Source organism: Staurois parvus, unplaced genomic scaffold (genome assembly GCF_062004578.1).
Source record: "Staurois parvus isolate SC_StPar_1 unplaced genomic scaffold, SC_StPar_1.0 ptg000227l, whole genome shotgun sequence".
Taxonomy (NCBI): domain Eukaryota; kingdom Metazoa; phylum Chordata; class Amphibia; order Anura; family Ranidae; genus Staurois; species Staurois parvus.
In genome coordinates this window covers 347,039-491,217 of record NW_028318023.1, presented here as the reverse complement: position 1 = coordinate 491,217, position 144,179 = coordinate 347,039, and the positions used below count along the sequence as shown (strand labels likewise).

General features: G+C 41.9%; 2 protein-coding genes across 3 annotated transcripts; both read left to right on the top strand.

Annotated features, from left to right (window-relative positions):
* The first annotated feature begins 15,990 nt into the window (after positions 1-15,990).
* On the top strand, positions 15,991-26,792 carry LOC149460498 (uncharacterized). Its single transcript, XM_089679556.1, has 6 exons — positions 15,991-16,127; positions 16,234-16,301; positions 19,564-19,593; positions 20,535-20,675; positions 23,632-23,790; positions 25,834-26,792. Exons 2-6 carry the CDS (start codon positions 16,248-16,250, stop codon positions 26,044-26,046), a joined length of 597 nt encoding a protein of 198 aa, XP_089535682.1. The 5' UTR covers positions 15,991-16,127; positions 16,234-16,247; the 3' UTR covers positions 26,047-26,792.
* Positions 26,793-65,469: 38,677 nt separating this feature from the next.
* PKD2 (polycystin 2, transient receptor potential cation channel) lies at positions 65,470-132,080 on the top strand. 2 transcript variants are annotated; one of them, XM_089679558.1, is made up of 15 exons: positions 65,470-66,108; positions 73,364-73,477; positions 83,613-83,746; positions 94,322-94,572; positions 97,431-97,655; positions 98,787-99,015; positions 99,354-99,524; positions 102,716-102,897; positions 108,156-108,276; positions 110,328-110,426; positions 112,426-112,547; positions 118,109-118,226; positions 123,424-123,584; positions 124,359-124,506; positions 127,039-132,080. In XM_089679558.1, exons 1-15 carry the CDS (start codon positions 65,562-65,564, stop codon positions 127,276-127,278), a joined length of 2,862 nt encoding a protein of 953 aa, XP_089535684.1. In that variant the 5' UTR covers positions 65,470-65,561; the 3' UTR covers positions 127,279-132,080. The 2 variants fall into 2 exon arrangements, with proteins under 2 accessions (XP_089535684.1, XP_089535683.1); XM_089679557.1 differs by having other exon boundaries at positions 123,421-123,584.
* Positions 132,081-144,179: the final 12,099 nt, after the last annotated feature.

Below are 144,179 nucleotides of genomic sequence, written 5' to 3'. Positions count from 1 at the left end.
TTACTTTGTTTTAATAAAAAATAGAGTGCTGAAAAAATGTAGAAGATATATATATATATATATATATATATATATATATATATACACACACACACACACTGTCATGGCCAAGGATATTGGTATTGGCACCCCAGCATTTCTGTAAGATAATATACCACTGTGTCCAGAAGATTGTTGCAATTACAAATGTTTGGGCATTCTCATGTGTGTTTCTTTTGTTTGTATTGGTATGACACAAAAAAGCGCAGAAACAAAGAGCCAAATCTGACACATACCACGCAAAACCCCAAAAATGGAATGGAGAAAATTATTGGCATCTTCTCAAAATTTGAACAAATAATTGCTTCCTGTAATTTGTAATTACACTCATCTGTATCAATTAACAGGTGCTGACAATATAGAAATTTCACTGGCAACCAGTTAAAATGGTGAAAAATTGACTCATCCTTTCTGTTGTGTGTCTCTGTGTGCCACATGGATCATGGAGAAGAGAAAGAGCAGCAAAGCATTGTCTTGAGGACTTGAGAACAAAAATTGTGGAAAAGCTTGACAATCTCAAGGTTACAAGTCCCATCTCCAGAGATCTTAATGTTCCTGTGTCCACTGTGCACAACATTGTCAAGTAGTTTACAGCCCATGGCACTGTAGCTTATCTCCCTGGACATGGACAAAAGAGAAAAATTGATCAAAGACTGCAACAAAGGATTGTTCAAATGGTGGATAAAGAACCTCAATAAACGTCCAGACAAATTTAAGCTGACCTTCAGGCACAGGGTACAACTGTGTCAGCTCGCACTTTAGATCACCATCTGAATGAAAAGGGGCGCTATGGTAGGAGACCCAGGAGGACCCCACTGCTGACACAGAAACATAAGAAAGCCAGATTGGAGTATGCTAAAATCCTTTTGGGAGAATGTGCTGTGGACAGATGAAACTAAATTACAGCTTTTTGGTAAAGCCCATCATTCTACTGCTTTCATAAAATAAATGAGGCCTTTAAAAAAATAATACAGTCCCTACAGTCAAACATGGTGGAGGTTCACTGATGTTTTGAAGTTGCTTTGCTGCTTCAGGCACTGGATGTCTTGACCATGGCATTATGAAATCTGAAGACTACCAAAGAATTCTGGGGTGCAATGTAGAGCCCAGTGTCTGAAATTTGGGTCCTTGTCACAGCTCATGGGTCTTACTGCAGGACAATGACCCACAGCACACGTCAAAAAGCACCTGGAAATGGTTTCAGACAAAGTGCTGGAGAGTACTGAACTAGCCAGCAATGAGTCCAGATCTCAATCCCATAGAGCTCCTGTGGAGAGATCTCAAAACAGCAGTTGGGAAAAGGAACCCCTCCAATCTGAGAGACCAGGAGCAGTTGGCGAAAGGAGAGTGGTCCAGAATCCCAGTGGAGCGGAGTAAGGAACTCATTGTTGGTTACAGGAAGCGATTGACTTTCAGTTATTTTTTCCAAGGGGTGTGCTACCAAATATTAAATTGAGCATGCCAACAATTTTCTACAGTCTGTTTTTGGGGTTTTGCGTGGAATGTGTCAGGTTTGGCTTTTTGTTTCTCCACTTCATACCAATACAAACAATAGAAATAAACATGAGAATACCTAAACATTTGTAATTTCAACAATTTTCTGGGCGAAGTAGTGCATTATCTGACAGAAATGCAGGCGTGCCAATATTTATGGCCGTGACTGTACATATATATATGAAAAACATTTTTCTCAATTGTTTTAAAAAATGTTTTTTAATATTTTTTATTAATGAAACTGTATCTCACAGTAACACTATTAGATAGATGACACCATAGATGAACACTGTAGCCTGCGGCTGGCAATGTTCATGGGAAGACTGAGGGTTTTCATTTTTATCAGTAAAGCCTCCAGCCTGCTTGTGATCAGTATATCAGAGCTCATATACTAATCATATGATCAGCATCCACTCTGATTCTCAGTTATCAGTGGAGACTTCGTCTGTAAGCTGGCCATACACGTGTAGATTTTTGGACGAGAATATTCATAAGAGAAATCGTACGAAAATTCTTTGAATATTCGATGAATAGATGAATGTCGTTCGAAAATTGACTTTTGCTTTTAACCTCCCTAGCGGTCTGTTTATGTCCATATTTCTGTGCTCAAAGAGGTACATTTTTTTGCATGGAAATATATATTTTTTTATTGTAGGCCTGTAATTTTTGGGAATAACTCACTGAAATCTATCCGAACAAGAGTCTAGTAAACATCCCGGGTAGGATAAAATTTGAAACACGAAATCATAAATTATAATTTAATAAATAATCATAAAAAATAATAATATAATAATAATAAATTTAATTCAATAATATAATCAAACCAAAAACACTGAAATTTGAAATATAGCGCCAAGTTCGCACATCACTGAGCAAAGTCGCAAAATCGTTTATAGTGTCTGAAGACGAATTTCCCCATGAATCATTATCACTCAATTCTGCAAGTAGTTCTAATTTACTATCGCTGTTCTCTAGCTGGTCTAAAACCGCTTTTGACCTAAAGGGACGCTTTTTGGACGCCATGGACATTTCTCAGTTTCCAGGCAGAAAGAACAGTAAAAATGTAGGCAGGGCACAGGACAAAGTACTAGGGACAAAATGTATGTGAAATGGTTTGATACAGTAATGTTCTACTATGTGATTTTAGTGAATTTAGTGAATGTCACTTTTTGTCATTTTCAAATTTCCTGCCATTCCGTCCCCCGTACGTCCCGACGCTCGCAGGGGACGGAACCCAAATGACAGATGCCGGCATCCGCCGGATTACATTGCCGGGGACACTGCAGGAGGGACTTAGCGGGAGCGCAGGACAAGGTAAGTGAAGAACAAATGCCGGAGCAGCACTGCATGGTAAGCCCGAGTGTAGCTCGGGGTTACCGCTTTTGGTATTGAAACTTTACCCCGAGCTACACTCGGGAATACCGTCAGGGAGGCTACCATGCGACTTTAAAATGAATGCAATTTCTGAACGATAACCACATACACTGGCCGAAAATTAATTTGCTTGAGAAAAGTTTTCTTTCCTGCCCGAATTTACTCGTCACTACTGTTGGAAATGAACATCGATCTGATCCCACTAATGACTAGAAAATCACACATATATTCTTGAAACGAAAATTCTTGAATGAAAATCTATATGTGTATGGCCAACTTAAGTGACAGCCAGGATTGAGAGCCAACAGCTGCATAAAGTGTCCCCATCACACGACATCATACTGTGGGCCAGTGATAAACAGACTGTGGGTGGGAACAGGTAAATCTTCCCTCTTTTTGAGCAGTATGGGTGAATGAAAGGGTCAATTTAACGATACAGCATCTGCCAAAATTTAAATATCAGAATTTGGTGAAATGCCCCTTGAGTCTTTGTTCACACTGATGCGGTGCGAAATTTGCAGCGTTTTCAGTGCGAATTCTGCACTGCATCACAATTGCATCCTGTTCACATGGACCAATGCGGGTGTGTATGTTAAGTTAATATCACCCCCACACAGGTGCGCAAAATGCAGTGCGATGTGCAGAATCAGATCACATAAGTGTGACTACCTATGCAATGCGATTCTAGTGCGGACCAAAAAAAGGGTCCTGCACCTTTCTGGTGCGGATGCGGTGCGAAGAGAGCCATACAACATGTATGGCTCTAATCACACCACATACAAATCACATGTAATTTGTACAGGAATGCGCTGTGGTTCCTGTGCGAATCACATCGGATTACCGGCACCACTGCAGTATGAACCAGGGCTTAACCACTTCCCGTCTCGCCGCTGTATATAAACGGCCGGATGGTGGCAGTGCAGGGGCGAGATGCCGTTCACAAATGGTGCCTGCCATTTTGGATTGTGTGTAGTCCCTGGGAGCGCATGGCACCACGATGTCACTTCTGACATCATTGCTTACTACGTGTGAAATCTGTGAATGATCACAGAGTTCACATGGTACAAGGCTATTCACAATACTTTACAATACATGGTACAAGGCTATTCACAATAGCCTTGTACCATGTGACAAGCTGTGACCAATCACAGCTCACACAGTATTTCTCAATGGCGGAGAGAAGGAGAAATGATTGCTTTTACAGCCTTTATGGGTGTACAAGCAATCAGTATAAAAAAAAAAAATCTTCATCACCCCCCACAAGTAGTACAGTGTCACTATGGTGACACTGTACTGCTAGGGTGACAGTATGCTAAAAAAAACATAAATAATAATATAAAAAAAAATAAAAATGTAAAAAAAAAAATGTAATTTTTGGTTATAAACTAATTTGGGTTATTTTTTTTTACTAAAAAGATAACTGAATAAATTTTGGGCAAGATTTATGAAGAAAGATTATTTATTTGCAAAATGTTTTTTCACTTTTTTTCAAAATTTTGGGACTTTTTCATTTATATAGCAAAAAAAATAAAAATCCCAGTGGTGAATAAATACCACCAAAATAAAGTTTTATCTGTCTCAAAAAAATGCTAAAAAATTCATACGGGTACAGTGTTGCACTGAAAGCTGAAAATTGACCTGGACAGGAAGGGGGTAAAAGAGTCAGGACATGAAGTGGTTAATATTCTGTATTTTGAATTTTTATATCTTCATACCCAGACTAGAATACCATTTGGGACCCAGCCAGCCAACATCAGAGCTTCTCCCTGTATATGGAGACCTAACAAACTAATTATACAAACTGGGTACAAATACTTCATGAGCGATCCATGAAATGTTACTGTCACAAAGCGATCTTTTTTAAAAATACTTTATTCCATTGTGACCATTGTGGTGATGTATTGCATATCTGGTGGTCATGCCCGAGACTGTTGCGTTTTTGGTCTCGTGTGTCTGACCTCCTTTTCACCTTGTTCCATCTCTCCATCCACCAGGATGCTCGGTATGCTTTGCTTCATTGCCCCATACCAGGCCTCTTGGCTCATCAGCAGATGTTGGCTTCCTATTTGTTTTTGTCGGCCACTAGAACAATTGCTCAGGCCTGGAAGAGCCCGTTTGTCCCTCTTCAGGGGAAGGGGGACTGTATGATCACAATGATGCTCAATGAACAGATGTTGCGTATCTGTAATGACTCCCAACATAAATTCTTGAAAATATGGGAGCCGTGGTTGCAATATGCCTTTCCCACGCTCCCCCCAGCTAGTCTGGGGATGTGATGTTGTTCGGTATTGGCATTCTCGAACCCCTGCTCTTGGTTTTGTTATCTTTTTTCTTTTGTACTCCTTCATTATTATTTTTTTGTTTGTTTTTGGTGTGGCAGTGGATAGCTGCCTTTAGTTTGAGTTACTAACAGTGTTATACTAATGTTTTGTCATTTAAGTGCCATTGATAGCCCCTGCATTGGCGTACCTTTTGCTCTGTTGGTGTTAGAGCACTGTTTTTTCAAAATTTTTTTATGAGCAATTGATAGCCCCTGCGTGGGCGTGATTTGTTTCCCCAGTCTTAAACTGTTTAAAAATTAATAAAAACCATTGAAAATAAAAAAATACTTTATTCCAGATATATTATAGTAGAAATATTGGAATCCTTAATTTGAAAATCCTTTAAGTGCTGAATCTGTTAGGAAAAAAAAAGGGTGCAGCATAGAGCCTGTTTAATATTCCTGTGTGCAGCGGAACATGACAACCAGACTGCTAGAGGCTGGCATGTCATTACTAAGTGTTTGTCATCAGCTGTCTGTCTAGCCACAGCATTTAAATGACATCTTTCCATGTTCCAAGTCATTAGCAAATAATCATGTGGTTGTGTAGGAAATAGATCTATTTTAGGTTAGAGTGCTTAAAAGTAGCATTTCCTCTGTGATGTACAAATATGTATTGTACCATGAGTACGATACAAGCTTTCATGAAGAGTTTACAAAACGTTCTGCCCACAATTACAGTAGTATAACATATTGTGTTTGATTTTATTTAGTCAAGTCCAACTCTGTGACCCGGAGTCTTTGGCACAGCTCACCTGTCTGTAAACAGCAACTGTTCTGAGCTCTTTTTAGGTTCAGATTCATGGCTTCAGCAATGACGTCTATGATTTTCCCAGTATCTATGTGAGTCCTGTCTTTGTGTAATGTAGTCAAAATATCCTAAATTTATTTTCAGTATTCATACCAGTGGGTAAGCTGATTTTATTTCATTCAGTGCTCTTCTTTCAGTCCGAGGAAAGTTTTCTCAATTGCCACCTCCACAGAGTGACAATTTGTGCGGCACTTGGCAAAGAGAATATGACTACAGTCACTTCACCCCATTGGGGCTCAGGCAGGGGCGGACTGACAACTCATGGGGCCCCCGGGCAATAGGGGATCATAGGGCCATTGTGTCCTTGCCCAAACTCAAAGCACACCCAAAAAAGCCTATAAAAGCTACCAGGGGCATTTCATGGGGCCCCCTACTGGCCTCGGGCCCCATGAACACAAGGGTAGCCTTATAGTATGTCTGCATAAAGATTTATCCAAGCAGCAGTATCAATTGCCAGTCAAGTAGGATAAAAGATATGTATATAATTTATTTATTCTGTATCATTAACCACTTAAGCTCCAGAAGATTTTACCCTCTTTATGACCAGTCCATTTTTTTAGTGTGGCCATGCCACGTTGTACCCAAATTACATTTATAGAATTTTTTCACATGAATAGAGCTTTTTTTTGGTGGTATTTGATCGCCTCTGGGTTTTTATTTTTTTATTATCTAAATGCAAAAAGAGGCAAAGATTTTGAATATTAACCTAATATTTTTTACATTCTGCTATCAAATATATCCAAAATTGTCTCCAAATATCACACAAACCGTACTCTCCGCTCCTCACACAACCTCCTGCTCTCTAGCTCCCTTGTCTCCTCCTCCCATGCTGGTCTCCAGGACTTCTCCAGAGCTTCCCCCATCCTCTGGAACTCTCTACCCCAATTTATCAGACTGTCGCCTACTCTGCTCACTTTTAGGCGATCTCTGAAAACCTATCTCTTCAGGGAAGCCAATCCTGCACTCAGCTAATAATGGAATCTTCTACTTCTCCTACCAGTCCATCCCCCACAGTTACTACCTTTTGTACCACCAGCCCCTCCCTCTTAAATTGTAAGCTCCAAGGAGCACATCTCCAGGACTTCACCAGAGCCTCCCCCATCCTCTGGAACTCTCTATCCCAATCTATCCGACTATCGCCTACTCTGCCCTCCTAACCCTCTTGTATTGAACTGTATTGTTGCTGTATTGTCTCCCCTTATATTGTAAAGCGCTGAGCAAACTGTTGGTGCTATATAAATCCTGTATAATAATAATAATAATCATAAAAAAATGTAAAAATCTAATTTCTTCATAAATTTATTTGGCAGTCATGTAGGATAAAATATATGTATATAATTTATTTATTCTGTATCATTAACCACTTTAGCTCCAGAAGATTGTACCCCCTTCATGACCAGTCCATTCTTTTAGTGTGGCCATGCAACGTTGTACCCAAATAACATTTATGTATTTTTTTCACACAAATAGAGCTTTTTTTTTTGGTGGTATTTGATCGCCTCTGGGTTTTTAATTTTTTATTATCTAAATGCAAAAAGAGGCGAACATTTTGATAATTAACCTAATATTTTTTACATTCTGCTATCAAATATATCCAAAAAAAAAAATAAAACATTTAATTTCTTTATAAGTTTATGCCAAAATGTATTCTGATGCATGTCTTTCGTAAAAAAAAACAAAATCCCAATAAGTGTATAATAATTGCTTTGAGTGAAAGTTATAGCATCTACAAACTATAGGATACAGTATATACTGGATTGTTTATTTATTTAAATACTAGTAATGGTGGTGATCAGCGACTTATAGTGAGGCTGTGATAGTGTGGCGAGCAATCTGACACTAACTGATACTGTGTGGGAACTGACTAAATGACACTGACATCTCAAGTGACACTAATACAGTGGTGACTGCTGATATTTTACACTGTCACTGTACTAATAACACAGGCTGGCAAGCTGTTAATACCTAGAGGGTTAACTGCTTTTACTAAGCGATGTGCCTGTTTTTACTCTTTGCTTTGCAGGCAGAAAAAAGACAGCACATCAATGATGGCTGTACAGAGCTCTGTGTTGTTTGTCAACACAGAGGTGTGTTCTGTCATTTGCTTAGCCAATCAGCAGCTCCCGGTCATAAATCACTGGCCGCGACCTGCTGATTGGCTTGTGCTGTAGTGAATAACAGCACCAATGGGTGGCCAGTGTGCACCTCCTACCCAGAAATGCCAAATCACGTACATGTGATCACATGCACATGTTCTGGTGCAGAAGAGCTGCCAGCCTGCAGTATATCTACATAGGCCGGTCAGCAAGTAGTTATATATACATTTTAAAATAGTGTTCCTGGTATAGCAGATTACTTGCAACAAAAGAACTCTAGGCTCTTGCCACTCTCGTAATGCATATGCACAGCAGCAAAGAGGGTGGGCTTTAACACCCACACATTACACATATTCGGCCATGCTCTTGGGGGATCTGTAGTGGGTGCAGGACACTTGGTTACTTGTTGATGGTATTCTATGAGCTTTACTAGTGTACATCTGAATTTATCTGTTTGAATGTTTGAGAATGTTTGCCACCCCCCATAGGATTTATCATTTTAATTTATTTGGCTGAAATTTTAACATCCCTTGTGTCCGCCCTATCTGGTAGATATGATAGTTCACATAGATTATGTTGTAGAGAGGATGGTCCATACAGACTGTTTTTAAGAATTATGACTGATCATGTTGGTAACAATCTTGTTCACATGTGCTCCTGAAGAAGACAGTAAGTGTTCGAAACACGTTGAGTTTTCATGTGGACTGTTCCATCTGATAACAAGAAATATGTACAGTATAATGGATATGTGAACCTTTTATTGTAGTATATAGATATGGTCATATGTGTGTCCTTTTAACTTTGTATCATAAAACTTTAACTTTTCCTTAGAAAATTAAAGTAGATGATGGGGTGGGGGGGGGGCAAAAGTCGAAGGAAATGTATCAACGATGGGCTCTATATATGGAGACATTTTTAACAGCACAGGAAAGAGTCATGCTGTCGCCTAATTGGGTTTATGCAAATTGTAAAATTAGAATATGAGGGTTGACTGTACATATATTTAATTACATTTATTTCTTATATGTTACAATTTTATACGGTATATTTTACATCTAGGATGCTAGGCTTCGGCCTATAGGGGAAATATGTGTATATGCTAAGAGAGAGTGGTGGAGATGAGAAATTAACAATGAATGAAGTACATAGGAATTTAGAGGTTATACCTGGTCTGGTGATGGGTAACAGAGGAGGAACTAGGAAAAGACGAGGATAATTGATATTGTTTCATTTTGGACTCCCTTCTCTCTTTTTTCGTTTTTTTTTTTTTTGTATTGTGTAAATATTGTTATTCTAAAGATATTTGTTTGAAAAATTAATAAAATGTTTTGGGAAAAAAAAAATTATAATTGTGCGAATTTGGTGTCACCACAACTCCTTATGTAAGTGCCCTTAAAAGTCCTTTGCTACAAAAAATTTCTGCTCAAGCCATGGGTGGTTATTTACATAAGTGCAAAATCTGCAAATCATAAAAAAATCATTGCAATTAAAGTGCAGTTAAAGTGGTTCTAAAGGCTTGAATTTTTATTCTTTAAAATATTAAACATATCATACTTACCTGATCTGTGCAGTGGTTTGCACAGAGCAGCCCCAATCCTCTACTTCTTGGGACCCTGCTGGTGCTTCTGGCACCTCCCCCCTGCTGAGTGCCCCCAGAACAAGTTGCTTGCACTGGGGCACTTGTGCGTGCTCACCCAAGTCACCTCTGTGTGACTATGGGACACACAGAGCATGGATGAGTCCCATCCCCTGCTCCCTCCTCACTGGCTGTGACGGACCCTTACCATATAATTTGATCCCCCAAAGAGATCAAGTAACACAGCAGCACCACATATTCTGGCCACAAAATCTGGTTGCAAATTTCTAAGTGGCATGCACTCAGCAAAACGTATTAATGAAAAGAAGGCAATGCCATATTGTATAAATAAAACAGCACAAAAATTATATAATAAATGCAAAAAATGTTTGTGATAAAGTCCACCATCCCAAAAACGGTGATTAAGGGCTCCAATCAAAAGAATCCGTGCCAAAATGAAAAGTGTTCTTAAAATGATATCACCACACAGTGCTCCGTGATCACTTTCCAATATAATCCACACTCACCAGATTTGATGGACTCTTAGCTTATAGGACTTAAGAGTCAACAAGGCTTTAGCTGGTGAGATGTGTTCCCAGGAAAATCCAGGGTTTGGAATGGAATAAGGGTAAACTTCCTCAATACTTTCAACAATCCTCATGCAGGCAGAAGAAAAGCAAAAGAGGGGACACTGATAGTGTAATAATGTAACACTCCTTTCTTAAAACCAAAGTACATATTACACTCACATGTTGTAAACAGTAAATCAGCCTTAAAATGGTATATGGTCCGTGGTCCACATCAGTACAACGCTGAACAGCAAAAATGACTCTGGAGCGCCGCTGATAGCGTGCGCTCCACTCACCGGATGTGACGTCACAAAGACCTTGCCGAAACCGGAAATTACGTCGAAGCGTTTCGCCCCTCCTCCAGGGCGTCCTCACAGACCCTGTGAACAGCAGCATTAATTGTCACTTATTGAGTTTATTGGTTTGTCACATATGTGCAGGTTATTTATTGTTTTTGAATGCCATATTGTAGTATTATAAAAAATTGCTTCTTTAATATAGCAAAAAGACACTTACAAGATGCATAAGCACAGCGGCTAAACAAAAGGAAATGCATCAACTGATCTCCCACCAGCATGCGTGATGACGTAATGTGTTGTGCCTCCCCCAACACATTTCTATGCAACCAGAGTCTTCAGGGGATAGAGGCAGTTGCAGAGAAACACATTGGGCAGGGTGCCCAACATGTGACGTTATCACGCACGCCAAGCAGGAGATCTGGTGGTGCATTTGCTCTTGTTATGCCGCTGTGCTTATGTATCTTGGAAGTATCTCTGTGCTACTGTACGACTTGCACTAATTATGAGAAATGTTTAGCTCCCTTCACTCTTGAGCATTTTCTTTTCTTTCCAGGTGCCTGATTACACTTGACTATGATTATCATCCAGAATCCCATTCTTTCTAATTGTCCCTGTTCACATTATGTACATTTGATCACCCTACGCTCTATGCCATACACTCAAAAAAGTATAAAAGCATTTCTTTGATGATGTAATGTGTTACACTCTATGCCATACACTCAAAAAAGTATGTAAGCCTTTCTTTGATGACGTAATGTGTTGCGCCTACCCAACACGTTTCTTTGCAACCAGCGTCTTCAGGGGATAGAGGCAGTTGCAGAGAAACATATTGGGCAGGGCGCCCAACATGTGACGTCATCACGCACGCCAAGCAGGAGATCTGTTGGTGCAATTCCTCTTGTTATGACGCTGTGCTTATGCATCTTGAAAGTATCTTTCTGCTACTGTACTACTTGCACTAATTATGAGAAATGTTTAGCTCCCTTCACTCTTGAGCATTTTTCTGTTTCTTTCCCTGTGCCTGATTACGCTTGACTATGATTATCATCCAGAATCCCATTCTTTCTAATCATCCCTGTCCACAATGTGTACATTTGATCACCCTACACTCTATGCCATACACTCAAAAAAGTATATAAGCCTTTTTTGGGGAATATTAAGACATTTTTTGTCTCAAAGACTTCAATAGGAGCCCCTGTAAATGTGTGCTATGTGCATTTTTAAGCCTGAAGAACTCATCTCCTGTTATATAACTGCTCTCTTCCCCTTGCCCAGCTCAGGAAACAAACTCCTAAGGCTCCATGCACTTTGGGCATTTTAATAATGCTGGTAAGGTTAGCTGTGTAAAGTCACGTTAAAATATGAGTTTTTCAGCGTTTTTTAGCATTTTTGTATTAGAGTTTAGCGGAGCTTTGCCGTGTTTTTTCACATTTGCGTTTTCTAGAGGTTTTATTGTCAAAAATACATCCAAAACCGCTGGTTTGCTGCGATTTACTGCTTTTTTCAGCATTACAGCGTTTTTACAGCTAAAAAACTCCTCTAGAAACCCACTAGTCCTGGGGTTTTTTTTCCAGCCTAGAAATGTCCCAGCCAAAAAACGCTGAATACAGTCCATGTGTGCATGGACACATAGGATAACATGCTGGGGGTTTACTGGCTGTAGAAAAAAATGTCAAAAGCCAAAAACAGCAGCTGTAAAAACATCCAGTGTGCATGAGGACTATAGCTTGATACACATGCAAAAATGCTTGTTAACCACTTTCCATCCGGCCCATGTATATAAATGGCCAGACGGGAGCAGTACAGGAGCAGGTGGCCGTTTATAAATGTCCTTCACATTCACTGCCTGTGTACGCTCCCTGGGAGCGCGCTGTACCGCAATCCGGTACCCGCTGTGTCCTATGGTCACTATGGTAACACTGTACTGCTAGGGTGACAGTATGTTAAAAAAAAACATAATAGTATAAAAAAATAAAATAAAAATGTAAAAAAATTTCTTTAAAAATTATAATGTTTGGTTATAAACTAATTTGGTTTTTTTTTTAACTAAAATGATAGCTGAATACATTTTGGCCAAGATTTATGAAGAAAGATTATTTATTTGCAAAATTTTATAAGAAAAACACTTTTTTTTCAAAATGTTTTGACTTTTTCATTTATATAACAGAAAAATAAAAATCCCAGTGGTGAATAAATATGTATTCAAATAAGTTGGTGCAGCGCTAAATAGTAATACATATTAGTAAACATACAAGCCCTGGTAAGCCCTTATCCCTATGACTATGTGCAATGCACGAAACGCGTCAGGGGGGAAACAGCAACTGGACATCTAGCCACAGCATACCCTGAATACATGTGCCCTTTTGGAGGATAGATGACCCTGATGGTGATACCTGGTAGCGGTTTCTGGTGACCTTTTCTGTGGAGCTGGGATAGTGATTCGTATGGTAACCTGACCCGAGATCTGATGACCTTTCTATAACCTGATGACGCAGGATTTATTATTGTGCATTCTAAACGCACATCTGGTGAGTGCATTTTTTATCCATTCGTGTGGCTTGCACCTGTTGTCACTCCCGGATCAGGACGTCCACACACTTTGGAATTGTGATCTCTGATTGATCCACACGATTATTTTGAACTATATATCACGATTAATCACCTTAAGGTGATATCACCTATCCACATTTATTTGAAATTGCATGGCAGTATGTTTACTAATATGTATTACTATTTAGCGCTGCACCAACTTATTTGAATACATATATACTATTGGAGGGGTTTTTTTGGTTGCCTTTCGGTGTATCAGCTGCTTATTTATTTGAATGCATATACATATATGTGTGTATGTATATGTGTATTTATGTATCTACAAATATATATATATATACTCTTTGTTGTTCTTTTGGTAGCGCTCACTAAAATTTCTTCTATTGCAGTGGTGAATAAATACCATCAAAATAAAGTTTTATCTGTCTCAAAAAAATGCTAACAATTTCATATGGGTACAGTGTTGCATGACCGCGCAATTGTCATTCAAAGATTGATAGCACTGAAAGCTGAAAATTGGCCTGGGCAGGAAGGGGTGAAAGTGTCCAGACTGGAAGTGGTAAAATATCTATAATACACCTATAGAATGCCTGCAAAATGCTTCAAGATCACTGGAAATATGTTCTGCTAAGGTGTAAATGGAGGCTTATGGACAAAATTTGATTCTGGTTCTGTTTAATTGTAGATGTACCGTATTTTTCGCTCCATAAGACGCACTTTTTTCCCCCAAAAAAAGGGGGGAAAATGTCAGTGCGTCTTATGGAGCGAATATGGAGCGGCCGGTCCGGTATTTCCACCGCGGCCGTGTCAGAATACCGGGCCGGCCGCTCAGCTCTGCAGTGGGACCTTACCTGTTCCTCTATCCAGCGGCGCGCTGTCTTCCCGGCTTCTGTAGTGTGCGTGACAGCCGGGTCCCAAGTGCGCATGTGCAAGAAGCGGTGCTCTTTGTGAATGGTAAGGCGGTACCTGGGACACATGACAGATCCCAGAAGCCGCACTGGGCATCCGGCTGTCCGCCGAGCACCCACACTACAGAATCCGGGTAGACAGCGCGCGGCTGGATAGAGGAACAGGTAAGATCAAAGAACAACTCCGCGGAAGTGGGAACGGGTACCTGTCAAATTCAGGTACCCGCTCCCCCTCCCTCCCCAAAGGTCAGCAGTGTCTGGTCATCTCCTGTACTGTCCGCAGTCTCTGGTCATCCCTGTACTGTCCGCAGTCTCTGGTCATCTCCTGTACTGTGTCCGCAGTCTCTGGTCATCTCCTGTACTGTGTCCGCAGTCTCTGGTCATTCCCTGTACTGTGTCCGCAGTCTCTGGTCATTCCCTGTACTGTGTCCGCAGTCTCTGGTCATCTCATGTACTGTGTCCGCAGTCTCTGGTCATCTCATGTACTGTGTCCGCAGTTTCTGGTCATCTCCTGTACTGTGTCCGCAGTCTCTGGTCATCTCCTGTACTGTGTCCGCAGTCTCTGGTCATCTCCTGTACTGTGTCCGCAGTCTCTGGTCATCTCCTGTACTATGTCCGCAGTCTCTGGTCATCTCCTGTACTGTGTCCGCAGTCTCTGGTCATCTCCTGTACTGTGTCCGCAGTCTCTGGTCATCTCATGTACTGTGTCCGCAGTTTCTGGTCATCTCCTGTACTGTGTCCGCAGTCTCTGGTCATCTCCTGTACTGTGTCCGCAGTCTCTGGTCATCTCCTGTACTGTGTCCGCAGTCTCTGGTCATCTCCTGTACTATGTCCGCAGTCTCTGGTCATCTCCTGTACTGTGTCCGCAGTCTCTGGTCATCTCCTGTACTATGTCCGCAGTCTCTGGTCATCTCCTGTACTGTCCGCGGTCTCTGGTCATCCCTGTACTGTCCGCAGTCTCTGGTCATCTCCTGTACTGTCCGCAGTCTCTGGTCATCCCTGTACTGTCCACAGTCTCTGGTCATCCCTGTACTGTCCGCAGTCTCTGGTCATCTCCTGTACTGTCCGCAGTCTCTGGTCATCCCTGTACTGTCCGCAGTCTCTGGTCATCTCTGTACTGTCCGCAGTCTCTGGTCATCTCCTGTACTGTCCGCAGTCTCTGGTCATCCCTGTACTGTCCGCAGTCTCCGGTTATCCCTGTACTGTCCGCAGTCTCTGTTCATCTCCTGTACTATGTCCGCAGTCTCTGGTCATCTCCTGTACTATGTGCGCAGTCTCTGGTCATCTCCTGTACCGTCTCCGCAGTCTCTGTTCATCTCCTCTACTATGTCCGCAGTCTTGGTCATCTCCTGTACTATGTCTGCAGTCCATTAGTTCAGAATTTTTTTTTCCTGTTTTCTGCCTCTAAAACCTAGGTGCGTCTTATGGTCAGGTGCGTCTTATGGAGCGAAAAATACGGTATATGTTCTCTGTTGCTTCGTCACCTTTTGGATATCACCTCAGGTTTAGAAAAAGAACACTGGATATATACATTTAAAAAATAAAAAAGTCAAGGTGCTTTTACATTGTAATTTGTCTTTTTTAATCTGATGTAATATTTCAGAGTTTACATTTCTGGTGGTTAGACTGTATTACTCATTACAAATCCTTCATTTAATTCCAGGCAATCTAAACAGGTAAGTACCTTGACCACAATGTAATCTATTCAAAAAAAACGAAAGATAATCAAATCACTGTATAAACTGCCTACGGATTGCTAAATAGCATGCATCGGAATGAAACGAGTTAATTACACTGTACACCAACAATAATGTCAGTGTAGAAGAGTTTGCGTTCTGTTGACAGAAATACCACAAAACCAAGGGGAAGTGTGGGTGAGTGTGGGCAGGTCAGGTGGTCAGAAACCTCACTGTGTCACTCTCCAAGTCTGCCGATGATTGGATGATGATGCCTGTAGATACTGTTTAAATTCCCCTACTCCCGAGCCCTTACACTGCAAAACATTGCATCTGATTTCACAGAATCACTGCTTAATAGTGCAGGAGAGCTCCTTGCATTTTGCAGTATCAACTGGATTAGAGAGCAGCCAAGGTAAGGCACATAATCAGCTTCATCTGCTGATCATTTCACTGCTTTCATTCTATTTATTTCAATTGATACTTATGCACAGTAGTAATATTCACTTTTTATTTTTCAGATATTGATTTGAAAATGAAAACTGCTGTGATCATTGTGTGCCTTGTTGGCTTGGCCTATGCCTATCCCGTAAGTATCTATAAATCATTATGGTTTCTAAAAATATTTTTTGTGGGCAAAAGAATCCTGGAGCTAAGTATATTTAATATAATATTTTTAATGTACAAGAGTGAATGTTCACTTCTAATAATATGTACATTATGCTGTAAGCACTGCAGTAAGAAATTAAAAAGCAAGTCATTCACTGACAGATCTGGAGTGATCTGGAGTGATGTGATTTTTTTTAATTTTTAATATTGTTTGCATTGCTATGTTAAAGCTTTGGTATTACACATACAATGAAAATGAAAGTAGTACCAGATTAATAATTGTTTTGGTACAAAAAGGGGTGAAAAGGGGCAAGGGAAAGCCGGGGAGTTCACCAAAGTTCAATGTAAAGAGAGGTGCCTCCATAATTACCTGGTAGGATGCTGCCTAAACATAAATAGAAAAACCAAAGAAAAGGAAAATAGGCTTTTGACTGCAGTCAATCATTATCCATAGGATTATTAAATTGTCTTGCTTATATACTGTGTTGGTATTATTATTATTATTATACAGGATTTATATAGCGCCAACAGTTTGCTCAGCGATTTACAAAATAAAGGGAGACAATACAGCAACAATACAATTCAATACAAGAGGGTTAGGAGGGCCCTGCTCCTTGGAGTTTACAATCTAGGAGGGAGGGGCTAGTGGTACAAAAGGTAATAACTGTGGGGGATGAACTGATATGAGGAATAGAAGATTCCATTATTAGCTGAAGGCAGGATAGGCTTCCCTGAAGAGATAGGTTTTCAGAGATTGCCTAAAAGTGGGCAGAGTAGGCGATAGTCGGATAGATTGGGGTAGAGAGTTCCAGAGGATGGGGAAGGCTCTGGTGAAATCCTGGAGATGAGCATGGGAGGAGGAGACAAGGGAGTTAGAGAGCAGGAGGTCATGGGAGGAGCGGAGAGGATGGTTTGGGTGATATTTGGAGACAAGATTAGTGATGTATTTTGGGGCAGAGTTATAAATGGTTTTATATGTTATTGTTAATGTTTTGAATTGTATTCATTGGGCAATGGGAAGCCAGTGGAGGGATTAGCAGAGAGGGTTGGCAGATATGGAATGGTTAGTAAGATGGATGAGTCTGGAAGCAGCATTCATGATAGACTGAAGAGGGGATATCCTGCGATTAAGTAGGCCAATGAGGAGGGAGTTCCAATAGTCAAAAGGCGAGAGATAACCAGGGAGTGAATAAGTTGCTTAGTAGTTTCAGAGGTTAAGAACTGGCGTATCTTGGAGATGTTGCGGAGGTGAAGATGGGTTATTAGAGTGGGGTTTGGGGGGTATGGGGGCCATAGTGGGTGAGTGTCACACCTCAGCTCCCTTCTTTCCTTTCTGGGAGAGGGGTGGTTGGGTGAGTGGGTTTGGGAGGGTCATTGTGGGAGCAGTGTTGAGGTACCTTGGGAGGCATTTGGGGGGCATTTTTTGTGGGATTGTTGAGAGGTGACAGTGGTGTTGGGGGAGGTGGGTTGGCTTTTAGGGAAGGTGCGGGTGCTGTGCATACTGAAGCACTTTGGACACTCTTTTGGTACTATCGATAGAGTGCCCACTGTGGGAGGTCCCCCCTATGTCAGGAGTGGGAGTGTTTTTACTTTGTATGTTTTCCAGGAATTAACATGTTTTTGAGGTTAGCCTTTTAGGTGTGTAGCCTATTTTCCTTTCTTTAGTTTTTCTAATAATTGTTTTGGACTACATCATAGGCCCATCCTAAGTAATCAGTCTTTACTCCCCTACTTATCCAGTGTTTCAGGATCACCTTGACACTACACTCAAAACTGGTTTTAGAAGATAGGCATTCAGCATATATATCTGTCATTTGAGGTATTCTGTAATGATGCAGAGTTACTGTTAGAAACTGTCATAACTGGCATTGTTTAATGTGCAATAGGTTTGATTCACTAAACTAACATGCCAGGACAGGGGCGGACTGACAACTCATGGGGCCCCTGGGCAATAGGGGATCATGGGGCCCCTGTGTCCTTGGCCAAACTCAAAAAAGCCTATGAAAAACCAGGGGCATCTCATGGGGCCCCCTATTGACCCCGGGCCCTCGGGCAGTGCCCAAGTTTCCAAATGGTCAGTCCACCCCTGCGCCAGGATATAGAAGCTTATTGTCGAACAAAATATTTTATTTATGTACAGCAAATGTCAAATGGCTGAAAATAAAGACCCTTATCCTTGTGATAAACCTTTGTAAATTAAGCCTAATTTTGTCTAGGATTGGTTTGCATCTCTAACCTGTCCGACATCTTCCTGAAATCAGTTATTAGTAGCAATAAAATAAGCATTTTAAATAGGACAAAGCTGCAGCTGATGGTGACCGTTAATAAGACAACCATTTCTAACCAGGGTTCTGTGGAAACCTAGGGTTCCTCCAGTGATAGCTAGGGGTTCCTTGAGCCATGGAAACTAACCTTTCATCTGATGACACCTGCATAGTTCTAGGCTCAACACCAGTTGACAGAGCCAGCAGTGTAACTGCAAATGTGTCATTCTGACCATCCTTCTAAGGGGGACATTCTTCTCATTCACCACCACCAATGTAAGGGGCATTTTCCCAATGACCCCATATGGACTAATCTACTTGGGGTTCCCTGAGACCTGAAAATCATTTTTAAGTGTTCCTCTGGGGTAAAAAGTTTGAAAAAGGCTAAGATAAGGTGAAATAGAGGGTATGTACACATAGACTACATTTTCCGTAGTAGTTACAATCAAGGTCATTTATCATAGGTGTTTAGCCAAGACAAAGTTATATAACGTTAGAACCCCCTGATTAAGGAACATCCTGGTCAGGCTGCTTACCTCCATTTCATTACAGGATACAATACTCATTTGGAAATCAGAGGGAGGAACCAGTGAAATCTGCAGGGTACCAAGGAAATTGACACTCTTTGAAGTGTCAGTTTCCCATTAGACTTTGAGGGTCCATTTCTAATGAATGGAGTGGTGTTCAGGTCACTTAAATAATGTATTATTCCAAAATAATATACACCAAATTTACAATTCCTTCTTGTTTGCTATAGTGGTAAATCTGTGCATACTTGCATACTGGTTTCATGTTCTGCTTTTACTAGGTAAGACCACAGAGGGATAGTGTCTCTGTTATTCTGTATGACAAATATTAATTTGACAAGTAAAGATTATTTTAAAAAATTAGGTGAAGCTTGAACTTGAAAATCATCTTACAGACAGGTTGGTTTCTTAAATTTCTTAAACATTTTTTAAATATATCTTTTTCTTTTAGGCATCATCAGACTCAAACTCTTCTCCCGTGGTTAGTATTGTGATGTATTCTTCTACCCTTGCATGAAAAATGTCAAATAATACAAATCTTGTCTTTTTTTCCCTACACATCTCCATGTTTTCTTGACTCCTTCGTTTATGAGGTCCACATTAAATATCATTTGCCATGTAGATGTCCCATAAACCAAAGTGTTTCGATACATTTAAAGTGTTATTAAACCCACAACAGTAAAGTCAGTTTGTATATGCAGTAAAGCATGCTTGTTATACTTACAGTGGAACCTAAGGGGTTAATCCTCTGCATTGTGTAAAAATGCTGTTTGATCCTGACTTCTCTGACCCTCCCCTTCTTCCAGTGTCCCCCTCTTATACCCTGATAAGGCATATTGTGTGGAGTCACTCTGCACATGCTCAGTTTGGTGTGTATTGCTAGAGAGGTTTGTTTTTTTTTCTTGGGAGAATGCACATGATCAGCACAGGGCCAATCAGCACTGTCTAGACAGAGGTCAGGGGTTCTTTATCCTTCAAGAGCAGAAAGAAAACTCCTCCTGTAAGCTTTAACCAGTGCTCTGCTGGACACTGATAGAAGTCACAAGACTGCTACATACTGCTGATGAGAAAAGGTATTTAGCAGTTTATATTTACTAAAATAATTGCATTTCCATGTTTTCTGTACTGTGGGAGACCACCAGATATAGTGAATGCAGGGTACTGGGTTTAGTAACACTCTAGACATCACCTACGGTTTGAATTATAGTACATAACCGTGTGTCTTTTTCAAACACATAAATAGTGTTTTTATTTTAAATTCTGTGTCAAACTCTACAGCCACAATTCCTACATTCATGCACAGAAAATCATTAGTGGGAGGACTATCAAGGTTAGGCCTTCATTCTACCAGTGGACCACCACTAATGGCTGTTCTAACAATGATTGGGTATTGATTATTATTCTTTTTTCTCATGTTTGTAGGATTCGCCTGAAAGTCACGATACTTCTTCTTCTTCGTCGTCAGAAGAGTTCACTGCTCGCCCTGCAGTAAATATTACACTGGAGCCCTTAACTGATCAACCAAGAGGTGATAGCCTGCGGCTCAGACGTGCTTTAAGACAGGTATATGCCACAAAGATATTCCGATCAACTTTTGTTCAATCACCCTGTCTGATTTTCTCTGTTTGATCAGCGCAGCAGGCTGTAGACTGCAACTCTGATCAGTGTATTTTGACAGAGCAGAAATCTCCTCTCTGTCAGAATACAATGACCACCAAATGTGTGAGTCATTTTTTTTTCAAGTCTCTAGTTGAAAAATGACCCATGTATGGTCAGCCTAACTTGCCAATCAGTGGATTCACACCAGTTCATTTAGTGGATATGTGGATTCTCACATACACTTCAGCACTAGAATTGAAAAGCACCATTTAGTTGGTTTGCAATGACTTGATGCCAACCAACAAAATAGTGTCTCACAGTTTTGGTAGTAAGTAGTGCTCGATAGTAGCAATTAGTCAACTAACACGAAGCAGTTGCATTGACCAGGATTCCCTGATGTCAGTAAGGAGAAATGCTGTCCTAGGATTTGTCATCAAGCAGAGAGGTTCCTTGACCACCTGAGTTTACAGATTCCATTTTGGACAAACAGCAAAGCAGCCACCTAGAAGTCAGGCTACAGCCACTCATTTGAGAAGAGGGGTAATTATGTAACTCTTTCCTGCCTGCAATCTGTATGTTAATATTCCCTGGCACATTAACTCCTTCCCGTCCAGCCCCGGTGTACATTTAAAGCGGAGTTCCACCCAAAAGGGGAAGTTCCGTTTTAAGGCTTTGTCCCCCGTTCCCCATTAAGGATTGGCACCTTTGGGGAGCGGGTACCCAAATTTGACAGGTACCCGTTCCCACTTCCGCTGCGATCGCCTAGGTCATCAGAAGTGGAAGTTAACCTCCCTCCCTCCTTGTAGTGTTCTGGGACACGTGACAGGTCCCAGAAGACTACGGGGGCATTCACAAAGTGCAGCGCTTCTCGCGCATACGCAGTGGGCACCTGGCTGTGAACCCGCAAGCTGTCACAGCAGGGTGCCCATACTGAAGATGCCGGTGCCAGGGAGACAAGACGGCCGGTGAAACCAGCCATGGTGAGGACACCACTGGACTGAGGGACAGGTAAGTGGCTCTATTTTAAAAGTCAGCAGCTACAGTTTTTGTAGCTGCTTCTATTTTATTTTTTTTAAGATGGAACTCTGCTTTAACAGGGTGTTTATGGGGGTTGCTAAACTGTACAAGTGCAAGCAGAAATGTATTCCCTGAAATCTTCTGAACTCAAGTGAATGGAACTTCACTTGTAGGCATTGAACTTATCATTAACCCTAGGTTCACAGCTATGCAGGTTGCGTTTGAGGCATTTCTGTATTGCGTTTTGCATTTTTGCACTCGCGTTTTTTATGCTTTTTCTTTTCCTATTTTTTTTTCTTGTTTCTAGTCCGATTTTAAATGCAAAAAGGTGGCAAAAACACAGTTAAAATGCACTACATCCTTTTCTGCAGCATTCCTATTGAAGTCTATAGAAACATAAACGCAACATTTTGCGTTCAGAAAAGTCCCTGGCCCTTTCCAAAAAACGCACCGGGTGAAACCGCAGAGATGTGAACCTGTCCCATAGGAAATCATGTTAAATGGACTGTACTGCATTTCTGCAAAACGCTGCATAAAACGCTTAGGTGCGAACCTAGGGTTAAGGGCAATAGGGGGTGTCACGATCGCACGGTCGCCGCCACCAACATGCGACAATCGCACGACCGCAACTAACAGTAATACGTCACGCCCGCAGCATCAGACCCCAGACCTTCTCACCAACTCGTGACCGAAGGACTGGCTGATCTAAAACCGTGGCGTGATGCGCGTAACAAGGCCCCACCCAGCTGCACCCTGCACAGCGATTGTCCAGCTAATGGCTACAATCGGTGCCTGCAGCCTGAATGCGCTTGTTACTGGGTCGGGTTAATTACGCAACTAACCCTCTACTGCCACCACCACTTTTGTCGGAGACTGGGAAACTCCCGTTATCAAATATACACTATAATGATTGAAAAGTCGCCTGTCCAATACGGTCACCGCAGGCCGATTGGGCAGAGGATTAAACAAACACAGTAGCGTCTCTTCAAAGGCAGGAATTCGTGAATTGCAAGTAAGCGCTTAGAAACAGTTTAACACTTTCAGAAAGAAAGATTTATTACTAAAAGAGTCAAACAGGTGCAATAAAATATTTACAAAGAAAATGTAACTATATATATATATATATATATATATATGCATATAAAGGTACAGCAAAGAGATAATAGGAAGGAAATTAAAGAGTTAAGTTACTTGCCAATATGCCTTGGTTTGTAAGCAGATCCAAGTGCAGAGCAGGAAGGGTCTTTGATCTCCTCTGTTACTATGTTAAACTCAGGAGATGTGTGTCTTAAACTTAGCTTTTAGGCTTGCAGCCTGTCCTTTTTTAAAAATCCCCCTGCAGGGGGGGGGGTGGCTCTGAGTCTGCCCAATACAATATTTTGGGCAGGAGGTCAGTGGACTCTCAATTAAAACTAACAGCTTCATACTCCATGATATGAAACATAGGTGACAGCTGACCTGAGGAATGTTCAATTAACTGCTGGTCAGTTTTATGAGGCTCCAACTTCTTTCAAGTCCGGGGAGAAGCTGCCTTATCTGTTTTATGATGGGTGAGAAAGGTTCCACTGTTCAGTTAAGGTTTGGCGAAAAAATCTTAAAGCTGACTGATTTCGGTGTAGAGTTGCACCAGATTTTGTAAATAACCCCCAATGTGTATATTTTTTATTCTGCACGTTTTCCTAATTTATTATGTCAAAACATATATACAATAAAGATAAAATGTTTCTTTAAAAACTTCTAACCCAAAAAATATAAATAACTTTTACCTAAAACTATTACAGTTTTCCGTTAAGCAAAATGAAAGGATGCCTAGGTATACGTGAGACTATGCAGTTATGATATATGTATTTTTAGATAAATGTATTACAGTTTTCAATGGCATGTTTTAATATTTTTCCCATAGTTTGTATCTTCAAGTGAAAGTCACAGCAAATCTATCTCAAACTCCAGCCCTGACTCCTCCTCTTCTTCTGAAGAATTCAGAACTGTTCCTACCGCCGATGGGACAACAGCTGGTCAAGCACTGACAGAAAACCTGCGCCGTAAACGTGCCGCTGGACAGGTAATATATCTCATGATTGAATGATGAGTTATAATTGATCACAGTAGTGGTAAGCATGCAAAGTATTACATTTCACACATGACTTTTATACTTTTTAAATATTGTCATACTAAAAACATTAATTTTAGTACACACAAATACAATATAATTGATACTTTTTTTCTCACTGTGGTATTAACCTGCAGATCAGAGGAATAGTTCTGGGTTCAACATTTATTTTAAAAATTAAAGGATGACTTTGTGTCCAGTAAATAGATTCCAAATATGTTATGCTATCAAACATTGGGTGCCCACAAAACAGCGAAAAAATACCCCAGATTGGCTGTAGAGAATGCTTGAAAAACCTTTACAACTCAGAAGTCTAAAATTAACTGTAAATGATGAACCTGGAATTATTTCTCTAATTCTGGCATGCAGGGCGATACAAAATATGTGTTGTGCAATTGGCGATTATACATGCATGCGCACTTTAAGCATGTTTGCATCCATATGTACAAGGGATGGGGAGCTTTTTTTTTTTTTTTTGTGTTACATTTTAAATATATAGCCACATTTTTTTTTTACTGTACTTTATTACTACATCAGGAATGCTGATCCCCAATGGTGTAGGTAGTGCTCAAACACTGAGTATGAAGGTGCCTCATGACTAAGGCCACATGCACACTGGGCGTTTAGTCTGTGTGTGCCCAGGAGGCAGAGATGCAGCCAGGGCTGCTATTAGAAACCATGCGGCCCCGTACAGCCAAACTGACAGGACCCCCGCAAAAAAAACAGTTTACAATGCTTCAGTTATGAATGAACACAGTGAGTGATCAATAACAATTACTCATTGTGTTCAATCAGGAAAGAAAGGGGCTGGTAAATGCAAAATATTTACCAGACCCTTCCCCCACTCTCCTTCCTGAAGGATTCTATTGTGTGCTTGCAGCTGCCGGTGGGAAAAAAAGGAGGTAACTCGGGGAGCCTGGGCAGTAGGGGGAAGCATATGGTGTACAGGGAGGATGAGAGGTATGGTGGGGGGGGGGGGGGATTTACTGGACCTGATTCCTTGTATGCATCTCTCTGCAGCAGCTTAAAGCAAGTAGGAGGGAGAGGAGAATAAGCTAGCTTTCAGCTACTGCAAAGAGCCATACAGTGGATCGGTCCCAGTAATTGCCGCCCTACCATGCCGACCACCCTCCATGCCCACATCCATTTCACCCAGCTGCCTGGGCCCCCCTGCTGGCCTAGGCCCCATATGGGAGGGCTGGTGGTACCCCCTTATCCACAACCCTGGATGCAGCATCTAGTCCTGCTGCTTGCAACCTGTCAAACTCTATGGCAGACTGAAATATGGTGTGGCTGGACAAGGCTAAACTCTGTACTGAGTGGAACTTGCATTTAGGGCACTATACGTTCAGGGACATATGCCCAGAATGTAGATATTCTGTGCTCTGTGCATTTGTCCCTGAATGCATAGGGTACTAAATGGGGCAGGACAGTGGCTAAATGGTTAGCACTTCCACCTGGAAGCACTAGGGTCATTATTTCGAATCCCAACCATGGCATCACTTGCCTGGAGTTTGCATGTTCTCCCTGTGCCTGCATGGGCTTCTTCCAGGTACTCCAATTTCCTCCCACACTCCAAAGACATGCTGGTAGGTTAATTGTTTCTTGTCTAAATTAGCCCTAGTATGTGTATGTGAGTTAGGGACCTTAGATTGTACACCCCTTGAGGGTTAGGGACTGATGTGAATGTACAATATATATGTAAAGCGCTGCGTAAATTGATAGTGCTATACAAGTACCTGTAATAAATAAATGCAAGTACCACCCACTATAGCAATCAGCCCTGGCCAGCCACAGTATCTTTCAGCCTGGCCTAGACCTTGAAAGGCTGGATGCTGCACTTGTGCCTCCTGGGAGCATTAAAATCTTGGGTTTAGATGCAAATGAGCTAAACACTTAGTGTGCATGTGGCCAAATTTATGTTTAGGAACACTGCTTCAAAAAAGCATAAAATAAATTTCCAGCATTAATTGTATTGTCTTGTATTTGAAACAGAAACCTCATAGCAGCTCCTCAGAGCATTCTTCTGAAAGTACAACCACTGAGAGCACAAGCAGCCACACATCTGAGAGTTCAGAAGAAGATAGCCACGAGCGCAGCACGAAGCAGAACCTGTTGCAGGGTATCCTAGAGACATCCACTGTACCCGACACTTCCGAGGAGAGCTCAGAGGAGAGAACAACAAATACTCCCATCTTCCAACCCTAAGCACATCAGCGGACCATGACATTTATTGTTTCTGCCTTTCTCTCTTTCTATTTGAGTGAATGGTTTATGTAATGTAATTAATGCAGATCACATGGACACGTGTGTTAAAGTAAAGACTTGCACTGTATCCAACCTTGTTCTAAATTTAGGCCCTCCTATCATTACAAACCATTATAATGTCCATGCCTGATATAAATATATATATACACATACAATATATATATGGAAATCTTAATCCTAACCTAATTATAAGACAATGGTAAATGTTTACCACTGCATGATGGCATGGGTCTTGGTCAAAGCCACCAAAACTTAGATGTAAAATCCCCTAGCTGCTATAGAATCTTCCCATGAATTTTATTCAGTGGTGTATAATTAATGCCACCACTACCTCTCCTTAGCCAGTGTAACAAATCAGTGTGTATGAGTGGCCTTTATTACTGTATTGGCTCAAACATGAGCTTCCAAGATAACTTATGGATATGAATGTTTATTGTATCTGCTGCTGATATATAATTGACACATCACTAATAGACTACTTTCATAACACTAGGGACATATATGCAATTTCCAGTATTTGTTGCATTGCAGAAATACACCTCTTTCTACTGCATGCATTTATACTTGACTGTAATGACTGTATAGAAATTAAGTAAGTTTAAGCCTCACAATCACTTACCTTACTTCCTGTATAATCACCTCAATTCAATATCATTTTTTATCTCAATAAAGATCTATAGACATTATTCTCTTCTGTGTCCAGTTGTTTTATCATGTCTATGATAAAATTGGAAAAGACCTGCATGAGCCATTGTACACTGGGACATTGTGATAAAATTATTAAAGTGTTACTAAACCCACAGTAGTAAAATCAGTCTGTATATGCAGTAGAGCATGCTTGTTATACTCATTGTGGAACCTAAGCGGTTAATCCTCTGCATTGTGTAAAAAGGCTGTTTGATCCTTTCTTCTCTGTTCCTCCCCTTTTTAAAGCGACCACCACTTATCTCCAGACTGAACTGTAGACATGCACATGCTCAGTTTGGTGTATATTGCTAGAGAGGTTTTTTTTTTTTCTTGGGAGAGTGCATGTGATCAGCACAGGGCCAATTAGCACTGTCCAGACAGAAGTCAGGGTATTTCCATCCTCTTAGAGCAGAATGAAAACTCCTCCTACAAGCTTTAGCTAGTGCTGGGCTAGACACAGGTATAAGCCACAAGACTGCTATATACCGCTGATGAGAAAAAGTATTTAGCAGTTTATATTTACTAAAATAATTGCACTTCCATGTTGTGTGTACAGTGGGAGACCAGATACAGTGGATGCAGGGTCCTGGGTTTAGTAACACTTTAATATAATTTGTAAACTTGTCAAAGCTACTGATGAAATGTTAACAGATGGATTCAGGTTCAAGGACAAAAATAAAGATATAGCAAAAGAAGGGTGAAATATACAGATGAGACTAGGAGAATGGAGTGAGAATATTATTCTTATGCTGCTTTCAAGGGGCAGGACGTGGAAAAAATATTATCACCTAGCTATTGTGTCAAGCCAGGTGGTCAGTGAGTTCTTTCCGCTCTCTCTCGCCAATCCTTGCTCTGCAGCCTAGTTCAGCAGTTAAGCCATCAGCACACCTCCTTCTCCTTCAATCTCCCTCTGCACTCTCCTAGCCAATTTCCCAGGCTTTGATATTTATATGCTCCCACCCACATGCTACCTCTCCTGGGAAATGTAGTCCCAAGCATTTATCAGCCAAGTCCTGCTGTTTAAAAATACAAGTTCCAGAGGGCTGTTCAATCAATGTGAACAATCCTGAATAGCAGCTCACTGCCATCTAATATCTATTTTAATGTATTGTGAGTAATAACATTTCAATGGGTTACACACTCCTCCCACTTGAAATATTTGGTCCCCAAAAGAATTAGAACAAAACAAACTGACGTTTGGCAACTCATATTTACATTAAATAAAGAAATAAAACCCCATTATTCGGGAGGAGCTATCATTGGCTAGATTGTAAGCTCCAAGGAGCAGGGCCCTCGAACCCCTCCTGTATTGTATTGTTACTGTACTGTCTCGTGTGCTGTCTCCCATTATAATGTACAGCGCTGAGCAAACCGTTGGCACTATATAAATACTGTATAATAATAATAATTGGCAAATATACACTATTACACTATTACCCAATTGCTGCAGTACTGATTCCCATTCAGGGTTAGGAGACTCTGATTGCCCAAGAAATAAGGCAATAACTGTAGAAACCTCCTCAGAGATGGTGTCAGCAGAGAGGGTTACAGGTTCTAGAAGTTGATCTAATAAGGTATCAGTCTCAAAGACTTCTTCAGAGTTAATGGTAGCAAGGGAGTTTACAGAGTCCCGAATCTGCGCTAACAAGCTATAGATAGGAGCCTCTTAGATTGTTTGACTTCCATGGAAGGCTTCTTCAGAGCTTTCTCCCAGGACATCATAATTCAGTGTTTTAGGTGCTTTTATTTCTCTTTCTCTAAACTCCTTCTGAGGAGAAACACTCTCTGCTTCTTCCGGGAAAACATCCTTTCCTGAATTGAGGAGTTCAACCGCCTCTTCGACTGCAGATCCTGTTTAAGAACTCATTGGGGAATCAATTACAGGTTCAGGACTAAGGAAGTCTTTGATGTTGAAACCTGGTGAGGCAGTAGGTTCAGCAAATGCTGTAGGGATTGTTTCTGGCAGAAAACTTGTAAAAGGGGCATCTGAACTTGAGACAGGGGTAGATGCCAATAGACTGTCTTTTAAAGCCATTAAGAGTGGACGCCAATCCATTCCTATATCTATCCAATCTTTCTCTTCATTCCCCTCCTCTTCTGAGTCTGGAACAGGATGAGGAGGTGATGGGGGAAATCTGCAAGCCCGAGTCCCGACAATGGGTGATTCATCTACCTGAATTGGGACCCGCATAGCATCAGATAAAGGTAGGCGGTGGTTACGGTGCCATGATTTGACTGGGCCTTTCTTCCCCTCTGGGAAAATCTGATAAACAGGTAGATGGAGTAACTTCTGACAGACAATGAAAGGTTGAGATTTCCAGTGAGCTGCAATTTTGTGTTTCCCTGGTATATCAAGGTTCGTTAATAGCACTCAATCTCCTGGTTTCAAATCCTGGTGTTTCACCTTGGTATTATAACGTTGTTTATCTCTCTGCTCTGCTAGTTGAGAGGCTCACCTAGCTTCTTCAAAAGCATACTCCAGCTGATATTTCAGTCTCTCAACATACCCTTGATGCGATAAGGGGGTCAAGTGATCAGGAGCAGTGCCAAAGGCCAAGTCCATGGGCAACTTAGCCTCCTGCCCAAATATCAGATGACAGGGAGCAAACTCTGTGGCATCATTCTTAGTACTGTTATAGGCTTGAATCACTGCGGCAATGTGTTGACTCCACTGTTGCTTCTTCTCCAACGACAGAGTACCCAGCATGTTCAGAAGAGTTCTGTTGAAATGTTATGGTTGAGGGTCACCTTGAGGATAATAAGGGGTAGTTCTGGACTTTTTGTTGCCTAACAAGGTCAATAACTCCTTAATCAGTTTGCTTTCAAAGTCTGCTCTGATCTGAGTGGATTCTCTGTGGAAGCCCATAGTGCACAAAGAACTGTTCTACTAGAACTTTTGCCATAGGTGATGCTTGCATGTTCTTTGGGGAACAACTGAGAATATCTAGTGAAGTTATCTGTCACTACCAGGACATTCCCCCTTCCACTAAGATCGGGTTCCAGACACAAGAAATCAATGCACACCAGCTCCATTGGTCCTTGGTTGTGGAGGTGGCCCAAGGAAGGCGGTTCGTTTACGTAATGTCTTCCTTTGGATACAGCTGATAACAGGTGCGACAGTATTCCTCTACTCCAGATTTCATACGTGGCCAATAGCACCAGTCTCTCACTAAAAGTTAGGTTCTTTCCTGACCCAGGTGCCCATGATCATCATGTAATGACTTCAACACCATTTTATCTAATCTCAAGGGTAAAAAGAGCTGCCAAAGATCTTCACTTCGGTCCGAGGGGCCCCTTTGGTAGACCACCCTGTCCCTCAGTTCCAATCTGTCCCACTGTTGATGGACAATCTTGGCATCAGGAGGATCTTCTACCCATAATAGATCAGGTTGCTTCTTCACAAGAGCCCTTCTTGTGATCTGACAGAGGGGATCTTGATCCTGAGCCTCTTGCATATCTTTGTTGGTAAGGTGTTGTAACTCTTAGACGTCCAACTGAGAAGCATTGCAATAATAGGATGGGATGCAAGCACTCCAGGCCCCCACTACTGCAGCATACGTCACACCTTTGGCTATGTACTCAGCTCCCTGACTCATGCTAATACTTCCTCTGGGGATACCTGTAGCCAGTTTAATCCAGAGTTCTGGCAGTACAGCAGTTTTTTCTAGTTCAAATGGAGTCTCCAACAGGTATCGATTTTTTAAGGCATGTGTGGGATGACAGCTTGAAGCTAAGAATTGCCAGCACAAGATTTCCAAAAAGTGGTCATGGAATCCTGACCTGTTTCCACTTTGCCCACTGATGTCCCATCTAGAGATGGGAAGGCCTGGGGGTAAAAAAAGGAAAAATTGGGGGAATAAAAGCAGTTTTTTCAAAAGCCATTTTTGTTATTTTTTCTGGAAAAACTGGAAGAAAATAAAACATAAAAAAGTGTGGAATATGTTCTTTTAAATGATAAAAAAAATATATCTATGGCATGGTATTCAAACATTTCTGAGACTTTATGTAAAATTCTCTCAGCTGAAGACAAGCAAATCTTGGAATACAATTCAAGTAACACTATACTTCTTAATGCAGTTCTCAGACAAGAAAAATCTGCATTTCTGCCAATAGTGAGCACTGCAGGGGAAAGGCTCCAATTTAGTTTTCTTGTAGGCTCCATCTTGTACCTCCTACAGGTGGGTGTTTGTTGGGATACTGTACATGATAGTTTCAGTCCTCTTCTCAGGCCTTAATTGACAGGTAACAGGGTAAACTTGACAATTTATTTTATCCTTATAACCTTTAAAACATTCTATTAATGTCTTCCACCACAGCATTTGGTTACCTATAGACTGGTCAGTAAATTGTTTTTTTTTTTCCTCCTCTCAGTAAAATGGTGAGACCAACATCTAGAGCAGAGTTGCTTAGCTGGGGTTCCACGAGAGGTCCCCAGGGGTTTCACAACGATCTGCCCATCCATCACAAGCAGACAATGGGTAGATTGCATCCCCACATAGCTCACAGTCAAGCTGCAGAGCCGAACAGGTAAACAACGTGCATCACTGTCCTGCGCCGATCCCAGCCACCCCACTCCTCCCATCTGTCCCAGATGCTTGCATGTAACATTACTCAGGAGGGACAAGAGAGGATGAAGGATGGGGATCAGCGCACCAGATATGATCCAGAAGCTTTCTTGAGCTACTCTGTATGAGGAAAACCACTACAGACCCCAGTATTGTGCCCTCCAGTACTGTTTCCTCCTGCCTGTGCTCTTCTGGCCCCCCTATATTATTCCCTCCTGGCCCCCCTATACTATTCCCTCCTGGCTTCCCTTTACTTTTCCCTCCTGGCCCCCCTGTACTATTCCCTCCTGTCCCCCTATACTGTTCCTTCCTGGCTCCCATATACTGTTCTCTCCTAGCCCCCTAGTACTATTTGCTCCTGGCCCCCCTGCATTTTGCTGTGCTCTTCTGACCCTCCTATACTATTCCTCCCTGGCTCCTCTATACTGTTCTCTCCTGGGCCCCCTGTACTTTTTGCTCCTGGTCCTCGTATACTGTTCTGTCGTGGCTCCCGTATACTGTTTTCTCCTGGTCCCCCTATACTATTCCCTCCTGGCCCCCCATACAGTCCCCTACTCCTGACCTTCTTGTACAGTTCTCTCCTGGCCCCCCCATACTGTTCTCTCCTGGCCCCCCTATACAATTCCCTCTTGGATCCCCTGTGCTATGCCCTGCTGACCTCCTGTACACTGCCTAAATCAGGTTTCACCCAGAATTGAGCATCTGCAAAAAAAAAGCAAGCACAAGTTTCACATTAAGGAGATAAGTTTTAGTATTTATTCTATTGTTTAATGCTCCAAGAATAATTATAGTTATATCTACAGCTCACTGGTCTCATCAATGTTCCGTGAGCTGTACATATGAAAATTACTTCAGAGGTTCCTCAAGATCTCAGATATTTTGCCAGGGGTTTCGCAAAGGTAAAAAGGGTAAAATAAACCCTGATCTGGAGTTTGGAAACATGTCCACAATGCAATTTCTGCTGAGAGCAAAACTGCAATTTCAGTGTAACAAAATTACTTTCAATTTGTAAAACTACTCCACAATGATTTTTTTTTCAAAAGTTTCCATTTTTCTGGAAAACAAAACAGTGATAAAAACATTTTCCCATGGTTTCACAATTTCCAGAAATTTTACATCTCTAGTCATTCAAATGAGAAATGATATATCAAGTCCTTATTATTCAGGTAATTCACAAAATCATATGCATGCACCCTATCCCACCTCATCACTACAACGACTGTACCAGAATATAGATTCTTTGTAAGGATTGTTTTCTGCAAAGATAAAGAACTCCTCCCACACCAACCCTGTATAAATTAGCTAGGGATGGAGATAATTTAGTTTCCATCTATGCTGGTTAGTTCAAAAGTTACCATGTTTTATCACATATTTGGAACCTGCAATAGAGATCAACCACAAGTTGGGTCAACTTAGATGTTAAAGCTCTTTGCTTCTTGATCCCACCTCATCTGGCATTAATAGCATTAAAGGAAAGGGTTCACCTTTTGGAACATGTTACATGATACACCTATGTTCCAGAACAGCACACACAACAAATGTAGCTGATGGAGTTTTTTTGGCACATTCTGGTGTTGTTTACAGAGATCTCTCCCCTCTCAGCCCTGCTGACAATCATTGCCAGAAGTCAGTGATTGACATATCCAGCAGCCAATAACCCTACCCGGAAGTGCAAAATCAAATATTTTTATGTGATTTTGTGCAGCGGAGCCGCCCTGTAGCAGTATAACTGCTACAGGGCGGCTCCTAAGTGGTTAATCTATTACATATTTAATACGATTGAATAGGTTTTGCAACAATTTCTGGCACTTTTTGTTTACAAGTACAAATCAGAATTTTTTGCTAGAAAATTACTTAGAACCCCCAAACATTATATATTTTTTCAGCAGATACCCTAGAGCATAAAATGGTGATTGTTGCAAATTTTATGTCATACGATATATGCGGAGCGGTTTTTCAAACACAATTTTTAAAAAAATACACTTTAATGAATAAAAACACCATATACAATATATAACCCAATTCTTTTGTAAAATATGAAAGATAATGTTACGCCAAATAAATAGATACCTAACATGTCACACTTTAAAATTGCATGCTCTCGTGGAATGGCAACAAACTGCGGTACTTTAATATCTCCAGGTAATGCTTTAAAAATGTTTACAGGTTACCTGTTTAGAGTTACAGAGGAGGTTTAGTGGTGGAATTATTGCTCTCGTACTAATGTTTGTGGCAATACCTCACATGCGTGTTGCAAACACCGTTTACATATGCGTGCGCAACTTACGTATGCGTTCATGTCTGAGCGTGAGCATGGAGGGATGGGGGCACATTCATTTTGTTTTTTTACACTGTTCCTTAAATTTTTTGATAAATTTTATTCCTACTACAAGGAATGTAAACATCCCTTAGCATCCGTAATAGAAATAAGGGATGACAAGTCCTCTTTATGGAAAGATTGGGGGCCTAAAAAGACCCCAAATCTCTCCTCTACCTTTAAAAGCAAAAGATCCCAAATATTATTTTTGATCTTTTGCTTTACTTCTGCCCTAGACAAGAAGTGATGTCATGATGTCTCTCAGTCCTCCAAGATCAGAGAGGTGATCAGAGATGATTTGGTCCCAGAACCCCTCTATATCCAGCTGTGCGAACCATTGGATTGTTTCCTGGGCTTGCTGGTAAAACTGGTATGCCCATGAAACAACCCCTCCTTCTGAAAGCGATCTAATTAGCCGCTTGGACCGCTTTCATGAGGAAGAGAATCGCCGGCTGAAAAAATAAATATCGGGGCTATGGCTGATAGCTTCAGCCATAACCCCGGTAAACCACTTGCTACCTGCAACATATAAATGTATTGTGGTCTGCAAGTGGATCAGCTTTTTTGTGAATATATGATTTTTGAGTTTTCGTCTCTTAGAGCATGCTTTTTGTATTTGTGTATTTTGGTTTTAATTGTACACCGGTGGTACATTGTCACCCTTCCCCTAAAGCACGGGATAAGGATAATGTTTAGATGTGGTTTTCATTATCTGACAGGTAGCTATTATTAAAGCAATATTAAACCCAAAATCAAAAACAATATATATGGCAGCTATACACATGCACAGAGACCGCGACCACCAAACCTACACTATACTGCCAAAAGTATTAGAACACCCCTCCAAATCATTGGATTCAGGTGTTCCAATCACCTTCATGGCCACAGGTGTATAAACTCAAGCACCTAGGCATGCAGACTGCTTCTACAAACATTTGTGAAAGAATGGGTCGCTCTCAGGAGCTCAGTGAATTCAAGCGTGGCACTTGTGCAATAAGTCTATCCATGAAATTTCCTTGCTACTAAATATTCCACGGTCAAATGTTACTGCTATTATAACAAAGTGGAAGCAACTGGGAACAACAGCAACTCAGCCAAGAAGTGGTAGGCCACATAAAAATGACAGAGCAGGGTCAGCACATGCTGAAGCGCACAGTGCACAGAAGTTGCCAACTGTCTTCAGAGTCAATAGCTAAAGACCTCCAAACTTTATGTGGCCTTCAAATTAGCAACAACAGTGTGTAGAAAGCTTCATGGAATGGGTTTCCATGGCTGAGCAGCTGCATCCAAGCCTTACATCACCCAGTGCAATGCAAAGCGTCGGATGCAGTGGTGTAAAGCACACCACCACTGGACTCTAGAGCAGTGGAAACGTATTCTCTGGAGTAACAGATCCTGCTTCTCTGCTGGCAATCCGATGGACATGTCTGGTGTGACAGTTGCCAGGAGAACAGTACTTGCCTGACTGCATTGTACCAAGTGTAAAGTTTGGTGGAGGGGGGGGGGGCTATGGTGTGGGGTTGTTTTTCACAGGTTAGGCTTGGTCCCTTAGTTCCAGTGAAGAGACCTCTTAGGGCATCAATATATCATAACATTTGGACAATTTCATGCTCCCAACTTTGTGGGAACAGTTTGCGGTTGGCCCGTTCGTGTCCCAACATGACTGCGCACCAGAGCACAAAGCAGGGTCCATAAAGACATGGATGAGTGAGTTTGGGGTGGAGGAACTTGACTGGCCTGCACAGAGTCCTGACCTCAACCTGATAGAACACCTTTGGGATGACTTAGAGCGGAGACTGCGAGCCATGCCTTCTTGTCCGACAACAGTGCCTGACCTCACAAATGTGCTTCTGGAAGAATGGTCAAACATTCCCTTAGACACACTCCTAAACCTTGTGGACAACCTTCCCAGAAGAGTTGAAGCTGTTATAGTTGCAAAGGGTGAGACCAACTCAATATTGAACCGTATGGTCTAAGACTGGGATGCCATTAAAGTTCATGTGCGTGTAAAAGCAGGCGATACAATGTATCTAGCTGATAATCCTATTCTGAATTTGCACATTAGATGATATTCTGCACTCTTAAATTTAAGTATTTTAATTTTATTTTCATGCATTGTACACTTTTAGTATATACGTTTTGAATATCTGGTATCATGATATTGTGCTAGTTGCTATATAATTTTTGAATATTTTGGGGGGGGAAACTAGTGCAGATTTTTATTCATTTTTAATATATTAGCTAAACTAAATCTTAGAAAAAATTATGTTGGCCAGAGTTCAGTGTACTGATTAAATACACTGGGGTTGATTTAGTAAAGCAAATGGTCTGTTCACTTTACAAGGTAATTTTCCACAGAGCTTAGTAAATGTGGTGAAATTTCACTTTGCAAAGACTACCCAATGACATACAAGGACAATAAAAGAAATATTATTTATGAATGCACACTCATTTATTAAGGGAAAATTCCTATGCAAAGTGAACAGTCTATTTACCTTTTGTAAATTAACCCCATTGAATGAATATTGTTATATGCAATACTACTACAATTCACCTTTGTCAGGGGCCATAATATTGGTTTGTACAGTTAGGGCAACACATGCACAGTATGTGGTTAATCAGTTTCACATCACAGATGGACTGCAAATGGCCATTTATTTGACTGTACCTTCACACCCTCCCTCTTTTATCAGCTTCTTTAAATGGACAAAGGTTATTTGCCCTGTTGCCTAGTATCCATCCTAACAAAAAAATTCTGAATCCTCCTTCCCCTTAAAGTGTCACAGCAAGCAGGCAATAAAGTGATAGAAGAGCATGTAGTCATATTCCATATGTACTATGGGCTCAAAAAGTGGTACAAATATGGGAACTGCAAAAAGAAAATAGAAAAGGAGGCCAGAAGTTAATTCAATTTACTATTACAGTCATCTTCGGATTCCACACTATTTTCACTGCCAACTCCTGCTTAACTCCACATTTTGCTGACAAAATCCCAGAGCAGCCAAATGCAGATGTTTTCCTTTCTACAAAGAAAAGGAGCCAGATTTTAATGTTGTGTGTCTGTAATTACTGTGGCTTATTTCCTAAAGTAGATGAACAACATTTGTAAGTTTGCCTACTTAGAAAGAAATGACAGGTCTAGAATTTTTATCATAGGTGTATTTTAAATGATAGACAGAATATCAACCACAAATCCAAAAAAGTCCCACACAATACAAATGTTATATATTGAGTTGCAGTTCAGAGTGCAAAATAAGTATTTGATCCCCAAGCAAAACATTACTTAGTACTTGGTGGAGAAACCCATGTTGGCAAGCACAGAGATAAGGCGTTTCCTGTAGTTGGTTACCAGGTTTTTGGTCCACTCTTCTTTACAGATTTTCTCTAAATCCTTAGGGTTTCTTGGCTGTCGCTTGGCAACTCGAAGTTTCAGCTCCTTCCATAAATGTTCTGTTAACAAAAAGCTTTGTTGAAACTTCCAGAGAATAGATGACGTATGTTACAACATGTAAAAAACATGTAAAAAAACAAAATCAGAGAGAAAGATACATTTTTACCTACGCAGGGGTGTGTAGATAACTGGAATTTATAACAATGTTGAAGAATCAGGAATATATGTAGCTATGCAGCTGATGGTGGCAGAGATCCCCATTAGCTCGTAAGCCGAGACCGTACAAGAGTTGTGCAACCTAGCCTCTAGTCCTTACAGCTAAATGCAGACATGAGTGAAAAAAAATTGAGCGGAAAGGTCACCTAATGGGTTCATATTGGCGACCTAGACTAGGGTAAACGTACTCAATTTTGAGAGAGAAAAAGAAAGAAAAAAAAGAAGGGGGGAGAGGTAGGGGAAAAGAAAAAGAGAGAAAAAGTGAGATATCAGGGAATCTCCATCACAGGGGGTTGCCCTGGGTTGGGGGTATTGGTGTGCCAGGTCAAAGGTGTGTCAACCTCACAGTGAAACGAGACACTGGTCGATAGTCAAGCCATGACTGCCAAATTGATAAAAATATGTTGTGTTTATCTTCCAGTACCGCCCTTAATTTCTGGTTAATAAAGAATGCTAGGATTTTAGATTTTCTAGGATCCTAGATCTTCTTCAAAGTTCAGAGTAGGTGACTTCAATGCATATGCTATTGTCTGCTTTGTAGCCATAAAGAAGAAAGAGATGAGAGAACAGAGTTGTCGCGGTACCTCCTTAAGCGGCCTATGAAGCAGGGCTTCCCCCAGGTTCTTTTGGATGTTAAGTTGTGTAACTGAAAGAATCACATTATACACTCTGGTCCACAAGCAATGGGCCACAGGGCAAGACCACCAAATGTGGAACGTTGTGCTCTCAGCCTTGCAGCCCCAAAAACATAGTGAGTTGTAGTTAGGCACATACTTGGCTATTCTCGCTGGTGTAAAATACCATCTAGAGAGAACTTTATTTGAGGTCTCCAAAGCTTGTATGTTCCGAGAGCATTTGGAAGTAGCTTGTCAAATCGGCGACCAGTCTTCTAGCGTTAAGTTCTCCCTCAAATCCCGCGCCCATTTGGTGCAGTATGAAGGCAGGTGGTTCAGAAGAGTGGTCCCAGATGAGGACATAGATTAGGGATAGCGTGCCCTTCAATGTAGCCATGGATTTACAGATAGATTTGAAGCCTGTATTGATTTTGGAGAGGTGGTGTTCCGGACTAAGGGTGTAAGAAAATGACGTAGTGGCATATAGAGAAAAAAGAGCAGCGGCAACTGAGGGGACATCAGACTTGCTGAGTATTTGCAAGTGTCCTAGACTCCTAGAATATAGGACAGAACTGGGTTAAGTGGTTTAGGCCACACAGACGGAGGGAGTCATAGGAGGGAAGACAGGGGGATTGGGTGTACATCCATAATGTCTAACATAGCCCAGAGTGAGAGGTCACTCCCTGTGAAATATTGGGTAAATGGCATTATATGGGCTGCAACATAGTGTCGCTAAACGTGTGGGACACCGAGGCCCCCACGGATTTTAGGACGATAGAGTAGGTGGCAAGCTAGCTGTGGACGTTTTGAGTTCCAAATAAAGGCCAGAATTTGTCATTGCATGGTGCATAGTATGTGCAGAGGTATGTGAATGCAGAAGGGGTAAAGCAATTTGAGTAGACAAGTCATCTTGATGGCATGTGTTCGAACAAACCATGAAAGAGATATATGACCCCAGGTGGATAACAGACCCCTAAGGTGTCGAAGCATGGGAGAGATATTGACCTGATAGAGAGTATTATATGAAGGTGTAAGAGAAATGCCTAAATATGGAATGGCAGGAGTCCATTGGAATGGGAAAAGGGCCTGAATCAGCGTCTGATTTGTAGAGGGTTACATTCATAGTAAAAAATCTTCACCCAGTCCCCAGCTCTGTAAGACCCCATGTAAATAGGACCAGGATAAGGTGTCAAATGGCTTACTCATGTGAAGCGAAAGAAGCATAAGCTCCTGGGAGCGCTGGCGCGCATAGTGATTGAGTAAGATGGCGGACATTATCAGAGGCTTGGTCCTTGTGGATTAAGGTGGGGATCAGTCTGTTTAGCCTCGCAGGCAAAGTTTTGGTCAGTATTTTAACATTCACATTTAAGAAAGAAATAAGACAATAGGTTGACCATGACTGCACGTCTTTACCAGGCTTTGGGATCATGAATATATGGGCCTTAACCACGTTGGCAGTAAGATGACCCTCATGTTTAGGTTGGTTGAAAGTTTGTGACAGCACAGGGGCTACAATGTCACAGAATTTTTTGTAAAATAGGGCTTTAAAGCCATCGGGCCAGTGTGCTTGTTTAATTTCAGAACTTTAATAGTTCTTTTAACTTCCATTTCAGTGATATCTGCATCACTCTCTGGTCGTCAGTCACCTTTGGGAGTGGGGTGTTTTTTAAGAAGGTGGAGATTGCTTCCACTGGTGCCTTTCGAGCTCCTGAGTACAGCTTGATGAGATGGTAGTGGAACCCATCCACAATGTGCTTAGGGTTAGATGTACGCATATGTCTTATAATTTTTAAGGTATAAGAGTATTCCCTGGTGGCAAACGAACAATGTTTTTTTGGCAGGCATAGAGCCTATCTTGTCTCCATTAGCATAAAATCTTTGTCGCGACCAAAGTAGTTGATGTTCTGCTTCATCTGTAAGGCAGCGATTCAAATCCATGCAAATCTTTTCAAGCTTTTGCCGATTACAAGAAGTAAGTCATTGTTTACAAGCTGTGTTGCAGTTTCAAGGTTTTATTATCCCAGTAATAAACGCATATCTGTATCACATGCATCCTAGGATCTTGAATAAAGACAGCCCGGAAATGAAATCCTCTGATGGACCCTCAGTGGTGAAAGAAAGGATACCGATCTGATCTCCAAGTATTTACTTCATCAAGTCTGCAGCAATACCTAAATCACTGGGGTTGAGACATGGAGGCTCAGTGCCAGATATGGAGAATAAAGGTGCTCATAGTGTAGTATTTAAAACTATAAATTTATTACATTAAAATCTGAGCAGAAATACATACATGAATAACTGTATACAGTATGAAACTGCTATGAGCAGTAAAAGCACCCAAAAACACTGACCAGTATACATCTAATGTGGGCCCACATTAGATATTCGTTTATTACTGGGTTTCTGGTGAGTAGGCAATCTATTCATATTATCACAACGGGAGACCGGATTGCACCTACAACATCTGATATTACATTGTGGACTGAGGAATCCATATATTTATATTACAGTGGACTTATTTTAATATTAGTATTATTTGACTATATTGATATTATTTTACTGTATTTTTTCTTTGCCATTTAATTTGATGTAGCGCTGCACTCCTTGTACTTTTGTGTATATATACAATAATGTGGAGGTGCCCTCCTCATGGGTCCATGACAGAATGACAGATGATGGTCTTATAGAGGGAAGGAGAAATATGAAAGGGGGAGGTAAATTGGGGTGGAAAGGGGGAGGGAGGCAGGAGGGTGAAAAGAGAAATGAGGGGACAAAGGGGAGGAGGGGCATAAAGGGTGGGTATGTGACCAACCCATGAGGAGAGGGCCCTTTCTTGAGGGGAAACAAGGAAAACTGGAATAAAACATACATGCAACCATATAATCAATATAAAGGGCCACCAACCCCAATCTAAGCAAGGGGGGACAAACTGTTTTTTGTGAGAGCACAGAAAGTGCCGCGGTCTCCTGTGTAAGGCACTGCAAAAATTAGGTTCAACGTTTACATTCCAGAAGGATAACCGTAAGGTTCGAGGCCTCTCAGCCCGTGGACTGAAAGGTTGCAGGAACACAGTGCAGGGTCATTCTTTCAGCAAAAAAGAAAGATGAAAAAAAGGGGGGGGGGGATACATGGTAAAACCCCAATAGAAGCAATAAAAGAATGTCAACAGGTAGAGCACATTCTAGTAGACCTTGATTAACCAAACCTCACGGGGTGAAGAGTCAGCCGTGTTCCATGGTTGGAAGGTCTGGGAATGCAGCCGAGCCAGCACCTGGGACCTCCGATACTCAGCAGAAGTTGGAGAAAGCAGTGGATCCTGGGATGGGCGAAGTTGACGAGCGATCGGTGTTGTAGACATTGAGAGTCTGTTGTTGATGGTGGCAGGAGGTGTAGATCAGTTAGGCATTTTTTGAGTTGTGGTATCAAGAGAAACCCCTTGATAGGTAAATGAAAGTTTGAAAGGAAAGCCCCAACGATAGCGAATGGCTTTGTAAGACTTGGAGCAAGGGTTTCACTGAGCGTCTTTTCAGAAGTGTGATCTGGGAAAGATCAGAGAAGACTTGGTAGGAATGACCCTGGAAGGAGAGCATTGAAGATTCCCTGGTTGCCTTCATCACCCTCACCCTTTCCTTGGTTCGGTATAAATGGAACTTGAGAACTATGTCTCGAGGGGTCCGTCAGGTGTTGATGGGCCAATGCCCTGTGGACTCTGTACATCTCTAGATGATCTACTGTGAGGTCAGGGACCAGCTCCTGCAAAAGAGAGAGGACCAAACCTTGAAGATCTAAGATGTTTTTGGGCAAGCCTCTGATCCAAATGTTGATCAGCCAAACTCGGTTCTCTGCGTCTTCTAACTGATTTTGTAGATTGCGAAGCTTAGCCTGAAGTTGTTCTATGTCAGATTTGTGCCCATCAAGTACTGTGGTAACATCATCCGTCCTGTGCTCTAAGAGGGTTGTGCATTCTCCCACCTCCTTAATCTCTTTTAGGAGTTCTGCTGAGATCCTGGGGAGGCCTCTGAGAATTCCTCTCTGACAATGCCCTGTATTTTGCTAAGGAGGTGGGCATCAGGGTCAGCTCGAGTGTGCTGTAGAGCAGAGGGGAATTGTAGCAAGCTGTCTGCAGAGCTTTCTGAGTCCCCCAGTGAATGCAGTGCGGTTTTGTCTGCCGGCGGGATCAATGCCGCCTTAGGTTGTGTTTTGCGCTGTGGCTTCGGATCAGCATGGGGCTTGGATCTAACCCGCTCAGTTGGTCCCATGGCAAGGGGTCTGTGGAGGAGACGATCCGGTAGAGGGAGGTGCTGTCAGTGTAGCGACAAGAGCGGATAGCTGCAGCAGGGAGAGAAAGAATGCCAGGGGGTGTGCAGAGCTGTCCTAGAACATGACCACCTTGGGTACCCTTGCGCATGCACCCCCCCCATAAATTTTCTATAGGATTAAGATCTGGAGTTGGCTAGGCCACTCCATGCCCTTAATGTGCTTCTCCTTGTCACCCCTCCCCCCCTCCTCCTGCTGCTTTCCAGCTCTTGGGCTTACCTGGATGATCAGTGAGCTCAGGAACCGATCCAGCACTGGCGGCTGGCTGCAGAGATGAGCAAAGGAAAGATGGCCTCCGCTCATTTCGATGGCTTTTTTAAGCATTAAATCAATGGGTTTTTTTCCCCACATACTGTATATTCGGAGTTTGCACCACACGTGAGCTATTGTCGTGAAAGTCAGACCGAGAGCAATAATTGTAGCAATAAACCTCCTCTGTAACTCTAAACTGGCAACCTGTAAAAACATTTTAAAGCGTCGTCTTTGGAGATTTTTAAGAATCATAATTTGGTATCTATTTGCTCGGCATAACATCATCTTCATATTTTACAAAAAAGTGTGGTTGTATATTGTTTTTTTTTTATTGATTAACCACTTCTGTGCCACCCTATAGTAGAAATACTGCTACAGGGTGGCAGGGGTGCGTAAAATCATGTATATATACATGATTAGTGCTTCTGTGGTTTTTTGCGTGCGCGCCCCCGATGACCCACGGGTGCTGTGATTTTTTTTTTTTAATTTAAATATTTATTATTTTTCACAGTAATAACAATATAGAAAAAAGATAAAAACATTTTCATCTCAATCAACATAAATATACAATTATTTCTTATTACTTCATTTACTCCCTCTTAGAACATTAACCCCTTCCCCCCCCCCCTAACCCCCCCCCCCTCTGCATTTTCCTTATCTTTTATCAACAGCAAGCATATCTTACCCCTCTTCTATTCTCTATGGCGTTCTACTTTTCACTTTCTCAAATTTATTACAAAGTTTTCCCATTTTTCCCATTTCGCGAGATATACCTCCAGTTTATCTTCCTGTATATAGTATGTCTTCTCCATCTTACTAGTCCAATTTACTCTTTCTATCCACTCCTCCTCTTTCGGTATTTCTTTTTTCTTCCAATACTTGGGAATCAGGCTTTTTGCTGCGTTCAAATAGTACCCTAAACCTAATTTCTTATATTTACTAACTGATAGCTCTGAGCTATGTAACAGGCACATCCCTGGATCTAACCCGATGTTCATTTCAATGATGTTCTCTATTAAATGTACTATTTTTTTCCAGAATATTTGAATCTTTGGACATTCCTACCAAATATGATACACTGTCCCCACTTCCCCGCACTCTCGCCAACACCACTGTGATTTCTCCCCACTTATCTTACACTCCACACTCGGAACAATGTGCCATCTTGTCAAACATTTGTAATTTGTTTCTACATCTCTCAAACTTACATTTCCGTGAACTAATCTATTTATTTTTTTCTGTTTTCCTTCATCTAATACCACCCCCAAATCTCTTTCCCATTTTACTATGTGCATTGGTTTAGTGTTTGTGTCTAAATCTGTGAGGATTCCATATATTTTAGCTATTCCGTGTTTCCCATCCCCCCGTGCATCCAACAACCTTTCAAACAAATTCCAATCCTTTTTCATTCTCAGGGGTTTTGGGAGATTTCCCCAAAAACATTTTAATTGGTAGTAACGCCACTCATCTAGCCTAGTGAAAATATTTCCCTTTTCCTTTTCCAACTCTTTAAAGGTCTTCAATTTCCCCTCTCCCATTATATCTCTGAGTTGGACATCTTCCTTTATAAACCATCTACCTGTTATCTCTTCTCTACCTGGTGGAAAGAATTCTGTGTTTCTTAGTGGCATTAGTATAGAATTAAATTCCCATTTCACATATTTGTGTATTTTATCCCATTCCCTTAATACATTTACGGTGTACAAACTTAAATCCTCCTTCAATCCTCTATATTGTGCCGGTAACCATATTATTCTATTCAAATTAGTTCCACTAAGTGTGTTTTCAATTTTTACCCAACTTTTCCCCTCTGAATTGAACGTCCAGTCAAAAATTCTCCCTAATATTACTGCTTTGTAATATCTCTTTATATCTGGGACTCCCAAACCGCCCTTCTCTTTATCTCTACTTAATATTTCGTGGGATACCCTCGGTTTTTTCTTCCTCCAGATATATCCTGTTATCATTCTTTTTATTACTTTAAAAAAAGCTTCCGGGAGTTTGATTGGTATCATTTGAAATCTGTATAAAATTTTTGGTACAATTATCATTTTTACCAGATTTATATGTCCTAACCACGATGGAATTCCTCTCTCTAATGCTTTTAATTCCCCCTTTACTTCATTTAGTAATGAAATATAGTTTAGTTTATACAAGTTTTTATGCGCCGCACTAAGCCTTACTCCCAAATATTTTATATCTCTTTCTTTCAAGATAAAGGGAAATTCTTTTTGTATTTTTTCTTTTTCGCTTTTTGGGATATTTATGTTTAAGATCTCAGTTTTTGTTGGATTGATTTTTAAGTTTGATATTTCTCCATATTCCTTCAGCAGTTTCATTAGATTTGGGAGTGTTATCCTGGGGTTCCCCACATTAAACAGCAGATCATCTGCAAAAGCTGCCACTTTATGTTCTACTCTTCCTATCTGAATTCCCCTTATATCTCCATTTTTCCTTATTGTAGATAAAAGAGGCTCTAATGACATAACATATAATAAGGGGGACAGCGGGCAGCCCTGCCTTGTTCCATTTGACATCCCGATGGGCTCTGTTTTTTCCCCATTTACTATTACCACTGCGGAGGGCTTACTGTACAACTTTCCAATCCATTCCCTCATTCTAACTCCAATTCCCAAGGCTTCCAAGGTATCCATCATGAAGCCCCAGTCTACTCTATCAAAGGCCTTTTCCGCATCTATTGAAAGGGCCACCACCGGTACCTCCCCTTTTTTACTTCTCTGTATCAGCATCAGGGATCTCAACCCGTTGTCCCTGCCCTCTCTTCCTGGGACAAAGCCCACCTGATCTCCATGTATCCATCCAGGCATAAACTCCTTTAACCTATTCGCCAGGACCTTTGCATATATCTTAGTGTCTAAGTTCAACAGTGAGATGGGCCTATAGCTTGAACACTGCGAGGCATCTTTCCCTTCTTTGTGTAACAGTACCATATGAGACTGTAAAGATTCTCCCCTCATGTCCATCTCTCCTCCCAGGGCGTTCATATATTTTTCCAGTTTGGGGATTAATATTTCACTAAATTTTTTATAGTACCCTGCTGTATAGCCATCCGGTCCTGGACTCTTCCCCATCTCCATGCTTTTTACTGCTATTTTTATCTCTTCTTGTGTGATCTCTGCTTCAAGGGAGTTTAGTTGGTCTTCTTTTAGTTTCGGTAGTCCCGCATTTTTTAGATATATCTTCCTTTTTTCCCTTTTTTCCTTTTCCATGTTATTTACTATATCATAGGGGTTGATATTATACAACTTCCTGTAATAATCCACAAACACCTTTGCGATCTCTTTATTTGAATGGACCAATTCTCCCTTGGGGTTTTTTATTTTATCTATATAGTTCCTGTTTTTTTTTTTCCTTAAGGTTCTCATTAGATATTTTCCTGACTTATCTCCCCATTTATAGTTCTCACTTAGCACTTTGTTATAAACTCTCCTTCTCTCCTCTTCCATCAGAGTTTCCAACTCCTCTTTCTTTTTTATTATATTCTGCTTAATTTCTTTTACCATGCTGTTTTTATGTATCTGTTCTAGCTCAGCTATATCCTTTAAGAACCCACTAATTTTTTCTCTCCTTTCTCTTTTGTTTCTTGCCCCTATAGCAATCAAGATTCCTCTTATATATGTCTTATGAGACTCCCATACTGTTGCCCTAGACACATCTTCTGTCTCATTCTCTCTAAAGAATCTCTCAATTTCTTTCCCAATCCCCTGTGCAATATCCTTGTCCATAAGAAGTGTTTCATTCAGCCTCCATCCTACCCCTTCTGTTCTCCTCCTTCCCCATCCCATCCTCAATACAACAGGGGCATGGTCCGAAAGCGTCATTACTCCTATATCTGCTTTAACCATTGACTCTATGAATTGATGTTCTATCAATATATAGTCCAACCTTGAATACGTCTCATGTGCATTTGAGAAGAATGTGTAGTCTCTATCTTTCATATGCAAGATTCTCCATGCGTCTACCAATTGGCACTCATGGATCACCTTCTTTAATAATCTCAAAGCTCTACTCCCCTCTCGCTGCACATGGGAAGTTGTATCCTTTTGTGGGTCCATGCAAAAATTAAAATCTCCCGCCAGTATTAAGCAACCCTCTTTAAAATCCATCAACTTTTTTAATACACCCTTCAAGTACGTCTCTGGTTTTTTATTTGGACAATATATATTAGCTACTGTGCACTCCACTTCTTGTATTTTACCCTTCAGGAACAAATATCTCCCCTCTGGGTCCACTTTTCTATCCTTCAGTTCAAATATTATATTTTTTCTGAACCCTATCGCTACCCCTTTAGCTCTCTTAATCGGGGAATCTGCATAATACCATGTTGGATAATCTCTAGATTTCAACTTCACCTTAGATTCTATCTCAAGATGGGTCTCCTGCAAAAAAGACCACCGAAACTGCTTGATGATCTCTTCCCAGGACAATTTAACCCCTTTACATTATATGTAATGACTTGTAATTCTTCCATCTTTTTTATGTTCTTCTTTTTACCTCTTCAACCAGAGATCGCATAATTATCTTCCTTTTCTTTTCCCTTGCTTTGATACCTCTCTCAATCCTGCAGAGTATTACCCTTATTATCCAATTCCCTCCCCCCTTCATCTCCCCCCATTCCCCCCCCCCCTCCACCCTCCCCCATCCCCCCCCTCCCACACCCCATCGGAACCCCCCTAACCTCACCCCCTCCCCACCACTAGGCATCTAATATACCTACTAATCATTTGTGGTTCTAAGAACCACTGTTGATTATTTTTTGGGGTTTGAACTCTGCCCATGGACAGCTCCTCCTCCTTCGCCCTCCTCCCCAGCTCTTCCCATCCGTTATCTCATTTCTTTCTTTACTTTTAACATTCCGCGGTTTCACCCCTAGGGAAAATCTCAGAAGAATCTCTATTTGGACAGTAGTTACTTCTACTTTCTCCCTCTAACAGTCTGCCATTCCTCGTCTTGCCTCTCCTCCTTTATTTTCTTCTTCCCATCCAGGGATCTCCATCCTCTGCAACTCAAGTTTTTCACAAAAGTCACTCATATCTTCTGGGAATCTCAGGTAGGCTGTTATCCCGTTTTTCCACCCAATCAGGCAAATTGGGGTTCCCCATCTATAGAACACCTTCTTTTTTCTCATCTACTCTGTCAGTGGTTTCAAAGTTCTTTTTCTCCACAAAGTTTCTGGTGTAAGGTCTGCAAAGATCTGAATGTCCATTTCACCATATTTAATCATTTTTTTCCCTTTAATCTTCCTCCAGATCTCTTCTCTATCCCCATATCTGTGTAATTGGACTATTACATCTCTTGGTTTTTCCTTCCCGCCACTTTGAAACTTTCCTTTTCTCCAAACGCCATCTGTTTTAATCACCTCTGACGCAGCTCTATCCAATATGGAATTTAAAATTTTACATACTTCTTTTTGTAATATTTCCCCTTCTATAATCTCTGGGATTCCTCTCAGCCTTAGATTGTTCTTCCTGTCCCTATTTTCTTGTACTTCCAGTTTATACAGCAGCTTCACTTGCGTTTTCTCCATATTTTTTACTTTTCCCTCCAATTGAGATATATTCTGGGCCTGATATTTTACTTTTCCTTCCATTTCCTCCACTCTTGTCAACACCTGCCCCAGATCCTTCCGTATAGTTGCCATTTCATTCTTTATTATCTTTTCTAAGGCCTCAAACATTTCTGCCATCTCTTTTTTATTTGGTGCTTGTAGGTCACTTTCCATTTCTCTCCCCTCCGCCATTTCCGATATCTGCTGGTTAGTGACATCCAAGCCCAATGATAATCTAGGGCTTTTTTCCAGACTGATGTCCCCTTCTCTTTTCCCATTTGTACTTTGTGATCTTTCTGGGGTTATATTTCCCTGCGATGTATATTTTTTAATTGTTCATGATTGGGACCCTTTAAGCCCACTTCCTTTAATGCTCTTATTCTTCATGTCTTCTATAGGGTTCTTTTATTTTTCCATGTGATATTAAATAGTGTACTTCTATAATGAGGTCCCCTTTTGCCTGTTAGGTTATCCTCTAGTTTTCCTGCTCAGTTATTAAATTAGTCTCTCTTTCCAGATACCCTGGGAATCCCCTCCTTTCTCTTCTCTTTTGTTTTCTTTTTTGTTGTGTCACATGCAACAAGCAAATACAAAGGAAATGATAACCCACAATTTTATGAGCTATTTTTTCAATTTTCAGCAGCTTCCACTCACCCAGCTCACCACTCCTTCTCCTCGGTCTGGCTCCAGCTTGCTGTCTGCAGTTCCACTCGGTTTGCTTGGGGATTCCACAGGGTCCTTTCCTTTAACTTTTCTCCCTCTTATATCTTCTCCCCTAGGGGTGTCCTTGGTTCCTGGATCAGCAGGGATATCTGTTCTTTTTCTTTCCCCCCTTCGGTGCAGGCTCAGCAAGGGGGGTACTCGGAGAAGCCGCCTTGTCTCTCCCTGCCTCTTGTGAGACGCCAGCCGGCTTTCTCCTTTCCCAACACTCCTTTGCGGCTGGTCACGTGGTCCCGCTGCCCTCCTGTCACCTCGGCAACCCGGCTTCCCGGCTCTCTCACTTGCCACGGTCCGGGCTGCCGGGGAGACCTAGCCCACACCAACAGCTCCTCTCTGTCACCAGGATTCCACTCTGCCGTCGGGTTCCCCACTCTCCAGGTACCTCTTCAGCCGCTCATGCCTCTTCCCGGATGGGGTTGCTGAGGAGTCCTGTCGGAGAGCTCCTAACTCGTGCTCTCCGCCGCCGCCATGTTCAGGCTCCTCCCCTACCCACGGGTGCTGTGATTTGATCCCCGAGGGATCAATCATCTGATTTAGGCCAGTGATGGTCGGCCTAAGTCGGATGATTGATCCCTGTCCTATCAGGGATCTTCCTGTACCTGTGTTTATAGTTACACTGGTACAGGAAATGATGACATCTCTCTCTGGGCACATTCCATCCCAGAGAGAGAAGAATCAAGAGACAGTGAGTAAAAGCAGCACACTTTTACAGTTAGAACACATTTAACCCCTTGATCCCCCCCAGTTAACCCCTTCACTGTCCTGTCACCAGTGTCATTAGTGCAGTATACAGATTTTTTGCTGATCACTGTATTAGTGTCGTTGGTAACTTCAGACAGCGTTAGTGTCAGTTAGCGTCATTTAGCGCCCCTCTCAGATATCATCAGATTGCCCATCAGTACACCAGTAATCACATTAAACCCCTTGATTGCCAGGAACACGATCACATACACAATAAACCTCCATTGCTAGTATACTGCAGTGTCTGAATGGATCAATATCTTTGATCAGATCAGCACTATACCAGCGTTCATATTAGTATAGTGTCCCCAACAATGCAGTGTTAGTGGGATCAGCCCCGGAACCTGCCATCACCTGCGTTTAGCCCCTACGCTTACCAACCCCTTCTCCCCCAACAAGTGTAGTGTCAATAGATTACTATCACTTGATACATTGCACACAAAACCGCAGTGTTCGCAGAATCAGGCCTGATCTCGGTTAGCACTTGCCAATAAATTTTTTTGTAGCGGTTCAAGCAGTCCCTGACAGCCTGGTGCTCTTTTTCCCATGAGTCGTACTAGGTACCTAAAAATGTAGTCACCAAAATGTCAATGGAAACGTACAGTGAAGAGGCCTACTGAATTCTGAGCATGTCAGATGAGAGCGAAGGGGAAGACTTACTGACACAATCAGCCTCAAAATACAAACCTGTAGACAGCAGCGGCACCCTGACAGATAGCTCAGATGATGGAGAAGAGGTCCCTACTAAGATCAGACGTACCCGACCCCGTTTCCAGGTTGCTGAGATGTTACAAATGCATGATGATGCTCATATGCAGCAGAGTGGCAGTACTAGTGCCGCGCTACCTTTTGGTGAACTGGCGAGCACCAGTGGCCTTGTACATCCTGGTCTGTCACATACCAGCACTGTAGAATCACTTGGTGACGTGGTGAGCCCCATAAGCGCAGTACAAGCTGGTGCAGTGGCGAGCACAAGTAGTGTCCCGCAGCCACCAAGAATTCACAAACAGGCCCGTAGAGCCCCTAGTATCCTTCTGGATGTGCTTGCAAATCCCGATTGGCAGCCCACAAATTCAGCAGCCGTACTTCCCCATTCACTGCCCAACCCGGAATTCAGGTGGAAACAGCAAATTTAAATACTCCCCTTGATTATAAGTAATTTATATGCACAACAGTTTATCACCGCCAACTCAAATTCAAACCTTGCCAGACCATTCGTATGGAAACCCATTACGGTTTCTGAATGTAAAGTTTTTTTGGGCCTAACCCTCAACATGGGCATTACTAAAAAAAAATTAATTGTGGTTGTATTGGTCCACAGACCATCATATGCCTGTGTTCTCTGCTGCCATGGCCAGACATAGATATGAGAGTATAATGCTTTTTATGCATTTCAACGATAACACACTCTGTCGTCCTCGGGGTGACCCTGAATTTAACAGGCTTCACAAAATTCGGCCCCTCGTAAATCACCTTAATCAAAAATTTGCAGATGTCTATATTCCCCAGAAAAACATCTGCATTGATGAGTCCCTCATTAATTTTTCTGGTCGCCTTGCATTCAAACAATTTTTCCCCAGCAAGTGTGCCAGATATGGGGTCAAGATATATAAGACCTGCGAGAGGGCAACAGGCTATACATATAAGTTTCGGATTTACGAGGGAAAATATAGTCACGTGGAGCCTCCCAGATGCCCAGACTACATGGGAAGTAGTGGCAAGATAGTTTGGGACTTGGTGTCATCCTTTTTCCATATGGGGTACCACTTATACGTGGACAATTTTTATTCAAGCGTGCCACTATTTAGACATTTGTACAATCTTGGAATTGGCGCATGTGGCACCGTGCTTCCCCCAACGGCTTGTAAATACCCATCTTAGAAAAGGGGAAAAAATCTGCTTGAGAAATGAGGAACTGCTCATAGTGAAGTGGAAGGACAAACGGGATGTTTTCGTCCTGTCTTCCATTCACGCAGATACGACCATCCAAATTACCACGGCAGCTGGTGTTGTTGAGATGCCCCTCTGTGTCCACGACTATAAACTTAACATGGGATGGGTGGACTTCAACGACCAGATGATGAAGCCGTACTTTGGTTCCTGAAAAGCCAACCCCCAACCCAGATGCAGTTAGCCAGCTGCATGAGAGGCATTTTCCCGATGCCATTCCTGGTACCCCACCCCAAAGGACACCCAAGAAAGATGTCGTGTCTGTAGCAGACATGGAATTAGGCGTGACACCCGCTTTTTTTGTCCCTCCTGTTCTGGCCAACCTGGTCTCTGCCTCAAGGACTGCTTCCATCGCTACCACACACAAGTGGAGTATTAGTATAGGGTACAGCACGGCACAGTTCAGGGCACATATTTACACATGGTCTTGAAAGATGTTGTTAGTTAGTCAGGAAACGGGCTACAACATTTGGAGAGACCCTACAATCTGTTTTAAAAAGTTAAAGTTTAAAAAAAAAAAAAGTAAAAAAAAAATAAAAAGTACAAATACCCCCTAAATTAAACATTTTAAAAGCCAAAAATAGTTTTGTTGTTGTCTTGTCGTTACTGCTCTACTGTTACAATTTTACTGTTACTGTTTTATTGTTAAAGATCACTGTTTTCTTTGCAGGAATGCCATTCAGCTGCAGCACTGACCTGTTTATTCTGACAGCAACAGGAACTTGCTCTCAGAATATACATAAGTCAGTGTGGGCAGTGCTGTTGGATGAGATTTTTCATCCGCAGTTAAAAAAAGAGCATATCTGCTGAAGCATGAGGACCTGGGGTGACCAGTGGGTGGATGGCCCCTATGCTTCAGAATATATATTTTATAATATTTTTTGCCACATTTCATGTGTGCCCACCATTAGAAGTGGGTGGATGTGGGGTGTTATATTCTAATGGTGGGCATACCACACGCTTTTTCTGGCAGAGATATTTCAATAAAAAAGTTGTTTTATTGAGTTACTGTTTTATTGTTAACCATTGCTGTTTTCTTTGCAGGAATGTCATTCAGCTGCAGCACCGACTTGTTTATTCTGACAGCAACAGGGTATTGCTCTCAGAATATACATAACTAGGTGTGTGCAGTGCTGTTGGATGAGATTTTTCACCAGCAGTTAAAAAAAGAGCATACATGCCGAAGCATGGGGGCCAGGGGTGGCCAATGGGTGGATAGCCCCTATGCTTCAGCATATACTGTATATTTCATAATATTTTTAGCACATTTCATTTGTACCCACCATTAGAAGTGGGTGAATGCAGGGCGGTATATTCTAATGGTGGGCAGCTGCAGGCATCATCCTGGTATCGCTCTTTTCAGCAAGCGATCGGCTTTCAGGTAAAAGCAATCCTAGTGGCTAATTAACTGCAGGATTGCTTTTATAAGTAGGGGGAGAAGATGCCCCCCTCCCCCACTGCCTTCTACGACCTTCTCGGGCAGTCCCGTGCCATTGGGGGAATCTGAGAATGCAGCCGGTGTTTTGCCAGCTGACCATAGAGCTGATTGGAGACTAGAATGGTGCTAGAATGACAGAAATCGGAAGCTACGAGCATTTCATCACTTCAATTTTGCAGGATATAAACAGCGCCATTTGTAAATTGGAAAAGCATCTGATCACACTGATCCTGGTGGGATTAGATAATGTAAGGACAGAGGAGATATCTAGAGTCTGATATACTCCAGATTTCTCAAAAAATAATATATGACAATGCCTATTGAAGTTATAGGGGATATTTGCATTCCCTGTGATAGCAAAAAAATGTAGACAGTGTAAAAATAATTAAAAAAATCAAAATAACTTTAAAAAAAAGCACCCTCCCCCCCCCCCTCCATGAATGCACGCACATCCGCGTGCGTGAGCATCGACCCCCGTTCCAGTATGTAAACAGCAGTTGCACCATGCATGTGAGGTATCGCCACGAATGTCAGATCAAGGGCAGTAATTCTAGCACTGGACCTCCTCTGTAAATCTAAAATGGTAGCTTGTAAAGGCTTTTAAAGTGTTGCCTATGGATATTAAAAATGTATGCAGTTTGTCGCCATTGCACGGGGCATGCACAGTTTTAAAGCATGTCACGTTTGGTATCTATTTACTTGGCATACCATCAATACTGATTGTTTTCATGTGAACAAAAAGTGTCAGAAAAGGCTTAGTCTTCAGGTGGTTAGAAGAGTGAATGATGTGTGGCATAAACTTCTAATGCTGAGCATAAAATGCCCCCATCCCCAAAAATGACCCCTTTTTGGAAAGTAGACACCTCAAACTATTTGCTGAGAGGCATGTTGAGCCAATAGAATAATTTGTTTTTTTACCACAAGTTTCTGGAAAATTCCCCCTTAAAAATTTCTTTTTTCACACAAAATTGTCAATTAAATGATTTATTGCTCACACATGCCATGGGTATATGTGGAATTACTCCCCAAAATACATTCTGCTACTTCTCCCAATTATGGGGATACCATATGTGAGAGACTTTTTGGCAGTCTGGCCAAGTACAGGACCCCAAAATCCAATAAGCACCTTCAGTCTTTTAAAGGGCTTTATTTCTTCATTACATTTCTTGACTACCTATCACAGTTTCGGAGGCCCTGAAATGCCCGGATAGCACCAACCCCCCCCAAATTACCCCTTTTTAGGGGGTAGACACCAAGGAAATTGATAAGAAGCATGTTGAGTATTTTGCAGATCTCGTTTGTTGCCACAAGTTTTTGGAAAATGAAGAAAGAAAACAAACATATCTTTTTCTTTTTTTATATTTCAAAACCTTGTGAGAAAAAATGAGATCTGCAAATTACTCACCATGCCTCTTTTTAAATTCCTTGAGGTGTCTACTTTCCAAAGAGGGGGTCATTTGGGGGGGGGGGGGTTGGTGCTATTTCAGGGCCTCCGAAACTGTGATAGGTAGTGAGGAAATGAAATGAGGAAGTTACGCACCTTCAGGCTTTCAAAGTGGTCATTGGATTTCAGGCTCCTTTATGTGGCTAGGCTCCCAAAAAGTCCCACACATGTGGTATCCTCATAGTCAGTAGAAGTAGCAGAATGTATTTTGGGGTGTAATTCCACATATACCCATGGCTTGTGTGAGCAATATATCATTTAAGTGACAACTTTGTGTAAAAAAAAAATGTTTTTGTCATTTTCCAAAAACTTGTGGAAAAAAATAAATCTTCCATGGACTTAATATGCCTCTCAGCAAATAGCTTAGGGTGCCTACTTTCCGAAAAAGGGTCATTTGGAGGTGTTTGTACTGTCCTGGTATTTTAGCACCTCAAGAAATGTGATAGGCAGTCAGAAAGTAAAAGCTGTGTAAATTCCATTATCTATACCATAGTTTGTAGATGCTATAACTTTCACACAAAGCTATCAATATACACTTATTGGGATTTTTTTTAACCAAAAACATGTATCATGTACCAAAAACATGTAGCAAAAACAGAATATATCTTGGCCTAAACTTATGACGAAATTTTTGTTTTTTGGATATTTTTTATGACAGAAATGAGAAAATATCGGTTTTGTTTAATAATTTTCGGTCTTTTTTCGTTTATAGTGCGAAAAATAAAAAGCACACAGGTGATCAAATACCACCAAAAGAAAGCACTATTTTTGTGAAAAAAAAGAACATACATTTCATTTACGTACAGCATTGCATGACTGCGAAATTGTCAGTTAAACTAATGCAGCTCTGTGTAGTAAAAAATGGCATAAATTGCAGTATCCATACCATAGTTTGTAGACGCTATAACTTTCACACAAAGCAATCAATATACACTTAGTGGGATTTTTTTTTACCAAAAACATGTAGCAGAATTCATTTTGGCCTACATTTATGACTAACTTTGAGTTTACTATATATATTTTTTTCAAAATTTATAGTCTTTTTTTGTTTATAGTGCAAAAAATAAAAAGCGTACAGGTGATCAAATACCACTGAAAGAAAGCGCTATTTGTATGGAAAAAAATGACATATGTTTCATTTTGGTACAGCATTGCATGACCGTGCAATTACCAGTGTGCTTCTTGACATCAAGGGAAGTGACGTCAAGAAGCACACAGGAACCAGAAGTAGACCGGCGGCCATTTTGGAAAAAGGAAAGGATCACCTGTGAGAGCCTGGACATTTCCTGGATGCCAGAAAGGTTACTTTTATTGTATAGAAAGCGGTTTTAAAGGCTGGAATAATGTGAGCAGTTTGATTAATGTTTATTATTGCATTTTTCTTGGTGGTATTACACTATTATTGTCCCTTATATATGTACATCTGAATGGAGCAAGGTGTATGGGGACACATTATTATTATTATTATACAGTGTTTATATAGCGCCAAAGGGTTTGCTCAGCGCTGTACATTAAAGTGGGGGGACAGTACATGAGGGGCTCGAGGGCCCTGCTCTTTCGAGCTTACAATCTAGGAGGGAGGGGGTAGAGGTACAGGAGGAAGTGGCTTTGGGGGATGGAATGGTAGGAGGACTGGAGGAGAACGGCTGTTAGGGGTGAGGGTGGGGTAGGCTTCCCTGAAGAGATGGGTTTTCAGGGTGCGCCTAAAGGTGAGGAGGCTAGGTTGCAGTCTGATGGATTGGGGTAGGGAGTTCAACAGGATGGGGGAAGTCCTGGAGAAGTCCTGCAGTCAGGCGTGGGAGGAGGAGACCAGGGAGCTAGAGAGTAGGAGGTCCTGTGAGGAGCGAAGGGCATGGGTAGGGTGGTATTTGGGTATCAGGTCGGTTAGGTAGTTTGGGGCGGCGTTATGAATGGCTTTGTCAGAGTTAGTAATTTGAATTTGATGCATTGGGCAATCAGGAGCCAGTGGAAGGAATGACAGAGGGGGGTGGTGGATGTGGAGCGGTTGGTGAGGTGGATGAGTCTAGCCGCTGAGTTCAGGATAGACTGGAGTGGGGATAGCATGTGTTTGGTTAGGCCAGTCAGAAGGGAGTTGCAGTAGTCCAGACGTGAGATGATGAGGGAGTGTACGAGTTGTTTAGTAGTGTCTGGGGTGAGGAACGTGCGTATCTTGGAGATGTTGCGGAGGTGGAGCCTGCATGACTTTGATAGTGATTGGACGTGAGGTTGGAAGGACAGGTTTGAGTCCAGGGTGACACCCAGGACTTTGGCGTGTAGGGTGGGATTGATGGTGGCTTTGCTAGACGTGATAGAGAGGATGGGGGGGGGGCACGGGCTGGGGGGAAAACTAGGAGCTCAGTTTTGGAAAGGTTTAACTTGAGGAAATGGAGTGACATCCAGTCTGATATGTCGTTTAGATGGTGGGCAATGCGGGCAGACAGTGAGGGGGTGAGGCGAGGGGTGGAGAGGTAAATTTGTATGTCGTCGGCATAGAGGTGATAGTTGAAGCCGTGGGAGTGTATCAGTTTGCCAAGGGTGGAGGTGTAGATGGAGAAGAGAAGGGGTCTGAGGACAGAACCTTGGGGGACAGGGGGAGAGAGGGGGAGGTGGCAGCGTTATAGGTAATGGAGTACTATGGCTGATGAATCCAGGTAGTGCCGTGGAGACTGTATATGCCTTGTGGAGATCTACAGGAGGGCCATTTCTCACCAGTTATTGGATTATATTATAGGCGTGATTATTTGGGATTGTTGGTAAGGGTACCCACTCCTTACTATAATTAGAAGTGTACACTGTGTTGGCTTGTGTTTGAGCACTGAAGAGTGATTCACACACACACAGTGTTGTTTCACCGTTTGATTCACAGTTCTTTTTCACAATTTTTCACTATTATTCACTGCAAAGTTTTGATGGGATACTCACTTGAGTGATGTCACATGTTTATATGTAGATTATAAAAGATAATGCACTATGTGATGCTTTTCTTTTTTTGAGGGGACATTTATCGTGGAAATCGTTGGAAGGATTTATATTTCCTTTGGACACAATTTTTCACCGTGATTACACAAGAAGGCTATGGTTTATATTTTGTGGACTTATTAGGGATTGGACTTCACTTGTAGTGTGTTATTGAGGAGTTTTCAACTATTTAGTAGCATTTTCTGTATTATATTATTTTACACATCTTCAGGGGTGAAGGTGTTGATTGTGCTGTGGGGGAGTTGAATTTATATTTATTTAGGAAGTGGTTTTATTTAAATAACAATAGACTCCTGCCAATAATAGATCTACCCCAGGACCAATAGACTCCTGCCAACAATAGATCTACCCCAGGAACAATAGACTCCTGCCAACAATAGATCTACCCCAGGAACAATAGACTCCTGCCAACAATAGATCTACTCCAGGAACAATAGACTCCTGCCAACAATAGATCTACCCCAGGAACAAAAGACTCCTGCCAACAATAGATTTACCAGCAGCCAGGAACACTAGACCCCTCCCTTAACCGTAGATCCCTGCCATCAACAATGGCCCTCCAGCAACATAGGACCCCCCCTTAGCAACAATACGCCCCTCCCTCAACAATAGACACTCCCAGCAACAATAATTCCCCCAGCAGTCAGCATCAATAGACCCTCCAGCATTCCTTGTCATTACATACAATGCTGGAGGTGTCAATACTGTTCCTCCACATTCCCCTGAAAAAATGTTCTAATTTTAGTATTTGTTCTTCCAACATGCAGGCTGAATGAAAAAAAAAAATATCAGTTAGAGAGAATTGTAAACATGCCTGCTTTTTTTTGCCATCTGTGTCCAATTGGGGAGACTTCCCTTCACTTCCTGTCCTATAGCCAAGACAAGAAGTGAGAGGATATCCTTCCAAAGTGAGGAAATGCCTGGTAGTTACCAAAACTAGTGTCCCCATTGGAGGATTTCCCCTCTATTCCTGTTTTGGTGACCACTCAAAATTTGTAATTTACTTTCACCAGGACTAAGCGAGGTTGAATCTCCCTAATGGGCATAGACAGCAATAAACACCTGAGAGGTGTTCTAATCCTTATACACTACATCTAATAATGGCCATACATGCTTACATTTTTTTAATCCAATCGATATGCAATGTGATCAAAATGATCAAATCTGAAAAAAATTGAATTGTCTTATCATACCTTCCCTTCTAATCAATTTAGACTCAAATTATATTGGATTCATTAAAACTGAGTTGACAGGCCAGGGCACAAAAGTATTGAAAAGTAAAGATCGATTTTTCCTATTGAGAGAGACTGATTGAAAAGAATTGATAATCTATCAAAGCGTATATGGCCATTAGTGATGAGCTCTGACATGTTGAGATCTCAGTCCAAACCCACCTGAGTGAGCTGCCACCATGTTTCACAGTCGGGATGGTATGTTCAGGGTGATGTGCAATGTTAGTTTTCTGTCACACATAGCATTTTACTTTTAGGCCAAAAAAGTTAAATTTTGGTCTCATCTGACCAGAGCACCTTCTTCCACATTTGCTCTGTCACCCACATGGCTTCCCGCAAACTGTAAATGGGACTTCTTATGGCTTTCTACAATGGCTTTCTTCTTGCCACTCTTCCAAAAAGCCCAGAATTGTGGAGTGCACGACTAATAGTTGTCCTGTGGACAGATTCTCCCACCTGAGCTGTGGCTCTCTGCAGCTCCTCCAGAGCTACCATGGGCCTCTTGGCTGCTTCTCTAATTAATGCTCTCCTTGCTCGGCCTGTCAGTTTAGGTGGACGGCCATGTCTTGGTAGGTTTGTAGTTGTGCCGTACTCTTTCCATTTTCGGATGATGGATTGAACAGGGGAGTGACCCCATAGGATTGTCATCCCTGTCACCTAATTTTTATTTCTATTTACATGTCATTTACTGATTCTATCCCATTAGCTATATTCCATGTTTAGTTGTGATGAAATCTTTAAAACTTAATTTTTTACAATAAAAACATTTTTTTTTACTTGCCTTTTTTTTCATCATATAGGGGACACAAAGTCCCCTATGTGATGATATTTAGCTGACAGGTTCTCTTTACCTTGCATGTCTCCTCTGGCCTCTACTCAATGTATTGCAATGCTGAGAAAGTAACAGCGGTGACTCGGAAGTGACGTCACACACGTCACCATCCAGGTGAAAAAAAGAATGGGAGTAGTTTATCTGCTCTCCTCTCTCCCCTCCATCCATGCCATTTGGCCATGGTGCTCTCTGGGCTCCCACATGGGGCCTGAATACATGGCTGGAGTGTGCACGAGAAGGGGGGCGCCAGTACCGAAGCGCTGTGGAGGCAATTGGGCAGGAGCGCAGCCATCCCACTGCTTCCACCTGACAGGTGAGAGTCTACCTGTCAGTTGTATACACAATCCCGGACACATGGCGGGAGTCTGCACGGGAGCCACCAGTACTGGGGGCTGTGGAGGCAATCAGATCGCAGCGCAGCCACCCGACTGCCTCCATCTGACAGGTGGGAGTCTGCCAGTCAGTTGTATACACAATCCCGGATACATGGCGGGGGTGTGCGCGGGGAGCCACCAGTACCAGGGGCTGTGGAGGCAATCGGATGGCAGCGCAGCCACCCGACTGCTTCCATCTGACAGGTGGGAGTCTGCCTGTCAATTGTATACACAATCCTGGTGGCTGCAGCCACAGGAATGTGTATAACCCCCCCCCCCCCGCTGTCAAAAACTATACGATATACTAAAGTCCGCTGTCAGCTGACGTCGCTCAGCCAGTCCAGGCTAGGGAAAAATCCCAGCTTTAAAGTCAGGATCCACCCAAATGTCTGGACAGGCACCTAGCTCAGCCTGTCAGCAGCTACTGGGGGCCTGAGACAGCCACTCCCGGGGCGGGCGGGGTTACCAGAGCAGACTGGTTTCTGCTCAGAGAGGCAGGGAGAACTGAGCGATCAGCGGTGTTTGAACGCTCAGTTCTCACCCTTAGAGCTGGCTAGGGACAGATACTGCTGCATCCACCTAGGTAAGTATGATTTAAAAAAAAAAAGATACAGTACTTCTCTTTTAAAGACTAAGCAGTTTGCTGTTATTGGTCAAACGTTTTTGTAAATTTTAAAGGCATCATTAATATTTTTAGGACTTTCTTACATCACAATCCCCACATCCGCTATTTATTTCTGCATGTGCATTTACAATGTGTTTTCAGTGCATTTACAGAGCATTTTTTTTAATTATTTGAATTTTTTTACTAGGTTGCATTGATTTGTGTTTGTATGCCTTTGTAGTGAGTTTACAGTGCATTTATGTACACGTGTTTGCAGTATGTTCCAGTAAGGAGAATGCAGCATGCTGTACTTTTTTTCTTTTTACAGGCACAGGAAAGCACTACGATGGTGTAAAGAAGGCTCCATGAAATATATTTAAAAGAGATACAATTGTATCTGCCACATATCAATTGAAATCCACTTCCCCTTGTGTGTTATACTGTTTGAATGGGATGTGGACTATACAGTTGTGTCCAAAATTATTCAACCCCCAATGCTGTAAAGGGGTTTAGGGACTATAGTGTACATTTGGAATTGTATTCAGAATCAAATCCTACAAGGACGTTGTAACTACCCAAATGCAACTAAAATGACATCAATTGTTTATGTAATACAGTAGTAAATGGTTCTTATGTGGTTTCTTCATTGCCACAATTATTCAACCCCTTAAAGACTACCACTCTGAAGAACAGAGGTTCATACAGGTGCTTTCCATCAGGTATTGAAAACACCTGTGGATGTCACCGAGCAGCAATCAAGCATAATAAGCACCAATTAGGCAGCTTTAAAATGACTGTGATACTCAGCTCCTTCTAGACATTTACTGGTGTGGTTACAAACATGGTGAAGGCAAGAGAATGGTCCAGGAAGACAAGAGAAGAGGTGATTTCTCTTCACAGGAAGGGCAATGGCTATAAGAAGATTGCAAAGATGTTAAACATACCAAGAGACACCTTAGGAAGCATCATTCGCAAATTCAAGGCAAAGGGCACTGTTGAAACGCTACCTGGTCGTGGCAGAAAGAAGATGCTGACTTCGACTGCTGTGCGCTACCTGAAGCGTAGAGTGGAGAGAAGTCCCCGTGTGACTGCTGAGGAACTGAGAAAAGATTTGTCAGATGTGGGTACAGAAGTTTCAGCCCAGACAATAAGACGCACACTGCGTAATGAAGGCCTCCGTGCCAGAACTCCCAGGCGTACCCCCTTGCTGTCTCCAAAGAATAAGAAGAGTCGACTGCAGTATGCCAAAAGCCATGTGGACAAACCACAAAAGTTGTGGGATAGTGTTCTGTGGACTGATGAAACAAAATTAGAACTGTTTGGGCCCATGGATCAACGCTATGTTTGGAGGAGGAAGAACAAGGCCTATGATGAAAAGAACACCTTGCCTACTGTGAAGCATGGTGGAGGGTCAATCATGCTTTGGGGCTGTTTTGCTTCTGCAGGTACAGGGAAGCTTCAGCGTGTGCAAGGTACCATGAATTCTCTTCAGTACCAGGAGATATTGGATGGAAACGTGATGCAGTCCGTCACACACCTGAGGCTTGGGAGACGTTGGACCTTTCAACAGGACAATGATCCCAAGCATACCTCCAAGTCCACTAGAGCATGGTTGCAGAGGAAAGGCTGGAACATTTTGGAGTGGCCATCGCAGTCACCAGACTTAAATCCGATTGAGAACCTCTGGTGGGACTTAAAGAAAGCAGTTGCAGTGCGCAAGCCTAAGAATGTGACTGAACTGGAGGCCTTTGCCCATGAAGAATGGGCGAAGATACCCGTAGATCGCTGCAAGACACTTGTGTCAAGCTATGCTTCACGTTTAAAAGCTGTTATAACTGTAAAAGGATGCTGTACTAAGTACTAAGATTGAATGTCACTTGGGGGTTGAATAAAACTGATAATGCTGTGAGCACAGAAAAGACATTTGTGGTTATTTCATTATAACTGTTATGTTATATTTGTCTGACCTACAAGTGCCTCTTTAATGTAAATGTAAGCAAGATGACTGAATGATCAAAAGCAATGTCAAACTGGCCAAAACACTCAATTTCAGTGGGGGTTGAATAATTTTGGACACAACTGTAGATCAATCATTCCTACTAGGAGAGATCAATTGAAAAAGAAATCGATTATTGAAGTGTGTATGGCCACTTTGGACAGGTGTATTCAGGTCCCAGTCCGACTCCTCTTGAGCGAGCCCACCAGGAAGCTGTCACCTGTGCTGACCAATCATAAACGGCTAAGGCATTCCCCACCTTGCAGCCACCCGTACACAATGGCCATGTCTACATGTGGGGCAGGAAATACTGCAGCTGCTTATGATTGACTTAGTACAGGTGACATCTTCAAGGTGGGCTTGCTCAGGTTCTAGGAGACCTGGATTCACTGATGTTTCCCGCCAAGCAGGCCGAAGGTCCCACCCCACTCCTTCTTGAGATAGGGTACACACATACCTGTCTTTAAGAGAAACTCCACCATCACACAAACTCCAGGCCTAAGGCCCCCCACCTCACAATGGAGAGAGGATGGGGGAATTGTTTAGATATCCAAGTTCTGAGTTATTTGCACCAAATTGTTCTGTGCAAAAGGTCTGGAGGTTAATACGAAGAATGGCTGTACATACTGTTAAATTGTTGTTTACAGTAAAACATTGGAAAAGCATCTTGTGTGGGCATTGTTTTTCCCTGTGGTGTGCTCATTTCATAAAACTCTGGACACTTTGTTGGAGATACTTGGTGTGCTGGAGACATATCTCTTGTTCTGGGATGAGATCCTTGATGTGCTGGAGACATATCTCTTGTTCTGGGATAAGATCTTTGGTGTGCTGAGGACTATCTCTTGTTCCGGGATGAGATCCTTGGTGTGCTGGAGAAACTGCTCTTGTTCTGGGATGAGATCCTTGGTGTGCTGGAGAGACTGCTCTTGTTCTGGAATGAGATCCTTAGTGTCCTGGCAACATATCTCTTGTTCTGAGTTGAGATCCTTGGTGTCCTGGAGACATATTACTTGTTCTGGATTGAGATTCTTGGTGAGCTGGCAACATATCTCTTTTTCTGGGTTGAGATCTTTGATGTGCTGGAGACATAGCTCTTGTTCTGGGATGAGATGCTTGGAGTGCGGAAGACATATCTCTTGTTCTGGGTTGACATCTTTGGTGTGCTGGAGACATATTTCTTGTCCAGGGATGAGATCCTCAGTGTGTAAAATGAAAGAGTGGGGTCAGTGCACGCTAAAGAGCACAGTGCGCAAACGTCGCCAACTGTCTGCAGAGTCAATAGCCAAAGACCTCCAAACTTCATGTGGCCTTTAGATTAGCACAACAGCAGTGCGTAGAGAGAGCTTCATGGAATGGGTTTCCATGGCTGAGCAGCTGCATGCAAGCCTTACATCACCAAGTGCAATGCAAAACGTCAGATGCCGTGCTGTAATCATGCCGCCACTGGACTTCAGAGCAGTGAAGACATGTTCTCTGTAATGACAAATCAGGCTTCTGTCTGGCAATCCGATGGACATGTCTGGGTTTGGCAGTTGCCATGAGAATGGTACTTGCCTGACTGCCTTGTGCCAAGTGTAAAGTTTGGTGCAGGAGAGATTTTGGTGTGGGGTTGTTTCTCAGGGGTTGGGCTTGGCCGCTTAGTTCCAGTGAACACAAGTGTACAATCCAATCCAATCACACACATTCCTGCGTTAAGAATGGCTGTGTGTATAACTGGGTGCCGCAGCGACCGTCGGCTGGAACCGAACAGAATCAGCAAGGGAGAATGTCACCAGCACACCGAGGATCACCAATATGGGTCCAAAAATTTTAATGAAGGATCACATAGTTACAGCAAGGCAGCGTTTCAGAGTCTTGCAGGACCCGTTCATTAGGCATGTGACATGCCTGATGAGCGGGTCCTGCGAGACTCTGAAACATTGCTTTGCAGTAACTATGTGATTGTTTATTAAAACCTTTGGACCCATATTGGTGATCCTCGGTGTGCTGGTGACATTCTCCCTTGTTTGTTCCAGTGAAGGGAACTCTTAAGGCGTCAGCATACCATGATATTTTGGACACTTTCATGCTCCTAGGATTGAGATCCTTTGTGTACTGGAGACATACAGTATCTACTGTTCTAAGTTGAGATCCTTATTGTCCAGGACATACTTTATATCTCTTGTTCTAAGTTGAGATCCTTATTGTCCAGGACATACTTTATATCTCTTGTTCTAAGTTGAGATCCTTATTGTCCAGGACGTACCGTATATCTCTTGTTCTAAGTTGAACCCTTAGCGTCCTGGACGTACCGTATATCTCTTGTTCTAAGTTGAACCCTTAGCGTCCTGGACGTACCGTATATCTCTTGTTCTAAGTTGAACCCTTAGCGTCCTGGACGTACTGTATATCTCTTGTTCTAAGTTGAACCCTTAGCGTCCTGGACGTACTGTATATCTCTTGTTCTAAGTTGAACCCTTAGCGTCCTGGACGTACTGTATATCTCTTGTTCTAAGTTGAGATCCTTAGCGTCCTGGACGTACTGTATATCTCTTGTTCTAAGTTGAACCCTTAGCGTCCTGGACGTACTGTATATCTCTTGTTCTAAGTTGAGATCCTTAGCGTCCTGGACGTACTGTATATCTCTTGTTCTAAGTTGAGATCCTTAGCGTCCTGGACGTACTGTATATCTCTTGTTCTGAGTTGAGATCCTTAGCGTCCTGGACGTACTGTATATCTCTTGTTCTAAGTTGAGATGCTTTGTGTGCTGGAGACATATCTCTTGCTGTGGGTTGAGATCCTTGGTGCCCTGGAGACATAACTCCTAGTCCACAATTGTGTGCAATGCGGGAGGCTAAAGCAGGTGGTGAGATGGACATATAACACATCTTCACTGCCCGTCAAATGCCCTCTGAAGAAAGATCCAAGCGTGGATTGCTTTTCAGAGCCCAAAGCCAGTGTGAAGGAGCCCCTAGACAGAGAAAAGATATGATTGTTAGGGGGGTGACCCCCCTGCCTTGCATTCCCTGTTTGTAGAGCTCAGGCTGTGGAGACATGGTCTTTGGAAGGAGTTGTCCAGGAGGGAGGTGCAGGGACATTGTTGCCAAGCAGAGTGCTGAGCCTTTTCCTGGATAACGGGTCTGTGTGAGAGGAAGGAGGGCGGGATCACAGAGGGAAACACACAGAAAAGTCACCAAAGAAAAGTTGGAGCTAAGATGGCTGCTGGGGAGAGGAGAGGATGGTGAACCCCAGCCGTGTGAAGCCCCAGCCGCCCCCCGATCTAGACGGAGAGGAGAGGAAGAAGAGAAGGAAGGGCGATCTAGAGATGAAGACGGCACCCTCCTCCTCCTCCTCCCCCCCCAGCCTGCCGGCCCGGGTCATGTTGGAGATGGACACCCTCCCCAGACAAGAGGCGCCCCCCGGGGGGGCCACCCCGTCCCCTCTCTCCTCCTGTTCCCGGCAGGCCTGGAGCCGAGACAACCCGGGCTTCGAGGCGGAGGAGGACGGCATGGAGGAAGAAGAGGAGGACGGGGAGGAGGGCACGGTGGTGGAGATGGATGTGGAGTGGCACCCCTCTGCCGGACATGCCCGGAGGTCTTCCTCTCTGGTGTCCTCCAGTAGTGGGGGCAGTACCGGCCTGGTGGGCTATCACCCTAATAATATGGGGGGGCAGAGGGGGAGGAGGAGGAGAGGGGAGCCGGGCACTGCAGCTGGTACAACCACCCATGGAGCTGAGCACACTCCGGAGCTGGAAGGCTGGGGGAGGATCCTGCACACCCTACGAGGTAACCTACAGTGGGAGAGATGACACCAGCCAGTCCTCATGCACACTGGACGTTGTACAGTGGCTGATTTTCTCTTTTATCCAGGGTTCACATATATGTGCGCGTGGTATATCACATGTGATTCACACCGCATTCCTGTACAAATCACATGCGATTTGTGTGCGTTGCGATCAGAGTCATACATTTTGTATGGTTCTAATCGCACCGCACCAAAAACATGCAGGACCCTTTTTTTTTGGTCCGCACTAGAATCTGATCACGTGTATTCACACCCATGCGATCCAATTCTTCACATCGCACTGCGTTTTGCAGACCACTTTCAGGGTGTTGTTAACATACCCACCGCAGCGGTTTGCATGAACGGGGTGCGATTCTGATGCGGTGCAGAATACACTGCGAATTCCACACCACATCAGTGTGAACCAGGGCTTAGCGGTTTTTGCAGGAAAAAAACCTTAGAGCTAGTGGGTGTCTAGAGTTATTTGGCTGTAAAAACGCTCTCATGCTGTAAAACGCGGCAAATCAGAATTTTTTTTACTTTTTTTGAGCAAAAAACATGGAAAAACGCTAATGCAAAAAACACTGAAACCGTGCGTTTTTAACGTGACTTTACACAGCTAACGCTACCAGAGTTATTAAAACGCCCCGTGTGCATGGAGCCTAATGGAAGTCTATCTGCTGTTCATACATAAGGCTACTTTTTGCTGAGTTTTCTTACAGGGCATATGACTCAGAAACTGCACCAAAAACGCAACGCGGGTGTGTTTGGGATGCAGTTGTGATGTTTTCCATTGATTTCAATGAGGAAGTGCGTTTTTTTTTTTTTTTCCAGCAAGCAGGATTTTAAAAAACGCATGGTACCTACAATGGATCAGTGTGAAGAGTTCTATAGGATTACATGGTCACACATTTTTCTTCCGCTTTTTTTTAAAGCGAAAAGAAAAATGGACTAGTGTAAAAACCGCCTATGAGTTCAGTCCAGTGCTCCCTGCTTATGCTTCATGCACACGGGGCGTTTTAATAACGCTGGTAACGTTAGCTGTGTAAAGTCACGTTAAAAACACACTTTTTTTGCTTTTTTTTATTCGCGTTTTGCTGCATTTTTTTTTGCATTTGCATTTTTTTAGAGGGTTTTTTTGACCAAAAATTTAAAAAAAAATTTCTAGTAAAAAAAAAACGTTAAAAAATGCTGGTTTGCCATGATTTACCGGATTTTGCCGCATTTATCAGCAACTGAAAAACTCCTCTAGAAAGCAAGTAGTACTCTTCTTTTTTTTTTTTTTTTTTTTTTTTTTTTTTTCTTCCTGCCAAAAAACATTGATTACAGTCTGTGTGCATGGACACATAGGATAACATGCTGGGGGGTTTACTGGCTGTAGAAAAAAACGTCAAAAGCCAAAAACAGCAGCTGTAAAAACGTCCCGTGTGCATGAGGTCTTATGGAGGAAAGGGTGACTGGGCACCTAAAGAGTCTCTGTATAGCTATGTGTAATTTACTTTAACCACTTGCCTTCCAGAGGATTTACCCCCCTTCCTGACCAGGCCATTATTTTAACTGACAATTGCGCGGTCGTGCAATGCTGCAGCCAAATGAAATTTTGCAACAAAAGAGTGGGGATTCTCATGACATCATTGACCTAATATGGACATATTATGTCAGCAATGTCATGAGCATCCCCGCCCCTTTGTTACATGATGCTGTGGGGCAGGTAATCTGCCACCTGCATCTCATTGGGTGGCAGAGATGCAATGTCATTGTCCCTGTATGGGAATGTGGCCTTATTAGGTAAATGATGCCAAGAACATCCTCACCCCTTTGTATACATGCAGGGTAGGGAATCTCCCGCCTGAATCTCATTGGCTCGGTGGGGATGCAGTGTCACTGTTTTGAGCATCCCTGACCCTTTGCATACAACCAGCTGCAGGGCTGGATCTCCCGCCACCGTCTCAGGCTGCATTCATACTTCAGTGTTTTGTAGCTCGAAGCTCCAAAAACACTTAAACTTAAAAAAATTTGCAGGATCAGGTGTGAACAGGCACCATAGAGAACAATTGATTTCTTTACGTTTGAGCTTTTTTGGAGTTTTCGAGCTTCAAGCTACAAAATGTAGCCAAAAAGTTGTTGTAAAGGCTGAAGGTTTTTTACCTTCATGCATTCTTTGTTTCTATTATAAAATTTTGAAACAGGTAATTTTTCTCCTTCACTGATGTGCGTTGATGCTGCTGCACTGATAGGCTGCACTGATGAGGCTGCACGGATAGGCTACACTGATGAGGTGGCACTGGTGGGCATTGATGAGGAGGCACTGATGGGCGCTGACTGGCGGCGCTGCTGGGCGGCACTGCAGGGCACTGATCATCTGTGCCCTGATGATCAGTGCCAATCTGCTCTGTGACAGCTGTCGGTTATCGGCAGAGCTTTACTCACAGCGTGAGGAAAGTGCTGTTGATATCCGGCAACTGTGCTTACTTGGTGATCTGCTGTGTCATTGGACACAGCTGATCACGTGGTAAAAGGCCACTGTGATTGTCTTTACGTGATCAGCAATGTACGTAGGATTTACAAATGGTATAGTTTCATATGGTATTCTTACTTTTTTATGAATTATCATATTTGGTTAGCACCTACATTTTATTCACTTCACAAATAGGAAAGTATTGACTTTGATGCCACATTGATGCGACTTTGGATGGGTGCGTCTTTGATGCAGCTTTGGATGGGTGCGACTTTGGTGCAACTTTGGATGGGTGCGACTTTGATGAAACTTTGGATGGGTGCGACTTTGATGAAACTTTGGATGGGTGCGACTTTGATGCAACTTTTTTCTAATAGGAAAGTATGACAGTTGTGTTCATGTAGTGCGACTTTTGATGCAGATTTACACTCTAGCACTCAAGTAGCATCAAATTCGCATCCACGTTGAGCCCATTCAAAGCTGCATCAATGTCAATACATTCCTATTGGCAAAAAGCCCCTGCAGAACAGGTTAAAAAAAAACCTTGCTCAAAAATACACCGCAAAATGTGCTGGAGAAATGCATCCATTGCAATATGCAGAGGTGTGGACCAAGCCTTACTTGGCTGCAGTGAAATCATAGTGGACACTTCAGGCTCAGTGCCAGCCCCCAGCTAAGTGGCGCTAGTGGCCTTACAGGTGGTGTACCCGTGGATGAGCATCATTTTCTCCTTCCATAGGAATGTGCATGAGGCAGGAAAAAATGAGCAAGTTTCAACACTCTGAAAGTCCTGTAGAACAACCTGGCATTTAGCCATTACTGCAGAGCAGTGGAGGCTGCTGCAGTTATACACATGCATGCAGAGTGGTTAGGAGTATGGTGTGACAGTAGAAGCAGCATCAAAGCATAGGTAACGCTGGTCATACACATTACATTCAAATTGTACAATCTCTGTCCAATCATCTTTAGAGCTACCAAAGCTATGTGATATATTGTCTATCTTAACAGTCCATTTTGTATCCCATCTAGCAGGCATTACATAGTAGTTAGTACAAATCAGAAATCTGGTACTAAACCAGATTGTAACATGTATGGCCACCTTTCGGGTCACTCCATGGGAGGGTTAGACTGATATTTCTTAACCGATTCCTGACCGCCCTATAGCAGAACTACTGCTACAGGGCGGCATGGATGCACAAAATCACATGTGTGTATATATACAGGATTTTGTATTTCCATTGGCAGCTACAGCTGTCGATCACCAGGTCCCGGCCAGAGATTCCCAGCAGCATCTGGCAATTGCCGAGGAACACTGACGGGGGAGAGGTCTGTATGTAAACAATACAGATTTCTTCTCTGTCAGTTCCAGCATGCTGCTTTGTATTGCTCTGCATAGCAAAGCAATACAAAGCAGCATGCTTACACAGTAAAACACAGCGAACAGTTAAGCCTTTGATCGCCCCAGATGTTAACTCCTTCCTGCCCAGTGTCATTAGTACAATGTCAGTGCTTTTTATTCGCACTGATCACTGTATTAGTGTCACTGGGGATGTCAGTGACAGTCAGTCCCCCCCAGTGTCAGAATGCCTGCCGCAGTCACGCTACAAGTCGCTGAACGCAGGCATTACCAGTATAAAAAAAAAATTTCCAGTATATAATATACCGCCATTTGTAGACACTATAATTTTCACGTAAACCAATTAATTTACACGTATTGGGATTTTTTTTAGCAAAGACGTGTAGCGGAATACATTTTGGCCTAAATTTATGACGAAATTTGATTTTTTTTTTTTTTTTTTTACTGGATATGTTTTATAGCAAAAAGTAAAAAAATTGTTTTGTTCTTTTTTTTCAAAATTGTCGGTCTTTTTTTGTTTATAATGCAAAAAAATAAAAAATAAAAAATGCACAGGTGATCAAATAACACTGAAAGAAAGCTCTATTTGTGGGGAAAAAAAATGACAAATTTAATTTGGGTGCATCATTGCATGACCGCGCAATTGTCATTTAAAGTAACGCAGCGATGTATCGCAAAAAATGGCCTGGTTAGTTTTGGAAAGAGTGGCAAGGTATTAGAATTCCTGTCAATTTTTATTGCTATCTGTGCTCCTGTTAAGTAAATTCACCCTCTCTATTTGTCCTGTTTACCATTATCATTGAAAGTAAAAGATAATCCAAAATTTTGGGTTGTCCCCTGAAAAGTAATAGAGGGGAAATTTGTAGGGATTTCCTCTCACTTCCTATTTGGCTATGGGACAGGAAGTGAAGGGAAATCTTTGCAATTGGACACAAGTGGTTGAACAAAATATGTGACGGGTTATAACCCTCCCTTGTTCTATCCAAAATGGAAAAAAAAGTTTTGCTTATACTTCTACTTTAATGGTTTCGATTCCATATGCTGTTATGAAAAAACAGTAAAGAAAATGAAAAAATAAGTTTTATCTATAGTTCTACAGGTGTATCTCAATAACTTCCAATATCATCAAAAAGTTAATTTATTTTAGTAATTCAATTCAAAAAGTGAAACTCATATATTATATAGATTAATTACACACAGTGATATATTTCAATCATTTCTTTCTTTTAATTTTGATGATTATGGTTTACAATTAGTGAAAACCCAAAATTCTGTATCTCAGAAAATTAGAATATTGGGAAAAAGTTCAATATTGTAGACTCGTGGGGTTTATTTACTAAAGCTGGAGAGTCCAAAATCAGACTCACTTCTGCATAGAAACCAATCAGCTTCCAGGTTTCATTGCCAAAGCTTCATTGAACAAGCTGAGGTTAGAAGCTGATTGGTTTCTATGCAGAAGGGAGTCTGATTTTGGACTCTCCAGCTTTAGTAAATAAACCCCATGGTGTCACACGCTAATCAGCTAATTAACTCAAAACACCCTTAAAGGTTTCCTGAGCCTTTAAATGGTCTCTCGGACTGGTTCAGTAGGTTTCAGGGAGAAGACTGCTGACTTGACAGTTGTCCAGAAGACAGTCATTGATACCCTCCACAAGGAGGGTAAGTCACAAATGGTCATTGCTAAAGAAGCTGTCTGTTTGCAGAATGCAGAATCCAAGCATATTAATGGAGAGTTGAGTGGAAGGAAAAAGTGTGGTAGAAAAAGGTGCACAAGCAACAGGGATAATTGTAGCCTTGAGAGGATTGTGAAGCAAAGGCCATTCAAGAACTTGAGGGAGATTCACAAGAAGAGGACTACGGCTGGTGTCAGTGCTTCAAGAGCCACCACACACAGATGTATCCAGGACATGGGCTACAACTGTCACATTCCTTGTGTCAAGTCTCTGCTGAACCAGAGACAATGTCAGAATTGTCTTACCTGGGCTAAGGAGAACAAGGACTGGACTGTTGCTCAGTGGTGCAAAGTCCTGTTTTTGAAAGTAAATTTTGCATTTCATTTGGAAATCAAGGTCCCAGAGTCTGGAGTAAGAGTGGAGAGGCACAGAATCCAAGTTCCGTGAGGTCCAGTGTGAAGTTTCCACACTCCTTGATGATTTGGGGAGCCATGTCATCTGCTGGTGTTGGTCCACTGTGTTTTATCAAGTCCTAAGTCAGCACAGCCTTCTACCAGGAAATTCTAGAGCTCTTCATGCTTCTCTCTGCTGACCATCTTTATGGAGATGCTGATTTAATTTTCCAGCAGGACTTGGCACCTGTCCACACTGCCAAAAGTACCAATACCTGGTTTAATGATCATGGTATCACTGTGCTTGGTTGGCCAGCAAACTTGCCTGACCTAAATCCCATAGAGAGTCTGTGGAGTATTGTCAAGAGGAAGATGAAAGACACCAGACCCAACTGAAGGCTGCTATCAATGCAACCTGGCCTTCCATACCACCTCAGCAGTGACACAGCCTGACGCCTCCATGCCACGCCACATTGATGCAGTAATTCATGCAGAAGAAGCCCCGACCAAGTATTGGGTGCATATACTATACTGTATATGGACATACTTCTCCGTAAGCCAACATTTCTGTGTTAAAAATCCTTTTTTTTTTTTTTTTTATGTAATCTAATTTTTTGAGTTACTTAAAGTTTGGGTTTTCACTAGTTGTAAGCCATAATCCTCAAAATAAAAGAAATGTTTGAAATATATCACTCTGTGTGTAATGAATCCTATAGAATATATGATATGGTTTCTGATGATATTCTAATTTGAGATGCACCTGTACTTGAATGATTTCCATTCCATATGTATGCAACTCAGGTGTGGTCGGGTGCCATTCAAAATGAATTAACCTGCAAATCAGTAATATGCATAACATGCGTTGCCACATATTTCAGTACTTGAATACAGCTTAACAGTTCTTAGATGTAGTGGCTGTATTTCTTTTTCTATTTATTCTTGATTTCCATCTGGTGATTCTGTCAGTAACACCCTTCCTGTCTTAGGGTGACAACGCTAACTGTACTGCACCTGTGAAGGAGCAGCGATAGGCTGTTCATTCCTTATTTGCACTACAGAACACCTCCTCTCCTTTTTCTATGACCGAGTGGGGAAATGTTCTGTAGTTCACATAGGCAAACTAAACAGAGCTGATAACACTGCATGGCATTTCAGTCCAGCAGAGGAACAGTGTTGTCAGCCCACTACAGAAAATTATCAGCCCTCTGGATTTCTGGCAGGACAAACAGGTATTTTTCACACTTATCAAACAGAGCTGAGAAAATGCTTTTGGGGTAAATTTAACTGACCAAAAAGGAGAAAATAGAAGTTCATTAGAGTTTACATATACTTTTAAGTATTAGTTATTTCTTACATTTCCTTTGCCTTCCTGTGTAGGTCTTTGGGGCACAAGATACACAGAAGACCGCATAACTACCAGAGAGAAGTACCTGAAGAGTGTGCTCCGTGAGCTTGTCACCTATGTGGTGTTTCTGATCATCTTATGTATTCGTAAGTATAAGGTTCCTATGGTCAGATTACCAAAAACCGTTAAATACATGTGTGACCTGCATTACAGCCCCTAATATTTGGAATTCTATTTATTTAATGTACACATCTTACCAGGCTGCATAGCCAGGCCGGTCACTCAACATTTCACTATTGCAGCTCTGCGGTTTCACTCACCTTCCTTTTCATTGGACCTCACACTACTCCTGTAAGCTGCCAAAGCACCTACCTGTTTGGTGACCAGCAGTCGTGTTAGCGTTGTGACTAAGAGAACGATCCTAAGTATTAAAACCAATATTGCAGTTTTACAGTTTTTTTTTTTTCTTTTTTTATGACGTGTACAGTTTTTACTGTATGTATGTGCACCCATACATACATGGGAGTGTAGGGCACTCTTAGGTCCCGTTTACACTTCTTTGTTCCGGTGCATTGCAATAACATGGGTTAGCATGTTGTGGTGTTGTTCATTCACGGCACATGTTGCATTGCACTGCAACTCATGGTAACGAACTACTGTGCATTATGGGGTTTTTCGGAAAACAAAATTGCTGCTTGTCCATTTGGTGCAATGACAGTCCATTCATTTGAAATGGCTGCCTGAACTCAATCCACAGTGATACAAGAAGTTTTAATGCAACACGCCAGAACGTGCTCAGTGAGAATGGTTCACACGCCAATGCAGTTTGCTTTAGATCCATTTTTTGCATTGCTTTTTGCATTTCGCTTTGCGTTTTTACACATGCGTTTATACCGCATTTTTCTCAGCGTTTTTAATTTTTGTAAAGGGGAAATGGTTTTTGTTGCTGGGCAGAATAAAAATACAAAAACGCACAGCGTCTCCCTTGGACTCCTATTGTAGCAAAAATGCTGCTTTTTGCATTTAAAAAAAGTCCTTGACCCTTTCCAAAAATGCAGAAGCTGAAAAAGGTATAGATGTGAACATGCCGCATAGGAAACTATGTTAAATGGACTGTACTGTGTTTATGCAATAAGCAATAAAAAACGCATTGGTGTGAACCAGGCCTAAAAGTAGTTCTATGAAAGTCAAGCATGTAAATATAAGAGTTCTCTGACCTCTGCCACATGGAAGTCATAAGTATTCCTCCTCCATCCTTCTGGGTGCAACCAACTGGTAAAATATTTACCTTCCTCATTGTTCAGCTGCTTTCACTGTTAAGCCCTGATCACACAACTTCTATAGCAAAAACCTCTCCTACAGTTTCTTTTAGCCCTGGTTCACATATATGCGGCTGTGCGGGCTGCGTTTTGCATGGGCACGTGAGCCCATTTATTTGAATGGGCTCCCATGCTCCATGACACGCAGGGAAGAAGTCCCTGCACTTCATTGGAAACCGCAGCCTGCACGGGAACCTCGGTTCCCAGTGTGGTTGCAATTTCCAGTGCGGGAGGCGTGCCATTAGAATTACTGGCACACACCTGGGGGTCCGCATTCTTCTGTGTGGGTGGTGCGGCTGCATGGATTTTTGTGCGGATCTGCAGTGGCATCACCCGCACATATATATATGAACCAGGGCTTTCTGCACATGCATGATGCTGCCCCACTGTAAAATGGCACTGGAGGGTGTCTACAACTGGGGTGGGTTTGGGTTTAGGTTCTTAATAGGTCAGTTATGAACGAAACCTATCTTTATCTATAAAAATAATTTTTCACTGTAAAGTCCTGGCAGGATCAGGGGTTCACATTATCCTTCTTTTTTTCAAAGGGCATAACAAAGTTTGCTTTAGATGGACAATTTCAGGGTTTATGTTAGTGGAATGATCCTTAAAAAAAAAAAATCATGGGTTAGTGTTCTGATTGTGCCTGTGTCTACCTAATGTCTTTAGCTAGCTGGGATTCCTGTCATTTGCAATGAATCTTGGCATGGTTAAGATGATTAAAACAACTTCCTGTCCCTCAGATTGCTCAGTTTTTATTATTATTTTGGTTAATTAGGAAATTAATTATTTTTATTTTTAGCTCTTGTGTGCACTGCTGCCTAAAAACTCGTTTTGAGGCATACAGACATATATATATATTTTTTTTACTGATCTAAGTGCAGCCCATTGTTTTCAATGTGCATGTACATGCAGGCACGTAAAACATGTCCTGCATATAGATGAGTAAAAAAAAACAACGCAGAAACTTGAATTGCTGGTCAGTATTGTACACGCATATTTGTGCAAATACGTGCATAAAATGTTGAAGAATAAGTTCACCTTTGGGAACATGTTCCACCCGTTTTTAGGTTGGAACATGTAACATGTTCCCATAGCTACAGCCACTGCCCCCTCTATCTCTGACAGGGAAACTTCTCCCCATACCATCTGTCAAATTTGAAAACTGTGGGGCTGTGCCCACACGGCCGCATCATTCATTCACGGACTTCGTGAATGAATGAACTGCAAGTCCTGACAGCCTTAGCGGCTGTCAGCTTGTAGTTTTTCAATGAACTACCATGGAGCGCCGTGGTAGTTCATTGAATCTTCCTATCAGAATATCTGCTTGCCCATACATCCCGTAGGGCAAGTAGATATTCTGCCAGGTCTGCAGGAGACCTACATGGCATCAGCAATCTTCTAATCGTTGGCACAATGCTTTCCAGGCTCCTGTAGACAAAAATAATGTGCATTTATTATTTTTGTCTAAAAGGTGAAATTTTTAGAGGTTAAAACTTTCTTTTGGGAGCTAGAATGTATTTTACTCAAGTACAAGCAAATATGCACACAAATACACGCAAAATAAACGCAAGAAATTCAGGCCAGGAATACTGATGTTCAGACATCAGTACTGTGTGCAAGTACCCTTAAAGTGGTTGTAAAGGCTCAAAGTTTTTTACCTTCATGCATTCTATAGATGAAGGTAAAAAAACCTTCTGTGCGTATCAGCCCCACTGCGATCTAGCGATGTCCACCAGAACCTCGGTTCTTCAGGGACTCTCACTCCTGATTGGCTGAGGCAGCAGTGGGAGCCATTGTCTCCCGCTGCTGTCAGTCACAGTCAGTGAGCCAGTCAGGCGAGCCGTGGCTCTGTGTGTGAATAGACACGCAGAGCCGCGGCTCGGGAGCATGCCTGCTCAGGTGCCCTACTAGCAAGTTGCTCGTTATGGGGGCACCCGACAGTAAGGAGGGGCCAGGAGCGCTGGCAGGGGCCCCAAGAAGAGAATGATCGGGGCTGCTCTGTGCAATTCACTGCACAGAGCAGATAAGTATAACGTGTGCTGTTTAACACAAAAAAAAAATATGTAGTATCACTTTAACCAACAAAAGGTAGAATATGCAACTTATTAAAGAATTGTATACAATGGTCAGAGTTATTCTACTGGACAGTTTACTATTTTATTTAAATCGGCTTACACATGCGGTTTGTTACCCATGGAATCTCTGCAAGAAGTGCATTCACTGCTGTTTATGGAGGTTTTTATACAATCAATGTCATTACAAGAATGTCATAAAAGAAACCTTTCTCCACAGAACAGCAGTGGTCAGTGTCTCTCCTTCATGATGTTCATGGAGTGTGAAATTGAGGATGCTTGTGTCATTTTACACTGAATCTATTATTTTTTTTTATCTGTATCTTTTATGGATAGTGTTGATGAAGAGTAAAGATTTTCAGGAAACCCTTTCAGATGACGACCACAACTTATGTGGTCAGTTAATACAAACTGCCAACATATCTGAGTTTCAAGGGACTGGAAAGTATAGAAATCTGCAAAAACTGATGTACATAAATGCATCGTACACATTTTAACTTATTGAGGGTCTCCGGACAGGTTAACGGCTTGTTTTAGGTTGTCAGCCTGACATCACTTTTTGGGAGTTGGGAAGTAAACTGCTATCTATTCTGAGTGACTTTAGACATGCAATGGAGATTAAATTTCCCAATTTTCTCCTTGTATTTTTAGACATGCATAATTTATACATTTGACATCTTGTATATCACTGCTTTTACAGCAGCATGTTTTCAAACTGTACTGGACACTGTTACTGTGGTTTTGAACCCCAGCAATGGCAGTTGAGAGTCAGATTGTGGCCTCCATAGTTGTAAAATGAGAATCTGCATGTTTACTGTGGAGTGACACCGGTCATCTTAGAGACGCCATTGTACATTCATATTTTAGGCTTAAAGTGATACTAAACACACACTGTTTAATTTACATTGTCCCTTCTATTTCTGTTCGTGGATGATGGCACTGTAATTATTTTAATTTAAAAAATGTAAGTACCCTTTTCCTAACTGATATACAGCTGTCATATGACCCAGCTCTTTCCCAGCCTATCTGCACAGAAACATAATCAGGAGAAGCTTCTAGTCCTCTGCTTCTGGTCACATGTTCAAAATAAAAATATTCTTTAGAATGCAGAGCGAAAATAATGAATATCAATAAACTGTTTAAAACTGTCATACAAATATATATTTGAAGTCAATTCTTTATTATTTTGTGGAAATACCATGGTGTGGGTGGATTTCTGCCAGTTACAGGCTGTATCATAGAATTTCAGAGAGGCGAAGCCTCCATCAATCTTCATATAATATCACACCCCTATTGTGTTTAGCTGGTTAGTGGGCATGGAGGAGGAGAGAGGGAGTGGTCTGTTATTTACCAATGTGTATATGCCCACATGTGTGGCTCTATAGATATTCACATGGGCTGCTCAGATGTGATATGAAGGAAATGCTCAGCATAGAAATTCACTGAATACTGAGCATGTGCAGAGCTCACAATACTGCTCTGCAAAATCCCTAGCTGCACTGGGGACATGGGGGAGATAGAGAGCAGCCAGATCAACCAGGTTTTTTACAAAATACAAATCTCAGTGACGGAATGAGTATGAACAGCATGTAATATAGCATTTATTGATAGTTTTTTATGATGTGGGTTTTAAGGAAGCATTCTAATGGCAAGAAGGAAAACAAAACTGCAGACATCTTAAAGCTGAACTCCAGAACCCTGGGTGGAAGCTAGAGGTCTGACATTGTGGTCAACTCGCATACCGTAACTGATATTCCCAGTGGACCAGTCTATGGGTTCCTGGGCCAGACCCTACTATCGTACCTACGTGTATAGAGAAAAGGCTTCTAAGGTCTATGTGGGAAGGTATCTTGCCCCTTTTCTCTTTCCCTATCTTGTCCTAGTCCATTAAGTTTGACCCTTAAAGCGGTGTTCAACCCAAAAACAACATTTGTTATATTGCAGCTTACCAATTCTTACACGTGATGGCTTCATTAGTTTTTTTTTTTTGTGGTTTCTTCCCTTTTATTTTCATCTGCTGATCCTGCCAGTAAATCTGTTGTTTTTTCAAAAGAACAAGTTCTTCTGCAAATATAGCAGTTAGAGTGATGATACAATCCATTTACCACTGACGGGTGTTCACAATGGTTAGCTTTTATTTCTCTATGTAAAAACTTTAATCCAAAATAAAAAAAAAACTGTAACTGCAGTGTGATCTGGATTTCAGCTTCAATGTTAGTGTATTTAAATCTACTAGTCCATCTAATACTCCCCTCCTCCCAGACTGTCAATGCTGTTGTGCAAATACAGGAGGTTTGTTACTGGCCAGATCACCAGGTGAAAACATAGGCAACATTGTATACATTCAGTACTTCTGTTCAAACAAAATGTATTTGACACCTATACTGTGTAAACTCTTCAAAATCAAAGCCAAAGTAAAAGAAAACAGAGGGGGAAAAAAGCCTAAAAAAGAAAACTAATGCAGTCACCACAATGAGAAAATCGGACAAGCAATACTGCTGGGGTGATCGTAATTTGAACGTTAGTACGCAGCTTTTGAGAGATGATCACGACAGCTCATGTGAAGTTATCTGAAGGAACTAGCACGAAAATATTTCTTTAGCTTTAGAGAGACTATCACGACAGTTCATTAGTCTGTAAAAAAATCAAGTGACCAAGATCGGTCATGCTCGGTAACGAAAGAATACATTACAGCGCAATACATTACATCATCGTGGAAAGTTCTATTCTGTCTTACAAGAATGTTTGCGCATTTTTTATGTGTGTGTGTATATACATGCACACATATATATATATATATATATATATATATATATCGTATTTTTCGCTCCATAAGACGCACTTTTTTCCCCCCAAAAAAGGGGGGAAAATGTCAGTGCGTCTTATGGAGCGAATATGGAGCGGTCGGTCCGGTATTTCCACCGCCGCCGTGTCAGAATACCGGGCCGGCCGCTCAGCTCTGCAGCGGGACCTTACCTGTTCCTCTATCCAGCGGCGCGCTGTCTTCCCGGCTTCTGTAGTGTGCGTGACAGCCGGGTCCCATGTGCGCATGCGCAAGAAGCGGTGCTCTTTGTGAATGGTAAGGCGGTACCTGGGACACATGACAGGTCCCAGAAGCCGCCTGACCAATCACAAAGCGCAGCGCTTCTCGCGCATGCACACTGGGCACCCGGCTGTCAAACCGAGCCGCCCACACTACAGAAGCCGGGAAGATAGCGCGCGGCTAGATAGAGGAACAGGTAAGGTCAAACAACTCCGCGGAAGTAAGAGCGGGTACCCGCTCCCCCCCTCCCCAAAGGTCAGCAGTCATCTCCTGTACTGTCCGCAGTCTCTGGTCATCTCCTGTACTGTGTCCGCAGTCTCTGGTCATCTCCTGTACTGTGTCCGCAGTCTCTGGTCATCTCCTGTACTGTGTCCGCAGTCTCTGGTCTTCTCCTGTACTGTGTCCGCAGTCTCTGCTCATCTCCTGTACTGTGTCCGCAGTCTCTGCTCATCTCCTGTACTGTGTCTGCAGTCTCTGCTCATCTCCTGTACTGTGTCCGCAGTCTCTGCTCATCTCCTGTACTGTGTCCGCAGTCTCTGCTCATCTCCTGTACTGTGTCCGCAGTCTCTGGTCATCTCCTGTACTGTGTCCGCAGTCTCTGGTCATCTCCTGTACTGTGTCCGCAGTCTCTGGTCATCTCCTGTACTGTGTCCGCAGTCTCTGGTCATCTCCTGTACTGTGTCCGCAGTCTCTGCTCATCTCCTGTACTGTGTCCGCAGTCTCTGCTCATCTCCTGTACTGTGTCCGCAGTCTCTGCTCATCTCCTGTACTGTGTCCGCAGTCTCTGCTCATTTCCTGTACTGTGTCCGCAGTCTCTGCTCATTTCCTGTACTGTGTCCGCAGTCTCTGCTCATCTCCTGTACTGTGTCCGCAGTCTCTGCTCATCTCCTGTACTGTGTCCGCAGTCTCTGCTCATCTCCTGTACTGTGTCCGCAGTCTCTGCTCATCTCCTGTACTGTGTCCGCAGTCTCTGCTCATCTCCTGTACTGTGTCCGCAGTCTCTGCTCATCTCCTGTACTGTGTCCGCAGTCTCTGCTCATCTCCTGTACTGTGTCCGCAGTCTCTGCTCATCTCCTGTACTGTGTCTGCAGTCCATTAGTTCAGAATATTTTTTTTTCCTGTTTTCAGCCTCTAAAACCTAGGTGCGTCTTATGGAGCGAAAAATACGGTGTGTATATATATATATATATATATATATATATATATGTGTATGTATGTGTGTATGTTTGTTCGTTTTCAATATGAGACTAGCATTTAAAAAAGAAAAGTGGGCGATCATTCGTCTGACATTCTCATCGTGTGTAGGAGGCCTATTTATTGGTAAGCTGCAATATATTAAATTTTTGGTTTTGGGTTTAATATCGCTTTAGTTATGAAAGAAAAAAGGCAAGTTGGTCTTGAAAGGTTTATGTATAATAGCATTTAGCTTTTCATAGGAAAATATGTAAATTTGGACACTGAGATGTTCTTCAATGGCTGTTCCTAGGTCTAGGTTCACACCTATGCATTTTCTGCAGTCCATTTAATATGATTTCCTATGGGACAGGTTCACACCGCTTTTTCACCCGGTGCATTTTTTGGAAAGGGTCAGGGACTTTTTTTAAACACAAAACATTGAGTTTTTGGTTCTATAGACTTCAATGGAGACGCTGTAGAAAAGCATGTAGTGTGTTTTTTGACACTTTTTTTTTTTTTTTTTTTGCGTTTTTAATCTGCCTAGTAACAAGAAAAAAAAACGCAAAATGCATCAAAAACCTGTGCAAAAAATGCAAAACACACCGCAGAAACAGATCAAATGCAAACTGCATAGGTGTGAATCTAGCCTAAGGGAGTTATGAGAAGCATGTTCTGAGCTGCTATGTACACAGATGGTTCTCCTGCAGAGCCCCCCACGATTTCACTCTCTTAGTCTGTGCTCTCCTACTGAGTTGGTTAGTGTTTTACTACATATTTATTAATAAGTCACTCAGGTGAAGCTCTGGAGACTCGACATTGGCAGTCTGCCTACAAAGACTTCTCTAATCAGTGATGGGTGAGGTCAGGCATTTTTGTGGCTTTTTTTTTTCAGCAGTGAACTGTAATACCAATGTGTTGTTTACTATAGATAACAGGTCACAAGGACCAATTACACATGGAGGGTGAATCTACCCCAAAAGTGGCATTTCAGATTCAGGCGGGTGGAGGTGGGTTGAACCAACCAATGGCTTCTTGCATTTCTCCATTCTATGACAGCAAGGTTTGAGTTTCTGTGTCCTCCAACCTGTCCCAGCCATTACAATGAGGTTTAATCCTCACTGTCATATTATACAGGGTGCTGTAAGAGGAGGGCAACATTTGTAGGTTTGGGCTAAGACAGGATACCTACGAACGGGAGCTGTTTTAGGCCTCATTCACATTGGCATTTTGAAACCTGTGATTTTATGCATTTACAGGACATTTCCAAACTTGTATTGATACATGTAATTGTTTTTTAGTGGTGCCATTCACACTCTGCATTTACCTGTGTTTAGGTGCAGTCAGTTTAGCTGTGTTTTGAGAAAATAGAATCCCTGTGTGTCCTGGATTTGATTACACACTTCAAACACTTGTACACGTGTCTAAATGTAAATTAACCTGCTTTAAAGCAAGAACATCTAAAAGCAGGATAAAAAGTGATCTAAGAAGCATAAGAATTCATTCACACAGGCACTAAGCCCCCTGTGGGTATTATTATTATTACCGTATTTTTCACTCCATATGATGCACCTGACCATAAAACGCACATAGGAAATCAAGAAAAAAATATTCTGAACCAATAGACTGCAGACATAGTACAGGAGATGACCAGAGACTGCAGACATAGCAAAGGAGATGACCAGAGACTGGGGATGTACTACAGGAGATGACCAGAGACTGGGGATGTACTACAGGAGATGACCAGAGACTGGGGATGTACTACAGGAGATGACCAGAGACTGGGGATGTACTACAGGAGATGACCAGAGACTGGGGATGTACTACAGGAGATGACCAGAGACTGGGGATGTACTACAGGAGATGACCAGAGACTGGGGATGTACTACAGGAGATGACCAGAGACTGGGGATGTACTACAGGAGATGACCAGAGACTGGGGATGTACTACAGGAGATGACCAGAGACTGCGGACATAGTACAGGAGATGACCAGAGACTGTACTGATGACTCAGACGCCTCTCCTTTGCCACATAAGAGCCGACCAGCCTGCCCGGTATTCTAACACAGCAGGGGGGGGGGGGGGGGGGGAGTCCTGGTCAATATTCGCTCCATAAGATGCGCAGACATTTCCCCCTATTTTTTTGGGGGAAAAGTGCGTCTTATGGAGCGTAAGATACGGTGTACAGGATTTATATAGCGTCAACAGTTTACACAGCGCTTTACAACACAAGGGCAGACAGCACAATTACAATACAAATGAATACAGGAGGACTCAGAGGGCCCTGCTTGTTAGCATGTACAATCAAAGTATTATCTTTAGTAGTAGTAGTATTATTATATGCTGGTAATGCACCTTCCAGGGAATGCAAATTAATATTTAGCTGGAAATTTGTTTTAAAAAAGCATACACGTCTCTTTTTGTTTAAAAAGTGTGTGTGTGTGTGTGTGTGTGTGTGTGTGTGTGTGTGTGTGTGTGTGTGTGTGTGTGTGTGTGTGTGTGTGTGTGTGTGTGTGTGTGTGTGTGTGTGTGTGTGTGTGTGTGTGTGTGTAAATTTTATTTTTTTTTCCGTGCAACTGATATTTCCTTGTATGTTTTTTATACAATGAAAAGTCTTTTATATATACACTATTTTTATTATTGTTTTACTTTTGTATTTATTTTTTGTAGTATCATATGGGATGGTGTCTTCCAGTATGTTTTACTATACAAAGGTAATGACCCAGCAATTCCTGGACACGCCTGTTTCAAAGTCTGAGAAGACAAATTTCAAAACCTTGATGACAAAGGAGGACTTTTGGAAGGTGAGGTACTGAATAGTATAAGAAGGCCAAATTATTTTTACACTATAGGCATATGATTGCATGTGTTTAACTAGTTCTCCACCGGGCCAATTCTGACATTTCTCTCCTACATGTAAAAATCAGAATTTTTTTTTTCCCCTAGAAAAAAAGACCAGCAGAGGCCCTGGATAATAAACTGGAGGGTGTTGCAGGTTTTTTCGTCACATGGCATTTTTGTGCAGAGATATTTTTTGAACGCAATTTTTTTTTTTTTTTTTTATATACACTTCATGAATTTTATTTCACATAATCACAATGCAATACTTAATTTTTTATTAAAATATAAAAGATGTTATACTAAGTAAATGGATACCTAACATATGACTCTATAAAATTGCATATATCTGGAACACCGCCAGACTATGGTACCTAAAAAAAAATCTCCATCAGTGGCGCTTTAAAAGCCTTTACAGGTTACCAGTTTAGAGTTGCACAGGAGGTCTGGAACTAAAATTGACATTCGCAAGGATGCCTCACAAGTGTGGTGCGATCACTATTTCCATATGCATGTGGGACTTACAGATGCGTTTGTGTTTGCGTATAAGCACGGGGGGAAGAGGGCACTTTTAGAATCTCTGAGTAGCGGAGTTTTCTCCCCGTGCCCTTCGCTTACACAGTAAAGCAGGGACAGCACAGGATTCAGCCATGGTCAATTAGCAGCTGGAGTATTGAGCAAAATAAGTGGCTTGCCGTGGAGGCTATGATATTCAGTGGTCGTAAGAAGACTCCTCAATGTAGCCAGGCAGCAGTGTGCACACGTTCCTTGAGTGCCTTTAGGGGGACAGAGTAACCCTAAGACAGGAACCGATTTGGAATTGGGCATAGTGTTCATAGAGTGGATTAGTATCAATTTAGGCAGGGAGTTTGCATATAGAGAAGTCATAAACAGAGGTCCCTCTAGAGCAGTGGTTCTCAACCTTCCTAATGACGCGACCCTTTAATACAGTTCCTCATGTTGTGGTGACCCCCAACCATAAAATTATTTTCGTTGCTACTTCATAACTGTAATTTTGCTACTATTATGAATTATAATGTAAATATCTGATATGCAGGATGTATTTTCATTGGTACAAATTGAACATAATTAAAGCATATTGATTAATCACAAAAACAATTATAATTAGAATTCATGAAGTGTCGTTTTACCTCCAATATTGCTGCTTTCAACACAGCAGCTACTTTCTACACAATAGCTGCTCTTTACACATGTGTGACTGGTCCACATAAGTACATTATGGCGTCAACCCTGTCACACCTGTATTTATACAGGGTGTATGTGATGGGGTTGGCGCGATGATGTCATCACGCCGGGTACTCGTATCTGGGCGTATCTGCATGTGGGCGGACCCGCCTGGAGACGGATAGAGGAGCGGTGTCTCGGTTTCTAAGACCATCGGAAATATGTGTTTTCCGATGGTCTTAGGCGACCCTTGTGAAAGGGGTCGCGACCCACAGGTTGAGAACCACTGCTCTGGTGCTTAAAGCATGTCTAAAAAATAAGCGACAATAGGTTTTAGAGGCAGAAAACAGGAAAAAAAAATTCTGAACTAATGGACTGCAGACATAGTACAGGAGATGACCAGAGACTGCAGACACAGTACAGGAGATGACCAGAGACTGCGGACACAGTACAGGGATGACCAGAGACTGCGGACACAGTGCAGGAGATGACCAGAGACTGCGGACACAGTACAGGGATGACCAGAGACTGCGGACACAGTACAGGGATGACCAGAGACTGCGGACACAGTACAGGGATGACCAGAGACTGCGGACACAGTACAGGGATGACCAGAGACTGCGGACACAGTACAGGGATGACCAGAGACTGCGGACACAGTACAGGGATGACCAGAGACTGCGGACACAGTACAGGAGATGACCAGAGACTGCGGACACAGTACAGGGATGACCAGAGACTGCGGACACAGTACAGGGATGACCAGAGACTGCGGACACAGTACAGGGATGACCAGAGACTGCGGACACAGTACAGGGATGACCAGAGACTGCGGACACAGTACAGGGATGACCAGAGACTGCGGACACAGTACAGGGATGACCAGAGACTGCGGACACAGTACAGGGATGACCAGAGACTGCGGACACAGTACAGGGATGACCAGAGACTGCGGACACAGTACAGGAGATGACCAGAGACTGCGGACACAGTACAGGAGATGACCAGAGACTGCGGACACAGTACAGGAGATGACCAGAGACTGCGGACACAGTACAGGAGATGACCAGAGACTGCGGACACAGTACAGGAGATGACCAGAGACTGCGGACACAGTACAGGAGATGACCAGAGACTGCGGACACAGTACAGGAGATGACCAGAGACTGCGGACACAGTACAGGAGATGACCAGAGACTGCGGACACAGTACAGGAGATGACCAGAGACTGCGGACACAGTACAGGAGATGACCAGAGACTGCGGACACAGTACAGGAGATGACCAGAGACTGCGGACACAGTACAGGAGATGACCAGAGACTGCGGACACAGTACAGGAGATGACCAGAGACTGCGGACACAGTACAGGAGATGACCAGAGACTGCGGACACAGTACAGGAGATGACCAGAGACTGTGCATAGTACAGGGGATGACTGCTGACCTTTGGGGAGGGGGGGGAGCGGGTACCTGAATTTGACAGGTACCCACTCCCACTTCCGCGGAGTTGTTCTTTCATCTTACCTGTTCCTCGATCCAGCCGCGCGCTGTCTTCCCGGCTTCTGTAATGGCGCTCGGCATGACAGCCGGGTGCCCAGTGCGCATGAGCGAGAAGCACTTGCGCTTTGTGATTGGTCCAGCGGCTTCTGGGATCTGTCATGTGTCCCAGGTGCCGCCTTACCATTCACAAAAAGCACCGCTTCCTGCGCATGCGCACTTGGCACCCGGCTGTCATGCCCACACTACAGAAGCTGGGAAGACCGCGCCGCTGGATAGAGGAATGGGTAAGATGAAAGAACAACTCCACGGAAGTGGGAGCGGGTATCTGTCAAATTCAGGTACCCGCTCCCCCCCCCCCCCCTCCCCAAAGGTCAGCAGTCATCTCTATAAGGTCCCGCTGTAGAGCTGAGCGGCCGGCCCGGTATTCTGACACGGCGGCAGTGGAAATACCGGACCGGCCGCTCCATATTCGCTCCATAAGACGCACTGACATTTTCCCCCCTTTTTTGGGGGGAAAAAAGTGCGTCTTATGGTGCGCAAAATACGGTAATTTTCTTTTTAAAGTTCATTCTCCCCACTGTATCAGGCCAACAGAAACAGGGTAGGAGTACGGGACTGCACTACTATCCTACTGTTCGTAACATAATTGATAAAAAAATGTGATAGCAGCTCTATGCCTATGCTGGCTGTCTTCCCACTGTGGCCCTGGGGCCATATGTGGCCCTTTGCTTGCCTTTATCCTACACTTGAGGCATTATTCCTGCCACTGACACCACTAATGGCACCTCCCATTGGCACCAACTATTTCTCCCCCCTAATACCAAAGGTCAGGCATTGTTTACTCCCACTGGGCACAGCTGGCCACCCTAAAGTCTAAAGCACAGTAAATGGGACCTTTTTTTGGAAAGTTTGGAGACCCTGCCCTCGGTCATCAGTTTTAGAATTAAAGTGGTTCTAAAGTCAAGTAGATTTTACCTTAATGCATTCCCCTAAAAAACACTCCACTAACTGTTCTACCCTCCCTAAACATTTACCTGACTCCCCTCACCGCTCCAGTGCTATCCCGACAGGACACACTGAGAGACCCGGGAGAGCCGAGGCTCTTGTGCACATCACTAGATCGCGATGGGGCTCAGGTGAGTATTAGAGGGGGCTGGGGCTGCTCCACACAGGTTTTTACCTTCATACATAGAATGAATGAAGATAAAAAACTTTACAACCACTTTTAAGTAGGCCCTCACAGTACTTGGTCATTAATAAATCTTAAATTGGCCATACACTATACGTTTTGTTTGTGCAATCTCCTTTTAGTTCTTCCATCAGTAATGTAGTGCAAGGGCCTTCCTGACTGAACACAAATTGAATGGATTGTTGTACATAGTTGGCCAGCCTAGAGGGGATTTTACAATCTGATAGTATAGTGTGTGGTCAGCTTTAAGGAGATTGTACAATCACACTGTATGTTATCAATATCATCACGTGTGTTCGTTTAACATTTCATGGTATTGGACAGGAAATTCCTATTCAGTGTGCCCATGCAGGGCAAAGAAACGGGTTCACTTTGCAGAGCTGTGTAAATCTTAGGACTGTATGGACTGTTGGCAGGTATAGCAGTTCCCATTTATGTATTTCATCTTTGTATTTAGTTTTTTGGTGATTTCAGGAAGGATGTGAGTTAACGGCAAAGCAAACAAATGATTCGCAGATGCAACTCGTAGCTTTCTGGGTAATTGCCTGTCCAACCACATAAGAGAGACTTCATACAACTGAGGAGAGTGTTCATATAGCGCAGGAGAGTTTCATACATCAGAAAAGCTGGACATTGATGGGTAGAATTTCAAACAAAAATTCTCAGGAAAAGAATGTTCTTAGAAATTTTATTCATCTTTCTAAACAGTATTGGGTCAACTCGATGTACATTTTTGAGTGTAGTGACGAGAAAATTCACAGGAGCAGGATGGAAATGTTTTTCTTGAATGAACAAATTTCTAACAGTGAATGTGGTTTTTCATTTGGTAAAGTCCATTCATTCATCTTTTGAACAACATTCGTATGTCCTGAAAATTTTCATACAAAATTTCCTATGAATTTTTTTTCTAAATTCTATCCCTCTATGGCCAGCTTTAGTTTTGCAACATGGGCAATTCAGTTACTATAAACTACATAAAAATGTACATACTGTATGACTGGTTATGTCTGATTTTTTACATCAATGGAGAAAATATGGACAGTGATGAGTTTCATTTTATGACATTTTATGAATATGGGTAGGTGAATGATAATGAATACATGACCAGCCTGATACAAATGCTGCTCGCACACTTTTATTACACATTTTGAATGAACCCTCTGCACATTGCTATACACCCTTTCTAGCAAACTTTGCATAAAAATATGGATTTTTAGTTCATATACATTGCAATACATATTTAAGCTCGCCAACTGCGTCAAAGTAATCCCTCTCTGTCCAGTCCTTACTCTATTTTGCAAAATGCAAGCTACTTACTTGCTTATAGCACACTTCAGTAGATATAGCATCAGTATTGTGCAAATATACACAAGTTGTAGGAGAGCTACAGGTTCAGGTCTGGTCACTGACCTGCACTATGCAATAGAAATAAAATATGCCTGTGCTCAAATTAAAGTGTGTGTGTGTGTGTGTGTGTGTGTACAGTGCATCCAACAAGTTTTCACAGCGCTTCACTTTTGCCACATTTTGTTATGTTACAGCCTTATTCCAAAATGAATTAAATTAATTTTTTCCTCAACATTCTACAAACAATACCCCATAATGACAACGTGAAGGAAGTTCGTTTTGAAATCTTTGCAATTTATTATAAAAAAAAAAACAACACAAAAAATACAAAACAAAAAAAAAAGCCACATGTACATAAGCATTCACAGCCTTTGCTCAATACTTTGTTGAAGCACCTTTAGCAACAATTACAACCTCAAGTAATTTTGAGTATGATGCTACAAGCTTGGCACACCTATTTTTGGGCAATTTCTCCCATTCTTCTTTGCAGTACCTCTCAAGCTCCATCAGGTTGGATGGGAAGTGTTGTTGCATAGCCATTTTCATATCTCTCCAGAGATGTTCAATCGGGTTAAAGTCTGGGCTCTGGCTGGACCACTCCAGGACATTCACAGAGTTGGCCACTCCTTTTTTATGTGGGCTGTGTGCTTAGAGTCGTTGTCCTGTTGAAAGATGAACCGTCACCCCAGTCTAAGGTCCAGAGTTCTCTGGAACAGGTTTTCATCAACGATGTCTCTGTGCATTGCTGCATTCATATTTCTTTCGATCCTCACTAGTCTTCCATTTCCTGCCACTAAAAAACATCCCCACAGCATGATGCTGCCACCACCATGCTTCACTGTAGGGATGGTATTGACCAGGTGGTGAGCGGTGTCTTGTTTCCTCCAGACATGACGCTTGGCATTCAGGCCAAAGAGTTCAATCTTTGTTTCATCATATTCATATATGAGGGTATAGAGATATGTGCACGGCACTATTTTATGACATATCATTTGTGTGTGCAAATGCATGCAAGTGTCAGCAGCAGTGGTATACACAGGAATTTGAGGAGTTATTTGTTGTGCTGAAGTTTTATTTGTACACATTTGTTTCATCAGACCACAGATTTTTGTTTCTCATGGTCTAAGAGTCCCTCAGGTGCCTTTTGGGAAACGCCAGGCGGGCTGCCATTTGCCTATTACTGTGTAGAGGCTTCCATCTGGCCACTCTACGATACAGGCCTGATTGGTGGAGTGCTGCAGATATGGTTGTTCTTCTGGAAGGTTTTCCCCTCTCCACAGAGAAACATTGGAGCTCTTTCAGAGTGACCATCGGGTGCTTGGTTACCTCCCTGGCTAAGGCCCTTCTCCCTCGATCGCTCATTTTGGCCAGGTGGCCCGCTCCAGGAAAAATCCTGGTGGTTCCAAACTTCTTCCATTTCCAGATGATGGAGGCCACTGTGCTCATTGGGACCTTCAATGCTGCAAACATTTTTCTGTACCCTTCCCCAGATCTGTGCCTTGGTACAATCCTGTCTCAGAGGTCTACGGACAATTCCTTGGACTTCATGGCTTGGTTTGTCCTCTAACATGCACTGTTAACTGTGGGACCTTATATAGACAGGTTTATACCTTTCCTAATCATGTCCAATCAACTGAATTTCCCTCAGGTGGACTCCAGTCAAGTTGTAGAAACATCTCAAGGATGATCAGTGGGAACAGGATGCACCAGAGCTCAATTTTGAGTGTCATGGCAAAGGCTGTGAATACCTTTGTACATGTGGTTACTTTTGTTTTTTATTTTTAATAAATTGCAAAGATTTCAAAATGAACTTCTGTCACGTATTGGGTACACCTTGCTAGTACCGGGTTAATATATGCACACATACATACACGCAGGGCTTGACAAATTTTGCTTTGAATCTAGGAACAAGCTAAAAAAGTTAGGAGCCAGTTTTTGTTTGTTTTTTAACTAACAAAGCTTTATTTTTGAAGAGAAAAAAAATCCTAAATTTACACATGAAGACTAGAACCAAGCATCATAGGCATTTATACAAGTAAAAATATGCAGCGCTAGAATATTGATGAGCAATATATATGCGTATATATAAATATAAAGGTTAATAAATAAATGCACTAACCAGACAGCACAAATGATTGTGCGTTGGAGTATATAAGACCTACTCCTTGGTACTCAGAGAATGGAACCTATGCACACGGATGAAGTCGTCAAGGCAGGAACAAACCACCAGGTGTCATCCATCCAGGACAGGTTACCAGTCTCCAGCAGTACAGATCTCAGCCATCAGGACAGGTTATCAGTCTCACGCAATACAGATCTCGGCCATCCCTAAGGGAGGTGCCCCTAACCATTATCAGCACACCGCACGGCCCCACACATGGCTGGTGCCCCTATTGGATCAATTTATGTAAGTGTCTGATTTTTTTGTTTTTTGATGTCACCTTTATCTGAAGCAATAAAACTACTACACTATTGCGATGCATACTAGCACATTTTGACTTTTTTTTTCCCTCCAGTTTACTACTGTTTTAATTGGTGTATGCGTGAAAGTTTTAGAGTCTACAAATGACAGTGTATATATACTGGTATTTGTATTTATTTTTTCATACTAATAATTGCGCTGAATATCAACTTATAGTGGGACTGTGATAGTGCGGTGGGGAATCTGACACTGAGTGGGAGCTGACTAACTGACTTTGACATCTCCAGTGACACTAATACAGTAATTGGTGATAATCTGCACTGTCACTGTATTAATGACTCTGGGCAGGAATGGGTTAACATCTGGGGCAATCAAAGGGCTAACTGTGTGCCTAGTAATGTGTAAAGTGTTTACTGTGTGGTGACTTTACTAAGGGATGTGGCGTTTTTTTATTCCCTGCTTTTCAGGGAAACAAGAACCGGCACAACCCCGCTGTCAGAGCAATATATGTTGTTTACCAGCACAGATCTCTCACCTGTCTTCAGCTTCGCCTATCGGCATGTGCTGGAGCCAGTGACAGGGCAGCTGGATAACCGGGCACACACGTGCACGCCCCCTACTTGGAAATAAAACAATCACACATATATATACGGTTATTCTGTGCAGCTGGCCAACATTGTAGCAGTAAAACTACAGTGCATGGTCTGAAAGTGGTTAAAATCGTAATAAGCGAGCAATACCTGGAAGTGCCAGATCGCTGCTTGCCCGCAGCAGGGCTAAATTAAGACAAAAAAAACACCTGCCTGACTCTCGGAACTGCATGTCCTGGGCGTTGGATGATATAATTTGCACATCCCTGTGAAAGGAATGGCAGGAACAGCACTTCTGGCCCCCAGCCACAAACCAAACGCAGCGGAAGCATGTGGACTATCCCCAGTAGGACACAAGCCCAATGCAGAAACACAGCCTGTCCTCTCCTCTATCATTTAAAATATACCTATGATAAAAATGAATTTCTTCATTTCTTTGTAAAAGGGTAAACTTACAAAATCTGCAGGGGATCAAAAAAGTAATATCCTCACTGTACGGGGCATTTTCCCACTCATCCCCAATGGATTTGTTATAACAGAGGTTCCTTGTGATCTACATGTTATTTCAAAGGTTCCTGTGGGACACAAAGTTTGAAACGGGATGATCTAAAACAGTAAATGATTTATTATTATTTCACCTATCTAATTGCCCTGTAATAAGGATCTGCATTATATTTTATATTATAGATTACATCTACAATAAATGGCTCCATTAGCGATATGCTCAATACACAAAGCTAACATAGTAGGATATTTTCATAGAATTGGCAGTTATTTTCTCATGAGTCATCCAGTGAGATTTGGAAATAGTTACATGTCTAAAAACAGATTTGTCCGCTGCTTGTGTTATAGCTGTGCAATATTGAGCCTTTGCTCTGACTCTCACTGATGCGATTTTGGATGAATCTGAATCGCATGTCAAGAAAGATAACATGGCTTTCTATGGAGGTCATTCACACTTACGTGTTCCAAACACAATGTGATTTCCAAAAGGGTCCTGTGCATGTTTGGTGCAATGCAGTGTGTTTTTGAACCCTATAGACTTAAATCAAAACAGCAGTGAAAACGCATAGGTGTTCAAACACACTATGATTTCAGAGAGACCACTCCACCAAAACCAGGAAATATACAGTACGCTTCTTTCTAATCACAAAAATGGCCAGAACAGAAACTGCATCTTTGTAAAATTGCTGGAATTTTGGGATTTTGTTTGTTTCAAGTGAGTTTTGCATTCACATGCAAGTCTGCAGGAATGCAAAACATGCTTAAAACAGGTTGAAGGGGGGGTCAAAAGGAGGTCCGTTTTTTTTTTTCTTTCAATAAATTCTGATTAGTGATGTTTACCAAAAAATCTGGTTTTTTTTTTTTTAGGAAAGGGCAGGGCAAGAAAATAAATGCTGTTCAGTAGGGAGCTGGTCTTTTAAAGCGGCTTAAATAGCAAAAATTACTAGGGATGCACTAAAATTTCGGTAGCCGAAAACACCCCTTTGGGCCGTCGGCCGATATGAAAAAATAAAAAAAAGCACTGATACAGGTGCCGAAAAAACTCGCCGCTGCCGCCCTCGACTCCGCCCGACCGACCGCCGCTTGGTAGTTCTCAGCCTTACCTGAGAAACCACCGAATGATTCCAGCGCTGGGCATAGAGATGAGTGAAGGAAAGATGACCTCCACTCATCTCTATGCCCTTGGAGGACCAGACCGATGTCCCTTCCGGTTCCAGCCTTTTTTTTTTTTTAAAGCACTAGATAGCAAAAATTACTAGTAACACTTTAATGAGAACTGGTATGCAGTTAACAGATAAAAGAGAAAGGGGCAGTTACATGTATTTTAAACATTTTTACCTTCAAGTGTATAAATCGGACATAAGAGGGCACCAATCTCAGTGTAGAGGGTTAAAGATGTATTGGTAACGAGAGGTTTAAAAACTACTCACAAACATAAGAAGTGTCCGATTTATTTTCTACAGAGTTCTGCTTCGTTCTATGGGGCGCTGCATTCACCATCCATCCACCACCTAGGACCCTTTGACTGTGGACTTCCCCCGTCTCCATTTGTCGCTTCATCGCCACCTCATTTTAAACTCATTACTATTGTACGCTTATTCCCCTGTTTGTATTTGTATTTCTCCTGCTGTATCCATCATTTGTCATGAACCTATCTAGACTCTTCATGTGTGGTCCTCTCCCAGCGCCGTTTTTTTGGTTTTCGTTTTTATTCTCAAGTGTACTTCCTGTGGGTAGTATGATTTTGTATATTTTATATATTTTTATAAACATATTGATTCGGAAATTTCCTTTTTAATTACAGTTTGCAGAGGGCCCACTATTAGATGGTCTATATTGGGACATGTGGTTCAACAACAGTACAATGACAGAAAACCAAAGCTTCATCTATTTTGAGAACATGCTACTTGGGGTTCCTCGTCTCCGACAACTTAAAGTGAGGAATGGGTCCTGCACTGTGCCAGAAGATTTAAAAGATGATATCAAAGACTGCTATGATATGTATTCTGTGAGGAGTGAAGATACTGCCCCCTTTGGGCTACGAAATGGAACAGCGTATGTACCTCTGACACTAATTGATTGTTTTTCAGTAAAATTGCTTTTCATGGTTAGTGGCTCCTTCAAATAAGAAGCAAATGTGTGTCTGTTATTCATGGGTAGTTTGATGTCATTGTTTTATAGTATATGTAGAGGAATCCTAATAGAAAATGCAACAGGACTTTAAAGGTATCAAGTCATAACAATATTAGGTAAAAATCAGGTATTTGTATTCATATTGTTAGAAGTATTGGTTTACCTATTGTTTTATAGATCTAAAGAATCAATGGAGGTGACCAGATAATAAAGTACCTCCAGATTCATAGTACACAAAAAGTAGAAAACCACCCCAGGAACTTTATCAGGCAAAAAATAAAGATATAAAAATAACAACATTTTAGTATCTTCAAAACATTTTTTTGTAGATAAAACATATGAACACCAAGTTAGGTTTCTGTTTCACATGATTTGTATCTAACACGTAAACCTGTCCCACAGTTGGGGGAACAATCTAAACCGAAAACTCACAATAATTTTTCTGATGTTTGAAGGGGTGGGGTCAGGTCACCTAATGTGTTTCAAAGTGAAAAAACTTCGTCTTTCTCTTCATCAGGGAAATAAAAGAAATCAATATATGTGGAGTAACCTTGAACAGTGATGTGTCCCAGGAGGCGGGGGGGGGGGGGGGGGGAGATTGGGTGAGTGACATAATTCTTGTCTGAGTGAAAAATTAGGAAATGGGAGCAAGTCCCTGTCAAAAAAAAGATACCTACTCCCAAGGCTCCATGCACACTGGTCATTTTATTAACGCTGGTAGCATTAGATATGTAAAGTCACATTAAAAATGCAAGTTTTCAGTGTTTTTGCATTTAGCCACCTTTTTACACGTTTGCAGTTTTTACACCAAAAGAAAAATATTTTTGCTCAAAAAATGCTGGTTTGCTGCATTTTTCAGCGTTAGAGCAATTTTACAGCTAAAAAACTCCTCTAGAAACACACTAGTTCTGTTTTTTTTTTTTCCAGCCAGAAAACGCCCCATCCAAAAAACACTGATTAAAGACTATGTGAACACATAGGATAACATGCTGGGGAGTTTACTGGCTGTAGGAAAAAAAAACACCAAAAACAGCAGTTGTAAAAACATCCAGTGTGCATGAGGACTTAAAAAGGAAAAAACCAAAAGTGTTTGGGGAGGAGGATAAATGCCATTTTTATTTTTGAGTGAAGGCCTGCTTTTACAGCTTCATCCTTCATCATCCTTTCTTCACAGTAGTCAGGGTTGTGTCTGCAACTTGCTTGCGGGAAGATTAACCTGCTAGATGACTCCCGTATAACCCCCCGGTCACATCAAGCCGACTTTGAAATTGTGCGACTCACAGTGAAGATGCACGATTTTAAAGTCGGGTGAGATGCAGATTTCAGGTGCGATTTGCAAGACATCTGATACAGATGTCTAGGCAAATCGCACCAAAAGTAGTACATGTACTGTTTTAGAAATCGGTCGGCACCACACCGATTTGACCGCTCTAATTGCGGACAATAGGGTGCGACTTGGCATACGATTTGCAAGTCGCATGTCATGCAAATTGCATGCCAAGTTGCACCCGATGTCACCAGAATATTAGCAAATAGGATAAGGCAACCATTCTATTATTAATTTATAGAGTGGCCATACACTGGTTTACTTTGTAGTAGTATGTCCAGTTTTGAAACCGTATCTTTGTGCTGGTGCCCATTGATAATTGAGGTAATGGGTAGGAGATAACAAGAGTTGTCTCTGAATGGGGAAGGGGATCATAAGTTAACTTTTTTTTTTTTTTTTTTGCCTAACCTCTATTTAGCCAAGCAATTTTAGGTTTGTGTTGTTTTCTGTTTTCCCCGTTGGGGATTTTTCCTTATTTACTTCCTGGGGAAAATGTCAGGGAAAGGGGGCAGAAATAAGAACAAGATAGAAGTTTAAAGTAGAACTATAGGCAAAGTTTGTTTTTTTTATTTTGTATTGAACTAGGGAGGGTTATAACCCAGCAGATTGTTTTTTTCACCATCTGTGTCCCATTGCGGAGATTTACCTTCCCTTTCTGTCCCATAGCCAAACAGGAAGTAAGAAGAAAAATCTGCAAATTAAGGGAATTCCTTGGGGAACCCCTAGGACACCAGAACTAGTGTCCCCATTGGAAGATTTCCCCTCTATTACTTTTCTGGGGGCAACCCATAATTTGAGGGTTTCTTTTTTTCACTTTCAATGATAATGGTAAACAGGACAAATAGAGAGGATGATTCTCCTTAATGGGGACACAGACAAAAATAAAAACTGACGGGTTCTAATCCCTCTCCACTTTTATCCAAAATGTAAAAGATGTTTGCCTTTAGTTATACTTTATTCCCTATTCTGCCCAAAAGTGGGAAAAACCTTTTTGGCTAAAGCTCCATTTTACCTTTTGGAACATTTGGTAGACTAATTTTGTAGAGCAACCAGATAGGTGTTTGCAAAGTAGCTTACACCGTAGAAACTTTTACACCCAGAAAGTGCCCCATTGGATACCCATAGTCATAAGATGAAAACTTGGATTGGGAAATGATTTAATGTCTGTACACTTGCTGCATCCTCTGCAAAAAGCCCTCGATTGACTGATCTGAAGAGACCAGTGTTTCAAATGATTTTGTATGATCAGATGTAGAGTGGACCAGTGGAATTTTACTTATATTTTACTACTACATAGAATGTAGATAGTATGTAGAGCTAAGGCATTTTCTAAGATCCTTGCCCATAATGGATCATCTAGAATCCATAGCAATTTTCTGTAGCATGAGAATATTGTTTTAAAGATATTACAGATTTCATTACAACTATATTCTGTATTTCTGATTCCTTTTAGCTGGACATACACCAAAGAAAAGGACTTAAATGGCAGCAGCCAGTGGGGCCTCCTTGCCATATATAGTGGTTCTGGTTATTACTTGGACCTGTCCAGAGAGAGAGAAGAGGCTGCTGCGCAGATTGCAACTTTAAAGAAAAGCATGTGGCTGGACAGAGGCACCCGAGCAGTGTTTACTGATTTCTCTGTTTACAATGCAAATATTAACCTATTCTGCATTGTGAGGTATGTTTAACGCAAATGTTAAATGGCGTGTCAGGAAAAATATATGATGTGAATTAGTGGCTTTTATCTGACAGTAATTGTCAGCCTGGATGGAAAAGAAACTCATAAAATCTTATTCCTGGCTTTTATTCACAGCATTATACTAAATGTTGCAAAAGTGCCAACCTGAAAATGAACAGGCTGCATGAACTCCGATCCACAGCAGCACACGTCTGCTTTTTGTTCAAAACTGTACTCTACATCAGGGATTTCCAAACTAGAACCCAGTATAAGTGTTCACAGCACTTGTCCCATATTTGTGTCATGTGTCTCCATGATGCAGCTAGGATGGCCACTAGCACCAAAACCAATGATGCCGTTGATCCAGGTTCGCAACAACCAGGACCGCCCCAGCATACAGAAGAGGACTGTCCTCTGTCGAAAAGCTCAGCCTCCACCCTGTGCCATGCTGCTGCTGTGGTTCAGGTTGTAAGGTAGAACAGGACTAATGTGAAAGTGGGACTATGATGTGAAACAGGGCTTCTGGTGTGATGGGGGGACTTTCTGATGTGAAGGTTTATTCATTCATTTTTAAAACACATTTTTTTCAGGCTGCAAATATTTCTTAAACATATGATGAGACCCCCATACTGAGAAGTTTGGAGACCCCTACTTTATACTACATGGATGCAGTCTGGCTTTTGTTTTCCTGCTGATTGTATTCTATAAGTCCAGTGGGTGACAGACCTGGAGAGCTGTCAAAATATTGTACAGACGGGCCCCACTAAAATACACTAGTCTCTGGCTGCAATGTAAATCCTTAACAATCTTCTGAGATTTTTATATTTAGATTACACAAACTAAATGAGTTGTAATGTTGTATATGTATTTTAATTGGCTTGGTAGATCAGATTTAAGTGTGTTTTGTTCAGTCTACAACCAGTATATTTCTTTCTAAATAGTGTATGATACTAGAAGTGTATCCATGTCAATTAGCTGTGTCTTTTTTCCAAAGTATCATATTTTGTTTATTTACTTGAAAAGCAAATGGCATTTTGATTCTTTCTGATGTAAGAAATCTAATTACAGAACTGCTTTATATTATTTTTTGAATAGAGCTAATATGACGCCAATAATGTTTTTGTCATGTAGGTTATTGGTGGAATTCCCAGCTACCGGTGGCTTGGTCACATCTTGGCACTTTCAGACAGTAAAGTTAATCCATTACATTTCCACATTTGACTATTTTCTGGCTGCCTGTGAAATTGCTTTCTTTCTCTTTATACTTTACTACGTGGTGGAGGAGTTCCTAGAGATCCGTATTCATCGCCTGCACTACTTCCGAAGCCTTTGGAACTGTCTCGATATTGTCATCATTGTGGTAGGTATAACAACTGACAGGCTAGAGAGTTTTTGAGACTTTTCTTTACACATCTTAAATACATTGATTGCATAGATGCAATGTAGCTATAGTTTGTCACCTGACATTGTATGACTTTTGTCCTAATAACTACAGTAATTCTTGGTTGCTATGAAATGGGCACACACACACGATCACGCCCTGTATTTATAGACCAGGTTGCCAGATCTGACACTTTAATACATGGGGCCGTAATATATTAAACAGAAACAATTGAAGATCGCTACATTACATGTCTGTCTGTCCATCCATATGACTCAGAGGTTTGAGCATACTTGTCTTTTCTGTCTCACCTGCAGTTCTCCTTGGTGGCAGTGGCAATTGGCTTATACAGAATGACGTCTGTGGAAGGACCGCTCAATAGACTCCTGGCAGACATGAATTCATTTCCAAACTTTGAATCTCTGGCTTACTGGCAAAGTCAGTTCAACAGTATTGTTGCTGTGACTGTGTTCTTTGCTTGGGTTAAGGTAAATCTTAATATGCTTTACTTGTGGTATAAATTCATTAAATTAAAAAAAAAATCCTCTTTAAAAGAAGGAGGGTAAAAAAAAAACCTACTTCCCTAGATGGCTGCACCACCAATTCAAGCTGTAGCTGTCCCCTGCCGGCTCTACATAGAGAACTGGGCAATCAAAGGCTGCTGATTGCTCAGTTCTGAGGTCCACTCTTGAGCACAGATTGGAGACTTTCAGTCACTGCTCTTCCCCTCCAGCGCTCACTGGAGTGCCAGGTTGTACATGGGGCAGGAGCAGCTGGCTCAGCCTCAGCAAGGCGTTGAGAGGCTGAGTATCAAGTACCTGGTGACAGAGGCCAATGGAGAGAGGGCTTCCCTTGCAGCTAAGTTCCAGACTCCCCTGAAGGTGGGACAGCAGGAGTCAGGCCCAGAGTAGCACAGGTTGCCTGTGGGAGTGCTTGTTTGGTGATCCACCCAGGAGCACGGCTGATGCGCTGAGATGGGGTCTGCAGGCAGTGGCGCCTGTGCGTGGTATGCAAGCCTTCCAGGAAACTGGATAACCAGTTCGAGCCAAGGTCGGGTGCCAGGTGTGGACCAGAGCAGATGTAGTCAACCGGGATAGCCAAGGTCATACACAGAGCAGGAGAGAAGATCCATTAGACAAGCCGGGGTCAGGTCGGGGTTAAACAGAGCAGACAGGTCCAGGAGCAAGCCGAGTCGTTAACAGGAAATCACAAATCAGGATAGCACAGGAACAAGGTACTGGGAAGCCAGAGATCAACCAGCACCTGAGAGTAGTTCAGGGCTTCCGTATAAAGGCCATTTGGCGCCAAATTTGAGCCGATGTGAACTTCTGCGGCAATGCAAGGTACTGGCAGGGGTGCCAGGTCTCCAACGCTTCTGCCAAGGACAAAGCCCTGACACTGAGCCAGCTGCTGGTCAGGCATCTGGGTGGATCCCGACATTATTGTTGAGATCCCAGCAGACTCTGGAGCAGCTGTGTGACGTCAACTGACAGCTGACTTTAGCCTGTGTTATGAGTTAGCGCTGTGTGTAATCAGTAAGCGCTTTGCGTGTGAAACGCGGTAACCACCAAACCCTGTTTGTGTATGCTGTGATGTTCTTATCAGAAGAAGATTGAAAAAAGTACCGGATTTTCTAACACATCAGTGTTCGATCATCCAACAATGTTTGTATACTTACTGAGATGCTAACCGGACCATTACCATGTGTGTGGATTGGGGTTCGAAGGAGGCAGACTGACCTGGAGCAGTGTGCTCAGTTATGACTTTAGCCCGGTGTCGGCTGAATCCGTGTCACAGGAGTGCAGAACTAAGTGCACTCCTGTGACACACAGGAGAAGTATGGCCAAAAAGTGCTTTGCCCATACTTCTCCTTTAATGAACATAAATTAGTGGTGCACCGAAATGAAAATTCTGGTGCCTAAACTGAAAACGAAAATTCAAAATGCACTTGGCTGACAACCAAAATGCGCAGTTTTTAAAAATGAATATATTTTTTGGAAAAAAATACATCAATTTAAAAAAAAACAAACTATACCCCAATTTTTTTTGTAAAATATGAAAGAGGATGTTATGGCGAGTAAATAGATACTCATAACATGTCATGTTTTAAAACTGCGCACGCTCGTGGAATGGCGTGAAACTGCGGTACTTAAAAATGTCCATGGGTGATGCTTTAAAAATTTCTACAGGTTAGCAGTGTAAAGTTACAGAGGAGGTCTAGTGTGAGAATTATTAATCTTGCTCTGACGTTCGTGGCGATACCTCACGTGTGTGGTTTGAACACCGTTTACATATGTGGGCAAGGTCTACGTATGCATTCACTACTACGGGAGGACGGGGGCACGTTGAGCTCCTTCTTCTTTTTTTTTTTTTTTTTTTTTTTTAATCTAATGTTTTTTGGGGGTTTTTTTTGCACTGTCCCTTTAAAAAAAATTAATCACTTTTATTCTTCTCACAAGAAATGCATGCATGATAGAACTAATTAGTGACAGGTCCTCTTTATGGAGAGCTATGGGGTCAATAAGACCCCACATCTCTTCTCTACAATGTAAAGCATTAGATCAAAAAAAAGCAATGATCTAGTGCTTTAAAAAAAAAAACATGGCTGGAACGGGAAGGGACATCGCTCTGGTCCTTCAAGGGCATAGAGATGAGTGGCGGCCATCACTCATTTCTATGCCCAGTGCCGGGATCGATGGTTTCTCAGGTAAGGTCAGCAACAGCGGGCGGAGGCAAGGGGCGGGGTTTTTTCAGCACCTGCTTTTTTTTTTTTTTTTTTCATTTCAGCCAACAACCGATAGGGGTGTTTTGGCCATAATGTTTCGGCCACTGAAATTTTGGTGCATCCCTAATATAAATGATACACTGAAAAACAATGTAAATGTATTTTTAATACGTGTCTGTAGATAAAAAGAAGCCAGCAGCTCGATATTCGGCAATAAATGAGTTTATTAATCCAGGTTCGGTACAGAATAATACAGGGCTTACGCCTTTCGACGTGTAGCCTTATTCATAGTGACTGCATCTGTAGTTTCCTGTAATGCCTCACATAGGGCTCAGAATGGAGAGACCCTGTCAGGCCCTAATACATTGTGCACTGCTGTCACTCAATTACTGGAGCTGGATGTCCGGAAGAGTGAAAATTGTGATGACCTGCTGCTATTCCTTCATTGTCTAGTCAGCAACCTGAGGGTATGTTGTGAATGCATCTTTCTGATTAACTGTTGTGGGGAAAAGTGCTATGTACTGTAGCAGGAGTGCTTGCATGCGTGTAATACCATCAGCTTTGGGAATACCAATTTAAAGCGACCCTGTCATCACAGAAAGCAGATTCAACTAAGGCTTGCCTGTAAGAGAAGAAGGTTATTACATTTTATAAGTAAAATACTGCAGTGATGTTGATCCCCGTGTGCAATAATTGCATACCTGCTGGCCCATTCGTCCTGTGGAGACGTTTAGTGCGTTCAGTCTCTTCAGCAAATGGCTCCAGAAATAAAGCTGTATTAGGAAGATGTAGAAAATGTGCCTGGCTATAGGTTCTCAGCACAGTGGAATGAGATAAAGCACAGTTGGGTTACCACTGCCTCTGTATGCTTGTTTCAGACACCTAATGAACGCCTAGTGATGTGTGTTTTTAGAATGTAACAGCGTGTCTAACAGATTCTTATACTCTTGACAGCTCTTCAAGTTTGTGAACTTCAACAGAACTATGACCCAATTGTCTACAACTATGTCTCGCTGTGCCAAGGATATCTTGGGCTTCTCCATCATGTTTTTCATCATATTTTTGGCATATGCCCAATTTGCTTACCTTGTGTTTGGCACCCAGGTTGATGACTTCAGTACATTCCAGGACTGTATGTAAGTAACTTGGGGGGACCAGTTGTATCAATATCCATACACAGTCATACTTCGCAGCAGATTGAAGTAAAACCATCCCACTCCTGAATGTTTACAATTTCTTATGCTGTCCCATACACATTATAGTCTGATTGTACAATCTCCTTTAGGTCTACCAACAATGGTACAGTGCAAGGTCCTGCCTAATTTAATTAAATTGAATTGAAAGTTTGCGAAGGCCATCACAAAGCACTATTTTAATAATTCTAAAAGGGAGTGTACAGTCAGATTGTAACATGCTGGTCATCTTGATAATTATCTCCTATTGCCTCCTTGTGGTGTGTCCTGTGTTTGTAGAGCAGTGAAGTGATTTGTACAGATGCCTCTAATTCCAAGCTTGCACAATGGAAGCCTGCAGCTGGTACTACTAAAGTCCCATATGCAGGGGCCGAATATTGTCAGAAATCAGCCGGTACAGCAGATCCCGGCTGATATTCAGCCTGTGTCTATAGGTCCTTCTTTGACAGAAGCCGATCTCACGGCTGGCTTCTGTCAAACAAACTTTCTGTAAAACCAAAAGCTGATTGGCATCTGATCAGCACTTTCAGCCAGTGGCTGCGAGCGCTGACTGGTATGTTCTGGTGGGGGGAGCCTCCCTGTCAGAGCACATACGTTTAGCGGGGAGATCGCTGCACTAACGTTGCATCGTTTGTACAGAGACCTCCTCTTGAGCTCCTTACTTTTTTTTTTTTTTTTGTTCAGCCCGCTGGACTGCATAGGTTGTACCTATGGCCTCATTCTCTCTTTAGATCTCATTGATGTTTCAGTCTTGGAAGACAGCATTCCTAAACTGCTGCCAGTTAAGAGACAAACTCAAAGCATTCCAGAATTTGTAGATAAAGCAGTAAATTGCGACTTACACGGTACTATAGAAGTTATTTAAAAAACAAATTCTTGGTATAGAGAAGAAAGTTCTAAAAACATTTTGATTTGTAGCAGAAGTAAAAAAAATTGTGAATCGGGGTAAACAAAATGTGCAGCCAAATGTGTTGTCATGTAGAAGCATTATCGAAGTAAACAAGTGATTGGCTCGGGTTTGTGTTGTGCACACATGCTGCAATATTGTGGTTGGCGGTCTATCACTATTGGTCTGTGTGTGGGATCACAAATAGGAAGTGTTGTGTGACAGAAGCAAATCTGTTTTTTTTTTATTCCTAGTAAAGTCAACTCAGTACATCATGTTCTAAAAGGTATCAAATAGTTATCAGTGTGATAAAGTAAATGGTACATGAAGTTTTAAAATATATAGGGTCCATTCAAACCTATGCATCTGCTTTGCTCCGCACATGGCAATGCATACTTGGTGTTATTGGGCCTATATTTTCACTGTCTGAAGTGCATAGCCACCAGCCTCGTAGAAAGACTTGGAAATGCAGCAAATTTCTACAGGAAAATGAACAAGGGGAAAATAGGCCCAATTGGTCCTAAAATTAATCCAGAAATGAGAACCAAGTTAGAAAAAAAATTTTTTTTCTTGTCCTTTTGAGAGTGGTTTTCAGGGGCCAGTTCAAATTTTCTTCTGTTTACTTTAAAGTATAACTGAAGGCAGGCTTTTTTAATTGTTTTTTTTTATAGAGTTGGAGGGATTAGAATCCCTGTGAGGTTTTTATTGCTGTCTTTGCCCCAATTAAAGAGATTTACCCTATTTGTCCTGCTGACTATTATTACCAAAAGTGGAAATGATGGAAAATCCCAAATTTTGAGTAGTCACTAGAGCAGGAATAAGCCCTGAATGTCACACTGAATGGGACTTTGAAATCGAGCTACTTCACTTGAATCAGCACAATTTCAAAGCTGCAGGTTCGTGTGATTTTAGGTGGCGCTTGCATGAAGTTGCCCAAATGTCTATGCAAGTCACACCTGACATCACCAAAGAGTGCAGGAATTACTTTCAAAATCGGTGCAACTGCACAGATTTGATCGATCCCATTGCCGGCAATAGGGTGCGACTTGTGCCATTTGGAATGGTCAAATCGCACGACAAGTCGCAACGGTGTGAATCAGCCTCAAGGAGAAATCTTCATTCTTTCAACTTCCAGGGGTTTCCTCTCATTTCCTATTGAGACTGAGACTGGAAGTGTAGGGAAATCTGCCCAATGGGACATTGATGGCAAAAAACTGACAAGGCATAAATCCTCTCCTATTATATTGTAAGAAATTAATTCACCATAAAACAGACGTCTGTATCTTTTCATATCCTTCAAAATGACAGCAAAGTCATTGAGCTAGTACATTTTTAACTTTGCGTGTGTATGATGGCTTTGAAAACAGGTGTTAAAGATGAACCATGGTATATTCATGTCTAAGAGGTCAGCAGGTCATAAGCTTAGTTTTAAGAATAGCAATTGGAATGTAAAAAGATATTGATATGCAGTAGAACAAAGAAAGTATATGTCTTTTATAAAGAAAATCATGTCTAATCTATAATATAGTTAGTTGGATAATTATTTCATATAATTCATTTATTAGTTAGGAATAGTGTGTGATAAGTTTAGTATCAATTGTTGGTAATATGCATTTATGTGATCAATTGTCCCTTTCTAAAGATATGTGAAGCCATTGTATATCATATAACAGTATCATGTATTTCTGTCGTCTAAGAGGTTTGAAGATAACGTCACACTAAGAGTATAAGTTTAGAAGGTTTACATATATGGACACTAAGAGTATAAGTTTAGAAGAAGTACAAAAAAGGGTTTTACTCATTTAGCTCACACTGAATTAGGAAATAACTGTTTAGTGGGTTGGTCTGGTAAAATATATATAAGATGTGCCTTAGAGATAGACAGACACATACACTCACTCACACTCATACATCAATACATTATACAGCTGACATTTTTGTTTTCTTAAGGCCTGCAAAGCCTTGATACACCTGTTGTCTTCCTTGCCAAGACTGAAACACTTGTCATAGAACAAGCAAGAGATTAGACATTTCTCCAAAGCTTATTTCTTTTTCCATAATCTACAACTTTTGTTATATTTTACTCTGTATTTTATTTTATCTTTTGTATTCATTTTATGTTGATGCCAAGTGTGAATTAAATAAAAGTCACACTGTTTTAAATCAGCCTGGCACTAGAACACTTTACCTCAAACGCCTAAAGACAGACACTTAAATAATATAAGTGTCACGATATTTAACATATATCGAGAATGAAAAGGTTTTTTTTTCCTTCAGTTCTACTTGAAAGTGATATAAAAGTCTTTTTTGTTTTTTTGACTTTTTGCTATAAAACATATCCAGTAAAAAAATTGAAAAAAATCCAATTTCGTCATAAATTTAGGCCGAAATTTATTCTGCTACATGTCTGCTAAAAAAAATACCAATAAGTGTATATTAATTGGTTTACGTGAAAGTTTTATAGCGTTTACAAATGGCGGAATATATACTGGGATTTTTTTTTTTATACGAATAATGGCAGCGATCAGTGAATTTTAGCAGGACTGCTGGATTGCGGCTGGCATTCTGACACTGGGTGAGAACTGATTAACAGTACTGATCACTGCATTAGTGTCAGTGGCAAATACAAAGCACTGACACTGTGCTATTTACACTGGGCAGGAAGGGGTTAACATCTGGGGCGATCAAAGGGTTAACTGTGTGCTGTGTATGTTTTACTTGGGAGACGTGCTGCTTTGTATCTCTCTGCTGTGCAGAGAGATACAAAGCAGCATGTCCATGCTGACAGGAGAGCGATCTGTGTTTGTTTACACACAGATCTCTCCCCTCTCAGCCATACCGACGATCACCAAGTGGGACCCAATGATTGACATTTCCAGCAGCCAATAGCGGCGTGGATAGGGCGGTAACCGCGCCCCCGCTACCCAGAAATACAAAATCACATATTTTTACGTGATTTTGCACAGCAGAGCCACCCTGTAGCAGTATATCTACTATGGGATGACTCTTAAGTGGTTAAATAACAGACTGAATCATTTGGCGTGCATAATGTATTTGACACCCAGAGAGCATCATTTAACAACCCTCGCTCTTGAAAACATTATTTTCAGTAATAATCTTGAAGTTAAATATTAACAGAAAAGAAACGCAGACAGTAAAATTGTGGCATCCTCTAATACTAGTGGTCCATGTAGAAGCAACACCCTATGTTGATGGCTGGGTAAAAATTGCCCCTTTGCATTGGTGGTCAGTGGGACTGCTGACTCTGAAATCCCTAGTAGACACAGAAGGAAACCTAAGGTTCCACAGAACCCTGGTTAAGAACGTCTACCTTAGGGCTTGTTCACACTTGTGGAATATTTGTTTTCTATATATTGTGCTCACACTTTAACTGCAATATGTCTGCAGTTTTCCATCCCGTGCTACAGCTCACCCGCAGCTCTGTTTTGTCTGTATATATGCACCGTAGCTGAGCCACAGTGCATGGAAAACAATGATACGTCACACTGTTGACACTGTTAACACAATAATAACAAGAAAATGTAAACTGTGCTCCGCAAGTAAAAGCGCAATACGCTGCCAGCCAGACCACACTTCCTACAAGATAAAACTTAGATACTCTCATCCCATATGAGCAAGCTTTTAGAATCATTTATATAAGGGTCTCTGAAGCCTCTGTTCTTTACTTTCTGTGCTCATGCTTTCTGACACTTAAGGGGTATATGTATAAAATCAATTGCTGTAAGAATCTGTCAATCATTTGCAGAGGTGCAACAACTCTTTACCATAATTATCATGCATTTATTCCCGAGGATCATCAGCGACATCTAGTGGCAATAATAAGGTATTTTTTCTGTTTGTGGTAATGCAGGAAAAATACGTCATCATTACTAGTACATAGTGCTGACGTTTGTAGGAAATAAACAACGAAGATTCACTGTGCCTGTGTGAATTCATACAACATGCTGCAGATTTTTTTTTCTTACATGGATCCCTTTATGTAATTTTATTACTTTGACATTAACCGCACTGAATTCGTTTTGAAAAAAGGGGTAACATTATTATTATTATACAGTATTTATATAGCGCCAACAGTTCACTCAGCGCTGTACATTACAATGGGAGACAATACACGAGACAGTACAATAACAATACAATGCGATACACGAGGGGTTCGAGGGCCCTGCTCCTTGGAGCTTACAATCTAGGAATATAAATGTGCATGTATCTATTATTCATTTTCTTGTAATTACTAGTTTAGTACTAGTATAGACTTTAACTGGAACCCACTACTAATTTTGTTTTTCTATTTTAGCTTTACCCAGTTTCGTCTTATTCTGGGAGATTTTGATTTTACCAAGGTCGAGGAAGCAGATCGAATATTGGGGCCCATCTATTTTTCATCTTTTGTCTTTTTTATGTTCTTCATACTTTTGGTATGTGTAATAGTCTCTAGGTTTGTTCTGTTGTTCAACTACTTCGTGTCTGCAGTAATATTTTCATTTTTGCATACACACAGTAAAATTAGGATATTTTTGCTAGAAAATGTAATGCACGCAAACACAATTTATTCCCCAATTTTGTGATAAAATATGGGATTGTGACAGGTAATAGATACCAGATATTTCATGCCTTAAAACTTTTTGCACCCTTGAAATGGTGAAAAACTACAGCACACAAAATTGTCCATAGGTGATGCTTTTAAAAGCTTTTACAGCTCATCAGTTTAGAGTTAACTGTGAATAATGGTCCTAAAATGATTGCTCTCACTACGATGTTCGTGGTGAAACAAAACATGTGGTACAATCACTGTGTACATATATATGTGCACCCTACGCACATCTTTACATTTGTGTGTGTGTGCTGGACAACGGGGTTGCTTTTATTACATTTTTTTAATGCTAAAACGCCTATTTTTTTCATTAAGCTTTATTGCTATCATAAAGGAGCTAACAAGTCTTCTATGTGATAGCACAGCCAGGTGACAGGGTCTCTTTATGAAGACATCAGACTCTGTTAGAGCCCTGTTGTCTCCCCTGCCCTCTGCTACAGCCAATCAAACACAGGACTGAACTTAGTTGGCTGTTTCCCCAGTTTTTTAGCCTGGAGTTTGATGTCTCTGAATCCAGAAATTCTCAGATCATTATAGTTTTATAACAAAGAATCCTGATCATAAAAGAGGAGGAAAATATCATTCTAAATAGTTTTCTCATCTTCAGAAGTAGTGGCAAAGCAAACAGTGGTATAACCCCATGAACAGGATACAGTTTACCTACTTTGCTGATCTTTATTACGTTATGCAAACTTCTCAATGGAAGGAAACCGCATCATTGACTTTGAGGGCTCTTTTGTATGTGTTTAATTACCTTTTTTCAATCTTAGGTGGCATTATTCATATATGTTTTTTTCACGTTGATATGCTTTTTTTAAACCACTGCAATAATTCTGAAAACATTATTTAGCACAAATGTGTTTTCAAACTAATGGTTAAGAATTTTCTCTTTTGAAGAATTGCAAATTACATCAACATTTGAATACAGATTATCTACTTTATATTAAGTCATATCTGCTAAGAGGGGAGTTACTCTTCCAAGGTCCATGTAGTTAGGAGGTTTAGTCCCAATGACCAAACCTCTTTTTCTACACATAAAAGGGCTGAGTTGCACTGGCCATACATTTTATTCAATTTTCTTGAGATTTTTGGTTTAGAATTACCAAAAACCATATAATAAGAGGTCAAACCTAACAACACTTTCAATTGTATCCAATTAGGCAAGCTCTTGCACTACATAGTTGAAGGTAAATCTAAAGGTAATTGGGCAGAAATTGGACAGAAAATTGTATAATGTATGGCCAGCCTTTGTAGCATTTGGAAGTGCAAAATCTGGTGCAACTCTGAATAGACATCAATTAGCTTCCAGTTTTTTGGTCAAAGCTTAATTGAACAAGCTGAAGTTAGAAGCTGATTGGCTACCATGCACAGATGCACCAAATTTTGCACTCCTCAGTTTTAGCAAATCGGCTCCATGGGTTTTTGGTAGTTTGGCAGCAGCAGTGGTTTGCTAGGAAATAAATCAGTGTATGCACGTAAAGTGAGACAGGGAAGGTGAAGATAGATGGAGTTCTGCAGTCACGCAAGCAGGAGTGACAACCATGAGTGAGATTTCAGTGAAGCAAAGCACTCTGTTGTCATCCTGAACAGGAAGCTTAGAGTCCTCTGGGTTCCTAGAAGATCACTGGATATTTTGCTGTATTTGTGGGGACTGGGTTTAGGGTTATGTCCAGGGCTTGATGTTATAAAAATGGAGTTTGATATTTTTAAGAGGAGTTCGGAGGTTGGACTTATTATACGGGTTGGGAATAGGGACTGGGCCTATGTTAAATGTTAAGGGTTTGGTTTATATTACCGTTTTCGTTTTAGAGCTGGGTTTATTTGTTATAATCCTTTTTTTATTTCTAAATATTCTGATTTTTTTTTTTTCAACAGAACATGTTTTTAGCCATCATCAGCGACACATATTCAGAAGTGAAAACTGATATGGCTCAGCAAAAAACTGAAATGGAATTGGCTGATCTTATAAAAAAGGTGAGTTACTAAAAATTTTTTCAAGGACATATTTGTATTTTGCATATATTTGAATTAACATGCATCTCCTTGATGATGTATACATAGATTTATATACAGAGTGTACATATGGTAATTTTTTCTTCCACCTTATTTCATTATGGTTAAGAGGAATTGAAATCTTTCTGATCCTTAAACAAGCAGAAAGAATGGGAATCGTCAAAAAAGACCAGCTATTTGTCATTATGTGTATTACAACATTTTTGTCACTTGTATGAATAAGGTTTAGGCGGGCATTATTTACAGTATGAAGCTGAAATCGAGAACATGAGGACATTCCCTCAAACTAGCAGGAAGACCGTTCAAAACTAACCTTAGAAAATAGTAGTTGATGCTTGGAACAGGCTTCAAGCAGAGGTAGTGAGTCGACCAACTGTAAATTTAAATATGCTTGGGACAAAAATAAATTTATACTCCGGTAAAAAAAAGGTTAAAAAAAAAATCAGTGGCTGATTTAATGAACCACTTGTTTTTTTGTTGTTTTTTTTCTGCCGTAACATGTCTGTGCTGTCATTTTGTGCCTGTTCATCGATTGTAAATGATTATTCCTATAATGGTATATTTTATTTCTTGCTAACTCTACCTGACAGATGGCATATCTAGCTTTGGTCCAGGTATGGGGGTTGATATATTGTGGTCACACAGTCTATATATTCCCTCTGCAAAAAAAAAGGATATATAACAGGGCTTAAAATTTCAAGTCCTGAACTACTAGGCAGGCCTTAACCTCCCTGGCGGTATTCCCGAGTGTAGCTCGGGGTAAAGTTTCTGTACCAAAAGCAGTAACCCCGAGCTACACTCGGGCTTACCATGCGGCATTGCTCAGGGAGTCCCTGCAGCGCTTACCTTGTCCTTCGCTCCCGCGATGTGTCCCCTGCAGTGTCTCCAGCCATCTCATCCGGCTTCTGTGTTCCGGTCCCTGTGACGTCGGGACGTACGGGCGCCGCCGGTGGCGGCGGGAAATTTGAACATTTTAAAAAAATTTCATTTTTTTTCAAAACGAATTTTACATAGTAAAACATTGCTGTTTCAAACCATTTCACATACATTTTGTCCCTAGTGCTTTGTCCTGTGCCCTGTCTGCATTTTGACTGTTCTTTCTGCCTGGAAACTTAGAAAAGTCCATGGCGTCCAAAAAGCGTCCCTTTTAGGTCAAAAGTGGTTTTAGACCGGCTAGAGAACAGTGATAGTAAATCAGAACCACTTGCAGAATTGAGTGATAATGATCTGTGGGGAAATTCGTCATCAGACACTGAAAACAATTCTGCGACTTTGCTCAGCGATGTGCGAACTTGGCGCTATATTTCAAATTTCAGTGTTTTTGGTTTGATTATATTATTGAATTAAATGTATTATTATTATATTATTTTTTATGATTATTTATTAAATTATAATTTATGATTTTGTGTCTCAAATTTTATCATACCCGGGATGTTTAATAGACTCTTGTTCGGACAGATTTCAGTGAGTTATTCCTAAATATTACAGGCCTACAATAAAAAAACTACATATTTCCATGCAAAATAATGGTACCGCTTTCAGCACCAAAAATCTGAAATAATCATACCGCCAGGGAGGTTAAGAGTTATTCGCCACCAGTTGCCTCATCCAATCCCTACCTTGCCACACCCATAATTCTGCCCCTAAACACGACCTCGTAAATTATCTCCTGAAATGACGCTGTTCTGTTAAATGTGTGGTTCTCTTCTTTACTGAACAGCACTGCACTGACAGGCACTTACTCACTGCCACAGTAAGAAATGTGCACTTATTCAATTGCAGCCACTGCACTAATGCACACTTGTTTACTCACTGTTACTGCACCGATGCCACTGCACTAACACGCACTTCTGTTCGAAGCCTGTTCAATTAACAGGCATACTTTTGCTAGTCTCAAATTTAAAAACTTAAAATAAACTGCAAATACAGCATAATTAAAATAAAGATTTACATTTTCTAGGGCTGTAGCAAAGCATTGGTGAAGCTTAAACTGAGGAAGACTACGGTGGATGACATTTCCGAGAGTCTCCGGCAAGGAGGAGGAAAGCTGAACTTTGATGAGCTAAGACAAGACCTAAAAGGGTAAAATCATGGCTCACAGAGGCAGTGGGATGTCTATACTTGAGTAATGTTCACACCTTAATTAGTTCACATCTCTATGGTTGTACAGTATGTCAAATAGAAAACACAGCATGTATATTTAAAGTGTATGTCAAGCCAAAAGCTTTTTTTTTTTTTTTTTTTTTTTATAGTTTTGTAGAGTGGTAAAGAATTTGAACACTCCTGCTGGATATTTACTGCTACCTAGGATTCTGTTACACAGAGCTTAAAGCAGCCCATAGATTATGCAAATTTCTTTTCTTTCCGCCATGAGTGGAAGGAAAGAAAATTGCTCGATTTCCCCCAGCAACCATGTTGATGGAGGAATCCCTCCCGCAATGCTATTTTGTTCTGCTGGCAAGGAGCATTTCCTGTCAACAGAACGCATTGCTCACTGCTGACTACTATAGCCGCTGGCAGTGATCGCATCAAAAAGTGACAGGTTGGCAGGCTAGTAGTACTAAAGTTGATTGATGGATCAACTTCAGTACAGCCAGCATGCCGATAGATGGATTTAATCGTGGCTGGTCCCTGCTGAACTGGCCAAAATTTGACCCACCTATGGCTGGCGGTTTTTTCTTTTTGACAACCATTTAACAATACAGGAAGAAAGGGAAATTCTGCAACAGGGACAGAAATAAAAACCAGACAGGGGTTCTAGCCTTGGCCTACTTTGTTAAAAAAAAATATTTTTAATTCTGTCTTTGTTGCTGCTGTTTTCCTCACTTTTTGTCTGTTAAAACGGTATGTCAGTAGGACTGGAGGTGAGATGAAATATCCCTAAGAGAGAAACGCTCACAGCTCCTAATGCTGATGAGGAAACAGAAAGCTGATGTTTTTTTCAGGAGACACAATTCCATACCAGTGACATACCTAAATCGACAAATAGCACATCATGCCATCAACAGTTTGGCTAAAACCAAAGCATTCTCTATCCTCATCTCCAAACACATCCCCCTTACAGTCACAGACACCCTGGTTGATAGTGCTGGTAGGTTCCTATTCTTGAAATGTAACCTTTATGACAGACCAATCATTTTGGCAAACCTCTACTGCCCAAACACAAAACAAGTTGCTTTCATTAGCTCAGTGGTGAACCAGCTTATTGCTTTCCATTTGGGTATTCTAGTGCTGAGAGGAGACTTTAATGTCTTCTTGCAAACCATATTAGAGACTTCAGCCGGTACCTCATCCTTACCCTGCTGCACTCTGCAATGCATTAATCTTGCTCTACAAGATCTATTAGTCCATGACACTTGGCGCACCCTCCACCCCAATATCAGAGATTATGCTTGCTATTCTGCACCCCATAAAAGTCACTACGGACTAAATTAGTGCTTCTTGTCCCAATCAGATCTTCCACTTCTTTAAATGCCACTATTGAATCTATGCTATTATCTGACCAGAACCTGATCACAATGACCCTATCCTACTCACAGCGCGCCTTGCGCACTAGACTGTGGTGCTTTGATGCTTCGCTCCTTACAGACAAAAGTTACCAAACTTTATTGAGAATGATGATCTGCAGATGTCACCAATCTCAATCTGGGAAGCTGAAAAGTGTGTAATTAGAGGGGAGCTCATAGCCCTGACCGCACTTCCAACAGAAAAACAGGCAAGCTCACCTAGATACCTTGACAGAAATGATGAGCATTCTAGAAGTGGCACATAATAAGTCACAAGTCGACAGTACTATTCAGAAGTTGCTTAAGGTTAGGACAGAATTCCTGGGTGAATTTGCACAAATCACTGAACGCAACTACATCTTGACAAAAAATTTGTTTTAGGAACATGGAAATAAAAGTGGTAAGCTCCTAGTGAGAACCTTACAGTCCAAACGAGCAGCAGCCACAATCTTACACATAAAAACTTCAGAATCTCTGCCTCCTTAGAATACATAGCTACTCCAGTTGTACAATATTACACAGTCCTATACAACTTATGACCAGACCCCTATACTGTACCAAGTCCTGTTGATCAACAGCCACTTATAACTGAATTCCTGGCACAATTCAGCCCCAAACCCTTGTCCCTGCCCGACTCTCTGCAGCTAGATCAGCCAATCACTTCAAAGGAACTGACCCTATCCTTGAAGGAACTAAATACGGAAAAGTCCATGCCGGGGTGGCCTATCAGCAGCATACTACAAAACATTTGCTGAAATACTGACCACTCCATTTTTGACTACTTTCAATTCCCTGGCCTCTCAACCAAATAGCCTTCATGATCTCCTAGAAGCCCATATATCAGTAATCCCCAAGGAAGGGAAAGATCCCACCCAGGTTACCAACTACAGACTGATCTCACTCCTAATGTGGATAATGGCTAACTGATTGCTACAACTTTTACCCTCTCTCATCTCTACAGACCAAGTTGGCTTCATCCCAGCCAGGGAAGCCAGAGACAACACCCAAAAAAATCCTGAATCTACACCATTGGCTGGTATACCAAAGAGGGTTTTTCCTATTTCTCTCTTTTTTTTTTCTATAGATAACGGAGAAGGCATTTGATAGGGTGGCGTGGGACTACATGAAATCAGTACTAGAAAAGACTGGTATACGGAACTATATGTTTAACTATATGCTAGCTCTCTCACGCCAACTGCTAGAGTAAAAGTCAGCGGTCACCTATCAAATGTCTTCTCCATATCAAATGGTGCTAGGCAGGGATGCCCACTATCCCCATTCTTGTTTGTCCTCAAATTGGAACCATTGTTACAGCATATCGGAGCAAATCCCAATATCAAGGGAATGGAAGCCTCTGGACATACATACAAAATAGCGGTGTTTGCAGATGACATCCTGTTTTTCCTCTCCAACCCAAAGCTTACAATCCCTAACATTCTGTGCGACTTTGCTCACTACAAACTCCTTTGAATGTCTCCCTGCCACCAAAAGAAGTGACTGAATGTTTCCCTATATTTGTCAAAGGCACTCCATAACGTATTTAGGACTTCAACTCCCAACACGTCTCGCTGATCTATACAAACAAAACTATCTGTCCATACTCGTGATATCCAAAACGATCTCCAAACATGGCACAAGGGGCTCTTCTCCAGATTTGGAAGGGCAGCCATAAAAATAATGAACATACTTCCTCGTATCCTTTTATGTGTTGCATACAATCCCTCTTAAGGTTCCCTCCACCTTCTTTATGGCTTGCCACAGAGCTTGTGCCCTCTTTATATGGGGATGAAAACGCCCTCAACTTACTTACGCTCTACCGATGTTACCCAAAATGTAAAGGAGATATAGACCTGCTGGACATCCATAAATATTACCTAGTCTGTCACATAAGACTAGTTGACTGCCACGTATCTGAGAAGACAAAGGCCTGGGTCCACCTAGAGAGTGCAAGATCGACAATGCCCTTAAATCTAAGGGTAGAGAATGTAAGGAACACCCAACCGTGGGCCCCTCTCTACATTACTTTCAATAGGCTGGTAAAGCTTTCAACTTCTCTTTTTCAGGACTTCTCGCTTCTCTCTGACATAATCCTGAATTCCCTCCTGATATGTCACCTCACTTTCTGACCGAGATCTTGCCACATAAACAGATACGTGCTGAACACTTTTTCCATAAATGTGGCCTATTGCAATACGAACAGCTACTGGCCAAAATGCTCAACTCACCATTTCACTTGACTTCCATGCAGTAAGACAGTTTTTCAGTCACCCCAAAACTTCATCAGACTGGTTCCGCCCCTATACCCCGTTTGAAGCTATTTGCTCTAGGAATACACCACAGCGTCTTGTCATATCCTTAATGTACATGCTCCTCTTCTCTACCTCCGAAAACCAAGAAAATGTGTCAGAAATGGGAGAAACAGCTAGATCTCACCCTCGCAGGCGAGGATTGGGACAGGATATTAACCCACTTACATAAGGGCACAATAACTGTAACAACACAACAGGATATTGCACAACACAAGAAATAACAGGACATTGCTTTCAGGCTGTTACAGAACACCTACAGAGCTTCATAAATTCTTTACGTCTATCTCCCCACTATGCTGGAGATTCGGATCAGACTCTGGTTCCCTATTGCACATATGGCGGTCATGCCCTAATCTGCAAACATTCTGGATTGGAGTGCACAAGGCTATAACTAAGATAACCGCATACACTCTTGATTTCACTCCCGCACAATACCTGCTACATCACTCTCCCCTCTCGAAGTCCATATACCATAGATCTTTGCACCTTGTAAATGCAGCTAGACGTTGCATCCCTGCCAAATTGGGCATTTCAATATCTCCGACACTTAAAGAATGTCACCACCACGTCAGACAAACGGGTGAATTGGAGGAGCTGATCAGTATCACACAGGACAACCCTTCTAAATATACTCACACCTGGGCATACTGGTTTCACTACCAAGATTCAATGAATCCCATGACATCACAGGGTACACCTGTTTAAAATAATAGAACTCAGTTAGACAGCTGGACTGCCTAGTCCATGAGGGAAAGAGTCAACATACTCACTCCACCCTTCCCTGTCCCCCAATCCTTTTCATCACTAATTTCCTCCCTTCGCCCTTATATTTTCCCCTTACTACCTACCCCCATAAATATATATTCTTTCCCTTTCCCCCTGTCTACCCCACCTGCTACTGAACGATTTAAATTAAAGCTTTCATAACCAGCCTCACTGATAAGACTGAGTTCCCGTTCACATATATGCAGATAACATTGCTTCCTATGGTGCCTGTTCATATATGTTCGACCGTGCAATTGTTAAAGTAATGCAGTGCTGTTTCGCAAGAAATGGCCTGGTAAGGAAGTGGAGAAGATTTTGGGAGGGCAAGTGGTTTTTTTTTTTTTTTTTCTTTTTTTAAATATTACCTTGTACTTTTTTAATTTTTGTAATCATTTTTATTGCTATCACACGGGATGAACAACATCGCTTGTGATAGCTTCGACCATGACAGATCCAGTCCCATTTTATAGAGAGATCTGGGGTCTATTAGACCCCAGATCTCCCCTCTGCCCTTTTTAAAGCATCAGATCAAACCCAGATTGGTTTATTCTGATGCTTTCATAGGCCAGTAACTGTTTACATTAGACTGAAATCGGAAGTGACAACATACTTGATGCTTCTGATTTTTTTAGACATAGAGATGATTTTGGACATTCTGGTCCTTGGTTATCTCTATGGTCAGCTGGCAGAACTTATGGCTTCATTTCTTGGCTCCCTGATAGGAGGGGAGGGCCCAGGAATGCAGCTGGAGGAGGGGCCCTTTCGCTGACTGCAAAAGTGATCTAGCAGTTCATTAGCTGCTCAGATTGCTGCTACTTTACTCTGTATCACTGGCTGAAAAAAAAAGATACCAGAATGATGCTTGTAGCTTCTCACTATAACCCTTCAACCTAACTATGTATGTGTATGTTGCTGAGACTGAAGTGATTAAACAGTAACATATTATGAGTTTTTTTTTTTTTTTTTTTTTTTTTTTGCAATAAGCCTATGTTTACAAATTTTAAATGGTATAGTCTGCCTGATAATGAATTAGAATTTAATGTTTTATTTTATTTTTGTTCAGGAAAGGTCACACAGATGCTGAAATTGAGGCTATTTTTGCCAAATATGACCAAGATGGAGACCAGGAACTTACTGAACATGAGCATCAGCAAATGAGGGATGATCTGGAGAAAGAGAGGGTGAGTAAACCTAAAAGCTTGCTTTACACCTACAGTACAGTACAGTATATAGAGATAGAGATATATATATCTATATATCAGGAATAGTAAGAGCACAATGCGTCCCTGCATGTCTCAGCCCACTCTACCTCACCCTCCTCCCCTTGCTGCAACTCTCACAAGAAAAAAACTCCTTGATTGATGATAATATCCCAAGAGTCAAGGGCACTAGAGTCATTCACTTAGGCGGATGACCTAGATGAAGACTGAAACTACCAGAAAAAATGTATTTAGAGACAGAAAACCAGTATATTTTAAGCCAGTGATATTAACCAATTCAATACCGTGCAATTTTACACCTTCCTGCCCAGGCCAGTTTTCAGGTTTCAGCGCTCTCACACTTTGAATGACAATTGCACAGTCATACAACATTGTACCCAAACTAAAATTTTATCATTTTCTTCACACAACTAGAGCTTACTTTTGGTGGTATTTAATCACCGCTGGGGTTTTATTTTTTGCTAAATTAACAAAAAAAGACCCAAAATTTTGAAAAAACAAAGTTTTTCTTTGTTTCTGTTATAAAAGTTTGCAAATAAATAATTGTTCTTCATAAATTTAGGCCGAGGATGTATTCTGCTACATGTCTTTGGTGAAAATAACCCAAATTAGGATGTATTTTCTAGTTTGTAGGAAAGTTTATAGAGTTCACAAACTATGGTATAGATCTGAATATTGATCAATCCTGAAGTACTGACAGCCAATCTAATTTCTTGAGGTCCAAGAATGTCAGAACAGTACAGATATCCCCCAAATTACCCCTTTTTGCAAAGTAGACAGTCCGACGTACTTCATAAGAGGCATGGCGAGTTTTTTGAAGTTGTATTTTTTTTGTCATCTTTCGGAAAATTAAAAAATTAAAAAAATTTGTTTCACTATTTTTTTTTTTTTTTTACATACTGTCACCAGTGCAGTACAGCAGCATCATATAACTGGCATGGCGGTGATCAGAGACACTGACCTTGTGACAGTATGGGGAAAAAAAAAAAAAAATATATATATATATATATATATATATATATATATATATATATATATATATTTTTTTTTTTTTTTAATTACATTTTTTTTCTTTTTCTAAGATTTTGTTTTTCATATTTCACTATGACCAAAGTAGTACAATGTTACCATAGTAACTTTGTACTACTTTGGGGAAGTGATCAGTATTTTTTTTTTTTACACAATTTGCTTATAGCAAAGAATTACTTTGCTATAAGCAAGCATTTACCTGAATGACATCGATTCATTCAGGGTTTTTTTTTTGTTTGTGCTTAGCTGTGATTTGGCCACAGCTAATCACATGACATGTGCATGTGATTAGCTGTGACCATTCACAGCTAGACACTAGTATACAATGGATGGCATGGATGAAGCCATCCATTGTATACAACTGTCATGTGACCTGCTGTGATTGGTCACAGCAGGTCACATGGTACCGGCAACGGGGCCGATACTCAGATCTGTCATCGGCCGTGTCCGAGGTACACAGCCGGTGACAGATCACGCCGCTGCGCCGCTCTGCAGGAGCACAATCTGTGCATGTGCGGGAGGACGCCATATGGCGTCCACCCGGAACGCTGATGACATTTGCCTCCCGCCATTTGGCCATAGGGCGGGCGGCAAATGGTTAAGGGAGGGGGAGACAGGACCTACAGAAGCAAATTTATAAACTGACTGAAGGTCCACTTTAACCTCTTCCCGTCCAGCCATTCTACATAGACAGTGGACGGGAAGCAGCACCGATGCGGGCTGACGTTCCTGAATGTCAGCCCGCATCAATGGCTCGTGTGTGGCACCCCGGAGCCCATTGATCGGTGTGTCGCCCGGACACAGCAGATCACATTACTGCTGTGTTCGGGCAATCACGTGATGTTTTACCATGTGACTGCTGTGAACAATCACAGCAGTCACATAGTAAACAATGGAAATGAAAGTAAAGATCGCTTCTCTCTGTTCTCAGTGTGAGAACAGAGAGAAACGATCCTGCATTGTGTCAGTGTACAGCAGCCTGTCAGGCTGCTTGTACACTCTCACACTGCAGTACAAGCCACCCGAGTGCCCTGATTTAGTGCCCCATGTGTCCCTGATCACTGCCTCACAATGCCGATAATAAATAATGCAGCCAGCCCCTGTCACCTGTCCCAGTGCACACAAAACACCCCCATACACCATACCAATGTCCTGATCACCACCATACCCCACACCAACACCCTGATCACTATCATACGCCACACCAGCGCCCTGATCACTGCCATACCAGCGCCCTGATCACTGCCATACCCCATACCAACATTCTCATCACCGTCATACCAGCATCCTGATCACCCCATATGCCATACCAGCATCCTGATCACCGCCATACAAGCACCCTGATCACCCCCATACCCCATATCAGTGTTCTGATTACTGCCATACCCCAAACCAGCATTTTGATTACGGCCATACTCTATACCAACATCCTGATCACCGCCATACCAGCATCCTGATCACCCCCCTACCCAATAACAGCATCCTGGCTACCGCCATACCAGCATCCTGATCACTGCCATACCTCATGCTAATGTCCTAATCATCACCATACCCCATACAAACATCCTGATCACTACCATATGCCATACCAGTGTCTGGCATTTTAGGATCTCAACTGATCAATTTTCAAATATACTTTCCATACTTTGTAGACTCTAGCTTTCACACATACTAAATAATATAAACTGGTGTTATTTTTACCCCATAAAATGTAGCAAATACATTTTGGCCTACATTTATGAAGAAATATTATCTATTTGCAAAATTTTATAACAAAAACTAAGCAAAAAAATGTTTTTCTCCAAAATGTTTGGTATTTTTTAATTTTATATATATATATATATAAAAATAAATGGTGATCAAATACCACCAAAATTAAAGCTCTATCTGCCTGAAAAAAAGAATAAAAATTTCATATGGGTACAGTGTTGCATGACTGAGTAATTGTCACTCAAAGTGTGATAGATCTGAAAGCTGAAAATTGGCCTGGACTGGAAGGGGTTAAAGTATATCTGAAGCCAATGTATTTTCAAGAAAAAGGCAAGGGAAGTGTTGAAACCCCTTGCCAGATTTGTATTGCTATGTGTCCCTGTTTAAGAGATTTACATGATCCTGCCGACCATTTAATAGAACCTGGTCTCTGTAATAGAAAGTAAGGGGACATCCAATATTTTACAGTTGCCACTAAAACAGGAATAGAGGTGAAATCATCCATTGAGGACATTGGAAGCACATGTGACTGGATGGCATGCAGAAGAGCAATTCAGAAATGAGGACAAGTTGTTGTCACCTCTGTCAACTGACAGATTACATGCAATTTTAGTGATTTAGGTTTACATCAACTTTAAATCCATAATCCATATTTTGCAAAATGTAATAAATGCAGTCATATTGATAAAATACTAAATGTGCATTTGTTACATTTTTCAATTCAAGCCTGCAGAACATTGCAGCTGAGATCAGTGCATCCTGGGTGCAATGCACAGGCTCCTGTTATTTACCTCCAGCCCCAAGTCTGTATGGTGTATAGACCTGTTATTGGGACGAAAGAAGTAAACAAAGGACTATACATATGGTGATGTCGGTGCCAAGCACAACTGCTTTGAATTGAAAAAAAAAAAAACAAGACGCAGTGAGAAGCACTGCTTGCTTTAGGTAATTTGAGAGAGGGGTTGGGGAATGCAACTGTTTCTTGCTACATCCTAAATATGGGTGTAACATTGTCCCAGTGGTAGACTACCTCGTTGTGTGTGGCTACACGCTAACAGCAGCAGCCGCTGTCAGCCCACTATTAGTTTAAATGGGCTTTGCAGCTGCTGTTGCTGATTGCATAACCTGGTCATTCCAGCTGCAAGAATCCACAGATTCCCGCTTAAGAATCCAGCGGCCGCACCAACCTGGCTGTGTAAAAGGGGCCAAACACTGCGTTTTCACCGTTAAATGAAATGTTTGTTTTTTTGTTTTTTTTTTTATAAATGGTGAAAAACAGTCAGATTGCTAGAAATAAGTCATATACTAATTAACCCCGTTTACAGTGTTCTGACCAAACCTCTATTCAGATATATTTAATTCTCTGGCCAGTAGATCAATATATAAACACAAAGAAGCATTTCTCTTGCTAACATAGTGGCTGCACATCAGTGATGTCAATCCTTCAAACGTTTATTCAGGACATGCACACTGAGAGTCCTTGTCTGTAACCATGATCCTTTTTGGAGGATTGACATTATTAATGCGCAGCCACTTTTGTTTGAGCTTGTGACATGTTAGAGCCAGGACAGGTTCCCATGGCCAGCGCCTTTTACTCCTCAGACTCGAGGGGCTGAACCGAGATTGGAGTGGTGCCCCACACAAAGTATCCTGTAAAAGTAAGTCTTTCTCATATCGCACTTCCCCATTTTCTCATTTTAATCCAAGTCACTTTCATTTGGTTTGTTTTGTTTCTTTTAATAGGATATAATAGGTAAGATTGATTTCAAGTTATAGACAAGTCTGCTGAGCAAATTCAAAATGCTAACACTGACATACAAAGCTGTCCATACCCACTGCCCCAAACTACATCACCGACCTGATATCCAAATACGACCCAAAACATACTCTCCGCTCCTCACAAGACCGCCTTCTCTCTAGTTCCCTGGTCACCTCCTCCCATGCCCGCCTCCAGGACTTCTCCAGGTCTTCACCCATCCTCTGGAACTCCCTACCCCAATCCATCAGACTGTCACCTACTCTCCTCTCCTTTAGGCGCACCCTGAAAACGCACCTCTTCAGGGAAGCCTACCCCGCCCTCTGCTAATCGCCGATCTCCTCCACTCTTCCTACCACTCCATCCCCCACAGCTATTCCTCCCGTACCACTATCCCCTCCCTCCTAGATTGTAAGCTGCAAGGAGCAGGGCCCTCGAACCCCTCCTGTATCGCATCGCATTGTATTGTTATTGTACTGTCTCATGTATTGTCTCCCATTGTAATGTACAGCGCTGAGCGAACTGTTGGCGCTATATAAATACTGTAGAATAATAATCTAAGAGAAATGCATTACTTGATGTCACTAAATGTCATGGGGCTGTGAGATTTTTTTCATCTCATGATCAGCAATCAGTAGCTGCATGTTTGTTTCCCACAAGGAGGACCTGGAGCTGGATCGTGGCTCTCTACCTCGTCCGATGAGCGGTCGCAGTTTTCCACGTAGCTTGGATGACTCTGAAGAGGATGATGATGAGGACAGTGGTCACAGCTCTCGCCGCAGAGGCAGCAGCTCCAGTGGTGTTTCTTATGAGGAGTTCCAAGTGTAAGTGCACAAGCTATAGTGGTAGAAAGCTTCTGCTCTTTAGAATCCATTAAGTCACCACTTTTGGGTTCAACCAGTCACCTATTATCAGTGCCACAAAAATTCTACAGAATTGGCTTTTTTGTTTGTCAAAGTGAATGGTTGATTAGCAGGACTATGAGTGGAGCAAAACCTGTTCTGCCTAGTCAGTCTGCAAATGAAGGTGGAAAACCGTACAGTTTACCTTTTATGATTTAAAATGAACACACACACCATTTTAGACTTAAAATAAATGTCCCGTCTAACAACACCATAATATCCGCTATTAATGTGCACCTTTGTGATTTAGTTTAGTTTTATTACTGCAGCCTTCACATAAAATGCACAGAACATGTCACTCAAGAATGGAAGTTTTGAACAGCTATAAGTTGGGCTCTAAAGCTATACGTCAGATTTTAACTGGCCAGGTATATGGAGAAGCTTAGGCTAAGGTATAGATAAAGGACCGTTGCAGGACTATATGAAGCTCAATCTGAAAACTGAATGGCTGATTATGTCCACCATAATAAGTTGCTGATTTCTAACTTGTGTACAATTGACACTACATAAAGTGTGGTAGTAGGTATAATCACAACTGAAATGTCCAGTCATATTCTCCATTTCAATAAGTTTTAACTATATGAGTTGATCCAAAATATTTAATAAATTGCAGTTATTTTTATATATTTTACAATCTTTAATATGTTTCTTTTATTATGTTTAATCCATTGCACTGGGAAACTGTTTCTTTTACAGTCTTGTGAGAAGAGTGGATAGGATGGAGCATTCTATTGGGAGTATCGTGTCTAAAATAGATGCTGTAATTGTTAAATTGGAAGCTATGGAGAGAGCCAAAGTGAAGCGCAGAGAGGTCCTTGCAAGACTTTTGGATGGTGTCACTGAGGTATATATTTAATGTGGGGGGCTTCTGTTTCAAAAGTGTACTAATCTGCAATTTTTTTGTTGGTTATAGTAAACAATATGGCTACATTTGCACAAAGTGCATCCAGCTGAGGGCACTACAAGTAATTCATGTGACCACCAACGGCTGCACCTAGCTGCTCTCATCCGCAGCTATAAACAAAAGATTCCTGCTGCTACAATTTGCACCGGCCCTTATTACCAGTGTGAATGTAAGCTATCTTCTGTCATTTCTGCACTGCAGAGTTGAAAATTAATTGGGGATTTTAACCACTTGCCCACTGGGCACTTTTACCCCCTTAGTGCCCAGGACAATTTTCAGCTTTCAGTGCTGTCGCTCTTTGAATAACAATTGTGCGGTCATGCAACACTGTACCCATATACATTTTTATTATTTTTTTTCACACAAATAGCTTTCTTTTGGTGGTATTTAATCGCCACTGGGTGTTTTATTTTTTGCGCTATAAACAAAGAGCAAAAAAAAACGTTTTCTTTGTTTCTATTATACAATTTTGCAAACGGGTAATTTTTCTTCTTCACTGATGCGCATTGATGAGGCAGCACTGATAGGCAGCACTGATGGACATTGATGAGGTGGCACAGATAGGCTGCGCTAATGAGGCAGCACTAGTGGGTATTGATGAGGAGGCACTGATGATGCTGCACTGATATGCAGGAATGATGGTCACTGATAGGCGCACTGATGGGAGACACTGGCTGCGCTGATTGACAGCATTGACTGATGGCACTGACGGGTGCACCTGCACTGCTAGGGGGCACTGATGGGTGGCACTGCTGGGCACTGTTGGTTGGCACTGGAGGGTGGCACTGATGTGCACTGATGGGTGGCACTGCCGGGCAACACTGCAGAGCACTGATGATCAGTGCCAATCTGCTGTGTGACAGCTGCCAGAAACTGTATTTACTCCGTGATCTGCTGTGTCATTGGACACAGCTGATCACGTGGTAAAAGGCCGCTGTGATTGGCCTTTTACTTCATCACGTGATCAGCTGCGATCTCAGAGATCGCCGGGTGTGTGCCGCTGGGGGCATACGGGAGGGCGCGTTCTGGGAGGACGTCATATGACATCCTCCCAGAACTGGATAACTGTAGCTGTCATTTGGCTATAGCGCGGTTAACAAGTGGTTAACTGGTTTCTGTGTGCTACAATAAATGTTTGCTAGTGTCCTTTTATTTGTCCAAGTACATTAATCTTCTAATACTAAACTTAACAAATCTAGGTTCCAAGACATATCATGATGGCACTTGATTGGAATCTATAAGGGCAATGTGGCTGGTCCTGCCACCTGCATGTGTCTCATGTACCTCTGTTCTGTCTAAAACAATACTGCTAGTTGTTATTCCTTTTCAGACTGCAGCGTGATAATACTTTAGATCAGGGGTGTCCAAACTTTTTTCAAAGAGGGCCAGATTGGATGAAGTGAACATGGTGGAGGGCCGAACATTTTTCCAAACATTCTTTGAACCATTACAATTAAATGCAAATAAATTATTTTATGCCAAGTTACCGTATTTTTCGCCGTATAAGACGCACCTGACCATAAGACGCACCTAGGTTTTAGAGGCAGAAAACAGGAAAAAAAAAATTCTGAACTAATGGACTGCAGACACAGTACAGGAGATGACCAGAGACTGCGGACAGCACAGGGATGACCAGAGACTGCGGACAGCACAGGGATGACCAGAGACTGCGGACAGCACAGGGATGACCAGAGACTGCGGACAGCACAGGGATGACCAGAGACTGCGGACAGCACAGGGATGACCAGAGACTGCGGACAGCACAGGGATGACCAGAGACTGCGGACAGCACAGGGATGACCAGAGACTGCGGACAGTACAGATGACTGCTGACCTTTGGGGAGGTGGGGAGCGGGTACCTGAATTTAACAGGTACCCGCTCTTACTTCCGCAGTTGTTCTTTGATCTTACCTGTTCCTCGATCCAGCGGCGCGCTGTCTTCCCGGCTTCTGTAATGACGCTCGGCATGACAGCCGGGTGCCCAGTGCACATGAGCGAGAAGCACTTGCGCTTTGTGATTGGTCCGGCGGCTTCTGGGATCTGTCATGTGTCCCAGGTACCGCCTTACCATTCACAAAAAGCACCGCTTCTTGCGCATGCGCACTTGGCACCCGGCTGTCATGCCCAGCGCCCACACTACAGAAGCCGGGAAGACAGCGCGCCGCTGGATAGAGGAACAGGTAAGGTCCCGCTGCAGAGCTGAGCGGCCGGCCCGGTATTCTGACACGGCCGCGGTGGAAATACCGGACCGGCCGCTCCATATTCGCTCCATAAGACACACTGACATGGAGGGCCGTATTAAACCGACCCTCGGGCCGTAAATGGCCCGCGGGCTGGACTTTGGACATGCCTGCTTTAGATATATGGTGGCAATATATGTATTTACAGTCTAAGTATTAAACGGTTATAGAAACCATGTAGTTAATATTAGCAAAGTTTAACGTTCATTTAAACTGTATGTTTCCTCCGTAGGATGAACGGCTTGGCCGGGACAATGAGATGCACAGAGAACAAATGGAGCGGCTAGTGAGGGAAGAGTTGGAACGATGGGAATCTGATGACACAGCTTCCCAAATGAGCCACTGCCTGGGGACTCCTAGCGGAACTAATTGTCAGCCTCGGTCCAAGACATCACGGCCTCCATCTTCCCAGTCTACAGAGGGGCTGGATGGAGGAGCAGTGGCTACCAGTACCTCTAATAGCCAGGTGTAATTATCAGCAGTGTACTGAAAGTAAAAAAGTGCACTTCAGTTTTTGTGTAGGTAGCCTATGACTTTCTAGCCGAATGAGCTGAAGATTTCTCAAGGCCCTTTCAGAAAATCCCCACTGGGGAGACACATGTAGCCTAATAAGGACCCAGCCATTGCCCGTTAAAGCATATAATAAACATGAGGTCACGTGTTAACAATATTAACAACCCTTAATTTAAAATTTTGCCTCGTTTTATACTGGATATTTTTGTGCCTGAAATTTATCCAAAAACTATTCAGAGGGCTTGCATTAAAATTCAGCAATCAGCCAGCTTTTAATACTTTCAGTCACTATCCCAGAATAAGAATGCAGATTAGGATCATCAGCCTAAATTTCAGGGCCAGTGACTCATTGGGGTTGATCTACTGAAGGTAGATTTTCACTTTGCTAAATTTTCCCTCCCCGAAAATTCACCTTGCAAGGAATACCCAATCACATGCAGGTCATTTTTAAAAAACTATTTTTGCTTGCCCATGATTGGATGATGAAAGTGAGCAGAGCTTTCACTTCCTTCACTAAGCTAAGGGAATATTCCACTGCCAAGTGAACAGCCTATTTGCCTTTAGTAAATCAACCACAACGTGCTGAAAAAAGAGGCATCACAGCCAGGCAACTTGAATTTTCAGAAGGAAAGGCATGCAATGCAGGTTTCATTTAAAGAAAAAACGAACTATCACTGGAAAGTACAGAAAAGCTTTTAATAATTTGATACCTGAAATATTACTTATTAACCAATTTTCAGAGGTTTGCCAATGAAAGTTACTTGATTTAAACCAAGCATCCAGAATATAGTAATGTCAGTTCTCACCTTTATCAAATGTCACTGGAAGCTGTGCTGTGTATTCCTAACTGCACCATTGACAGCTGTGACCTAATGCTGAAGAGGAGTGAATACACAGATCCTGTCTTCTTGGTTTTTATTCCACATTTATTTTGACTGTTGGCACCATGATAACCTTATAAACAGTAACTGCTGGAATAACTGAGGTTATGCTGATTTATATGCAGATAGTGATGAATGAAGTTCTTCATTCATGTCAGCAATTACCATACTGTTCTGGGAGGAAATTTAAAAATTGGTGTAGAATTTTAGACCAGAATTTTCATTCAAGGCTCATGCCAAGGCCTTGATGACCCCAGAGCCTCACCTCATGACACAAGCCACAGAACAAGGACTTGGTGCTCCCAAGTGACTCCACTGATCATTGTATGGCCACCAAGTAAGCATTTGACCAGCTCTAAATTTATTTGATTGCCTGACTAGCTGAACCAATCTGTTTTTACTATAATCTAGTGGATCTAATAGCCACCAGTTTGCCCACATTTTTTTTGCAGTTTTTTTGCCATTAATATAAGATTAGACTAATACTGGGCACAACTTTAAATCCTTGACGCCGATCGCACGCAAATATGCGGCCTCTCGGCATCTGGGCTTTGACACCTAGTGGCTGGATATTTGCATACCATTAGTAAATACATATGTTGCGAGAGCGCGCACCGTGCGCGCTCCCAGCACATATGTCCGCTACTCCCGGAAAGGTCCCGATCTCCCCTTTCGTTCGGGACCTTTTCCGATCGTGACGGCCAATCACGGCAGTCACATGACCCTAAAACTCCGCCCCACCTCCGGCCTTCTGAAACTCTTAAAGGGCCGGGAGGCGCCAGCGCCAAGTGCCTAATAAATAAGAAAAACTGATATTAGGGCAAATATATCTTTTTATTTAATTTTGTGCATTTATGCAAACAGGAAATTTAGAAACTGAGGACAGAATTAGGGTTTTGATCACTTATTTCTGGAAGTGATGATTTTTCACCAACCCCCAAAAATGTAAAATAACCTACAATTAGACACGTAATATTTTTGTAAATCAGATTAGATTTGTAGCATTACTAGCCAGCAAGGTACTGAGGGTGTTGGCTGCTGCATGTATAATGCACCTGACAAACATTTTCTAGTACATTGGTATCTAGCAAGTGCACCAACCCATACCAGTTGCTACACCTGAATATTGTAAATCTTCATCATTTATAAGCCAAATGAATTCTGCTATCTGTACAGCAGGTATATGGATTCAGAGTCCTTATTGACAAACAGTCTAAATATTGGCAGAAACAGACTTGTCGTTTTCCCAAGTACATTCTGTGGCATCATCAAAATGTAGATTTTAAAATAATTTTAGATTGTATTGTAGGTACCCTTAACAGACACCAGTTAATATACCATATTTTTCGCTCCATAAGACGCACCTGACCATAAGACACGCCTAGGTTTTAGAGGAGAAAAACAAGAAAAAAATATTCTGAACCAGTGGACTGCAGACACAGTACAGGGGATGACCAGAGACTACAGACATAGTACAGGAGATGACCAGACACTGCGGACACCGTACAGGAGATGACCAGAGACTGTAGACAATACAAGAGATGACCAAAGACTGCAGACATACTACAGGAGATGACCAGAGACTGCGGACAGTGCAGGGGATGACCAGAGACTGCGGACAGTGCAGGGGATGACCAGAGACTGCGGACAGTGCAGGGGATGACCAGAGACTGCAGACCTTTAGGGAGGGAGGGGGAGCGGGCACCTGAATTTGACAGGTACCCGCTCCCACTTCCGCGGAGTTCTCCTTCCTATACTGTGGGCACCCGACTTTGACAGCCGGGTGCCCACTGCGCATGCACGAGAAGCGCTGCGCTTTGTGAATGGCCCGGCGTCTTTTGAGACCTGTCGTGTCCCAGAAGACACCGGACCATTCACAAAGCGCAGCGCTTCTCGTGCATGCGCAGTGGGCACCCGGCTGTCACAGATGCTGAGGCGGGAAGAAGCCGACACGGGAAGACTACAGCGCTGGAAGACTACAGCGCTGGACCGAGGAACAGGTGAGTTCCTGCCGCAGAGAACAGCTGAGCGGCTGGCCCGGTATTCTGACATGGTGGCGGTGGAAATACCGGACCAGCCGCTTTATATTCGCTCCATAAGACGCACTGACTTTTCCCCCCCTTTTTTGGGGGGAAAAAAGTGCGTCTTATGGAGCGAAAAATATAGTAATTAGTATGTTGGTAATTTAGGGACAAAAGAAGGGAGTTTTGTAACTGATGTTAAGCTGACCATTCACAACACAGTGTAACAAATCTGCAGTGCCCGGTATTTTGACAGCCGGCATCCGTGGCTTTCAGAATGCTCAAAACAGAAGTTTCATCTGATTGGATGCAGCCAAGAATTTTCAACCTGGCTCCTTTAACAAAAGGCAATTGAAAAATTGGCATTTTTTGAGCTAGGTAATGAGCTGGCGCCTACAAACAAATTTTGGAGGCTTTAACAGAAATCAACTCAAATTAAATCAGTGCTGGCCTGCTTTAGTAACTTCCAGTTTTGTTTGGACTTTTATTTAGGGAATAGTGCAGTGTAAGCTTTGGAATTATATTAAAGGTACGCTTTAAAAGACATACTGTGTATACTTGGTAGAATACATGTTTGGTTGTTAAAAAACCATTAAAAAGAAACTTTGTTTAGAAAGTGGAATGAATTGAGATACTTATTGTAGAGTTTAAAGAGACCCTGTTGCCTGATTTAATTTATTTGAACAAAAATCTTCCCAAGAGGTTATATGTGTATTTAACATCTATTTACTTGTTAAGTCTCCCTTGTGTACACATCAAAAACATAGGCAGCACAGTGGCTAAATGGTTAGCACTTCCACCTAGCAGTACTAGGGTCATTGGTTCGAATCCCAACCATGGTACCACCTGCCTGGAGTTTGCATGTTCTCCCTGTGCCTGCGTGGGTTTCCTCTGGATACTCCGGTTTCCTCCCACACTCCAAAGACATGCTGGTAGGTTCATTGAATCCTGTCTAAATTGGCCCTAGTTTGTATGAATGTAAGTTAGGGACCTTAGATTTGACTCCCCTTGAGGGTTAGGGACTGATGTCAATGTACAGTGCTGTGTAAATTGATGGCGCTATATAAGTACCTTAAATAAAATGCCTGAGGCTGCTGCTGGGCGCTGGCATCTTGGGTGTCATGTCTACATGGCCAGAAGACTCAGAACAGTCACACAATTGACACTTTACTCCTCCCCAGAGACTACATAAAAGATTATATCATGGGGCGAAGAGAGGGGTTGAGGAGCTGGACAAGCACAGAAGATAGCTAGAGGAGGAAGCTATTATGTGAAAGTAGGAGCTGTGCTAAGGAATCATCTCTTCCTGGAGTAATCAAATTTTCTAGCAAGTAAACTTGCTAGATCACAAAATAGATCAAATTAAATTGTAAATAATGTAACACGTTGTTACGGTTTTATTTTGTTAACAAACTTCATCTTGAAGTGCTACAAGTTTCATGGATATCCGTGTAAGTTTTATGATTGTGTTTAAGCACAAAAACTATGGGTTACATATATATATATATTTTATGTCCTAGTTTTAGCTAAACTTGTAATCTTTTGTGTATCACACAATATTCTTGATTTTATATAACAGTGTTTTTGTATTCATATAATCTACTAAATTCACACTGTGCATTTTGTTGAGCTGACAAAACACAAATTAGCATTATTCTTATGGAGAGGATTTTACTAAAGTGTTGCAGTTAGTAATGTGTTTGGCCACCAAAAGGAATGTGATATTTTTCTCCAACACAACAGACAGCCAAAGTGCATAGAATGAAATTGTAGACCTAAGGTACAGTCCATCACCTAGAGAGGAACGTTATGTTACACCAAGCACTTTAAAACAATAAAGAATCTGTATCTTTTTGGAACTTGATGTGTCTTGCCTCTTATGTCATTGCCTCAACGACACGTAAGCCAGCAATGGTCAACTTAGAAAATCTAATGTGGACCTTGACGTGTCCAGAGCACCATATAATAGCTTTGTTTTCAGAAACGTGTTATAATTAGTACATTGCATTTTTTGTAAAATGTTACTGTATCATCTTATACAACTCTGACAATACTTCTTCTGTAAGCACAATGTGTTTATGGTCTCTGTTGCAGAGTGTGATGTAGTAGAAGCCGAATGATTTTGCTTAGAGCTTAGTACTAGACTACAGCTATCAATACTAGCCAGCGGTACTAGTGCTAAAGCACACCAGAGCCAGTGGTACTCAGTGTGCAACCTACTGTGCTTCAGACCTGATTTAACGTGTGGAACACAGCAAGTCACACACTGAGCACTAGATGCTGCATGTTAGGCAGCAGCGGCCTAAGCCATCATTGCATATCACCTTACTTCTACTTAACCTTGAGTTGTAGCATCTGAATCTAAAGCAGAGGCCTATGGTAAATGGTGTCTGGGTTCAGGGAAACCCTGTGAGGGCCCACCGTGCTGTTCATGAGTTGGACGGTAGGGTGTATCCTTCCCTCATGCCTTCAGCCCACCTCATTTCAAAGGAGGTGCAGACTGAATGAGCCAAAGAGACAGAGGGAATATCGCACTCAGGGATCCAGAAGTCCCTTAAGGTCTGGGCATCGCCAGTAGTCCCGGTCTCCAAAAGGGATCAGATGACCAGGCTTTGTGAGGACCTTGGAAAACTGAGCGCCAGCCCGGTGGTTTTGGCCTACCCCATGCCCAGGAACCATGAGGTAATGGAGCAGCTGTCAGGTGCCTGCTGTATAACTGTCAGGGACCTGAACAGAGGGTATGGGCCAACATCTCCAACCCAGGAGGCTCAGGACAAGTCAGCCTTCACCACCTCATGTGGCTTGCCTGAATTCACGGGAAAGCTAGTTGGGGTTGAGAACGCACCAACCACCTCACCAGGGGTCAGGAATGACCTATAATATGGAGTGGAACTGTGTGCAGTTGCCTACTTTAGGTGCCTTGCAGTGTTCGGCCCTGTCTGGGAGGAGCAACTTGGACCCCTGTCACCAGGCATGAACAAACTGCCAGTGCCTAGTCTGACAGTCAAAAATGGTAACTGTCAGAGAGGCATGTCAGTGGTTCAGCACTGGGAGCCACAGGTAGGAAGAGACCCCCAGAGGTCTGGAAATGGGGAGACCGAGGCAATTAAGGCCTGGCCTACTCCCCAGGCCAAAAAGCAGGTTCCCTCAGTCTTGGGTACAGCTGGCTACGGTAGAATGCCTGGGTGCAACTATCATGGCTCAGCTGAACCTATGACTGACCTAACAGACAGGAAACTAAGGGAAATGTTGTCCTTGATGCTAGCATGTAAAGAGGACTGTTCAACCTGGGCACCTGTAGGTACCTGTAGACACACCTGGAAGGCGAGTTCCAGAATTCACCTGTCTGGTTTCGGTGCACACAGGTGCCACTACCTTCGGGTCAGATATAGTCCTGGGCCTGAGGAATGAGACTGGAGAGGGAAATCTCATTCTCTACCTCGACAAGAAGCTACATCTCAATATGTTAGCATATGACCCCCTGAACAGAAGTGTTTTGTGAACAGGTGGGCATCAGTTGACACAATATCCGGGTAGTCACAACAGACTGGTGCTCACCCCTAACAACTCAATTTGTTGGCACAACAGTGTTGCTGGGGAGAACAGCACCCTTCTCAGAAAGAACCTGGTTCTCCCGCAGTGCATTTGTACCAGATCACACCAAGGTGAACCATCTGGGCATAATGGATCTGTGTCCTGATCAGCCAAGCCAGCTGCAGGTGTCGGTTGCATCAGGAGGGAAATTGCAGTTCCCTCCCATGCAACCACCTGAGAGGGGAGCTGTGGCGATTGGACGCAGACAACCATTTTGTTAAAGATCTACCATCTTGTATCATACTCTGCAAATATCATTTTCTCTCCCCTTCCTTTTTTTTTTTTTTTTTTTTTTTTTTGAAGGAATGTGGTCTGTGTGTATGCTGAGTTCAGGAGTGCACAGGGCACAGCTGGATAAGCTTCATGGTTGTAAACCCAATTAGCTGGTTCCAGGATGTCAGGCTCTTACCTTGGCCTGGTCGTAAAGCTATAAATCAGTCCATCACTGGACATGAAAAGCATTCCAGAATGGCAGTAAAACATACATCCCACTTGAAACCACTTTTTCATACAATTTCATAAATCCCGCCAGGAACAAGGTACAATAAAACAAAGCATATATTCAGATAGGTCCGTTTAATACGAGTCACCTGATACCTTACACCCCTATGTGGCATCTACACGAGAGTAGAAAGCGATATCTCTTTATCGTGAATGGTAAGATATGTCATATTTGATGTCTGAACGTTCAGGATATCATTCTGCATATTAATCTACCAGTGGCTAGGCTGCTACATGTACCTAGTGAAGGTTATTGACCATGGTATAAATTTGTGAGGGGTTCGGTCATAGCCGTGGTCCCCGCCTAAACACCCCTCCCCAAATGAGGCGATTAGTTCTCTGCTTTAAGGAGTAACCCTGCTGGGTTCCTAGAAAAGAGGCTGTCATGCCTGGAGAAAAATGAAGAGATTCTCCCTTTTAACATCAGGAACCAACTTTGGGGGAAAAGGTACCCTTTTGTTCAGGACACTTGAATCTGCTTAAACCAAGGACTTTGTCAAGTATTCTACCTCCCTAAACTTCTTTCTGTTATCTCTCTGTTGTTTTATTGCTCTCTGTATCTATATATATATATATATATATATATATATATATTGGCTACATCTTTTTCTGTAAATATTTTTATTGCACCATTTTGACCTTTTTAGTAATAAATCCTATTTTCTGAAAAGTGTTGAACTGTTTCTAAAGCTCTTTAATACAAACTAAGAATCCCTGTCTCTGAAGAGTGCTACTGTGTGTTTTAAAACCTCTGTATACATCTGCCTGCGGTGACCGTGTGTATACAGACGCTTATTCAAACATCACAGATTGCTTGGTATCAAGAGATCTCCGAACTTTCCACTTCTTAATAGGTGATTTAACTGTACTGATTGGCATATTTAAGGCTTTGGACATCTTTATATGTCCTTTTCCATCTTTGTAAAGTTCCATTACCTTGTTACGCAGGACTTTTGACAGTTCTTTTCTGATCCCCATGGCTCACTATCTAGCCTAGTCAGTGCTTCCACATGAGAGCTAACAAACTCATTAACTATTTATACACTGACAGTAATTGCAATTTAAAAAGCCACAGATGTGGGACATTAACCTCCAACTGGCATTTTAACCCGTGTGTGTCACCTTGTGTGTCTGTACCAAGGCCAAACATTCCAGGGTATGTTAACTTTTGATCCGGGCCATTTGGGTGATTTCTGTTATTATGAGTTAAAAAGGAGCCAAACAACTATTTGATAATAAATGGCTTCATATGATCACCATCCTTCAATAAAAGAGCATTTTTTGGCATGATCAGTCATATTTTCAATATCAATGTCAAAATTTCACAATTTCTGCAAGGGTATGCAAACCTTTGAGCACAACTGTATGTCCTTTTTCTGGATGTGCTATTATTATCTCAGGAGTAGTGATGGGCCAAACACATCCTGTTTGGTTTGTGGTCGAACATTCAAACATACCGAAAGTTCAACTTTGAACAGGGACAATTTACTGAGCGGTATTTTACTGCGTCTGAGTATGCGGTAAGGTACTTCTCAGCTACTAAATACCATGAGTTACATTATTAAGTTATGTGGTATTTTAGTAGTGAAACATTCCTTAGTGGGTTCTTTGCTGACAGCTGAATGTGAAAAGAATTGTCAGCATTGACTGACAATTACAATTTTTTTTTTTTGGTAAATGGCGTGGGGTCCCCCCACCCATCCATACCAAGCCGTTTGGGTCTGGTATGGATTTTGAGGGGAACCCCCATGCCAAAATTCTTTTAAAATGGCGCGGTGGTCCCCCCAAAATCCAAACCAGAGCCTTATCCAAGCATGCAGCCCAGCAGGTCAGGAAAGGGAGGGCGAGTAAGCACCCCCCCCTCCTGAACCATACCAGGCCACATACTCTCAACATTGGGGGGTACTTTGGGTTGAGGGGGCTCACCCTCCCAAAGCACCTTTTCCTATGTTGATGGGGAATAGAGCCTCTTCCCCACAACCCTGGCTGGTGGTTTTCCGAAAAATTATGACAAAAAAAATACAACTTCAAAAAACTCACCATGCCTCTTATGAAGTACGTCGGACTGTCTACTTTGCAAAAAGGAGTCATTTGGAGGATATCTGTACTGTTCTGATGTTCTTGGACCTCAAGAAATTAGATTTTCTGTCAGTACATCAGGACTGATCAATTTTCAGATATATACCATAGTTTGTGAACTTTATAACTTTTCTACAGACTAAATAATACATCCTAATTTGGGTTATTTTCACCAAAGACATGTAGCAGAATACATCTTGGCCTAAATTTATGAAGAACAATTATTTATTTGCAAACTTTTATAACAGAAACAAAGAAAATCGTGTTTTATTTATTTTTTTTTTTTTCAAATAGTGTTTTTCTTTTCTTAATTTAGCAAACAATAAAAACCCCAGTGGTACCACCAAAAGAAAGCTCTAGTTGTGTGAAGAAAATTACAAAATTTTAGTTTGAATGACAATTGGGCGGTCATACAACATTGTACCCAAAGTGTGAGAGCGCTGAAAGCTGAAAAATGGCCTGGGCAGGAAGGGGGTAAAAGTGCCCTGTATGGAAGAGGTTAAAGGTGAAAAAAGTTCTGAAATGATTTATCTTTGTGTCATTTTTTTACAGCACAGAAACCTGACATTTTAACAGGTGTGTAGACTTTTTATATCCATTGTATGTTAATGAGGCAATGACCTTTAAAAGCTGTGCTCAAAAAAAGTGCAGGTAGGGGCAAAATGATTTGTCTTTAGTATAGCTTGTAGGCTCTCATCATCTGTTCTTTCCCCATTACTGACTTACCATGTCTGGTCCTGCACTGTATCCCTGTATGGAGGAAGCCATCTTGGTAGAGAAGCAGGGTCTTGCTTCCTCCAGTCAAAGCTTCCAGCCAAAGCCTCTAGCAATAGAACAGTGGGCAGCACATTTATGACATAACAAAATTTCAGCACAGATCTTCTCAAACTAACAGTTTGAGGCAGCAATGCTGTAGATCTCACTCTACAAAATATACTGGAGAGACCCCATGGATCAAGCATGCCCATCCTACTATGTCAATAGCCAGTTATACCTCGCTATAAACACCGAGACCCAGGGCCCAGGCTCGAGTACCTTCGACGTCCTTTCCGCTTTTCTCTCTCTTCTCCTTTTTCATTTCTAGGCAACTCCATAGGGACAATTTACAGTTTATTCTTATGCATTTTTGTTTTGTTTCTTATATAATGCATTTTATACATTGATGTCTCATTTTCCAACGCTTGATTCCTCAATCAGGGTGTATGGCTCCTTGTTATTACTAATACTGTTCTTCTTTCGATGTAACATGGTCAACGACCATTTTGATACACCATAAGCTATGTTTTGGTTATGGTTTTTTGTATATGATGTACAACCGCTTTTAGATTGTAAACTATTGATCTCATGTACCTGTTTGCAAATATGTCAGTGGTTACAATGTAGACCTGGAAAATGTTTAAATAAATATTTATTGAAAGGAAATATACTGGAGGGGCAGGAGGCGTCCAAGTATCCTCTCATACCAAGTGGTGCTGTTATTTTCAGAAGAAATTATAGACAAATGTACATTTTAATGTGTACTGCTTATTCACAATTAACATTTCTAAATTTTTCCTACTGCCAGAATATGATGTCCCAGCAGGGGGAAGTCTTCCATCTTCCTTTCTTGTGTGGAAGGAGAAATCCATTTGCTGGACGAAAAAAAGATCCATCTATAGCTAGCTTTAAGAGGAGTGGGCCAAAATCCCTCCTGAGATGTGTGCAAACCTGGTGGCCAACTACAGGAAACGTCTGACCTCTCTAATTGCCAACAAGGGATTTGCCACCAAGTACTAAGTCATGTTTTGTGAAGGGGATCAAATACTTATTTCCCTCATGAACATGCAAATCAGTGTATAATTTGTTAGACATGCATTTCTTTTGAATTTTGTGTTGCTATTCTGTCTCTCAGTGTTACAATACACCTACCATCGATTTTTAGACTGATAATTTCTTTGTGAGTGGGCAAACATTCAAAATCAGCAGGGGATCCAATACTTATTTCCTTCACTGTAGGTATACTTTCACCCTTTTGCTGTCAAAGCTGTTTTTGCATTTTTTTTTTAGCACACAATTAAAAAACCATTGTAAACCTTGAATTAGTATTATTATTATTATTATTATTATTATACAGGATTTATATAGTGCCAATAGTTTGTTCAGTGCTTTACAATATAAAGGGAGACAAAACAGCAACAATACAAGAGGGTTAGGAGGGCCCTGCTCCTTGGAGCTTACAAACTAAGAGGGAGGGGCTGGTGGTACAAAAGGTAATAACTGTGGGGGATGGACTGGTAGGAGGAATAGAAGATTCCGTTATTAGCTGAAGGCAGAATAGGCTTCCCTGAAGAGATAGGTTTTCAGAGACCACCTAAAGGTGGGCAGAGTAGGCGATAGATTGGGGTAGAGAGTTTCAAAGGATGGGGGAGTCTCTGGAGAAGTACTGGAGATGAGTATGGGAGGAGGAGACAAGGGAACTAGAGAGCAGGAGTTCGTGGGAGGAGCGGAGAAGACGGTTTGGGTGATATTTGAAGGCAAGATTGGTGATGTAATTTGGGGCAGAGTTATAAATGGCTTTATATGTTATTGTTAATGTTTTGAATTTTATTTGTTGGGCAATAGGAAGCCAAGGGATGGCTTGGTATAAAGCAGGGGTGGGCAACTGTGGCCCTCCAGCTGTTGGTCCCATCATGCCTCTGCCTTTGGGAGTCATGCTTGTAACTGTCAGTTTTGCAATGCCTCATTGGACTTGTAGTTCTACAACAGCTGAAGGGCCACAGTTGCCCACCCCTGGTATAGAGGGATGGCAGATATGGAACGGTTAGTAAGGTGGGTGAGTCTGGCAGCAGCATTCATGATAGACTGAAGAGGGGATAGCCTGTGATTAGGTAGGCTAATGAGGAGGGAGTTACAGTAGTCAAGGCGAGAGACAACCAGGGAGTGATAAAGTCAGGTGACGAAACGTGCAACAGTACGCATGTTGTCTATTTATTGGAAAGTTCTTGTAAAAAACAGTACGTGGGCAGAACCACAAGGAGAGTGAGGGATAGGCTCAGAGAGCACTACTACAATATCAAGAAGGGTTATAAAGAGCATTTGCTCTCCAAACATTTTCGTGACTATCATAACCGAGATCCCACACAGCTCAAGTTTACTGGCATTGATCTTATTAAGCCACATTGGAGAGGGGGACATAAAAGGAGAGCTGTCTCTCAACTAGAAACAAAATGGATTGTAGAACTCAAATCTTTGTCCCTATATGGCCTTAACGTGGATTTAGACATAAATTGTTTTATCGATAATAGTTGATTTTTATCCTATTCTATTCTATTTTTATTCTATTCTAACTCAGATATTTCAAATTTATTTATATTATTGAGATCTTTGTCGTTTTAATCATCACCTAGCCATACACATTTTTTATTTATGCATTTTATATTTTATTCTATATTTTTTATGTGTGCAGGAGGTGGAGTCTATTCAGGTTTTAGGAATTATATATTTATCTGCATCGCTCCTTTATGCTTATGTTATATATTTATATTTTATACTTGTTAATGACTCCCATTATGATATAGCTTCATTTTTAGCTGTAATTTATATACTATTGTTTTCCTTTTTATGTATATTTATATTGTATGATGTTATCTGTATAATTGATTTTAGATTGCCAATTGAGCCTTTTTAATTATCATTCTTAATATTTATTTAGTAATGTATTCATATTATATTATGTTGCTGTGATTTGTAGTCCCACAAGTGAATTACCAGCATTGTCAATACACTGTGGGCTACAGTAATATGGAGTCCGTTTCATGTATACTCTATACTGTGTATGTAAATAAGATTGGACTCCATTAAGATTGCGTCTATCGCTGTCTTCACTAATATATTATATTAGTTAGTCTTAATATCCCCTAAGAGTTTTGCTCTTCTTGACTTTTTTATGCAGGTCAATGGATTGGCAATTTATCATTGTTTATTCCGTTTATTGCGCCATTTCTCGGAGATGAAGTGACATATGGTCACTGATCCCGTCTTCCGCTCGCACATGCGCATAACTGCGAAGTGATGTGCGCTCGGGCATGCGTGTGTCTCTTTGAGTGACTCATGCTTGCGCGGTACACTATTTAAGTCTCGACGTCCTTTGACAACGTGCTGGTGCACGAAATGCGTCAGAGGAGCCCACCGGAGTGACGTCACGCTGCACACGGCGACGAGGAACGCCGGCGGCCATCTTTATTCAAGTTTATATTACCACATTTCTCTGGCTTGATCATTACGAGCCCAATAAGGTGCAGCCATCTTTGGATCTGGAGCCATATCTTGGAGCTGTTTTCTGATGGGTATGTGAGCGGAGTGTGACCCTTGTGTGTGAGCAGCATCATCCTAAGTGTCTGCATTTGAGCTTGATGAACCCGCAACCCCAGACCAGACCTAGATGACCTTAGATATATTTATATTGCGTATTATATATGCGCTTCTGGTAAGTGCATAGTTGTACTGGCTCTCGGCACCTGTAAAACACCGCCACGGAGCACGGATCACCTATTTGTGGACTGCTATATTCGTTGATCGGACTATTCACAATGGTCACTCAACTATTTAACTTGTGTCATATAGATACGTCAATATAAGACGTAGCCATCACTTCACCAATTTTGCGTCTCAATAGCGCTCACTTTATATTTATACAATTTTAATACCATATTTTTTATTATTGTTCATCATATGTTATTATCTAGCGCTGCATATTTATTATTTTTTACTGTAGTTTTGAGGTGTTGGGGTTTTACCTTTTTATGCTAGCTGCTTTTACGTTCTCCTGCGCTCACAGTCACCTCCAATATACAGGTGACGAAACGTGTCAGAGTCGGGCTGCACGACGATTGTTGTCACAGGCATCCACCTCACATCCCCTGCTGAAATTGACATACCGCTTGCTAGCAGCGTGGAGGACCGGGTGAGACATATATGATATATCATTAACTTCCGAGGATATTGTGGATGTTGGGCATGCTTGTACTTTTCCTATGTGAGTTCATTACTGCTTATTTAATAAATGGATTTTAGCGGTATTACGCTATGTGCTCTCTTTTATTTCCTTTCCTTGTGACGGAGTAAATGATTTAGAGGATGTCCTACCATTAAATTAGCCTTTAATTGCTGAGGGGCTGTGATTGAATAGCCTTATTACGTATGACACTCACTACAAGCGCAATTGCCTATCAAATTTAGATGGGCCATGACATCTGGTGAGTGCCACTGAATTGGGGGAGGCTTTTCTCTGGAGCCGGCACCCAATGATCATCGAGTATCACTGACGGGGGAGAAACCTGTATGTAAACAATACAGATCTCTCCCCTGTCAGTTCCTGCACACTGCCATAGAAAGCAGTGTGCTTAAAGTGTAAAGCACAGCACACAGTGAAACAGCACACAATTAACCCTTTAATATTTATAAAGCAATTAATGTGGCAATTATTAAACCTTTAGTGCAGGTGAATCAATCAGTGTAATTTAAAACACATGCATCAGAATGGTTCACCTGCAGTAAATGTTTGTTTAACCGCTTCCTGACTGCCCTATAGAAGATATACTGTTACAAGGCAGCACGGGTGCCCCAAATCACGTATATATGTATATATATGATTTTGCTCTTCTGGGTAGGGGGTGCGCATGAGGCACGCGCGTGCCCTACCTGCGCCATTTGCGGCCACGGCTGTCAATCACCGGGTCCCGGCCGGTGATTACTTACCTGAGCCCAGTGATTGACGAGGATCTCCAATGGGGAGGAGAACTGTAAGTAAACAATACAATTCTCCCTGTCCGCTCGAGCACAGCCATCCAAAGTAGTGTGATTACTTTGAAGCACCAACACACAGCACATAGTAAAACAGCACACAGTTAACCCTTTGATCACCCCTCATGTTAACCCCTTCCTGCCCAGTGCCATTAGTACATGAGCCCACCGGAGTGACGTCACGCTGCACACGGCGACGAGGAACGCCGGCGGCCATCTTTATTCAAGTTTATATTACCACATTTCTCTGGCTTGATCATTACGAGCCCAATAAGGTGCAGCCATCTTTGGATCTGGAGCCATATCTTGGAGCTGTTTTCTGATGGGTATGTGAGCGGAGTGTGACCCTTGTGTGTGAGCAGCATCATCCTAAGTGTCTGCATTTGAGCTTGATGAACCCGCAGCCCCAGACCAGACCTAGATGACCTTAGATATATTTATATTGCGTATTATATATGCGCTTCTGGTAAGTGCATAGTTGTACTGGCTCTCGGCACCTGTAAAACACCGCCACGGAGCACGGATCACCTATTTGTGGACTGCTATATTCGTTGATCGGACTATTCACAATTGTCACTCAACTATTTAACTTGTGTCATATAGATACGTCAATATAAGACGTAGCCATCACTTCACCAATTTTGCGTCTCAATAGCGCTCACTTTATATTTATACAATTTTAATACCATATTTTTTATTATTGTTCATCATATGTTATTATCTAGCGCTGCATATTTATTATTTTTTACTGTAGTTTTGAGGTGTTGGGGTTTTACCTTTTTATGCTAGCTGCTTTTACGGTCTCCTGCGCTCACAGTCACCTCCAATATACAGGTGACGAAACGTGTCAGAGTCGGGCTGCACGACGATTGTTGTCACAGGCATCCACCTCACATCCCCTGCTGAAATTGACATACCGCTTGCTAGCAGCGTGGAGGACCGGGTGAGACATATATGATATATCATTAACTTCCGAGGATATTGTGGATGTTGGGCATGCTTGTACTTTTCCTATGTGAGTTCATTACTGCTTATTTAATAAATGGATTTTAGCGGTATTACGCTATGTGCTCTCTTTTATTTCCTTTCCTTGTGACGGAGTAAATGATTTAGAGGATGTCCTACCATTAAATTAGCCTTTAATTGCTGAGGGGCTGTGATTGAATAGCCTTATTACGTATGACACTCACTACAAGCGCAATTGCCTATCAAATTTAGATGGGCCATGACATCTGGTGAGTGCCACTGAATTGGGGGAGGCTTTTCTCTGGAGCCGGCACCCAATGATCATCGAGTATCACTGACGGGGGAGAAACCTGTATGTAAACAATACAGATCTCTCCCCTGTCAGTTCCTGCACACTGCCATAGAAAGCAGTGTGCTTAAAGTGTAAAGCACAGCACACAGTGAAACAGCACACAATTAACCCTTTAATATTTATAAAGCAATTAATGTGGCAATTATTAAACCTTTAGTGCAGGTGAATCAATCAGTGTAATTTAAAACACATGCATCAGAATGGTTCACCTGCAGTAAATGTTTGTTTAACCGCTTCCTGACTGCCCTATAGAAGATATACTGTTACAAGGCAGCACGGGTGCCCCAAATCACGTATATATGTATATATATGATTTTGCTCTTCTGGGTAGGGGGTGCGCATGAGGCACGCGCGTGCCCTACCTGCGCCATTTGCGGCCACGGCTGTCAATCACCGGGTCCCGGCCGGTGATTACTTACCTGAGCCCAGTGATTGACGAGGATCTCCAATGGGGAGGAGAACTGTAAGTAAACAATACAATTCTCCCTGTCCGCTCGAGCACAGCCATCCAAAGTAGTGTGATTACTTTGAAGCACCAACACACAGCACATAGTAAAACAGCACACAGTTAACCCTTTGATCACCCCTCATGTTAACCCCTTCCTGCCCAGTGCCATTAGTACATGGGCAGTGCTTTTTATTAGCACTGATCACTGTATTGGTGTCACTGGGAATGTCAATGACA

What these genes read in the sequence shown, in the direction of transcription:
- LOC149460498 (XM_089679556.1), top strand. Translation starts at nt 16,248, where the DNA reads ATGAAAACTGCTGTGATCATTGTGTGCCTTGTTGGCTTGGCCTATGCC. An exon ending in TCAGACGTGCTTTAAGACAG is followed by an intron (nt 20,676 to 23,631) that starts GTATATGCCACA and finishes TTTTTCCCATAG; the next exon opens with TTTGTATCTTCAAGTGAAAG. An exon ending in GTAAACGTGCCGCTGGACAG is followed by an intron (nt 23,791 to 25,833) that starts GTAATATATCTC and finishes TATTTGAAACAG; the next exon opens with AAACCTCATAGCAGCTCCTC.
- PKD2 (XM_089679557.1), top strand. Translation starts at nt 65,562, where the DNA reads ATGGTGAACCCCAGCCGTGTGAAGCCCCAGCCGCCCCCCGATCTAGAC. An exon ending in GATCCTGCACACCCTACGAG is followed by an intron (nt 66,109 to 73,363) that starts GTAACCTACAGT and finishes CTTCCTGTGTAG; the next exon opens with GTCTTTGGGGCACAAGATAC. An exon ending in CTAAGACAAGACCTAAAAGG is followed by an intron (nt 112,548 to 118,108) that starts GTAAAATCATGG and finishes ATTTTTGTTCAG; the next exon opens with GAAAGGTCACACAGATGCTG.